Here is a 144,179-nt window from a genome sequence, read left to right as displayed (position 1 = left end):
ATCCACAGCTTAATCCAAACTGCCTCTTCATGACTGAAAGAGAGGCTCCTTCATGACTGAAAGAGAGGCTCTTTTTGTAGGGCTAGCCCCTCCCCTCAGAACAATTAACCCTAATTAATTAATCAATTAACAATACAAACCTACATTTTCCATGAACTAAACATACTAAAGGATATACATTGCAACACGGTTTTAAACAATATCACAACATAACATTTACAACATTACATCACTACTGACAATATCTTTCAATATGCCCATATGCATTAATGAGCCATTTGGGACAGGCACTATAAAGCCAACCCAATTCCCTTAGCTCGGGTCCTTTTCCAGCATACCCGGAAGCTACAGAGATGGAGAGAGAGGAACAGAACAAACAAACAAAGCGCTCATCCACAACATCGATAAGTATAATAATTATTGTATCTCTCAAATATGAACATTGACAAGTGTGAAATGCATGCACCAAGACAGAAGTTAATTTGTGTGTTGACCCACATTGTTAACTTATCTTATAATGGCGCAGGGAGGAGTGATGAATATGTGTGTGCGTTAAAGAACCAAATGCTGCCCGCGGCCAGTGACGGACTTCTACGTCACAGGGTCATTGTCCATTTGGAAGACCCTTTTGCGACCAAGCTTTAACTTCCTGACCGATGTCTTGAGATGTTGCGTCAATATATCCACATAATTTTCCATCCTCATGATGCCTTCTATTTTGTGAAGTGCACCAGTCCCTCCTGCAGCAAAGCACCCCCACAACATGATGCTGCCACCCCTGTGCTTCAAGGTTAGGATGGTGTTCTTCAGCTTGCAAGCCTCCCCCTTTTTCCTCCAAACATAACGATGGTCATTATGGCCAAACAGTTCTATTTTTGTTTAATCAGACCAGTGGACATTTCCCCAAAAAGTACGATCTTGCAGTTGCAAACCATTGTCTGCCATTTTTATGGCGGTTTTGGAGCAGTGGCTTCTTCCTTGCTGAGCGGCCTTTCAGGTTATGTCAATATAGGACTTGTTTTACTGTGGATATAGATGCTTTTGTACCTGTTTCCTCCAGCATCTTCACAATGTCCTTTGCTGTTGTTCTGGCATTGATTTGCACTTTTCGCACCAAAGTACATTTATCTGTTGGAAACAGAACGCGTCTCTTTCCTGAGCTGTATGACGGCTGTGTGGTCCCATGGTGTTCATACTTGGGTACTATTGTTTGTACAGCTGAACGTGGTACCCTTTGGCGTTTGGAAATTGCTCCCAAGGATGACCCAGACTTGTGGAGGTCTACATTACAATTTCTTTCTGAGGTCTTGGCTGATTTCTTTTCATTTTCTCATCATGTCCAAAGAGGCACTGAGTTTGAAGGTAGGCCTTGAAATACATCCACAGGTACACCTCCAATTGACTCAAATGATGTCAATTAGCCTGTCAGCAGCTTCTAAAGCCATGACATAATTTTCTGGAATTTTCCAAACTGTTTAAAGGCACAGTCAACTTAGTGTATGTGAACTTCTGACCCACTGGAATTGTGATACAGTGAATTATAAATGAAATAATCTGTCTGTAAACAATTGTTGGAAAAATGACTTGTGTCATGCACAAAGTAGATGTCCTAACTGACTTGCCAAAACTATAGTTTGTTAACAAGAAATTTGTGGACTGGTTGAAAAACAAGTTTTAATAACTCCAACCTAAGTGTATGTAAACTTCCGACTTCAACTGTAAGTACGATTGCAGTAATCTTTTTGCAGGCAGTCGTGTTCTTTTGATAAATGTATTTGCAATTGTGGCCGTATAAAAATAGTTTTGATGAATGCATTTGTTTTAAGAAGACAGCTACGTTTCCAAAACACATTCACTGTTTTGCAGGCCACGGAGTTCTTTGTCTTGCCGACTGTTTTGAAAATCGACAACATTGTTCCAAAAAATACGTGATTGAGAAAAACTGTGATGCAGCTATCACTGTACTCAAAACACATTTTTACCATTTACTGAAATTGAGACTTTTATTAACAAAGCATTCTCTTGACATTGTCTAGGTTCAATCAAAAACTTTGATGTCCTTTGGCACTACCTTATGGTAAGTGTGTTTTTGGCATAGTCTCGTGAGCCTCCATTTCAATGATAGAATCTTCAATGACAGATATAACCCGACTTACTGTGCTGGAATGAAACTGGACATGAGGGAACATAAAGTATCAGATAGTCCTGCCATGTACAAGCCCATACCATCCCTTGACATTGTCCAATAACGTCTTTCAGGACACAGAGTATAGTAATGCGCAGACATTCTCTAGACAAAACGTTGAAACGTACAGTATATTAGTCCAGGCAATATGTGAAAATTGTGTTCATTTTTTCATAAAAGCATGAAACCTGGTACAGTTTGGGACCCTGAACATGTTTATATATGGAGGCATTGCAAAAATGCCTCCTTGCAGACATGGCGACAATTTTCCATTCCGCCATAACCATGTATTGTATTTTGCATCATATCTCTTGAACAAAACATTATAACACAGAAAAGGTGATGTTTACCCTCATGTTTGGATGATCAAGGATTACAATGGGGCCATGTAAGACATCATAAACAATCCCAGAACAACAGCAAAGGACATTGTGAAGATGCTGGAGGAAACAGGTACAAAAGTCTCTATATCCACAGTAAAACGAGTCCTATATTGACATAACCTGAAAGGCCGCTCAGCAAGGAAGAAGCCACTGCTCCAAAACCGCCATAAAAAAGCCAGACTACGGTTTGCAACTGCACATAGGGACAAGATCGTACTTTTTGGAGAAATGTTCTCTGGTCTGTTGAAACAAAAATAGATCTGTTTGGCCATAATGACCATCGTTATGTTTGGAGGAAAAAGGGGGAGGCTTGCAAACCGAAGAACACCATCCCAACTGTCACACCCTGACCATAGTTTGCTTTGTACGTTTCTATGTTTTGTTTGGTCAGGGTGTGATCTGAGTGGGCATTCTATGTTGTGTGTCTAGTTTGTCTGTTTCTGTGTTTGGCCTGATATGGTTCTCAATCAGAGGCAGGTGTTAGTCATTGTCTCTGATTGGGAACCATTAAAAGCAAACATGAATTTCAACTCCGCTGCATTTTGGTCCTCCTCTCCTTCGACGGAAGAATCCCGTTACACCAACCGTGAAGCACGGGGGTGGCAGCATCATGTTGTGGGGGTGCTTTGCTGCAGGAGGGACTGGTGCACTTTACAAAATAGATGGCATCATGAGGTAGGAAAATGTATGTGGATATATTGAAGCAACATCTCCAGACATCAGTCAGGAAGTTAAAGCTTGGTCGCAAAAAAAGTTTACCAAAAGCCACCTAAAGACTCTCAGACCATGAGAAACAAGATTCTCTGGTCTAACTTTTTTTCCTTCCCTGCAGATCCTCTCAAGCTCTGTCTGTTTGGATAGGGAGTGTTGCTGCACAGCGATTTTCAGGTCTCCCCAGAGATGTGCAATCGGGTTCAAGTCCGGGCTCTGGCTGGGCAGCTCAAGGACATTCAGAGACTTGTCCTGAAGACACTCCTGCGTTGTCTTCGCTGTGTGCTTAGGGATGTTGTCCTGTTGGAAGGTGAACCTTCGCCCCAGTCTGAGGTCCTGAGCGCTCTGGAGCAGGTTTTCATCAAGGATCTCTCTGTACTTTGCTCCGTGCATCTTTGACTCGATCCTGACTGGGAAATGGGAGGGACACCGATCCTGTAGAGGTTTTAAATTAAGGCTTAAACATCCTCCTTTAACCTGTCTCCTCCCCTTCATCTACACTGACTGACGTGGATTTAACAATGGACATTAATAAGGGATCATAGCTTTCACCTGGATTCACCTGATCAGTCTATGTCAGAAAGAGCAGGTGTTCATAATGTTTTGTACACTCAGTGTATAATTTAGTGTGGAAATAGTTTGTTTATGCCAACAGGATCTTTGTGTGTTTGCCTGTGCATCTGTACTGAGATCAGTTACACAATGCATCAAAGAAATAAGCCCCCTGTGCAGAAGAGCTTCCTGTTTGTGTGTCAAGGCCAAAATGAGCAGCATCAGTCTGCCTGCCTCAGATACACGGTGTGAATGGCGATGTAGAGCAGTTAGTATGGTAGTTACATGAGCAGTTCTGTTCCATCCACCAGATGGCCATGTCTAAACACAGACTGGCTCTGTACACTGTCAGATAGCTCAGCTGTCACAGAGGCACGACACTATCCACCATCAACCGCAATAAGAAGAGGGACACAGTCATAATATATTTAATAAAGTCTTCAATTGGGTCTACTGTCTGTGACTGTCTGTCTGTGACCCACTTGCTGACGTTGAGGACCAACCTCACAGGAAGTGTTCAACTATAAGCCTCATCTAAGCATCGTCTGTTGTCCATCCTTCTCTTTTTCTCACTCCCCCCTTTTCTCTTGTCAAAATGTATTCTGCTCGGAGGTTAATTATCTTCCCTCTTTTTTTGCTTTCTCTCTTTACTCCTCTTTTTTTTCTCATCTTGATAACAAAGCCGTGTTGAAGAAACCAGAAGCCTCTAAAGGGCATCAAATGTAATTATGAGGAGAATGGGGCAAACTCACAACTCACTTTGCTTTTAATACATAGCGGGGTCAACTATTACCTGTAAAATATAAGTAAGCCATGCTTGCCTGTCCTCATTTGGCCTCTTGAAAAAATATCTGTTTATAGTCATGGGTGTTCACTAACAATTATCTTCTAATCTATGAGTATCCTATACAAAAACAGTTAGTGACTAAAACGTTTTGTGATTGAGAGCTCTGCATACCCTTTTGGGACTAACAAATCTATTTACCTTCTACCGCCTGGTAAGCTTTCTTATCATCTGTGTTTTCCTTGGAAGCAGGCTGGTAAAAGTGGCATAATTGGTATTTACTGGAGTTCCACATTAAAGCCACTCATGCCAGATTCCCTCCAGTTGGACCCAGTTAGGCTGTCCTATGCCAAATGTTTTTCAGTGCTTTTCAAACTAGTGAAATATGTTCACTATGCAATGGAAACATTAAACAGATCTGCTGTGAACAGGATGTCAATGCAAACTCCTTTGAGAGGCATAACTAAGAGGAATGAGGTATATGCCTATAAAGTATATACAGTACAGTGATGTATGACTATGACCTTATACAAACGATATACTGTGTTCTCTGACGGGATGTGTACAGCGCTGTGTTTTCCTTGCTCAGACTAGATGAACTATAGATGGACTATAGATTATGTACATAGAGACCTGGGCCAAGATACATCTGGAACCTTTAGAAGATCCCATAGCATCCGCACACCTCGCTGGGTTAATAATTAGGTCACGGAACCTTAAAGCCTGAACGCTTTGAGCAATTCAACTAGGTTTCAGGGAGAGAGGTGTGAGGGAGGAGGGGAGAGGAGGAGGAGTAGGAGGGGGTAGATGAGTGAGGGAACAAGCATGGTCACAAACAAAGCAAGTTTCATGAGGGAGGAGGTCTAGTGTTTGCGTTTTCTTGAGCTCTCTCTCCTCCTCTTCTTCTGGCTCCCCTCTCTCTCTCCCTGAGTTGGGGTGAACAGCAGGTGGCGCAGGCAGTGAGTGCAGCCTCAGCTGGACACGGGGATTAGAAATCGGTGACACTCCACTGACTGGAGCTTCACACTGGATGGACAACAAGCCTACCACGGAAAAGTAAGTGGTTTTCTCTGCTCTCCATCCCTGTGTGATATTGCAGCTGTTTTATGACTATTACAGAGTTGAAGAAAATAAATTGTCTCAGATATTAGAAGGGGAAGGTGCAAACTTGAATTGGATGGGAGGTTTCAATCGATCAGGACCAGAGATTAATGGGATTTTTCCTCTGCTCATTGTCAGATTTAATTTCACTTCGACGGTGTTACAAATTAGACAGTTCCAGTTGTTATTTTCAGATTTAAGATTGTGTAAACAATTTTGACATTCGGGAGTCCATTCTACAAAAGAAAATGAACATGTGTAGACTGGATTGGATAAGCTGCCTGTTGCTTTTGGGGTTGATGGACCATTTGTTCCTTCATGCCCAGTGAACAGAAAGTGATTTGTGATGTATCGTTTTTTTAATCCGCTCTTCATTTTTCCATACTAACCTACATGTCTGAACTGGTAGATTGACATCCTGTTTCCCTAGAGAGACAGGAAGCTGTCAAGTCTCATGTCTCACTCGCAACATGCATCTCTTCTTTTGTCCACAACAAAATAACCCCTCTTCAGTTTCTAGAGATAGATGCCCAGCTTGATTGCAATGGTGCCATTTGGGGAGCTTTTTGCCTGGTGCTTAAGCTTTTTTAGCTGGCTTATAAATGGGGTTTTATGACAAAAGCTGTATAATAACGCAAAATGGGGTCACCAGCCTTGCTTATAGACAGTGCAGATAGAGGATAAACAAATTACATATCAAGCTAATTAATACAGATAGAATGCCTCACATCATTCTGCCTCAGGCTATCAAAGTCTTGATAACAGGAGTTTTCATGTATGACTGTACTAAACGGCATAAAGGGTCAAATAAAATGTACCAGTATGTCTATCTTTGAATTATACAACTGTCTTTATACGGGAATTATATTAATCTTAGCTTTCCTAATGTGGGTCCTGTTGATTCTTGATCAGCCATCCATCTTGGTCCATATCAAAATAAAGTCCCCATGTCTAATCTAAGTGGGCTGGCATGTCTTCCTACACTTATCTGCCTTCTAGGGCCGCGAGTGCCATTTAATTGGCAATATGTTCCAAAACCATCACAGCAGTTTGAGGCTGAATTGTGAAAACATTAGATGATGTATTAGATGATGTCAAATCCTTCATTCTGCTGGAAGTCAAAGCAGACAGTCAAAGTTTGTTTGCCAAAGGATAATAGTAATATACTGCATGGTTGAGTTAGCAAGGCTTCCTGGGTGTTTCTCAAATGGCTCAGAGGCTATTCTCCCTGTGAGATGAGATCCCTAGGTCTCATTTATCCAGTTTTCCTGTGCATACATGCTTCATGGCTGAGATAGGGCTGTGAAAGCCGGCACTCAGGGGAGAGGAGGCAGCATTAATATTGCAAGAGGTTTTCCTTTTTGTAAATGAAAAGACTGGGGGTCTGAGTGTGAACGCATGCTAAAGGTCAAGGTTCCCTCTGCACTGACGGAAAACAGGCAACGGGAAGTGTCATGATGTTATTTACACTGTAAAGGGGTTGCTGTGAATTGATCAGTAAGTTACAGGCAGCAAAGAAGCATGTAAGTTACTGTATTTCATATTGCACACACCACATACCAGTTAAATTGGTACAGCACTCTTACTAATAGGTGGAACAAATATGGCCTCTTACAAGGCACGCCTCAAAGTATTTTAATGGGCCAGAAACAACAATACCATGCACCTAGTAGTGATTAAAAGGGGTTTGGCACTCCAAAAAAACACAGTACAGGGATGGATTACAGTACCGTTCCAAATACAGCAATTCTTTCCCCTCCTACATCATTTTCTCACAATGCACCATAATTTACAATATGCTGCAGTAAAAGGTTTCATGGTATTTTCCTGTTGATAATATCCCAAAATTACCATATAACTTAGTTTTCCTTTACAGTGTAGCTTAGACTATTATTTAGCTAAGACCAACGTGGGGAAATTAAAATTGGGATAATATGCAAAACAGTCAGGGTTAGATTAGCGTTGTATTTTTGTAAATAAAAGCTGGTGCGCGATATCTAAGGAAGTCTCAAGGTTATGCTCGCCTGAGGTAGACTATCCCATGACAAGCTAGAGAGTTTTCATCTGTATTTTTTGTAGCTGTATTCTGCCATAAGCAAACAGGAAAACGCTCACCCAGAGGTGGCTCTCCTAGTGTCCGGGGACTTTAATGCAGGAAACTTAAATCGGTCTTACCAAATTTCTATCAGCATGTTAAATGTGCAACCAGAGGGATAAAAACTCTGGACCATCTTTACTCCACACACAGGGACTCATACAAAGCTCTCCCTCGCCCTCCATTTGGCAAATCTGACCATAATTCTATCCTCCTGATTCCTGCTTACAAGCAAAAATTAAAACAGGAAGCACCAGTGACTCGATCAATAAAAAAGTGGTCAGATGAAGCAGATGCTAAGCTGCAGGACTGTTTTGCTAGCACAGACTGGAATATGTTCTGGGATTCCTCTGATGGTATTGAGGAGTACACCACATCAGTCATTGGCTTCATCAATAAGTGCATCGATGACGTTGTCCCCACAGTGACTGTACGTACATACCCCAACCAGAAGCCATGGATTACAGGCAAAATCTGCACTGAGCTAAAGGCTAGAGCTGCCGCGCTCAAGGAGCGGGTCTCTAACCCAGAAACTTATAAGAAATTCCGCTATGCCCTCCGAAGAACCATCAAACAGGCAAAGCCTCAAAACAGGAATAAGATAAAATCATCCTACACCGGCTCTGACGCGCTGATTTGGCAAACCATTAAAGATTACAAAGGGAAGCACAGCGGAGAACTGCCCATTGACATGAGCCTACCAGACGAGCTAAACTACTTCTATGCTCATTTTGAGGCAAATAACACTGAAACATGCATGAGAGCTCCAGCTGTTCCGGAAGACTGTGTGATCACTCTCTCCGCAGCCAGTGTGGGTAAGACCTTTAAACAGGTCAACATTCACAAGGCCACAGGGCCAGACGGATTACCAGGACGTGTACTGCGAGCATCAGCTGACCAACTGGCAAGTATCTTCACTGACATTTTCCACCTCTCCCTGTCCGAGTCTGTAATACCAACATGTTTTAAGCAGACCACCATAGTTCCTGTGCCCAAGAACACTAAGGTAGCCTGCTTAAATGACTACCCGACTACACGTCTGTAGCCATGACATGCTTTGAAAGGCTGCTTATAAAGGCATTATCCCAGAAACCCTAGACCCACTCCAATTTGCATACTGCACCAATAGATCAACAGATGATGCAATCTCTATTGCACTCCACACTACCCTTTCCACCCTGAACAAAAGGAACACCTATGTGAGAATGCTATTCATTGACTACAGGTCAGCGTTCAACACCATGGTGCCCTCAAGCTCATCAATAAGCTAAGGACCCTGGTACTAAACACCTCCCTCTGCAACTGGATCCTGGGCTTCCTGACAGACCGCCCCCAGGTGGTAAGGGTAGGGAACAACATATCTGCCACGCTGATCCTCGACACAGAAGCCCCTCAGGGGTGCGTGCTCAGTCCCCTCCTGTACTCCCTGTTTACTCATGACTGCACGGCCAGGCACTACTCCAACACCATCATTAAGTTTGCCGATGACACAACAGTGGTAGGCCTGATCGCCGACAATGACGAGACAACCTATAGGGAGGAGGTCAGAGACCTGGCCTTGTGGTGCCAGGAAAACAACCTCACCCTCAACTTGATAAAGACAAAAGAGATGATTGTGGACTACAAGAAAAAGAGGGCCGAGCACACACCCATTCTCATCGACGGGGCTGTAGTTGAGCAGGTTGAGAGCTTCAAGTTCCTTGGTGTCCACATCACTAACAAACTAACATTGTCCAAGCACACCAAGACAGTTGTGAAGAGGGCACGACAAAACCTATTCCCCTCAGGAGACAGAAAAGATTTGGCATGGGTCCTCAGGTCCTCAAAAGGTTCTACAGCTGCACCATCGAGAGCATCCTGACTGGTTGCATCCCTGCCTGGTATGGCAACTGCTCGTCCTCTGACCACAAGGCACTACAGAGGGTAGTGCGTACGGCCCAGTACATCACTGTGGCAAAGCTTCTTGCCATCCAGGCCCTCTATAGCAGGCGGTGTCAGACGAAGGCCCTAAATATTGTCAAAGACTCCAGCCACCCTGGTCATAAACTGTTCTCTCTGCTACTGCATGGCAAGTGGTACCGGAGCACCAAGTCTAGATCCAAGATGCTTCTAAACAGCTTTTACCCCCAGGCCATAAGACTCCTCAACATCTAATTAGATGGCTTCCAAGACTATTTGCATTTGTCCCCCCTCCCCTCTTTTACACCGCTGCTACTCTCTATTGTTATTATCTATGCATAATCACTTTAATAACTCTACCTACATGTACATATTATCTCAATTACCTCAAATAACCGGTGCCCCCACACATTGACTCTGTACCTGTACCCCTGTATATAGTCTCACTATTGTTATTTTACTGCTGTTCTTTAATGACTTGTTCCTTTTATTTCTTATTCTCTATTGATCATGTTTATTTAATTTATTTTTTAACTTCATTGTTGGTTAGGGGCTCGTAAGTAAGCATTTCACTGTAAGGTTGTATTCAGCGCATGTGACTAATAAAATTGTGTTTGATTTTAATTTGAGATTGATCTAATCTAGACTCTAAATAAATGACTGTACATGATCTGTTATCAATAATAAAACTAAGCAAATGTAAAGTGAAGAAGAAACAGCGACTGGAAAAGGCTGCAACAAACACTCAAAGTGGACAGTTTTATCTCAATCTCAATCTCTTACTTACAGTTGTGGCTGCTTTGCGTGATGCATTGTTGTCTCTACCTTCTTGCCCTTTGTGCTGTTGTCTGTGTCCAATAATGTTTGTACCCTGTTTTGTGCTACTACTGTACCATGTTGTTCTGCTGCCATGTTTTGTTGCTACCATGTTGTTGTCATGTTGTGTTGCTCCCATGCTGTTTTGTCATGTGTTGCTGCCATGCTATGTTGTTGTCTTAGGTCTCTCTTTATGTAGTGTTGTCTCTCTTGTCGTGATGTGTGTTTTGTCCAATATTTTAATTTTTAATCCCAGCCCCTGTCCCCGCAGGAGGCCTTTTGCCTTTTGGTAGGCCGTCATTGTAAATAAGAATTTGTTTTTAACTGACTTGCCTAGTTAAATAAAGGTTAAGTGAATAAAACATTGATTGAATATTGATTTATGAAATGTCTTTACTGCGTCACTGTTTAGGAATATAAACATATCATCTCACGGATTAATGATATTTGCTTATCAAGAATATAACAAGGGCTGTCTCTTCCTTGTATAGAAATCATGTGCCCTGCTCTAGCCAAAACATCAGATTTAGAATGGTTTTGTTCAATGTTAATTAGCTTGAAATCTATTTTCCCACCATCCCACCAATTAATAAAAATTAAGTCTGGAGCAGGCTGAGCTAGGATTGGCTGAAGATTTCAAAGCAGCTGGTTTTCAATGAATCTGTTTAAGCCTGAGAATGTGCATTTTAATGTCCTTTGGTAACCACAAACGAACTTCGTCTCATCTCGGAATTAGTAAGAGACAAACTGTTGAGTTCAACCATCATATATGATTGATTGCTGTGTATACAGTTCGATACCAGTAAATCATTTTTACCTGAGATGAAACCTCTGGTCCTTTGGAGTTTGATATGTGCTCAGTCACTAGACAGACAACCAGACATATGTCATTTGACCAAAGGCTGCTGAGCATATAATCCTTCTTTCATGTAATGACTTTCTTCTTCTGTCTTCTCCACAGCTCAGGTGTCACAGCAATAGCGTCACAGGCTGAGGTTGGGTGAATAAACATGCACATGGACTGGATGAGAAAATACAGCACTGGAATCAGAACGTGTGAAAAACAAACGGCTCAAAAAAAGAGAAAGAAGCAAAGTCCCTAAGTACATGTTGGTCCTTAGGTTGAACCACATGGATCATGTAAGCCCTTAGGTTGGACCACATGGATCATGGAAGCCCTTAGGTTGGACCACATGGATCATGTAAGCCCTTAGGTTGAACCACATGGATCATGTAAGCTCTTAGGTTGAACCACATGGATCATGTAAGCTCTTAGGTTGGACCACATGGATCATGTAAGCTGTTAGGTTGAACCACATGGATCATGTAAGCTCTTAGGTTGAACCACATGGATCATGCAAGCTCTTAGGTTGAACCACTTGGATCATGTAAGCCCTTAGGTTGGACCACATGGATCATGTAAGCGCTTAGGTTGAACCACATGGATCATGTAAGCTCTTAGGTTGAACCACATGGATCATGTAAGCTCTTAGGTTGAACCACATGGATCATGTAAGCTCTTAGGTTGAACCACATGGATCATGTAAGCTCTTAGGTTGAACTACATGGATCATGTAAGCTCTTAGGTTGAACCACTTGGATCATGTAAGCCCTTAGGTTGGACCACATGGATCATGTAAGCTCTTAGGTTGAACCACATGGATCATGTAAGCTCTTAGGTTGAACCACATGGGTCATGTAAGCTCTTAGGTTGAACCACATGGATCATGTAAGCCCTCGCAGCCTCTGCCAATAAGAAGGGGTGATATCAAAACATGGAGGTGCTGCTCTGTGTCTGTACCCTCTGTCATCTATTGCTAGGCAAACCTTGATATAAACATGGGGTCAGATAACCCTTAAACTATTTATATATTATAAGAACTGACTTCTGTCAGCATGCAAATGGAGCATAGATGAGAGAACCTTTCGAGACAGAGAATCGGGCATTGACACGATTGACATATGTAGGCTATATGACCTATGATTCAGGACCTTCAAAGCAAAGACACAGGCAGTATGGAAGTGCAGACCACCTCTCTGGTTCAGGCATATGTCAATGGTTCGGAGCAACTAAACACCTCATACGACTACAACGTCACGGACACGTCTGAGAACCCAGACACCTATCAGTTCTACACCATCGGCCTCTTCCTCTCCTGCCTCTACACCATCCTCCTCTTTCCCATCGGCTTCATTGGGAATATACTCATCCTGGTGGTCAACCTCAACCACAGGGAGAAGATGACCATCCCGGACCTCTACTTTGTAAACCTGGCGGTCGCAGACCTCATCCTGGTGGCAGACTCCCTCATCGAGGTCTTCAACCTCAATGAGAAGTACTATGAGTACGCTGTTCTGTGTACCTTCATGTCCTTATTCCTGCAGGTCAATATGTACAGCAGCATCTTTTTCCTGACATGGATGAGCTTTGATCGCTACGTGGCTCTGGCCAGCTCCATGAGCAGTAGTCCTCTGAGGACCATGCAGCACGCCAAACTCAGCTGCAGCCTCATCTGGATGGCCTCCATCCTGGCTACGCTGCTCCCCTTCACCATCGTCCAGACCCAGCACCGCGGCGAGGTGCACTTCTGCTTCGCCAACGTCTTTGAGATCCAGTGGTTAGAGGTGACCATCGGCTTCCTGGTGCCCTTCTCCGTCATCGGCCTGTGCTACTCGCTGATCGTGCGTATCTTGATGCGGGCGCAGAAGCACCGGGGACTGTGGCCTCGCAGACAGAAGGCCCTGAGGATGATCGGGGTGGTGGTGCTGGTGTTCTTCATCTGCTGGCTGCCTGAGAACATCTTCATCAGCATCCAGCTGCTGCATGGCACGGACGACCCGGCCCAACGCAGCACCTTCAGCGGCCACCTGTGGCACGACTACCCGCTGACGGGCCACATCGTCAACCTGGCCGCCTTCTCCAACAGCTGCCTCAACCCCATCATCTACAGCTTCCTGGGGGAGACCTTCAGGGACAAGCTAAGACTCTTCATTAAGCAGAAGGCCAGCTGGTCCGTGCTCTACCGCTTCTGCCACCACACCCTAGATTTACACATACCTGTGAGGAGTGAGGTGTCGGAGGTGTGATGCTGCAGGATCAGCAACATCTTTGTATGAAAGGTTAGGATGTAACAGAAGTCCAGGGGGGAGGAAGAGCTATGTGCTGCTGTGTCTACCCAGCAGGATCCTGGGAATTGTCTTCATGACACACTCAAGGCTTCCAGAATTCAGCTTCTTATAAGTGGTAGAGATACCATGGAGGAAAACTGAAACTGACCATGAGGCAGCCATTTTGTCTCCTGTAAACGCGGGTGGAGAACACACAGTGTATGTGTTCTTCATTAGATATAAATAATGAGATCAGGGTAATAAATACACATTTGTAAAATGGAGAAGGCAAATTGATGAATATACCAGGTTTGGTGTTCTTTCAATGTCTTCTCTTTTCACTTATCAAAAGACAAAGTCATTATTCTAATGTAACTCAGAGAAATGGCAGTGTGGGAACAAATTAAAACAGACACATCAAAGGGACCAATGACTTGCTTCTCCTTGACCCCAGTGTGGTTATTGTAACACTGTATACTGATCAGAACTGTTTGGGTAACCCATAAGACTGCTAGACACACCTGCTGTCCGATCGTTTTTTATGTACTGACAATTCACTGTATTGTAAGTAGATATCCTTTTCTTTGTTTGCCTGTGCAAGCAATTGACCACTAACACCACTTTTATTTAAATAAATAATATAAACATTTGTTTTTTTAGGACGCTGTTCTTCGCTATTCTTTAAATCAAGGTAGATAGCAAAGGAAACATGAATGCTCATTTTCCTCAAGCATACACAAACAGTTGTGTGCCAGTGCCTTCAGTATCTTAAGAACGCTAAATATATCTAGTCAAGACCGATACTCATTCTAAAGACAGATGTTATCCACAGTATTATGACCCTAGTTGTCAACTCCTGTTTGCCTGAGGCAGAAACAAGGAGGCAGGTGTTGCTCTGAGCGGAGGAGACAGGACTATATGTAAACACATTACTCAATGAAAACAACAGAGGCGCTGCTATCATCTCTTGTGTTTACTCTCAGTCTCCAACAGTTTCAGTCATTCTGAAACTACAGTGAGCAGGGACAGATTTATTTACCAAATACTATTTTGGGTAAGGGCTGAGGGTAAGGGTTAATATCCCTTTAAGCATCCTTTTCTGTCTTGCTAATCTGTCTGTGAAATAAGGCTGAATAAAGACCAGATCTTTTAGTTCTTGTTACAGTTGAGAGTATGTACAGTAGGCTACTGTAAGGAGTCTCACCTGCTCCTGTTTTGCTCGAAAAATCTCAATTACAGGAACCCGGCAAAAGGACTGCTCCCCTCAAATATTGTTCTCATTCACTGTAAACACAACAATTCTGCAGAAATACACCAATCTTTGTAAGTTTATGCCATGACCCTGTTAACCCTTATTGAACTCTAAGACCCTCGCCTCAGTCATTACCGTGTATGAAATCCTTACTGTGCATTACGGTGCATTCTGAGAAAAGTATCCATTTCCCATGAATGTAAAAGGAACTGAGAGAAAAACCAACAAATACATTGGATTCCAGTAATTGCAGTTCCCAGCAGTTAGGTTTTTGTGCTATTTGTTTGTGCTTGTGAATTACTCCTAGGTTACTCAAACTGTAACAATCCATTCTATCTCTAATTTGAATCTGGGGAAATGATGGATTATTGCATGTGTCAGATATCGTTTGACTAATAGTCCTACTTACTGAAACCACAACAGAAGAGGCATGGTATTTTTTTTATAGACATCATAAAACATCTTATAGAATCTGCCAACAAGCCCTTCTATGTGCGCCTGAATTCCCACGCGTGAATCACCCATATCATGCCTACTCATTTATATCAAGATATCAATAATAGCATAGTCTGGGTGTTACTTCCAAGGCATTTCCTTTCCACCAACATCGATAACCTCGAGATTTGAGATGTCAACGTTTGGAACCAGTTCAGCTCATCATTGGAATATGTGCTTGGTAGTAGAGTAGTGTGAGGATTCAGAGAGAAATAACTTTGAGTCGTAGTTTAGCAAAAGCAAAACACACGCACAGTGTGTAACTGCCATTGCTAGTCATAGGCAATTTGAGGTTATGTACTTCAGGATTATGCAACAGGAGGGCCACTCAAACAGGATGGCAGTGGCTCATTTGGGTGCCACCACTTTGTAACATTTATGGCCTAGCCCATGTGCGTTGTTGAAGAATACAATAGCACATTGATTTTCTTTTAGAGTGTCTGGCTAAAAAAAAACAGGGCATCAAAAGCTGGGTTCCTAGTTGGAAGTAGATTGACTATCATTACCTTACCTTGTAATAAATACTAACAATACACACTATCAAAGGAGAAATAAGGAGTAGTAATTAACAAATGATTCCTAATAATTACAAGGCAAATAAATACTGGCTACTAAGCAACACAAGAGGAGGTGAAAAACCTTTGGACAGTGCCATAAACGTATTAATTGAGGCTCCAAATCATCTGACGTAAATCCAGTTTACAGCCTCTGTGTATATCATTGTCAGATAGAGCAAGTCAATAAACAGTTAATGCGTCAGGTTGAATCTGACATGGCTAAAAGTAATCTGTCTTTTTATTACTATCTCACATTACTGTGAATTGCACCCTCTATCCTAAACAACATTTTGGGATGAATATTCTCAAAGCCACAAGCAAAAAACTACTTTGGTGTCATTCCAGAGAGCAAATAGGTTCCCATTGAAAAATGGTTTCAAGGATGATACAGGGCAGGCCTGCATGTACTGTAGTCGTATCCTGTGGTTTAATTATTGTTCCTGTGGGTGTTGCTGAGACAACCTCCCTGTGGGTCTGTTACAGTAATGCCAGTGAGAGTTCAGTAAGTTACATTGTGTGTCAATGGGAAAGTGTGCTGCTGGGCTGGATGGCCAGCCTGTGGCTGTGGTAATGCTGGGCTGTATTTGTGGATGGAGCTGCTCAGCGGGAGATGGCGGCTTGGCGTAGTCTGGGAAAAGCATGAGCCCAAACCACAAACTGTTTTTCCAGCTGTGATAATCCAGGCAGCCTGGGAAATCAGCTCAGAACATTGTTTGAATAATTGTTTGTAGGGGGTCTTTCGTGAAAATGTCAAACTTCTTGTGGTACATGATACAAAGATCAGTCCTTGTCACACAAAACATGTCATATCCTTTCAGTGTACCTCATCTCTTTTGGGTGAAATAGCATGTTAAATTGCTTGTGCATGAGAACATACAGGTGGTACTCTCTGTGTACACTTGTGAACCACATATAGCAGAATGTTAACAAAATACTAGAACGGGGCTGGGTATGGGTTGGGTATACAATGTTTGTATGAGATTTAGTAATAAAATAATGATCCCTGTGAGAATGACCTGAGGATGCGACTATCAAAGAAGGCAACAGAAGGGACCAAGACAGGAAGATGAGTGAGTGATAACGCAAGGATGACAAGTTCATTAATATACAGAAGCGGAGGCCAGACGGACAAATCCAAAAGCACCCCAGGTCACCCATCCCCAGGGGTGAGGCAGAGCTGGACCCGTCCGGCACACGTGTGGTGTACACAGACACACACACACACACACACACACAGGGAGATATAGACTGTGAGAAGAGTTTGACAGGGGACTGTGTGCGCAGCTGTCGGGTTGAGTCGGGGTCAGAGTTGGATGTGACTGACGTCATAGAAAGCAGAAATGGTGTGACTTTTTCCTTTGATTTCTCTTCCGCATTCTTTCTCTTTGAATGAGGTTTGGTTAGACCCTTGATGCTTGGGCAGTATAACTTGACTTTTAAAGATGACCAGAGTAATACACACTGACATTCTATTGCAAATTGGACAAAGGTGAAACACATTCACCACAGCCAGTGTTGGGAAACTACCCCAAAAATACAGTTTACCAAGCTGCCAATTGCTTCACACAAGAAGTTAAGCTACACTAAAGCAAACTTAAGAAAAATATATTTTACTTAACTAAAGTTACACTGAAAACTTAAATTACAAATTGAACTACATGGAGTTCACTACTCCCCAACACTGACCACTCCAAGGAGTGAGAGAAGGCTGCTGCCATGTCCAAGTAATTAAGACTGGATAGGGCTCATGTATAATTGTATGACAATGCACGCTGTGGCGCTAGGTAGATGAATAATGGATCTGACTCATAATTGCATTTGTAAATTAAAATTATTCACAGAAAAATGAGAGGTGAAAAAGAAAGGTTGCATTCTGGGTGATAGAAGGGGCGAAGGATAATTTTTGCACGTATGCTGAGATACACAAGCGTGCATTCAAGCAAATGATTGGCTGATTTTGAGACAAGTTCAATTTAGACAGCAAGCATACATAAAATGAAGAGGGCACGTGGTGACGAAGTTGATGTACCTTATCTGAAGCTGAGCGAAAGCTTAATGTGTTTTCCTCCCTCCTCCCCCTTGCCTAGCAGCACCCTGCTCTACGTATAGATTTGACCTGCTACAACATCTGCACACACACCAATACGTGTACACACACACACACACACACACACACACACACACACACACACACACACACACACACACACACACACACACACACACACACACACACACACACAGGAGATATAGTAAACATGGTTATGGATATGTCCGAGGTAGATCAGAAGAATATGTACTGTATGCAGCCACTGATAAGTGAGAAGTGTTGAGCAGGGTGGATATGGGCTTCATCTCCATCCTCAGTTCTATTTGTCTATATTATGCAATGTGAGGAATCCCTGGATAAAGCACAGTCAGATAATACCACTCTTCCCTCTAGTGGCATACTAACCAAGCACTATACTCTCTCTCTCTCTCTCTCTCTCTCTCTCTCTCTCTCTCTCTCTCTCTCACTCTCACTCACTCACTCACTCACTCACTCACCACCACTCACTCACTCACCACCACCACTCACCACTCACCACTCACTCACTCACCACTCACTCACTCACTCACTCACTCACTCACTCACCACTCAAACATGCACGCACACGCACACACACACACACACAGACAGACAGGGACACATTCCAACACTCAGACATAATTTACAAACGCAGTATTTGTGTTTAATGAGTCAGCCAGATCAGAGGCAGAAAGTATGACAAAGTGTTATATTGATAGGTGTGTGAATTGGACCATAACGTCCTGCTAAGCATTCAAAATTGAACTAGTAGTTTTGGGTGTCAGGGAAAATGTATGGAGTAAAAAGTACATATTGTCTTTAGGAATGTAGTGGAGTAAAAGTAAAAGTAATCAACAATATAAATGGTACAGATATCACAAGAAAATGACTTAAGTAGTACTTTTTTGCCTAAGTACTTTACACCTCTGTAAGCCAGATAGGCCTATCACGTACATGCCCTTATGCCAATCATCAGTCAAAAAGAGAATGTCTTGTCCTGCTCTTGAAATCTGCTTCTGCATTCATCGCAGTCATCTGAAACAGAGCATTGGGGTAGGTGCATGTCTGACATCAATGAGTGTGCAATTACAGAAATAATTTAATTGATTAGGTTTCCCTCTCCAAAATTACAATTGAACGTAGGCCCTACACATACAACAAGTGAGCAAATTTTACAGCAGATGGTGTTAACAAACTGTAGCATATCCTACCTGTGTTGAGTTTCAATCAAAGCACATAATGCCTCGTTGTGCGTGCTGTTGAGTTGTAGCCGCATGAGAGGAAAACGAGACCATTCGCACGTAGTGCAGTTTCGCGGTGTCCCCTGCAAGGGAAGAGAGAAGAATGTGCAGCTGTATAGGTATTCTCATGAGAATTCTAGCATGTAAATCTTGTTGGGGCAAACTCAACTTTTTTGGGGTTGATGCATGCCAGCAAAGCCACTACACAACACAACAGTAAACAATACATTAATTGCACTATAACAATAATGATAATTGCACTATTATGACAAACAGTGCCCACAAACTGTTTGGGCCTACATAAAGTTGTTCCAACAGCAGAGCTTTCTTTTCAGCACCATGGAGTGAGCCCTTACCACTGCTACAACTGGCTATCAGCGGGCCTTGTTTGGAAGCAAAACCGTTCATTCAGCCTCATTTAATGCCTTTTTAAAAACATAGCTTATAAGACTGACTTTCTTAAATAAATGTTGTTTCTACTGACATTTGAGATGTACAAACTATGGCATAAGGGAATGATGAGCGAATTATAGGCAAACCATCATTTTGATTAATACATTAATGAGCGAGCTAAGACGGACATCGTCAAGATAACTATTTGTTCAGCACTTTTGAAGTGTACAGTGACAGAATCCAGGGCCGTTCTTACAGTATTCTCCCTGTACACCAAGTCAGAACTGTAGGATAAATAAAGGGGACAAATAATCAGACAAGGAAAGCTCTTAGAATATTTGATGATGACATTTCTTTAAAACAGACTATAGGCTACATGTGCACCACCAAGTCAGAACAGTAGGCTAAGTTATGAGGGGAAAAGGAACCAAATTATTAGGGTGAGGCACATGGGCTACTAACAGCTTACTACACAACATACACTTTGTATTACTTTCTTAACTACAGTATACATATCTCCCTTGCATATTGCATAATTTATGCAGCAGCATACAAGACATTTTCGACTCACCATTGTGCTGTGCTCACTTGAACAGGAAGGTGGCATGGTGGTCCTTCTTGTAGGCAAATTCTGTCATCAAACTTTGTCATCAAAGACTGGCATTCTCTGGATTTATGGTGCTTTCAAGACAACTGGGAACTCTGAAAAGAACAAGGTCAAATCATGACGTTTGTGATCTTCAGGTCGGAGCTCTAGAAAGAGGCCCGTTCAAAACGTATTTTCCCAGTCGGAGCTAGTTTTTTTTCAGAGTTCCCAGTTGTCTTGAACTCACTTAAGTCTGAGATTTCCCAGTTCCGAGTTTCCAGTTGTTTCGAACGCAGCAGAAGTCATGCTGGATTGACAGCATGGCCAATGTATTCAACCTTTTCTGGCCCATTGTGTTGCGTGCGAATGTTGATTATTTTAAGCTTGGAAAAGAGACCCTTAAACCCAGACTTAGACCACACACCCTCTCCACCGAATAGCAGGAGAAGCAAAATAGTGATTGCTTTGCGAGGCTTGCAGTTATCCACTGATTCCTTCCTAACCACTCATTGTTGAATTGACCATTTTCAAATTGTTGTCTAATGTTTATGTCCAATGCAATAGCCGATGAACAGCAATTCGTTTTATCTATAACTTATTTTCATATGACAAGGATTGAAAAGGATTTGCCAGTAGATTGTCGACGTGATTCTTGATGATGACTGCTTGTCTCGCTTGCTAGCTAACATTTTGAAAGTATGTTTACACGATCAGTCCAATCAAAGCTACGGTAGATTTAACGTGATTTGACATAATTTTATCTATGGCCACCGACCTTGAGCCTTCTTGGATGGGCACTTCTAATGTAAATCTATGGTAACACCCAAGGGGGCTTGAACATTCTACCTCTCCCTGTAGATTTTGCAGTGACGTAGTGTCGCCATGAGTGGCAGAACACTGAGCCAATCATGGCGCAACTAGAGAAGATTACCAACCCCTACGCACTGTATTTTCTGCTGACTGCCCCTCCACAACAGAAAACACTGAGCTCGACTGAAACACCTGCAAAAAGGAGACCATGTTTGTATGCGGCTTTATTAACTCAATATTAACTCTTTGCAAACTGATATGTGACACATATTAATGCCAAAATAACATGCAAAACAGGCAACAACAAACAATAAATATACAGTTAATGAGCAGTTACTGCCTTTTTGCTTGGTAGGGCAGAGTACCAGTCAGAAGTTTGGAGACATCTACTCATTCAAGGGTATTTCTTTATTTATTTTTATTACTATTTTCTACATTTTAGAATAATAGGGAAGACATCAAAACAATGAAATAACAGTCATGTAATAACCAAAAAAGTGTTAAACAAATCTAAATATATTTTATATTCTTCAAAGTAGCCACCCTTTGCCTTGATGACAATTTAGCACACTCTTGGCATTCTCTCAACCAGCTTGACCTGTAATGCTTTTCCAACAGTCTTGAAGGAGTTCCCACACATGCTGAGCACTTATTGGCTGCTTTTCCTTCACTCTGCCTACCACCATCTCAATTGGGTTGAGGTCGGGTGATTGTGGAGGCCAGTCATCGGATACAGCACTCCATCACTCTCCTTCTTGGTCAAATAGCCCTTAACTGGGCCTGGAGGTATAAAGAAACCCCCTTGAAATAGTATGTTTGTCCAAACTTTTGACTGGTACTGTATATATGTATTATTGTTTTTTTTGCAAAAAAAAAAATGACAGGTTTCCACTCTATTTTACACATTTTGCCATGAGGCCCGAGAGAAAGTTTTGCTGTTTTACAGCTAACCATGAAGCTGAGGCAATCATTCTAAAATCTCATTTGAAATTAAGTGTTTTTTTTTTGTCTTACAGTAAATCTTACTATGCTATTATATTTGGTTCTGTACAATACTGTGATTTGTGATCTTGCAGACGTTGATTCAGCAAGGATCTCACTTTATTAAACAAGCCCCCTTCCCCAGTGTAGCCTGTTCTCTAGTAGAGTAGAGACGGAGCGTAAGGTAGAAGCTTCGGGCCTTTGGCTGTCAGGAAGAAGGGTCGAGTAAAAGTCGAATCCACAGTAGGGTGAGAATATGTTCCGGATTGTGCGGGACAGTCCTGCATTTTGGTCCTTTGTCCCGCAACCAAACAATCATGTCCCGCATTTTATCAAAACAATCTAACACCACTAATTTACAAAAAAATATGATTTATTACGTATTTCAGTTAGGCATTCACATCTGTCTCTTTTGCAGCAGAGAGGAAGAGGCGAAGCAATCGCCAAAATATGTCCAAAATAAGGCCAACACGTTTCTTTGTGCTTATTTCGGACCTAATCTTTTCGCCTGCCTTTGGGACAACGACTCCCATTGTTAGGACACAGACATGGGCGTCTCGTCATTATATACTGATCTCTGTTTGCAGTCCTGTTACTCTTTAGACAAGATATACATCATATAGGTGTGGTACTGATGATGTTAAACACTTCTCCAATCCTTATTGAGATCTGATATTCTGCGCAGCGCAAGGTGATAGGGCCAATTGTTAACAGAAACGTTTCCTTGCCCAAGTATTCCCAGATGTTCACAAAACAGACACACATTTGCTCATTCCACACATTACACATTAGACATAATGGTCTAACCATAGGATGGATTGCAGTCTCTCCTTATCCATAAGTGTAAATACCAACATGTAAATAATATAGGAGTGTAAAAAGTTCTGCTCAGAGGTATCTCTCCAAGGGGTTTGGCCAACCCTGATCTGTTTCCCAAATACTGGGGTTTGAATATGTTCATGTGACATTTGTCATTCTACAAATGATCCCACATTTAAGAAAAATCAAATGAAAATCTTCAGGTGGTTGAGGCTGATTTACAAAACCTTGCCATTATCTTACTCTACATAGGCAAGATATTCTGCAATTATGCCTACCGTTTCTGCCTAGTAGCTTGTGCACAATATTAAAATTACAAATCAGGATATTTGAGGCTGGGGCATTTCAATATTGCCTATTCTAATTTCATGACTTAGACAACTGTGAGCTCCAAAGGTATTGGTACTGTGACACTTTCTTGTTGTTGTTTCCTCTCTGTACTCCAGTACACAATGACTATGAAGTTAAAGTCCAGACTGTCAGCTTTAATTTGAGGGTATTTTCATCCATATCTGGTGAACAAACCGTTTAGAAAGGACAGCACTTTTTGTACATAGTCCCCCATTGATTAAATCAAGATTGTGACTCTACAAACTTGTTGGATGTATTTGCTGTTTGTTTTGGTAATTACAGATTATTTTATTCCCAATAGAAATATATGGTAAATAATTGATTGTGTCATTTTGGAGTCACTTTTAAATAAGAATAGAATATGTTTCTAAACACTTCTACATTAATGTGGATGCTACCATGATTACGGATAGTCCTGAATGAATCGTGACTACTGATGTGTGAGAAAGTTACAGACGCACAAATATCATAACGGTGAGAGGTTAGCATGTCCTGAGGATATGATATTTGTTTGTTTTTATTTTTATTTTACCTTTATTTAACTGTGTTTGTAACTTTCTCACTCATCATCATTCACGATTCATTCAGGACTATCCGACTTTCTGTCAAACGTGTCAATGTCCCAATTATTTTGGAGCTCACTCACTGCCCATAAATGCTTACAAAAATGCGGAGCCCTCATTGATTTTTTTTTGTTTCGTTTTTTTCAAAGACACAAGTTCGCATATCAGATTTCAAATAGCCTAATTAAACCAGCAAAATGACTTAGATGTGAAACAATAACAGTATGGGGAATAACAGTAGTATTCTTGCTGTGATAAGAATTATCATGGGATATATTTTGTTTAAAAGAAAATCGCCGCAGTCATTTTAGGGTACCACACTCAGCGCTGTACAACCCCATCACCACTGGGTGGCGCTGCGTTGTATGCTACATTTGAACCACGATAGACTAAAAAGCTGTTACCAGATGCATGTAAATCATTCAACGTAGGCTATGACGAATTGTAGCCTTTTTGAGTGGCCTATAATAAAACAATATTTTGACAGCGTCAAGTTTGTTTATAAACTCATAACAATATCATAAGAAGTAGAAGTAGATGTAACAAGTAGGATGGCTAGTAACAGATTTTGACTATAGCCTACACGACGTGATGGAATACTTTTTAACACACATCCATAATATTTTGTTCCTTGCTGACTTTTACAGTGAATAGCCAAATAATTCGTGACTTCATTCCTCCTCTAAATGAGCATTTCCTCCGTTACAATGCGCGCTGGTGAAGAGACGCCTTGGCAGAGGAACATGCTGTGATTCATAAGGGAGTTATACTACAGACTTGAAAAACTCTGTAATAATGTTGCGCGTCGTAGTGGAATCAGCCAAAGGCATCCCCAAAAAGAAACTCGGAAACCCAGATCCCATAGCAGCGGTAGTGTTCAAAGGTGAGTTATTGTTTTGTTGCCTCTTGCTGTGGCATTTAGCCTACATCTACTCTTTGGTTTCAATGCCTTGATGGTTGGCTATTCTTGAGAAGTTCAAAACATCTGCATCAAAGACGTTCTCCAAATGTAGGCTAATATAAATCAAAGATGAAGACATGCAGAGTTGCTTTCGGGTTGTAGCCTACTTCTTAGTTAGGCTACTTTATAGTTCTCTTTATTTTAAAGTCATATTATCCTTTCTGCCCTTTGCTGTCAATGTTGGGTTAGTCGACCAATTGTCTGTCTATCATTTATTCTTTGAACCAACAACTGCAATATTCCACAATAACATGATATTCTGATGGATTTTGTAGTCCCCAAACATTTAACATGTTCAATAAACACAAACATGATGCTCTTTGCATTCAAAGTGGAGGTACTGCATCATTAACTGTGCGCATGTAAGGGCACAAAACTACTATGAATTGCATTGAAGGTACAACAATGGTAGTGTGCATTAGTTCTGAGATTCCCAAACCTCATTTTGCCTGCTTTAAGGCAATGAGTCACGTGAAATAATGTTGCCTGTATTGTGTTACACAGAGGGAAAACACATTCCCTTATGAAGGGTTGGAATCATCAATTCTCCCCCTGTCATGAAGAGCTCTGCAGCTGGGTCAATGTGCTTCATTTTTGTATGGATATTTTAGGACAAGAGTCAGTCCAAGATGCACATTCAACTTTTATGGTTCAATATGTTGCCACCGTAAGTTGGCTCACTGTGTTACCAGCCCCAGGGACGTTGTAGTTATTACTCATTTTAAAACTACCTATATATGTTAAAGGCCCAGTGCAATTAAAAACATGATATACCTGTGTTTTATATATATATTTGCATTATGACGTTGGAAATTGAAATTGTAAAAATGATGATAATGCCCTTTTAGTGTAAGAGCTGTTTGAAAAGAACACCTAAAATGTCAGCCGGTTTTGGTGGGGTATAATTTTGGCCTACCTGGTGACATCACCAGACAGTAAATTAGTTAAGAGCCCAATAAGAAACAACCCTCACTACCAATAACAGCTAGTTTTCCCCTCCCCACTTAAACCACTCATAAACAGTCCTTGCAAAATTGATTGCTTGAGAACTTTGCATTTTTGCAAAGAAGCTATTTTTGTTTATTTTTTGACCATTTAGTTAAAAACAATCACAGTAACATAATTGTTACCCAGAAATGATTTGATATTCAGATAAAAATCGTCCGGGTTTGGCCGGTGTCGGCCATCATTGTAAATAAGAATTTGTTCTTAACTGACTTGCCTAGTTATATGCAGGGTATATATAAAAACATATATTGCGTGTTTTAATCTTGCCATTTTGTGTAAATGCTACAGGTGAAAAGAAGAAAACTAAAGCAATTGATAGTGAACTCAATCCCGTGTGGAATGAAGTAAGTATAAATATTAACATTACAATCCATCCTCTCTCTGGCAGTCTCTGGGAATGTTGAAAAAGGTGTTGAGAGTGAAGTTTTGTGTGGAGGAGGATATGAGAATGAATTAGGGAATGAGGCTAAAATGTTGTCCGCTGTGTGTAGTTATTATTAGATAGAGGAATGATAACTCTGAACACTTCCCCTTTGATTTAAAGCATTTGTACCCCCCCCATGTTTTATAATTTAACTAAGTTGCGTTTTTTATGTACTAACTCAATTTGTGGTTGCAGGTGCTTGAGTTCGACCTAAAGGGCTCCCCATTGGATGCGTCCTCCTTTATAGACGTGATTGTGAAAGACTATGAGACGATCGGCAAAGACAAGTACGTACCTGACATGTAGCTACTGTATATGTCTCAAACGCTTTGTGAGAGAACGCACATCACACACACACACACACCTCCTGCTAATCGGACACTGCTAGTGCTGCTAGAGAGGAGGTGGGACATAGTGTTTTACTCAGTTTGACCTCTTGTCATTTCTCAGTCAAAGTGCCCCTCCATTAGTATGTGAACCTGGTCATTACAATACAGTGTCTGGTAAGCACAGGTTATACAGAGAGTGACTGAAAGGGAACGGTCAAACCCTGAGACCAGTGCTGAGTTTAAACTGAGTTGTAAAAAACTAGAGTATGCACTTCTGCAGAGGGAGATCCATAATGTTCATTAAGGTCAAACCCTGAGACCAGTGCTGAGTTTAAACTGAGTTGTAAAAAACTAGAGTAAGCACTTCTGCAGAGGGAGATCCATAATGTTCATTAAGGTCAAACCCTGAGACCAGTGCTGAGTTTAAACTGAGTTGTAAAAACTAGAGTAAGCACTTCTGCAGAGGGAGATCCATAATGTTCATTAAGGTCAAACCCTGAGACCAGTGCTGAGTTTAAACTGAGTTGTCAAAAACTAGAGGAAGCACTTCTGCGGAGGGAGATCCATAATGTTCATTAAGGTCAAACCCTGAGACCAGTGCTGAGTTTAAACTGAGTTGTAAAAAACTAGAGTAAGCACTTCTGCAGAGGGAGATCCATAATGTTCATTAAGGTCAAACCCTGAGGCCAGTGCTGAGTTTAAACTGAGTTGTAAAAAACTAGAGTAAGCACTTCTGCAGAGGGAGATCCATAATGTTCATTAAGGTCAAACCCTGAGGCCAGTGCTGAGTTTAAACTGAGTTGTAAAAAACTAGAGTATGCACTTCTGCAGAGGGAGATCCATAATGTTCATTAAGGTCAAACCCTGAGGCCAGTGCTGAGTTTAAACTGAGTTGTCAAAAACTAGAGGAAGCACTTCTGCGGAGGGAGATCCATAATGTTCATTAAGGTCAAACCCTGAGGCCAGTGCTGAGTTTAAACTGAGTTGTCCAAAAAACCCTAGAGTGCTGAAAACTGCACTTCTGCAGAGGGAGATCCATAATGTTCATTAAGGTCAAACCCTGAGGCCAGTGCTGAGTTTAAACTGAGTTGTAAAAAACTAGAGTAAGCACTTCTGCGGAGGGAGATCCATAATGTTCATTAAGGTCAAACCCTGAGGCCAGTGCTGAGTTTAAACTGAGTTGTAAAAAACTAGAGTATGCACTTCTGAAGAGGGAGATCCATAATGTTCATTAAGGTCAAACCCTGAGGCCAGTGCTGAGTTTAAACTGAGTTGTAAAAAACTAGAGTATGCACTTCTGAAGAGGGAGATCCATAATGTTCATTAAGGTCAAACCCTGAGGCCAGTGCTGAGTTTAAACTGAGTTGTCAAAAACTAGAGTATGCACTTCTGCGGAGGGAGATCCATAATGTTCATTAAGGTCAAACCCTGAGGCCAGTGCTGAGTTTAAACTGAGTTGTCAAAAACTAGAGTATGCACTTCTGCGGAGGGAGATCCATAATGTTCATTAAGGTCAAATCTTCAGGTTACTTGCGTAACCCCGTAGTTCTATGGTAATATGAGTGAGCTATCTTACATATGGGGGCATTCCCTTTGGGGCGAGATCATAAGGAAGCTCCAATCACAAAACATCTGTCGTAAACAGACAGGAGGCGTGGCGAATAGTGGGGAACCCCACTTATTATAATGTGTCAAGTCCCATACTCTAGCTCATTATCAAACATATGTGTTCCTCCTTAAGCATATTGAGATACCCCAATCATATTATCAGAGAACAGGGGTTATGCAAGTAACCTTAAGATTTGACCTTAAGGAACATCATGGATCTCTGACTGCAGAAGTGTTTACCCAAGTGCTCTTTCAAATACTTTTTTCGTTATCTCAAATATGGGTATCTCACCTGTAGTCAACTCCCATAGCAGTTGACTATATCGGTGGCGAGTTCACAATGAAGTCGGAAGACAATGAGACAAGTCGTGCTGAGGAGAGTGTAGAGAGAGCTTGTGATCTCCGTAAGGAAGAAAAAGATTAATGAGCTAGAGGGCGGGGCGCCTCATAATAGGTTGTGTGATTGGAGTGTCCTTGTGACCCCGTCCCGAAGGACTTACCCCATACGTGAGATACAGAAACAAGTATTTGAAAGAGAACTTAGTTGATCTACAATTACATTTTTTTGAACTCAAGTTTTTCCATTGCACATAACCTTTACAGCAACTCCTCTTGCCATGACAACATGTGTTGAGGAAAATTGTGTTACCGCAGAGCTTCAATGATTACCACGTTGGTAAGTGGAAAGTCAGGGGTGATTTGAAGTCGCACAACCCCTTACAGCTCCACTACCACACCCTGTACCTGCCTCCGTGTTCAGACTCGCTGTGCGATGTGAGGAGGATTTATCGCTCACTATGATGGAACCGTTTTCTCTCTCCAAAAGGCTATTGCTTCACCATGAGCACAAATCACTTCAAACTCAATAGATTCCAAAAGGGTCTCTTATGTGTCTACTGTATATCAAGAGAAACAGGTATCAAAATGCTTTTTACTTCACATGTTAGTGCTTTTATATTGATGAAACATATCTGAGCTGTATTGATGCTTCATTGCTGTTCCATTTCCAATGTGATATTTTTAAGTCACGTAATGAGCAGCCTCTATTTAGCAGCATGCTTTTCACCACTTCTCAGCAGGAGAGAGAGAGAGAGAGAGAGAGAGAGAGAGAGAGAGAGAGAGAGAGAGAGGCTATGGTAATGAGAGTGACTCACATCTTTGAACTTCTATAATGTCCAGACTCAAACACAAGCAAAGTTACAGAGCTTGCACAGGCTTGTCACTGGCAGATGGGGGTTTGAGTAAGCTTGAAAACCCTTTGCAGATGTGTGTGTATGTGGGTGAGGTTGCCTCATCTAGTATAAACACACACTCAATGTGGGGGGCTGGATATAAGGACATCCCCTAGTGACCACCATATACAATCATTTGTCCTTTTGAGGCATTTCGAATCCTCCATATCCAACGTCCAAATAAAAAAAGAAGCCCAAAATGATATACAAACATGGATACACACAGTATGTTTTTTCTACTAGAGACTAGACAGTAAACTATAGCCTGCTCTTGCCAACTCCATTACTCATTGTCAATCCAAACATGTTATGACATTGATTGACAAGGAGTTGACATGATAGCACAAATAGACGGGCACAGTTAGCAGCAGGGCCTTTGATATCAGCAAAAGAAAGAACTCCATATTATGCTGTATTATTTGACTTCATAGTGTGGAACTGCTTTAGACTCATAAAAGAGGAACTAGCCACTACATAAATATAGCCAACTAGTGTGCTGACAGGTAGTGTGTGTTCCATATTATTAGTCAGTAACAGTCAACTCATTTCCTCAGAGGGAAAATATTCAGCAATGGGTATTATGCATGTGTCTGCTCGCCTTTGAAAAGTCAACTGCCAACTAATTGAGTCAAGAAAAAATGTGAAACGTGTAAAATTCCAAGAGGAATAAAAAACAAAAGACTCAAAGAGCGTTCCTCTCTCAGCTTCAGAGTAGCCTGCTTTCAATGCCAAGGTGTGATCTCTACCGCTGACCCTGTAGTTCAACGTCATTTCCAGGACCTGTTTTAACGCATGATTGTTTATCTCTCTGTGTGGGATGACAAATTACTTCAACACTGAGGTGACATAGCCAAGAGGGGAGAGGCATGACAACATCCCACCTTCCCCCCTCTCTCTTCTCTCCCACCCTCTTCTTTCCTCTCTCCCACCCTCTTCTTTCCTCTCTCTCCCTCCCATCTCTCTTCTCTCCTCTCTTCTTTTCTCCCTATCCCCCCTCTCTCTCCCCTTCCCATCTCTCTTCTATTCTCTCCTTTTCTCTCTATCCCCCCTCTCTCCCATGCTCTCAATTCACTTAAATTATCTTTCCCTCCCTCCTCTCTCTCAATTAAATTTCTCTCTCTCTCTCCTCCCCTCAGCCTGATACACAAGGCCAGACTACAGGCATGCCTGTGGTAGATGCTAATTGCTCCCAGCGGTTAGTCTTTCCTCGTCCTCCCTTTTCATGATTCTTTTCCCTTGTCTGTGGGATCGAGTGTTGTTCCTCACTACAGAGCACAGATTACATTTTTTTCCCAGTGTTCTCCGGGGAAGGCTCTAATGATTGCCAAAATAAGCTATGCTAGGCTGATGTTTGTCATTGTGACAGCTTATTAAGATCACTCAGCGACAGGAAAGTTGTTGTCTCGCTACAATCCTATCACTTTGTTTTTCTTGAGTCCCTCCAGTCCAGCACAAGCAAAGGGCCTCAGTGGTATCAACAATATGTTGACATATACACACTTCTTTAAATTGTGGCTGCATGGCACGGTGGTGGCTTTGTAAACATCACGGGAATAACTGAGATTAAGCAATGCAACATGATTCTTAATCATTGCGTAATAAAGAACCCTTGGTACCTTTCTAGTTAGTCCTCAGTTCCCCCATAAGGGACTTTCATCAGATCTGTGGCAAATATAATTGCTCTGTATGACTTGTTGCTAGGTTTGTCAATTCTGAAAGAAGTACAAATGAGAACTGGATACTGCCTGTGATTAGTCAAAAAACAAATATATTCATACATATAAAATTACATACATCATTGTTGTCAGGAGAATTATGTTCGATGTTCATAAACCCAATTCAATTAAGTACTCAGCCTGAAACCCAGAATTTGTAGGAAACTGGTTGAACTGAATCAGACGGAGGCCCAGCTACGATAGTCAGAAAGTTCATTTACGAGAACGCTGCTCTGTTGTACAAAACAATTCATTTTATACTGGCTTCTCCCGCACACACATTCACACAAACATATGCACACAAACACGCACACACATTCACACAAACACATGCACACACATTCACCCTCACACACACATTCACCCTGAAACACTCACACTGTCACTGTTTTCATATGGTGAAGGAGAGTCGGACCAAACTGCAGCGTGTCTATTGTGATCCATGTTTAATAAAACAAACGTAACACGAATCAATACAAAACAAATAAACGAAAATGAAAACCGAAACAGCCTAAACTGGTGTCAACTAACACAGCACAAGGGCATCAAGACACTAAGGACAATCACCCACGACAAACTCAAAGAATATGGCTGCCTAAATATGGTTCCCAATCAGAGACAATGATAAGCACCTGCCTCTGATTGAGAACCACTCCAGACAGCCATAGACTTTGCTAGATAACCCCACTAGCTACAATCCCAAATACATACACACCAAAACCCCAAGACAAAACACACCACAATACAAAAACTCCATGCCACACCCTGGCCTGACCCAATACATGAAGAAAAACACAAAATACTTAGACCAGGGCGTGACACACACACATTCACCCTCACACACGCACACACACTCACCCTGAAACACGCACACACATTCACCCTCACACACGCACACACATTCACACAAACATACGCACACACATTCACACAAACATACGCACACACATTCACACAAACATACGCACACACATTCACACTCACACACGCACACACATTCACCCTCACACACGCACCCACATTCACCCTCACAGACGCACACACATTCACACTAACACACCCATACGCGCACACTTTCTCACCAACCTTAGCACACAATGCCCTGCTACGGAATTCCGTGAGACTTACTCCCCCTCCTCCCGCAAGATAGAGAGACTGGGAAGTACTCTCAGTGGCCCCAGCCAAGGTCGGCCCTGAATCTTGCTCAGACAGTCTGTCTGTTATTCAAATAAGGTTTGTAGACATATTGTACAGACTATGGTCATACATAATTCTAATCAATTTCATACTCATACGATTATATGGCTTCAGGGTTCAGGGTGGATTTATTCTAGTCATTCATATAAATTCCCATCAACAATTGTACACAAACAACAGAGGAAATCTACACCTCTTTATCCAGTAGACCAGCAAGTATAATACATGCATTTGTTTAAGTGATGATATTATTTAATGATATTATATGTTACTGTATGCGTTTCCACAAGAAAGATTCATGTCACATACATACAGGTGGTGCTCATGACTTTTGACCTCTATTCCAGATTTATTGGCTCAGCTAAGATCTCTCTCCTAGACCTGGCTCATGGTCACACCAAGTCCCTCCCAGCAAAGAACCTGTCCCTGGTCAATGAGAAGATACAGGACACTGGGGTGAGTTTCTCTATGGCTACACACTTGTGTCATTGAGAATTAACAGCTTCTAGAATGAACAAGATGTATAAACATGTATAAGCAGTTATAATTGGCTTATTCTTAAAAGTAAACGAAGTGTAACCAATAATACACTTTATTGTAGTGACATTGTCGAGGTTCGGTGCTTTTGCCTTAACGGTAATGTGTTGGGTTGACAATAGCTGGACCCGGGTTCAAGTCCTGGTCAGAACTAACACACAAATTCCCTACATTGGTGTAAGAAGTGGGATGGTGCCCATAAGGTCATGGGAAAGGCGTGTACACATGAAGGACTTGGAATAAAGAAGCTTGGGGAGATGTTCTCCTGAAGGGAGGGGCTAGTGTTGCGAGTATTTCGCTACACTACAAGCATTTCGCTAATCTCGCATTAACATCTGCTAACCATGTGTATGTGACCAATACAATTTGATTTGATTGGAGTAGCGACCTTAACCCAACACCGAGGGACCTCGTCAAGAGGTTCAGGTCTCTTGGCGTAACCGCTAAGGTGTTGGGTTGACAGTTGCTGGACCCAGGCCTGAGTCCCAGCCAGAACTACCCCATGCATATAATAACTAGGTTAAAACGTCTTGATCATTGACCATAATATGTCAATGTAAAATAATGTAAGTTAAACTTGTCAATACATTGAGACATTGTCTTGAAGCAGCATGTTGACATTTAATCCCATCTTTTTTTAGGCAACCATTCATTTGATGATTGGTTATGAGCCACCAGCGAGCACAGCTCCGAACCCTAACAATCAAACTGATGAAGACCAGTCGTATGGGGACACAGGTCAGTTTAACATAACAAATATGTGCACGCCATCTTTTTTTTTTGGTGAAGCAAAATGGTGTCCTTCTCTCATGAGATCAGTTCCAATGTCTTTGTTATGCCAGTAATGTAAATCAACTCTTATACATGTAGTTTGGGAAAAGTATGCAGCTGTCTCAGTGGAATGTTTGGGTTTGGTATTGCAGTGGTAGTCTGGTTCCCAGATTTGTTTGTGTATTAGCCAACTCTTCTGTCGTTCAATGTCATGTAATGAGCAGTTGACTAAAGTACAGACAGATCTGGTAGCCAGGGTTGTGTTCATTAGGGCACACAACAGGAAGTGTTTGAAAATGGAAAACAAAAGCTTGCATTTCTTATTGGGCAAGTCCAGGTAGTCCCTACCTGTTTCAGAGTTTTTTTTCACCATTTGGTCTCTAATGAATACAACCCAGGTAACCAGGCTAGTGAGGTGGTGTGATGTGGTTTTAGGCTTTGGTTGGTAGGAAGTATTGAAGTGGTTCTGGCTTGTCTGTGTTCATTACACAAGTGAAAGGCTTCTTGCTGTTTATGGAAATGGAGGATGCAAATTGAAAAGACAAACAACACTTGCAGCCTTTGGCAGATTCTGCCACGAGGAAACATAATCAACTGAACATATTTTGTAGTACGTTCCATCGGGTGCTCGCTTTTGGAGTCAGGTCCGGGAATTGTTGTTATGTCATAATATCAGGTTACAGATGGACCTGCAAACTGTTTTGTTAGGTGATCTGAAAAACCACCATCTGTCAATGGGAAATATCATTTAACTCCTGGGTAAAGTATTTATTTATGGGGCAATATTGGTAGAAATGTTACGAACAGGGAGGTTCAGGACTCTCATAAGACATCATAGTAAAATGGATGGATGTAATTGCAAAAGGAAATAGCAAAATGGCATTATACTGGGAAAGATGGGTGACTGTAGACATCGGAGGGTTGGAGTTCAGATTGAATGGTGGATTGGTGCTGTGGGTAAAAATCCAGCACTTGAGGAAATTAGGAATGTTTCTGTATGTCTAGTTATTTAGCTACAGGTACTGTAGATATGACGGAAAATAGCTGTAAGTAGCAGTAGAAGTTTTGTTGTCTGTTAGTTTACTCTAATCAGGGTAGGGATGGTAGGGTATGAATTTTTTAATGTATATTTGTATATTTTTTAAATATACACACGACACAAGTGCACTCAGCAGACAATATGCTGAACACAAGTCACCTGGACCAGAAGTCCCCACAATAATCGTAAACTAAAATGTTTTTACCAACTGGGGACATTTTGTAGGTCCCCACAAGGTCAAATTCTATTTCTAGGGTGTTTAGGGTTTAAATTAGAATTAGTGTTAGGGCTAGAATAAGGGTTAGGAGCTAGGGTTCATTTTAGGGTTATAGTTAGGTGCTATGGTTAGGTTTAGGGTTAAGGTAATGTTTTCGGGTTAAGGTTAAGGTACAGGTCAGGGTTAAGTTTAGGGTTAGGGACATTAGGATTTTAAATGGGACTGAATTGTGTGTCCCCACAAGGTTAGTTGTACAATACTCTCTCTGTGTGTGTGTGTGTGTGTGTGTGTGTGTGTGTGTGTGTGTGTGTGTGTGTGTGTGTGTGTGTGTGTGTGTGTGTGTGTGTGTGTGTGTGTGTGTGTGTGTGTGTGTGTGTGTGTGTGTGTGTGTGTTCTGGCTTACCAGGTGGGGGTGAGGAAGGGAAGGATGGGGAGGAGTTATCCCTTGGGGGTCAGGTGGGGACCCTTGGAGTTCCACCCACACCTGGACAGCCTGGTAACCCCAACCATAGACCTGTCCGGACCAGCCGCAAGAGACACCGGGCCCTGGCCAACAAGCCCCAGGACTTCCAGGTAGAGTACATAGCTAGGACATGAAGTGCATGTCAAACGTTTAAAGTATCCTCCCCTCCTCATCTCTCTTTCCTTCATTTGCACTGATCTGAAACCACAGGACAGATGAAAGCAGTATGGTGGATGGTGGCTTTCAACCTCCAGTTCTTTCAGATCAGTGGGAGGGAAGACTAGCAAAGGAATATTGAGATGCAGCCCTGGATGGTAGTATGGGGCCCTGTTTAAATACTTATGAAATGTGTCCTTCATCCTATTTTATCTTACTTGTGGTAATCACTAATCTGTATAGGCATGAGAGGTGACAGCAATATGATAATTATGCATTCATCAATCCAATCACTAACAGATCAGTGATTGCCTCAAGGAAGGAAGGAAAAAAGGAAGGAGATATGCATTTTGTAGTAGAACAGAGCCTCTTTGACCTCTCCTATTATTGACAAATTAAATAAATAAAAGGCGTAATTAAGGAATTTTGTGTTTGTTGAAGTCACTCAGTGTTAGTTAAACTCTTATACTCTTGTCTTCAATGACCAGATTCGCGTTCGAGTTATCGAGGGCCGACAGTTGCCGGGAAACAACATTAAACCGGTTGTCAAAGTGAATGTGTGCGGACAGACCCACCGAACCAGGATCAGACAAGGAAACAACCCCTTCTTTGATGAGGTAATCTCTTCATAACTCCATCGTTTTAAACTGCTCTTATACTCAAAAATCAAACCCACTAGGGCAAAGTTACACTTCTCTGATTGCGCGAAAAGTCATCTTTGTTTCAGAATGTAATATTTTTATTGACTGTCTTTTTCACCTCTTTAAACGCTTGTCTTTCCAGGGAGTTTTTCCTAGCTGCCGTGCTTCTACACCTGCATTGCTTGCTGTTTGGTGTTTTAGGCTGGGTTTCTGTACAGCACTTTGTGACATCAGCTGATGTAAGAAGGGCTTCATAAATACATTTGATTGATTGATTGATTGATTGTCTATTTGACTCCTGCTCCTCTTTTATCTTGTCCTGCTGATCCCTCTCTCAATGCACTCCTCCTTCTCCTGCTTCAGTGAGTTTCATTTGGATCTTCTTCTCTCTCTGCAACAGTGATATGTTTGAGTAAATCTAAAGCAGAATCCTCCATTCGATACATTATCTATCCCCCTTTGACCTCTCACATGCATTTTCTCAACCTTTTCTCGTCAATTACTATACAATTGCTACAGTATGTCTGTATGAATTTCCTTCAAAATCAAGAGTATAGAAAGCTATGGAAAATGGTCATGGTTATGCCTAACTCTTTACTATGTACATAAATAAACCATGAAAATACTGTATATATCAACATATTTATAAACCCTCTCCACAGATATTCTTCTTTAATGTCAACATCCTGCCTTCGGAGCTTTTAGATGACTGTATCAGTATTCGGGTAAGTACAACACTCCCTCTCAGACTGGGTATAGTCTATATACATTGTGTTCACAAGTTGGCTTCTCTCCATCTGACGAACATGTCGGAAGGGGTAGTAGTTGGAGTATGGTATGGGGGTTTTGGCGTGGATGGTGGACAGGGAGGCTAGACCCCGATTGGGGACAACGAGGTCGCTACTGTTGATCTGACCAAGTTGCACTTCGGTGAATAAGCTTTATCACCTACTCAACCTGGTTGAAGTACTTGCTGTATACATGCTCTACGGGTGGAGCACATTGAGTGTCAGATGGTGCATTTAGCACAGAGGAGGCAAAATGAGCCAAAGGGAATAGAAGGGGTGAGAAGGTAGTGTAAGGAAGGCCCAGCCCCTGGTCGTGTACCAAGGTTGTGCTGAACCCCCTTTCTGGTAGGGCCAACCCTCAGTTGTTGACTAGGTTTGACTGAACTTCCCAGTGCAGGAAAAGGCCCTGGTCATGGACCAAGGTGTGATCTGGACCGCCCAGCATAGGGAAAGATAGAAGTGGAGAGAGAGATGGTAGTTGTTCTCCTATGGCAGTTCTTCCAGGAGCCAGTGAATATCCTCCAAGTCTTTAGCCAGGTAGTTCTTTGGAGCTAGGTCTAGCTTTAGCATCATCTTGCTCTGAGGCTACCTTCGTGATTGTGGGCTTATTTTTCAGGTCTTGGTGCATCTTTCAATGGATTACCATGTTGGTCAAATGAGTGTTTTGAAACTTGCATGAATGGTTAAAGTTGGTTGCCCCCAAAAAGATTGCTGCCCTTGATGGGAATAACACTCTGGGGAGTAAGAAGGCCAGCAAGCCCAGGAGTGGTTGAGTGGCGGCCACCATGACTGGTCAAGTGTGTATGCAACAAGCTAGTCCCGGCTAGTAGGGGTCAGGTGGGGTAGGGATTTGGACACAGAGCAATTGTGGGAAGTCACACGAAGGGCTAAAGTTGGTTAGCGCCAAAAGAAGTGCTGCCATTGATGGGAATAACACTCTGGGGAGTGAGAAGGCTAGCAAACCCAGGAGTCGTGGAGTGGTGGCCACCATGACTGGTCAAGAGTGCATGCAACAAGCTAGTCCTGGCTAGTAGGGGTCAGGTGGGGTAGGGATTTGGACACAGAGCAGTTGTAGGAAGTCACGGGGGAAGCAAACCTGAGCAGGTCAAGAGGGAGCCACGTCAACCTGAGCAGGTCAAGAGGGAGCCACGTCAACCTGAGCAGGTCAAGAGGGAGCCACGTCAACCTGAGCAGGTCAAGAGGGAGCCACGTCAACCTGAGCAGGTCAAGAGGGAGCCACGTCAAACTGAGCAGGTCAAGAGGGAGCCACTTCAACCTGAGCAGGTCAAGAGGGAGCCACTTCAACCTGAGCAGGTCAAGAGGGAGCCACTTCAACCTAAGCAGGTCAAGAGGGAGCCACTTCAACCTGAGCAGGTCAAGAGGGAGCCATGGTTCAGGCGGACGAGGGATACAGGTCGCAGATGCCGGAATGGCACATCTAGAGAAGCCGCGAATGCCGGGAAGGCAAGAGAGGGCGCAAGATGGCGGGAAGGGCGCGGTGGAGGTGTGGAGGTGGAGTTCCAGATGTGGATTAGATGTGTTGTCTGAAGCTTAAAGCTCTCCTCCTGAAACGATGTTATCAACTATGATTAATATTAAACATGTCCTGAATGCCTACATACACTCACATGCACATACATAGAGACAGACAGACAGACAAACAGACAGACAGAACGAGAGAGATGCACACATATGTACACACCAGAGGAGGCTGGTGGAAGGAGCTGTTGGAGTATGGGCTCATTGTAATGGCTGGAATGAAATAAATGGAATGTAGTCAAACATGTGGTTTCCATATGGTTGATGTGTTTGATACTATTGCATTAATTCCATTGCAGTGTTTAGAATGAGCCCGTTCTCCTATAGCTCCTCCCACCAGCTTCCTCTGGCACACACACACAAGCACGCACGCACACACGTTATCTGCTCCAAGATTTTCCACTTGACCTACAGTATATGGTGTGTATCTTACCATTGGGAGGTTATCCAGAGTATGGTTTAAATATAATGATATACACTGAGTGTACAAAACATTAAGAACACCTTCCTAATATTGAGTTGTACCCTCTTTTGCCACCAGAACAGCCTCAATTCGTTGGGGCATGGACTCTAGGTGTCGAAAGCGTTCCACAGGGATGTTGGCCCATGTTGACTCCAAAGCTTCCCACAGTTGTATTAAGATGGCTGGATGTCCTTTGGGTGGTGGACTATTCTTGATACACATGGGAAACTGTTGAGCGTGAAAAACCCAACAGTGTTACAGTTCTTGATACAAACCGACTTTCATACCCCGTTCAAAGGCACTTTTGTCTTTCTCATTCACTCTCAATCCATGTCTCAATTGTCTCAAGGCTTAAAAATCCTTCTTTAACCTGTCTCCTCCCCTTCATCTACACTGATTGAAGTGGATTTAACAAGTGACATCAAAAAGGGATCATAACTTTAACCTGGATTCACCCGGTAAGACTACGTTAGACTATGTCACTTCTGTGTTGTCTCCGTACTGCTGTACTCTTTGTTGCTACTTGGCTACCTGCCAAACCTTTGAACTATTTAATCCAACTCTGTATTTAACCAATTTACCAATATCTTAGTTTTGTCCTCACACAACTTTTTTACTTGACATTTTTCATCCCGGATGCTTTATTTGGACATAGAGCTGCAGGACCTCCTCTGGCCAAAAGAAGACAGGAAAACCATTGCCTTATGGTGAGCATAGCCAAGTTTCAAGCTCGGCTTCAGACGCAGTCGTTTGGCAAGGGCAATTTAAGTGTAGGAAATCACTGATCATAACCTTGATGTGATTGGCCTGACTGAAACATGGCTCAAGCCTGATTCATTTATTGTGTTAGATGAGGCCACTCCTCCTGGTTAAACTAGTGACCATATCCCCTGTGCATCCGGCAAAGGCGGAGGTGTTGCTAACATTTACAACAGCAAATTTCAATTTACAAAACAAATTACTGCACTTTCTTCTTTTGAGACTCTAGTCATGAAATCTGTGCAGCCCACTCAATCACGTTGTACAGCTACTGTTTACAGGCCCCCTGTGGCGTATACAGCGTTCCTCACTGAGTTCCCTGAATTCCTATCGGTCCTTGTAGTCATGGCAGATAATATTCAAAGTTTTCTTGACTTCAATATTCACATGGAAAGTCCAAAAGGCTTTTGGAGCCATCATCGACTCAGTGGAGTTTGTCCAACATGTCCAGACCTACGCATTGCACGAGTCATACCCTGGATCTAGTTTTGTCCCGTGGAATGAATATTGTGGATCTAAATGTTTTTTTTCTCATAATCCTGGACTATCGGACCACAATCTTATTATGTTTGCTACTGAAAAGGTAGCAACTCACTGCCTTCCTAAAGACAAATAATGTGCATGTATAAGAAACGCTCCAGCCTGGTTTTATACCCCATCATAGTACTGAGACTGCACTCGTGAAGGTGGTAAATTACCTTTTAATTGTGACAGACCAAGGCTCTGCATCCGTCCTCATGCTCATAGACCTTAGTGTCGCTTTTGACACCATTGATCACCACATTCTTTTGGAGCGATTGAAACCCCAATTGATTTACACAGACAAGTTCTTGCCTGGTTTAGATCTTATCTGTCGGAAAGATATCAGTTTGTCTCTGTGGATGTTTTGTCCTCTGACAAATCAATTGCAAGTTTTGGTGTTCCTCAAGGTTCCGTTTCAGGACCACTATTGTTTTCACTATATATTCTGCCTCTTGGTGATGTTATTCGGAAACACAATGTCAACTTTCACTGCTATGCGGATGACACATATTTCGATGAAACATGGTGAAGCCCCAAAATTGCCTCCCCTGGAAGCCTGTGTTTCAGACATAAGGAAGTGGATGGCGGCAAATGTTTTAATTTTAAACTCGGACTAAACAAAGACGCTAGTTCTAGGTCCATTGAAACAAAGAGATCTGCTGTTTGATCTGACAAGTAATCTTGATGGTTGTACAGTCGTCTCAAATAAAACTGTGAAGGACCTTAGCGTTACTCTGGACCCTGATCTCTCTTTTGATGAACATATCAAGAATATTTCAAGGGCAGCTTTTTTTCATCTTCGTAACATTGCAAAAATCAGAAATATTTTGTCCCAAAATTATGCAGAAAAGCTCATCCGTGCTTTTGTCACTTCTAGATTAATCTACTGCAGTGCTCTAGTCTCCAGCTACCTGGATAAAGCACTAAATAATGTTCGGTTTGTGCTAAATTCGACTGCTAGAATCATGACTATATCCCCAAAATGTGATCATATTTCTCCAGTGTTAGCCTCGCTACACTGGCTTCCTATAAAGGCTAGGGCTGATTTCAAGGTTTTACTGCTAACCTACAAAGCATTACATGGGCTTGCTCCTACCTATCTCTCCTATTTGGTCCTGTCTGTACATACCTACACGTACGCTACGGTCACAAGACACGGACCTACTTATTGTCCCAAGAATTTCTTAACAAACAGCTGGAGGCAGGGCTTTCTCCTATAGACCTCAATTTCTATGGAAAGGTTTGCCTATCCATGTGAGAGACGCAGACTTGGTCTCGATCTTTAAGTCCTTACGGGTGCATCATGTTGCGCCAGGCTTATTTTGCAAAACTTGACTTGAGTGGGTTGAGTCACTGAAGTGATCTTCCTCTTGCTGGTCTTGTGCCCCCTTGGGCTCATGTGGTGGAGAAGATATTTGTGGGCTATACTAAGCCTTGTCTCAAGGTAGTACGTTTGTGGTGTGTTGATATCCCTCTAGTGGTGTGTGGGCTGTGCTTTGTGGGGGTTATATCCTGCCTGGTTGGCCCTGTCTGGGGGTATTGTTGGAGCCAGCTGACATTTACTCCTGAGGTGCTGACCTGTTGCACCCTCTACAGCCAGTGTGATTATAATTGACCCTGCTGGTCATCTATGAACGTTTGAACATCTTGAAGAGCAATCTGACCTTAATGGCCATGTACTCTTATAATCTCCACCCGACATAGCCAGAAGAGGGCTGGCTACCACTCAGAGCCTAGTTCCTCACTAGGTTTCTTCCTAGGTTCCTGCCTTTTCTAGGGAGTTCTTCCTAGCCACCATGATTCTACAACTGCATTGCTTGCTGTTTGGGGTTTTAGGCTGGGTTTCTGTATAAGCACTTTGTGACATCTGCTGATGTAAAAAGGACTTTAGAAATACATTTGATTTGATTTTTGTTTTGATGTCATGGAAAGAGCAGGTTTTCTTAATGTTTTGAACACTCACTGTAAATCAATCATTTTAAAACTCTTTGATTGTGGTAAACTATGAAGCAGTTTAGGACTAAGGGATGGATTTGTTTCAACATCACTAATCCCCCCCCTCTCTCTCTCTCTCTGCAGGTCTATGATTCCTACTCCCTCAGGGCAGACAGTCTAATGGGGGAGTTCAAGGTGACATAGACATTTAAATATTCTTACATCCTAATTTACAAAAAAGTGCATTTCATTTAGTTATTTACAGAGCAATATATCAATTACATCCAATCTATTATCTTTGCCTTTCGTAACAATGACAGAATTATTATTATTATAGAATTATAGAATTATTATACACACATAAATCACAGGAATCCTTTGTTCAAATATGGTATGGCTACAATGCACACTACCACAATGTATTTATACAGTATTGAATATATTACTGTAATCATGATTCCAGGCAATAACCTCAATATCCATATTTGTTTGATATTTAATTGAGTTGTCAACAAACATGCATTTTTATTGAAATAAAGGTAAAATGGTTGAAATCTGGTTAAAATCACTTGTGTGGTGTATCTGTAACCAGGCTTTATTTTCATGTTAACAGTTGGATGTTGGGTACATATATGACGAACCTGGTAAGTTCCTCTTTACAGAAGAGTGACACAGGAAACAAAGTATTATATTGATCTTCAATTATCTTCAAAGACATCCTTTGTGTGTGTCTGTGTCTGGAATGTGTATATTTTTATGGTCAACAGCCCACGCCATAATGAGGAAGTGGCTTCTCCTAAGTGACCCTGGTGACTCTAACTCGGGGGCCAAAGGTTACCTGAAGGTCAGCCTGGTCATCGTGGGGACAGGAGACGAGCCACCGGTACGACTGCTGTGTCACTATGCTATGTCACCTCACACCTCACCTGTCTTTCTCTACATTCTCTACCATTGTACTTAATGTAACATTGATTATATAGTTTTTAAACTCAGCAAAAAAAGAAATGTCCTCTCACTGTCAACTGTGTTTATTTTCAGCAAACTTAACGTGTACATATTTGTATGGACATAACAAGATTCAACAACTGAGACATAAACTGAACAAGTTCCACAAATTTAATAATGTGTCCCTGAACAAAGGGGGGTCAAAATCAAAAGTAACAGTCAGTATCTGGTGTGGCCACCAGCTGCATTAAGTACTGCAGTGCATCTCCTCCTCATGGACTGCACCAGATTCGCCCGTTCTTGCTGTGAGATGTTACCCCACTCTTCCACTAAGACACCTGCAAGTTCCCGGACATTTCTGGGGGGAATGGCCCTACCCTCACCCTCCAATCCAAACAGTTCCCAGACATGCTCAATGGGATTGAGATCCGAGATCTTTGCTGGCCATGACAGAACACTGACATTCCTGTCTTGCAGGAATTCACGCACAGAACGAACAGTATGGCTGGTGGCATTGTCATGCTGGGGGGTCATGTCAGGATGAGCCTGTGGGAAGGGTACCACGTGAGGGAGGAGGATGTCTTCCCTGTAACGCACAGCATTGAGATTGCCTGCAATGACAGCAAACTCAGTCCGATGATGCTGTGACACACTGCCCCAGACCATGACGGACCCTCCACCTTCAAATTGATCCCACTCCAGAGTACAGGCCTCGATGTAACGCTCAGTCCTTCGACGATAAACGCAAATCCGACCATCATCCCTGGTGAGACAAAACCGCGACTCGTCAGTGAAGAGCACTTTTTGCCAGTCCTGTCTGGCCTAGCGACGGTGGGTTTGTGCCCATTGGTGATTTGTTGCCGGGGATGTCTGGTGAGGACCTGCCTTACAACAGGCCTACAAGCCCTCAGTCCAGCCTCTCTCAGCCTATTGCGGACAGTCTGAGCACTGATGGAGGAATTGTGCGTTCCTGGTGTAACTCGGGCAGTTGTTGTTGACATCCTGTACCTGTCCCGCAGGTGTGATGTTTGGATGTACCGATCCTGTGCAGGTGTTGTTACACGTGGTCTGCCACTGCGAGGACGATCAGCTGTCTCCCTGTAGCGCTGTCTCCCTGTAGCGCAGTCTTAGGCGTCTCATAGTATTGACATTGCAATTTATTGCCCTGGCCACATCCGCAGTCCTCATGCCTCCTTGCAGCATGCCTAAGGCACATTCACACACATGAGCAGGGACCATGGGCATCTTTCTTTTTGTGTTTTTCAGAGTCAGTAGAAAGGCCTCTTTAGTGTCCTAAGTTTTCATAACTGTGACTTAACTGTGGCTGTTAGTGTCTTAACGACTGTTCCACAGCATGTTGTTAATTGTTTATGGTTCATTGAACAGTCATGGGGAACAGTGTTTAAACCCTTTACAATGAATATCTGTGAAGTTATTTTGATTTTTATGAATTATCTTTGAAAGACAGGGTCCTGAAAAAGGGTTGAGTTTAGTAGAATGTGCATACAATATCAATATGTTATACAACTACATAGAACACACCATATTTCATCAAGGCTCTCCTCTCCTCTCCCTCCTCTCCTGTGTGTTCAGACTGAGAAGCGAGAGCGGAACGAGGAGCAAGATGACATAGAGAGTAATCTGTTGGTGCCGGCTGGGGTAACACTCAGATTGGTCACCCTCAACCTGAAGGTGTACCGTGCAGAGGACATGCCTCAGAGTACGTGTATATTCCTTCCACCCTTCTTCCTCCGTCAGCAGCAAAGTATCATTTAGTCCAGTCCAAAAACAACCTCTTGCCCCTTTCCTTATCCCAAAACCTCTTGTTTCTTCCACCTACCACTTTCCCCTTACCCCCTACCCCATTGGGTATGCATTTTTCTAGGTAAAGGAAACGTGTAAGCAATATGGCAGAAGTTAGTATGAACAGCCAACACCATATTGATTGCACGTATCAGCAAACATCAAGTGATTAAGGGTTATTTTTGTATCTGGAAATTAATTTCAAGTAATCCAACATTGTTATCAGTGGGCCTATTCTTTCAAAACGTTGATTTAACGTCTGTTATTGTTCATGTTGGTGTATGTTAATATCCATTCATTCCACCTTACAGTGGATGATGCGTTTGTACAGACTGTGAAACAAGTATTTGGAGGGGAAGGCGATAAGAAAAACTTAGTTGATCCATTTCTGGAGGTCAGCTTCGCTGGCAAGAAGGTAAAGCTAACACTTAGAACTCCTAGAATGCAAGAGAAAGACAAAATGCAAGTCATTAGGCAAATATTTTCAGATCTTTGGTTTGATGTTTCTTAATGATGACATTGTTTTGGTTTCAGCTGTGCACCAAAATCATCGAGAAAAATGCCAATCCTGAGTGGAACCAGCTGATCAACCTTCAGGTCAAGGTGTGAACTCGCTCTCTCGTATTACATGTAGTAACACAAATGGATGAAATGAATGGAAGCCAGACAAACACAACATGCTCTCATTTCCCTCTTTAGTTCCCATCCATGTGTGAAAGCATCAAGTTGACTGTATTCGACTGGTAAGACTTTTTTTCAAACAAGTGTTATAACGGTTTACTGTTTATTACACTATCCACATTCATGTATACCGTCACTTTTAAATGCTGCTACTTTGAGTTTAAAGACATGGATATCTTAGGAGCGTATGTATTGAACTTTTCACACAGGGATCGTCTGACCAGGAATGATGTGATAGGAACCACATTTCTCAATCTGACCAAAATAGCCTCATCTGGTAGTGAGATTGAAGGTATGGTATCGCTCTTTCTCACTCTCACACTCTTTGTGTGTGTGTGTGTGTGTGTGTGTTCCCTGTCTCATCCACATTGCATCTGTCCCTTCAAACAGATACACCTGCAGAAAATTGCACCAATCTGTCATCTGAAGGTAAGAACCATCATCTTTTTGTATGAGGCCTCCCTATAGTGCGGCAGGTAGCCTAACGTTTAGAGTCTTGGGCCGTTAACCGAAAGGTCCCTTGTTGAATACCCGAGCCGACCATGTGCCATTGAGCAAGGCACGTAATCCTAACCAGGGGTGCCTTACTACTATGGCTGACCCTATAAAACATCACATTTCACTGCACCTCTCTGGTGTGTGACAATCAAACGTTTTATTTTTATTGCTTTTGTCAAACAGGGGCAGCATTTGCAAATACTAAAGTTCGACTACAGATGTAGCGTAGGCACCAGCCCACGTTGTATTACCATGTTTAAAAAAACACACAAAAAGGGGGGAAATAATAGAAAAACAGCTACCATCTCCAGACCATCAGATTGTTAAATAGTCACCCCTAGCCTCTGCCCAGTAGCCTGCCCTGTACTTAGTCACTGTTTCTAGCCCGGCTACCACCCTATACTCTAGCCTGCACCTTAGAGACCGCTGGCCTACTGTATGTACTTAGTCACTGTTTCTAGCCCGGCTACCACCCTATACTCTAGCCTGCACCTTAGAGACCGCTGGCCTACTGTATGTACTTAGTCACTGTTTCTAGCCCGGCTACCACCCTATACTCTAGCTCTGCACCTAGCCTGCACCTTAGAGACCGCTGGCCTACTGTATGTACTTAGTCACTGTTTCTAGCCCGGCTACCACCCTATACTCTAGCCTGCACCTTAGAGACCGCTGGCCTACTGTATGTACTTAGTCACTGTTTCTAGCCCGGCTACCACCCTATACTCTAGCCTGCACCACCGCTGGCCTACTGTAGCCACTGTTTCACCCGGCTACCACCCTACTCTAGCCTGCACCTTAGAGACCGCTGGCCTACTGTATGTACTTAGTCACTGTTTCACTACCACCCTATTCTAGCCTGCACCTTAGAGACCGCTGGCCTACTGTATGTACTTAGTCACTGTTTCTAGCCCAGCTTTACTCTAGCCTGCACCTTAGGCTACTCTAGCCTGCACCTTAGAGACCGCTGGCCTACTGTATGTACTTAGTCACTGTTTCTAGCCCGGCTACCACCCTATACTCTAGCCTGCACCTTAGAGACCGCTGGCCTACTGTATGTACTTAGTCACTGTTTCTAGCCCGGCTACCACCCTATACTCTAGCCTGCACCTTAGAGACCGCTGGCCTACTGTATGTACTTAGTCACTGTTTCTAGCCCAGCTACCACCCTGTACTCTAGCCTGCACCTTAGAGACCGCTGGCCTACTGTATGTACTTAGTCACTGTTTCTAGCCCGGCTACCACCCTATACTCTAGCCTGCACCTTAGAGACCGCTGCCTACTGGCCACTGTTTCTACTGTATGTACTGTATGTACTTAGTCACTGTTTCTAGCCCAGCTACCACCATATACTCTAGCCTGCACCTTAGAGACCGCTGGCCTACTGTATGTACTTAGTCACTGTTTCTAGCCCGGCTACCACCCTGTACTCTAGCCTGCACCTTAGAGACCGCTGGTCCTACTGTATGTACTTAGTCACTGTTTCTAGCCCGGCTACCACCCTGTACTCTAGCCTGCACCTTAGAGACCGCTGGCATACTGTATGTACTTAGTCACTGTTTCTAGCCCGGCTACCACCCTATACTCTAGCCTGCACCTTAGAGACCGCTGGCCTACTGTATGTACATAGTCATTGAACACAGGTCACTTGAACACTGAACACCCACTTCATATGTATACTGTATTCTAGTCAAGGCTCATCCTGTATAACTACTGCTGTACACACGTTGTCTATTCATATACTGTCCATACCGTCTATACACACCATTGTATACACACATACAGTATATACAGTGTATTTCTATTCCAGACTCATTCTGATATTTCTACATTTTTTTCTTTAAAATTGTTTTGTATTTGTCTGTATTGTTTTGTATTGTTAGATATTACTGCACTGTTGGAGCTTGAAACATAAGTATTTCACCACTTCTTCGATAACCTCTGCAAAATAGGTACACGCGACCAATAACATTTGATTTGTTTTGTTGAGTCTCGTCATTTGAGTCTCGCCGCCAGGCCATTTACACTGTACTGGAGTAAATATTACATGAATTCAAACCATTTCACAAAGAGAACCTGCCTTTTTATTTCAGTGAGCAGTGGGGAGGCAGAGGTGGGTTTCCTCCCAGCGTTTGGGCCTTGCTACCTAAACCTGTACGGCAGTCCCAGGGAGTTCACTGGCCTCCCAGACCCGTACGAGGAACTCAACTTTGGCAAGGTAAGACCATCCCTGGGGTTGAGGACAAGTGCTTCAGCTCTGGCAGGATGTTTTGTTATTTCTTATTGTAAATATTTCCATATCTCACATGCACATCTCTCGCAGGAACATGTAATTATTAAGATTCAGAATTGAAATTGTTGTAGAAAATTAGCTCTTGTAGTCAAGAAAACTTTTAAGCATTCACCCAGGGTTTATTCAATAGTGACCTGTGCAGGGGAGACCTTTTCTGGACGTAGCAAGCATTGCTCTCTCTTAGACAAAAAATACATTTTAGCTTATATAGGCAAGGAACATCTGGTTTAGATCAGTATTCTCTTTTCTGCTGAGTTTCTTGGCAAACTTATCTATTCTATAAAACATAAAAACATACAGGTATCCCCCCCTCTTCAATGTAAAACACGTGGGATTGCCACGTTTCATACTCCCCTTCCTCAAATCCAGATTGTCCGGTTCTAGTTCAATTTGGATAAATTTCTCAAGTAATTTCCTGTGTTGATAAGAACATCTTGTGTAGCAACACAATTACAGTATCACTGTGTTGTTTTGTCTGTCTGTCTGTCTATCAACCAGGGTGAAGGGGTGGCCTACAGGGGCAGAGTCCTCATCGAGCTCTCCACTCAACTGGATGGCAAAGCTGACAGGAAGCTGGACAACATCTCCAGTGATGACATCCTGATGGCCCAGGTACACAGAGAGGGTGGGACCCTGTCATAGCTGGGATATTGTTGCTTCATGTATTAATAAAGGTCTGAAACAGGGATGGTGTCAATTCCAATTGAAGGCAGTCAAATCAAGAAGTAATTTGAAATTCCAGTTCAATCATTTAAAAAAGGGCACATATTTCCATAACTTCTCAAAAAACTGTAAGGTAGAAGCTATTTACTTCAAAAGTAATTCAAATTACTTCCGGAATTGACTTCCTTCAATTCCAATTGACCCCAACCCTGGTACGAAACTTGCAAAACATAGAGAAGAACTGATGAGAAATGCATACAGAGAAAGCTAGAAGGGAAAAGTTTACCCTCCATCCAGATTTCTTGTGTGTAGACCAGTGTTTCCAAATCCAATGTTGTTTTAGTCCCGCAATAACACACCTTTAATGAATGTACAATGGAATAAAGCACCCCTGACCTCTTGTTTGTGCTTTCAGAAGTACCAGCGGAGGAGGAAGTTCTCGCTGTGTGATGTGTTCCACAGCTCCTGCATGCTCCAGGAGCCCGGTGAGCCAATCCAGTTCGAGGTCAGCATTGGCAACTACGGCAATAAGCTGGACTCCACCTGCATGCCACTGGCATCCACAACCCAATACAGCTGTGCTGTGTTTGACGGTGAGAAAACCTAGACTTCACACCAGTGTTCTTCAGTCCTGATGGGTACCCTCCTGGTGTGCTAGCTATTGTTCCAGCCCAGTGCCAACACATTAGACCTGGATTAGTCCAGATATCTGAACGTTTACAAAATAAAGCTTTTTTTGGCACCCATGCTCCGAGAGCATGTGTTTGTTTATCTAGCAATTCTAAAGGCACAAGGCAGACCAACTATACACAGTCATGCATATGAAAACAGGAAAACATACAGTGCCTTCGGAAGGTATTGAAACCCTTTGACTTTTTCCACATTTTGTTACGTTACAGCCTTATTCTAAAATGGATAAAATAAAGCAAATTACTCAGCAATCTAGAAACAGTACCCCATAATGACAAAGCGAAAACAGGTTTTCAGAAAATGTTTGCTAATTTATTAAAAAGAAAAAACGGAAATATCACATTTACATAAGTATTCAGACCCTTTACTCAGTACTTTGTTGGAGCACATTTATCAGCGACTACAGCCTTGTGTCTTCTTGGGTAGGACGCTACAAGGTTGGCTTAGCTGTATTTGAGGACTTTCTCCCAATTTTCTCTGCAGATCCTCTCAAGCTCTGTCAGGTTGGATAGGGAGTGTTGCTGCACAGCTATTTTCAGGGCTCTCCAGAGATGTTCAGTCGGGTTCAAGTCGTGCTCTGGCTGGGGCACTCAAGGACATTCAGAAACCTGTTTTTGCTTTGTCATTATGGGGTTTTGTGTGTAGATTGATGAGTGGGAAAAAAAACAATTTAATCAATGTTAGAATAAGGCTGTAACCTAACAAATTGTGGGAAAAGTATAAAGGGGTCTGAATACTTTCCGAATACTTCTCATTCCTATCAAAAGTGCATTGCTGTTCCCAGTGCAGTAGAGACATCCCCATACAGCAGGACAAAATTGTCAAGTTGTACAGGTACCACTCTGCAGCTTGACCTGGATATGACTTGGTTCTGTTTCTCCTGTAGGTAACCACTACTATTACATGCCCTGGGCTGACACCAAACCTGTTGTCATCCTCACATCCTTCTGGGAAGACATTAGCCACCGATTGGATTCAGTCAACATCATCCTCTACATCGCAGACAGACTGGTGAGAAACACTTCCAACAAATCGACCAATCAAATAATAAATCAACCAATCATGGGATAATTCTCAGTTGTTGCAACTTTATTATTTTGTTGTCATTTCTTCCAGGAATCCAACCTCACTTCTTTGAGAACAGCCATCCTTGCCAAAGCCTCAGAGGCGCGCTTGGCTGAGATCTGGCTCAAACTCATCAACCACATGATTGAGGATCTGAGCAAGTAAGACATTCATCGATCATATCTCAGCTTATGATAGTTTCTTGCTAGGTTCTGTTAGCTTCCTTCTAACTTATCCTAACTTCATGCTAGATTTAGATCGCTTTGTGATATGTTCTGATAACTTAATGCTTGGTTGTGATAATTTCATGCTAGGTTCTGGTAGCTTTGTGCTTGGTTGTGATAGCTTCACCCTAGCTTCACATTCTTTAGTTAATGTGAGGTTGTAATAGTTTCATGCTAGGTTCTGATAGCTTTGTGATACGTTTTGATCGTTGAACCCTAGCTTCTGATAGCTTTATGCTAGGTTTTGATTGCTTAATGCTAGGTTCTTATAGTGTCATATAGGTTCTTCTAGCTTTAACCTCTTGAAACTCCCCATCCCGGATCCGGGATTGTGACTAAGCCTCAGGCTCATTAGCATAACGCAACGTTAACGATTTCTGAAAATCGCAAATAAAATTAAAATAATGCGTTTGCTCTCAAGCTTAGCCTTTTCTTAACAACACTGTCATCTCAGATTTTCAAAATATGCTTTTGAACCATAGAAATTGACTAATTTGTGTAAGAGTATGCAAAGCTAGCATAGCATTTTGTGTAGCATGTAGCACGCAACATTTTCACAAAAGCCAGATAACCAAATAAATAAAATCATTTACCTTTGAAGAGCTTCTGATGTTTTCAATGAGGAGACTCCCAGCCACATACCAAATGCGCAGTGTTTCCTGAAAGCGTCTGTGTGTAGGAGAAATCGTTCCGTTTTCTACATTGCGCCTGGCTACCGAAACGAACCGAAAATGCAGTCACCTACAACGTGAAACTTTTCCGGATTAACTACATAATATCGACCGAAACATGGCAAACGTTGTTTGGAATCAATCCTCAAGGTGTTTTTTCACATATCTCTTCATTGACATGCAGTTCGTGGAAGCTTGCTTCTCTCTCTGTGCCCCATGGAAAAATACTGGCAGGTGACTTTTGCGCACCAATTTCGGCGCAGGACACCGGGCGGACACGTGGTAAATGTGGTCTCTTATGGTCAATCTTCCAACGATCTGCCTACAAATACGTCACAATGCTGCAGACACCTTGGGGAAACGACAGAAAGGGCAGACTCATTCCTCTTGCGTTCACAGCCATATAAGGAGATCATGAAAGACAGAGCCTCAAAAATCCTTGTCATTTCCTGGATGCCAAGTCATCTTGGTTTTGCCTGAAGCTCACGTTAAAGGGCACGCACAGAGAAGATATTTGTATTTCTGGACACGTCAGAGTGTTTTCTTTCGAACAGTAGCAATTATATGCATAGTCGAGCATCTTTTTGTGACAAAATATCTTGTTTAAAACGGGAACGTTTTTCTTCCAAAAATGAAATAGCGCCACCATAAGTGTAAGAGGTTAAAGCTTCTGCTAGCTTCAGTATAGTTTCTGTAGCCTCATGCTAGCTTCTGATAGCTTTCAGGTACCAGAGCTTGAGGGCAGGCCCAACCTGACGGCTCTGGACGTCCAGATTAAGAAGCTGCGTGATTCGGCGGTGGCCAGCATCAGGGAGATGGCCAAACGCTTGAAGGAGGAGGCCACCGGCGTTATAGCCACTCTGACAGACATCGAGGACTGGCTGGAGAGACTGAAACAGCTTGCAGAGGAGGTCAGGAGCAACAAGACATTGACATTCTCACAACATTCAGGGTTCAATAGCACATTGATTATTGGAATGTCTTTAAAGTAAGGGCGTGCCCTTATTTTGAGGGTGCCCTGACTTGTTATGGGAGTGCCAAGCCCACTCAATTTGAACCCTGAGCACACGTACCAGCCTGTGAATTGAATTGTCTCTCTCTCTCTCTACTACTATAAACGGAAAACTCTCTCTCTGCCCATCTCTTAATAATCTCTCTTTCAAATCTGTGTTTCGCTCTTCCCTCAGCCCCAGAACAGTATGCCTGACGTGGTGATCTGGATGCTGCGTGGAGAGAGGAGGGTGGCATACGCCCGTCTCCCAGCCAATCAGATCCTCTACTCTACCTACAGTGAGCAGGCCTGTGGGAAATACTGTGGCAGGACACAGACCATCTTCATGCAGGTACCAGGATGGAGAACAGACTGATACTAGTGATAATAGTAGTAGTAGTAGTAGTAGTAGTAGTAGTAGTAGTAGTAGTAGTAGTAGTAGTAAGTGTAGCAGTATGATAATGGTAGGCAAATTCTACGGCATGACCCATACTATCTTAACATATGGGGCTACGGGTTCCCAACTAGGAACCCCTCCCCCCCCTTCAGCCCAAACGGTGGCGCAGGGAAAGCAAAAATATTCTTAAAAATATTTAACCTCCACACATTAACAAGTCCAATAGCTTAAATGAAACACCTTGTACATCTACCCAGCATGTCAGAATTTTAAAATGTTTTACAGCGAAAACATAGCACATATTTATGTTAAACCACCACTAGGGAAACATACAATATGTAGCCACATGGCTATGCAAAATAGCACAATCACAAACGCAGGATTAAAAGAAAAATAATTCACTAACCTTTTGAAAATCTTCATCAGATGACAGTAATAGCACATGTTACACAGTACATTTATGTTTTTTTCAATAATATGCAATTTATATCCATAAATCTCCATTTACATTGAGCCATGTTCAAAAAATGCAGCAGAAATGACCGGAGAAATTATAAATATCTCCAGCAGCTAACGCCAGATAACAGCAATAAACATAATAAACTTTGACTAAATATACATGTTCTACATATATTTAGAAAGATACACTTCCTCTTAATGCAAACGCTGTGTTACATTTATTTTTAACGTTACAGAATTCGTTCACTATTCAATAATCTGAGACGGCGCTCAGCCATTAGCATTATTTCTCTACTATGTTGGATTCGACAAAAATACAATTTTATAACATAAATATTCCCTTACCTTTGATGGTCTTCGACAAGAATGCCGTGGAAGGAGTTATACTTACCTAATATAACGTTTGGTTGCTGTTGGTGTGTCTTTGTATTAGCAAAAGCTAACATCTTCAGGTGAATTACCCCAAAAAGGACTTCTGATCACGAAAATTGCGCATCAAAACTTCAAATTTACATATTATATGTCGACTAAACTGGTCAAACTAAGTGCAGAATCAAGCTTTAGGATGTTTTTAACGTACAAAACAATTGGCGATTAAATCAAACATAACGAACTCTCTTCAACCAGATTGGAAAAAAAAGTCTGTTTTCACAGAGCGCGCTCCTGAAAACTCGTGACACCTCAGTATTTTGCCCACCAAGCAGTCAAAGCTCGTGCTATTTTCTCCGTTGCACGTCTCATTGAAAGACGGGAGCGCGCTGAAGAAATAGAAACTGTTCCCAGATCCGTAGCTGGTTGGGAAGGGTGGGGGCGATGACGTCAAAGTTGGAGCAACTTTCTTAGGAGAGAGAGAGAGTTTGGGAGAATGGCTGCCCTGTGAGTTCTGCTTTACATACAGACATAATTTGAACGGTTTTAGAAGCTTTAGAGTGTTTTCTATTCAATAATAATTATTATATGCATATATTAGCAATTTTTGACAGTTTTTTTTTTAGTTTACTTTGGGCACACAATTCATCCAAAGGGGGCAGTATTTCCCATAGCCCCATCAGGTTTTAATGCAGGTAATATGATGGAGAATAGAGACTACTGATCATGCTACTACTATTATCACTAGTATTAGTAATATTAGTAGTACTTGTTTAAGTAGTAGTAGTGGTATAATTAAGCAATAAGGCCCGAGGGGGTGTGGTATATGGCCAATATACCATGGCTAAGGGCTGTATCCAGGCACTCCGTGTTGAAAAAAAAAAGATAATCAGAAAAAAATCACCCCGCTGCTGAATCTAATTGCCAACCTCTGGTATAGTGGTATGATAATAGTACAGGAATAGTGCAGCAGGACTAAGACAGTCTTCATGCAGTTATTACTAAGGTGTACAGAGACTTAAAACTGATGCCACAGACATTGTTAGTGGATATTGAAGTGAAACTGGTTGAAAAGACGTCATTATAATCAGAAACTGATGTCCTTTCAACTAGTTTTTCTCGCTGCAGGAAAGAGGCTCATAATCAATCAGTTTTGTGTCAATGTCCAATGACAATGTCTGTCGGAGTGTGAAGAGAGGAAGAGTCCAGGGGGCGGATCGGTTTAAACGCATTGGTTTAAACCTCAGATATGGCATAAACATTTGGAGATAACATGCAGTTAGCTACTTGGCGTTTTCATAGTGTAACGCTCCGGGTGTCGTGGGTGTGGAGTCAGACGCAGGAAACAGAGAGTGCAATACTGTGCTCTTTAATGCACTAACGCACCACATGGTGCTCAAAACCAAAATCCCCCAAACACAGGGGACGAAAATAGTACAGCAGAACACACGGCCAGGAACAAACTCTGGGTAGTGCTCCTTCGCTGAGTCTGGGCCATTCCAGACTGCGTTCGCCCACTCCAGAGCACGACCCGTGAAGCAGGAGATGAGGACACTCACCCTCTCCGCTCCCGAGGGAGTGGGTCTGACGGTGAACTGGTATCGCTCCAGCTGAAGTAAAAACCCCTGGCAACCCGCCGCCGCTCCATCATAAGCCCTCGGTAGCGTCAGACGGAGGGTGTTGGAGTCGGGAGATGGGGAGTCCGGAGCCGGGGGTGCCGAAGGTGGAGAGAGGAGACCACTCCTCTCCCATCGGTCCATTCTCTCCATCATTTGATCCATCGCAGATCCGATCCGATGGAGGACGGTGGTGTGGTGGAGAACCCGTTCCTCCATCGATGGGAGAGGTTTGACTGCTGCTCCTGCCGACTCCATTCAATATGGTGCGGGATTCTGTAATGCTCCGGATGTCGTGGGTGTGGAGTTAGATGCAGGAAACAGAGAGTGCAATACTGTGCTCTTCAATGCACTAACGCAACACTGGGTGCTCAAAACCAAAATGCCCCAAACACGGGGGACGAAAACAGTACAGCAGAATACACGACCAGGAACAAACACGTTCCTCTACTACATAACCGAAGGTCACAATAATTCATCCCGCACAAAGAAACAGGCGGCCCGGCTGTCTAATAAAGCCCAACTAATGACTCACTAACAGGTGCTAACAATAAACATACAAGGAGGGGGAGGAAAGACAATCAGTGGCAGCTAATAGGCCGGCAACGACGAACGCCGAGCGCCACCCGACCGGGAATTGGAGCCACCCTCGGTCGGACTCGTGACACATAGGTGATGTACAGTAGGGTTGGACGATACACCGTATGTACCAAATACCAGTGTATTTCGAAATAACCCAGGTAGGATTTTCAATATATAATTTCAATATATAATTTAAACATTAGCCGGTTAGCTAAAGGTAGCTAACGCCGATTAGTGCTAGATATGAAAATCTGTGTACCGCTCAACCCCGATGTATAGTATTTAGTTGTGTTGTTTGTTTGTTTCGGCCAGTACCCCATGGACAAAAACAAAGGCGTGAAGATCCCTGTCCAGCTCCGTGTCAACATGTGGCTGGGCCTCTCTGCCCACGAGAAGAAGTTCAACAGCTTCTCAGAGGGAACCTTCAGTGTGTTCGCAGAAATGGTATTGTTATTGTTATTCACATGGGTTTTGTGGCAATGCTTTGTTTTACAGTACTAAAGTTGGTATTTTTGCTGGTCTTTACTATGCTGATGAATCTCTTTTCCTTCACCCCCTCGTTCACGCTCTTCACCCTCAGTATGAGAACCAGGCCCGGGTGTTTGGGAAATGGGGCACCACAGGGTTGGTGTACCGGCATAAGTTCTCTGACGTGACTGGGAAGGTGAAGCTGAAACAGGAGCGCTTCATGCCCCCCAGGGCGTGGGAGTGGGAAGGCGAGTGGTTCGTCGACCCCGAGAGAGGGTGAGAGTGACCTGTTGGCATGCGCTATAAATAATTGAATTTAAGTAGAAACTTCCTGTTTTCATTGTTGGTTTTCAGTTGGACTAGCCCACCCACACGAATCTAGCTTGGTCTGGCATTGTCTGTGGTTGTGGTTAAGGAATCATCCTCTTTTCGTCTCTGTTGATGTGCAGAGAGTCATAGTACTGAGTATAGTACTCAGTACACAATAGTCCCATTTCCACCTCATCCACTCCACCTAAGTCCTCATTGTTTGCCTCTGAGTCAGGAGTGCACAACATCAGCCCCCTCATAGTACTCCTATAGATTTGACCTTTCCCCATACACAGTTACCTCATTGATTTGGTTGATTTGACCTTTCCCCAGACAGTTACCTCAATGATTTGGTTGATTTGACTTTTCCCCAGATACGGTTACCTCGTTGATTTGAACTTTCCCCAGACAGTTACCTCAATGATTTGGTTGATTTGACTTTTCCCCAGATACGGTTACCTCGTTGATTTGGTTGATTTGACCTTTCCCCAGACAGTTACCTCAATGATTTGGTTGATTTGACTTTTCCCCAGATACGGTTACCTCATTGATTTGGTTGATTTGACCTTTCCCCAGACACAGTTACCTCATTGATTTGGTTGATTTGACCTTTCCCCAGACAGTTACCTCAATGATTTGGTTGATTTGACTTTTCCCCAGATACGGTTACCTCGTTGATTTGGTTGATTTGACTTTTCCCCAGATACGGTTACCTCGTTGATTTGGTTGATTTGACTTTTCCCCAGATACGGTTACCTCGTTGATTTGAACTTTCCCCAGACACAGTTACCTCATTGATTTGGTTGATTTGACCTTTTTCAAGACATTTCATCAGTGGTTAAATCCTACCTTCTTTCCACTAGAGGTGAGCATTCCTTGTCTAAGCTCCAGCTGCCAGTACTCGATAGGTTAGTGGGATCAAGCCCGCTATTTGTGATGTGTATGTCTGTGTTTGGTTTTTACCCACCTTGTGGGGACCAGAAGTCCTCACAGGGATAGTAAAACCAGGAACATTTTGACAAGTGGGAACATTTCGCCGGTCCCCACAAAGAAAAAGGCTATTTTAGGCTTATGGGTTAGGGTTAGGGTTACAATTAGGGTTAGGTTTAGGAGTTAGGGTTAGGGTTTGGATTAAGGTTAGGGTTAGGGTTAGGGGTTAAGGAAAATAGGATTTTGAATGGGAATCAATTGTTTGGTCCACACAAGGATAGTCAAACAAACGTGTGTGTCTGTGTTATTCAGCCTGCTAACAGAAGCAGACGCGGGGCACACAGAGTTCACAGACGAAGTCTACCAGAACGAGACACGTTTCATTGGCGGGGAGTGGAAGGCTGCTGCCGACCCCTTCACAGATGTGGTGAGACAGAGCAACACACACAGATACACACACTATTGCTAGAGACAACCCTGTCGCCTGTACTCAGACCCCTCTATCTACAAGAGGGAAGAGGGAAGAAATATGTAACACTGAGAAGTTAAGCTGACCCCTCAGTGTCACATTAATTCTGCATTTTCTTACGAAAAGAGGCCAACGGAACTGAAGCCATTTAGTCTGTTTCCTATGCAATTTGATCTACTAGACTAAGTAGCGACAGGTGCTCTTCCATGGATTACTTTTATGCACATATCACTCACTGTCTTGTTTTAAGTCATGTTTCCCTTGTCAAGAGAGCTGCATATAGCCTGGGTACCATTCCACTTTTTGTCTCTCCTTGTCATGCCAAGAATTGTAGCTAAAAATAAAATAAAAGTTGTTTTTTAATAACAGTATTTATAGTTGTTCTTAAAATTCTGGATATTGAATGTTGAAATTGCCAAATGTCCAGACTGTTTGGCATATGACACCGAGTACTAGGAATGAAAACAGATCTGGATTTCAGGCTAAGCTGCGTAGCCTTGATGTTTTCAAACTGTGATGCCTATTGTTTTGATGTCGGGGAGTTTACACAGACAGCTACCTTTTACCACAATCGTGCTTGTTTCAATGAATCCCATATATAGAGAGGCTGAGTTAAATACTTGATAGGAGACTAGAAACCAATGTGAATCAATCCCTCCCACACAGAATACCCAGAGGGGAAAATAGAGTGCTACTTCCCTACTTTTAGAAACAGTGTGTCTCTGTATTGTTTTGATGTTGTAATGTGGTGTCATTGTCACATGTTGACATACAGCCACTGTGTAATGTTGGAAGTGACTGACTGTGACTGTTCTGTGTAGAATGGGCAGAAGAGCCAGAGTCCAGGGGAGATAGAGTGTCCTGCTGGCTGGAAGTGGGAGGATGACTGGAGCTTCGACAGCAACAGGGCTGTGGATGAGAAAGGTAAAGAAGCACTGGAATTATCCTCCTTCATAACCCAGATGATAACACTGGAATTGATTTTATAATGTACTGGTGTATACTTGTTTCAATCAAACAATCAATATTGTTTAAGGATTGCATTATCATATGTAGAACAATATGGCACTGTATTGTATACAATTTAATTAATACACCTCTTCTGTACTGCATTTTGACTTGACCTATTATAACCAATATGATACTACAGTATAAAGCTGAATGTCCTCTGACTCTGTATACTGTTTGTCACTGTGTGTGTTGTATACCAGGTTGGGAGTATGGCGTCACCATTCCCCCCGATGACAAGCCCAAGTCCTGGGGAGCAGCAGAGAAGATGTACCACATACACCGCAGGAAGAGACTCTTACGGCCACGCAGGAAAATAGCAGACACTAAAGCAGCACCTGAGGTGAGCGGAGGAGGAAGAAGAGAAGCGGAGGGAGGAGGAGAAGGAGGAAGGGGAGGGAGAAGGAAGAGGAGGAGTTGAAAGAAGAGGAGGAGAAGGAGAAGGAAGATGAGGAGGTAAGGGAGGAAGAGCAGGAAGAGGAGGGTAGGAGAAGGAAGAGGAAAAGGAGGAAGAAGAAATGGAAGAGGAAGGGGAAGAAGGAGGGAGGAGGGGAAGAAGGAGGAGAAGAAGGGAAAGGAGGATGGAGGAGAAGGAAGAGGTTATAGAAGAGGTAGAGGAGGGGAAGGAGGAAGAGTAGGAAGAGGAAAAGGAGGAAGAGTAAGGAGAAGGGGAAGGAGGAGGGGAAGGAGGAGGAGAAGAAGGGAAAGGAGGATGGAGGAGAAGGAAGAGGTTATAGAAGAAGAGAGGAGGAAAATGTTTAGTGTGCAGGGTAGAGTGGAAGCATGTGTGTGTCTGTATGTCAATTTCAAGTGCTAAAGTTCTAGTTCTTACACACTGCCCACTGCCTCGCTGTTGGCTCTACAGAGGTGGGATCCCGGCGAAGGCTGGGAATACTCGTCCTTGATTGGCTGGAAGTTCCACAGGAAGGAGCGTTCATCTGACACATTCCGCCGTCGCCGCTGGAGACGCAAGATGGCTCCGTCAGATGGGATAGGAGCATCAGCCATCTTCAGACTGGAGGGGGCACTGGTTAGTAACTTCTTCTGAGTTCAAAAACATTTGACTACACAGCATGGCTAGACTTAAAGGAGACTCTCAAGCCACACATCAAAGTACATCAAAAGTGCTTCATTTTACAAATGTTGTTTTTTCACGGGCAGAAGATTGACTATCAATCATCAATTTTATAATTGTTGCTCTCTCAGCTGTGTGACAGGGTTGTGGAGACAAATAAAGTACTACTTTAGTTACAAAGTGTTAGGTTCTAGATTAAAAAACTCACAGACGCTTATTGAAGCTCATTTTTTCACCCACTGGGTCATACAGCTGCGTAAGACAGGGAACATATTCACACAAGCACTGGTATTTAACCATTTCTACTGAGCCCCGTGTTACACATCGGAACAGCCAATCCACCTCTGTTGCTTCCTAGAAGATGAGTCATTTATGTTCTTCCTCGCTTCATCTAACCTGACCTCCCCAACTCACGGCTGTCATGATGACTTGTACCAGACTGTGTCTCTTCTCCTATCATAGGATCCCTGATGGCTAACAACAACATATCCTGACAGAGTGTAAACATTATTCATTCCCCTCTCTCGCTCAGTGACATGAATACGTGTATTTCATATCTAAAAGTCAGAACCCATCAAAAGGCTTTGGGAAACCTAGTCCATGATAATAAAATGGGATTTGGCAAAGTGCCTTTTAGTGTGTTATCTTGATTATAATATCCTCTCATTATTCTCCTCCATCTGCTCCTTCCTGCCCAGTGATCCTGGTTGGCAACGCACTCAAAAGGCAGAGATTAGATCAAGAGTTGACTCATGCCCTATTTATTTATTCACGGTGGTGTGCTATTTGTGCTGCTGTACCATCATGGGCCCTATCCCGAAACAAACCCAAACCCCTAGTCCCTTGACACGTATGGAGATACAAGAGGATTGGATAGATTTAAGCAATATCGTTATAGCTCCAGCAGGGTCCAATAATTTAAAATCTTCTATGTGTCTAGGGGGTAGGGTCTAGGGTTCATTTTTTTGGACTGGGCCATGGTTGTGTTATTATGTCTTGATGTCATGTCATGATGAGCTTGAGCTCAATTCACATATTTTCCTAATGGAAGATCATGATAAAGTAATAACTATAAAATAAAGACAAATGTATTCAACTTTCACCACTCTAGAATTACCCATCTCTCTAATGAAGGCATTGCTAGTCTTGTTCTGAACTGGTCTCTGTCTCTCTGGCTGTGTTTACACAGGCAGCCCAATTCTGATCTTTTTCCCACTTATTGGCAAAAGAGCTGATCTGATTGGTCCAAAGACCAATTAGTGGGAAGAGATCAGACTGGGGCTGTCTTTGTAAACTCAGCCTCTGTGTTTTGTCTACAGGGGGTAGATGTTGATGAGAAGGCCAGTGAAAAGGACGCTGCCAGACTATTTGGTGCCAACACACCCACCGTTTCCTGTAACTTTGACCGTGAGTAACATTGACCCATGCCAGCTGATTGCAGACACTGATTAAGTGATTAAGGCTGTGGCCACACAGAGATAGATGAAAGAGTATAAAAAACACATAAGCATTGGTCCCGGTTTTTCCATCAAAAAAAGTCAAATAATTTCCATATTTTGCATACGAGTTGCGTACTTAACAAGATGGACAACATCAGTATTTTGTTGTTGACAGATAGACATTCATCATCTCCTTCGTTTGTGAAGGTATGACTCCACTTGAAAAAACACTGGCTCAAGTGTTTTTGTTTTTTAACGGAGAATCTCTCTCTGGCCGCAGCCTAAATGTTGATTTCTCCTCATATTCCTCCACTCCACTGCGCTTCCTCTCAGGAAGTCTGGGCCCACACTTTTCAGATTGCATTAAATCACAATCACTCTCTCTTCAGGGTCGTATATGTACCATCTGAGGGTGTATGTCTATCAGGCCAGGAATCTCATCGCCATGGACAGGGACAGCTTCTCAGGTGAGGAACATCATAAAATGTAGATAAATGGATAGCTCACTTTTTTTCAACTTACCAAGCATGATGTTACATCCAAACCATTTGTTTGTTAGCTAGTTATTGAGCACCGTCCACAATCTCCTGGCTAGCACTTTTGAAACATCTAAGCTCTGCTAGTGCGAACAGACTGGGTTGTTTCCACTAGCCTTGCATGGGGAAAGAGAGAGGTGGAGGTGGAAGTGTAACCCGATCCTCACAGCAGTTGTAATTGAACCACTCGCTGATTAAATCAGTTTTATCCATACAATGACTCTGCTCTGGTCTCCGCTTCAGATCCCTACGCCCATGTGTCCTTCCTCCATGTGAGTAAGACCACAGAGGTCATCAGAGCCAATCTGAACCCCACCTGGGACCAGACCCTCATCTTTAATGACATCGAGATCTATGGAGACCCCCAGACCATTGCACACAACCCCCCCAACGTGGTGCTGGAGCTCTACGACAGTGACCAGGTGGTATGTACCCTATCCTACCCTCACTAACCCTACAAGTTGTAGTGTATTAGCGACACTTAGTGGTGCAATACCAGCCGAGCACTGTACATACATGTGATACACTTATGTACATGTATGTGGTCAATGTGTGTGACCACCACTAAGTATATTTTAATGAATCCTGTGAGTCCGAGTCAAGTCAATACATTACACCCGTCAATTTCCATCCCCTGCCTGTTCACCTGGACTTATTCACCTGTGCCCTGTTAAGTCACATCCAGCCCTGTCTATTTCAGTAGTGTCATATTGTATGTTCAAGAATATTTCAGTTCCATTGTTTTTGACTAGTGCAAGCAGTTGATACTTGTCTAGCTATCTGTTATTCTTTTTTTTTTAAGCGTGTATGTTGGAAGCATCTTGGATGAGTGTACTGTCCTTGAGACAAAAAATAGCAAAATAACTGTTGTGTTTGTGTTTTTCTTTACTGTTACTCTTGTACTATTAGCTAGTTATTTTTGAAGGTGTTACTTGAAATTATCTGGATATGTGGTTGTTTTGCCTACTTTAGTCGAATGCACTGATTGCAAGTTGCTCTGAAAAAGAGTGTCTGCTAAATGTACTAAAATGTAAATGCTACATATCCCTGTGCTGTGTCCGACTCTCAGGGTAAAGACGAGGCCATGGGTCGCTGTACGTGCCCCCCTGTGGTGAAGCTGAACCTCGGCACGGTGGTATCCCCCAAACTGCTGTGGTTCCCCGTCACCAAGAAAGGCCGCAACGCGGGAGAGATGCTGGTGGCTGCTGAGCTATTGCTGAAAGACAAGGTAAAGTACTACCCAGCTAGCACATAATGTTCTGAGAACTGTATGTTTCTTAGAGCTTGGTGAAACCTTTGTAGTCCTATGGTTATTTTGCATACAACATTCCCGCAACTTTCCAGGGAATGGTGCGGGATAGTTAATTGGCTTTGGAACATTTTCCACACATTTAATAAGGAACCTGACAAAAAATGATATTTTCTTGGTATTTCCTTACCTTAACAGAACGTTTCCTAAAAGTTCAAAGATGGTTACATTCAATTAATATTCTGGTAATGTTCTAGCAACATTCTCCAATTTGTTTGACATTGGGAATGTTCCAAAATAGCTCCAAGAACGTTAAGAAACAACATTCTTCTGTGGGAATTTCAGTACTTCAGACTAACTTTTCCTACAGGTTTCCTCATGGTTCTATTTAAAGTCATGTTCTCAAATTGTTCGGAGAACGTTAAGAAAACTTTTTTTTGTAACGTGCACAGAACGTTTTTAGAATGTATGTTAAAAACATATACATTCCGTTCTTCTCAGCATCAACAAAACTCTCTTTATCCTCTATGTTGTTAAGTGTGTTCAGGTGTGTTGGCTGCGCCCACTAATTGGCCACACCTGCTCTTAATGAGTACTTGTTTCCTTTGAAATGGGGTCTGTTTGAATAGATTAAAATGAACAGCTTTGTATGAGTTTAAAAAAATATGGCATGCTAGCTCCAACCTGGTGGTGCAGTGGGCTAATTCCATGAATAGACAACGGAAGCTCATAGGTTTGCATCTCGCTGACGCTGTGCCACAACAAAAAATAAATGTGTTTGCATGTGTCCTGTCTGTGCTTGGAGTTCAAAACAGTTAACCCAAACTAAGCTAGCAGTTTTATTTAAAGTCTCAGGACGTTATTTAATTGCCTTCAAATAAACTAGAATTTCCATTCTCAGAAAGTTTAGAAAACATTCAGAACCCATAATAAAATGTTCTCAGAACCTCCCTGCAACTTAAATTTTCACTTACGTTCTAAGAATGTGGCTTCTCTTATGGCTTCTCTACCAGAACAAATGGGAAACCAAAAAAGTATGTTCCCACAACTTCCAATGAAGCAAATAGGCTGGATAGCTGGATAGTGCCCCGTGTTGCTGTGTTTTTAAGGTGAAAGTAGCTCCTAACCACAGATCTAGGATCAGATTGCTCAACCCTAACCTCAAGCGCCAGGGGGGTGGAAAATATCTGACTGTGTGTCAGTAGTTGGTGCAACTTCCAACAACTCCAGTCCAGTTTGAGTTACTGTAGAGTACTTTTTTGTGAACATCACGATATGAAATACATTTAATTGATTGATTGATGTGTATTACTTTTAGGCCAATGAGAGTAACTTGCCCCTGGTGCCCCCCAGACGTGGAGCGACGCTCTACATGGTTCCTCAGGGAATCAGGCCTGTCGTACAGCTTACCGCCATCGAGGTGAGGCCTCAGGCAGTCCCCAACACCATCAAACACACACTCACATGCACGCTTGTGCATGCATTAACTCATACACACACAACACACACACACACACACATGCAAGCACACATTCACACACATGAAGACACCCACACATTCTCCTCTGTGTTTCTCTTTCTCAGACGTGTGTGTGTGTGTTTTGTGTTGTGTCCTAGATCTTAGCCTGGGGTCTAAGGAACATGAAGACCTACCAGTTGGCCGCAGTCACCTCTCCCAGTCTCATGGTGGAGTGTGGGGGGGAGGTCGTCCAGACTACCGTCATCAAGAACTTCAAGAAGAACCCCAACTTCCCCGGATCTGTCCTCTTCTTTAAAGTGGTACTGCAAATTCCCTCAGTGTACTGTATAACAGTTCTCTCTATGAGATATTCTATTAATATCAGGGACTGGAAGGAAAAGACACATCCTCTCGATGTAAACAAAGTGACTGAATGAACGTGACATTATTGTACTATCTTTGAGTGGTATTTACCTGTATTTTCACTATACACCATAATATATGTACTGTAGATTTGTATTCAAGGTGATACTTAACTAGTTTGGTCTCAGATATGTTTGTGTTTGGTGTTGACAATGACCATAGGAGCTGGCAAGACCGCACAAACAGATCTGGGACCAGGCTAATTCTTAAAGCTAAAATCCACGAAAGGCGTCACTGGCGTCGCCCCATAGGTTAACGTTTATTGTCCTGGAGGCAGAACTGAGCAATTTCCCCTTAGATAGGAAAGGGAAAGGGGAATACCTAGTTAGTTGTACAATTTAATGCATTCAACTGAAATGTGTCTTCTGCATTTAACCCAACTCCTCTGAATCAGAGAGGTGCGGAGGGCAGCCTTAATTGACATCCACGTCTGCGGCGCTCAGGGAACAGTGGGTTAACTGCCTTGCTCAGGGGCAGAATGACAGATTTTTACCTTGTCAGCTCGGCGATTCGATCCAGCAAACTTTCAGCAAGCTGCAACATCAAAATTGGCTCTGTTGTAAAAATTCATGAAAACTAAAATGAGCTTTTTAGTCTATATTTAAGGTTAGGGTAGGCATTAGGGTTAGCAGTGTGGTTAATGTTAAGGTTAGGTTTAAAACAGGATTTTATGACTTTGTGGCTGTGCCAGCTAGTGACCACACTGTAGAGCTGCATCCAGAAAATGATTCATGACAAAAAAAATGCTAATCTGCGGTCACCCCAGGCACATTTGTTAATGTTCTTGTAACGAAGGAGATGAGCATCCATCATCATGGTAAAAAAATAAAATAATCTAGTACATACTCTGATGTTCTATCGTTCCTGCAATGATGTCAGAACCAAAATAACAGCGTTCGTTGTTTGAAATAACATCTTTGTTGTTGTAATATCTCAAACGGACGTGGAAGTATCAGCACTACAGATTCCAGCTTTAAAGACCCCAATTATTGATGTTTGACAACCATTAAGATAAACCAGTTTAAATGTCTCTGCATTTAAGCTGATTGATATTATGCTTTCTGTTTAATTGATTGATTGTCTTTGATTTGATCCTATAGTGTATATGCACTAATTGTAAGTCGCTAAGAGCGTCTGTTAAATGTCTAATATGTATATGTAAAATTTAGTTTCTGTATCACTGGTAACACTGTGAGTTGTCTGAGCCAGGTTAACCCCCCCCCCCCCTCCCCCAGCTTCTACCCAAAGAGGAGATGTACACCCCTCCCATCGTTCTGAAGGTGATGGACCACCGGCCGTTCGGCAGGAAGCCCATTGTGGGCCAGTGTACCCTCTCCCTGGAGGAGTTCCGCTGTGACCCTTACGTCACCAATGCTGAGGTGGCCATGTCTTCCAAAGGTACACACATACAAACAGAACCACGTATGCACGCACACAAATACGCGTGAACGTATGCACGAATGCGCACACAGATGCACACACACACCCACACGCAACATTGCTGAAGTACTGTACCCCCCACCTCTATTTACTACTCCCCCTCTTCTTTTCTGTTGTGTATTGTTGTAGTGGCCATGATGGCAGCAACTCAAGGAGACATCATCATTAACATGGAGGATAGGCCCATCCTTAATACTGAGGTAGCTACTGTAAAATTACTGTAAAACTCAAAGGACTTTACAGTATGAGCTTGTCTTAGTGTTGTGTTGTTATATCAGAAATGTACCAGCACTGTAGCCTGGGTGCCAGGCTATTTCTGCTGTATTGTAAAAATAGCTTGGCATGACAATGAGTGACAAAGAGTTGACAAGATAGTACAAACAGATCTGGGATCAGGCTAGCAAAAATGTGTTGTGTGGTTACACATTCTGATGATGTTATTCTGTTTTTCTTCTTAGCTCCACAAAGAGAAGGTGAGATTTGTCCTTTCTTTTATGAATACCTATTATCAAGGATGGAATGAATGAAGGATTTGATGGCTTGTACACTTCTTACAGAGTCTGAATGTGCTGTTATTGAGGCTTTTTGAGTCTCCCTGTTTTGCAGGAGGAGGAGGCAGTTGACTGGTGGAGTAAGTTCTATGCCTCTGTGGGAGAACACGAGAAGTGTGGGCCGTACCTCAACAAAGGATACGACACCCTAAAGGTACGGTAAGAACGTTGTACCACTTCTGTCTCCGACACTGAAAGGTTTCAGTTTACCTGTTTGTTTTAAAAAAAAATCTATTTTGTCTTACAATGGTCACAAGGACTGTTCATAGGACTTTTCCCATCAATATTTAACACCCACCTGGGTTTTACACGACAACATGTATAATGGTGATGCTGTGAGAAATGTGTGTTTTCTTATATGTATGATGGTGTGAATTGTGTGTATCACCTCAGGTGTATCAGGGTTGTACATACAGTCAGGTCCCAAATTATTGGCACACTTGATAAAGATGAGCAATAAAGACTGTATAAACATCATAATACAAATACTGAGCTATATTGTATGCTCAAAGAAATTGGTGAGTTTTATTATTTTATTTTATGGAGGAATGGTCTAAAATGTTATAAAACATTTTAGGAAAAGTATTGGACTATTGAAAACGGGTGCCAATAATTTTGACCCCTATCTTTTAAAGATTTGTTCTCATTACTTGTTTAACAAAGCCTCTTTCCCTGAGCAATTGTATTAGAATAAATAACAATATAGCTCAGTATTTGTATTATTTATTTTATACTGTCTTTTTTGGTCATCTTTATCGAGGGATTTTGATGTGTGTGTGTGTTTTAGGTTGTGTGATATGTGTTTGTCCTCAACATATTACGGTATGTGTCCTCATGTGTATAACAGTGTGATGTGTGTGTTTTCCCAGGTATATGAAGGGGAGCTGGAGGAGGTCCCAGATTTCCGAGGGCTGACAGATTTCTGTAAAACGTTCCGACTGCAGCGGGGGAAGACTGAGGATGAGGACGACGACCCTTCAGTGGTCGGAGAGTTCAAGGTGATCACAGACCTCTTTTTTTTTCATACAGCTGGTGGGGGGGAAAACAACATTACATAGAACCAATGATAAAAAAATCCTTATTTTCTCCACTTCACATGTGAACCCAGTCTAATTATTGACACCTTGCCTGACTGTTGACCCCTGACCCTGCTGGTGTCTCCTGTCCTGTAGGGCTCGTTCCGGGTGTATCCCCTATCTGAAGACCCAGAGATGCCAGCCCCGCCACGCCAGTTCAGAGAGCTGCCTGAGAGCGGGTTGCAGGAGTGCCTGGTCAGGATCTACGTGGTGCGATGCATGGACCTGCAGCCAAAAGACAACAACGGCATGGTGAGTAGACGCCAAACACACTCTAAGAGACTCTACACACTGAGAACACTTCCAACGCCATCCTGGATCAGGCGTATGTCAAACGCTGGATTCATTTCAACTTTCAGCTGAGCATTTTTGCTGCACATATACATAAGTTTGCCCCTCTCCCTCACCAACCGACAGTTCTCATTCAAATGCATGACTTATATAGCCTTTTCCCACACATACCATATTTCAACATTTGTGTTTGTTTTGGCTTTTTAGTGTGACCCTTACATCAAGATCTCTTTGGGGAAGAAAACAAAAGATGACAGGGATGACTACAAACCAAACACCCTCAATCCAGAGTTTGGCAGGTAAACATTTTTTTATTTTATATTTAACCTTTATTTAACTAGACAAGTCAGTTAAGAACAAGTTATTATTTTACAATGACGGCCTACAGTAGTAGTTTTAACTAAAACCTTCACTACCGTAATTTCCGGACTATAAGCCGCTACTTTATTCCCACTCTTTGAACCTCGCGGTTTATACAATGACGCGGCTAATTTATGGATTTTTCCCGCTTTCACAAGATTCATGCCGCCAAAACACTGAGCACCGTCACATAATGTGACATAAATCGAGCGCGCTCAAACTTCCCATCATTCTGATTACGGTAGTAATTTTGTCACCCTCATCATGGCAAAGACACGGAGAAATGCATATGATGCAGCTTTCAAGTTGAAGGCGATCGATCTGGCTCTTGGAAAAGGAAATAGAGCTGCTGCACGGGAGCTTGGCCTTAATGAGTCGATGATAAGACGTTGGAAACAGCAGCGTGAGGAACTGACTCAGTGCAAAAAGACAACAAAAGCTTTCAGAGGGAAGAAAAGCAGATGGCCCAAAGTATTTGCAGCCACTCGACATCAGTGTAAATCGTGCATTTAAGGTGGCGCTCCTTGTTCAGTGGGAGGCTTGGATGACAAGTGGGGAGAAATCGTTCACTAAAACGGGCCGCATGCAAAGAGCAACTTATAGTCAAGTCTGCCAGTGGGTCCTGACAGCATGGAGCATTGTCAAACAAATCCACTGTCATCAACGGGTTTCAAAAGGCTGGACTGCTACGTGTTGAAGGGGCAGAATGAGCTCAGCGGGGTATTTGCCTCCGGATGAAAGTGAAGAGAGCGACAATGAAAACGATCCAACATCGGATGAAGCAATTCTGAGGCTATTCAACTCCGACACCGAAGGAGATGACTTCAGTGGTTTCAGTGCACAGGAGGAAGAAGATAGTGACCAAGTTCATTTGTTTCAATGTACCGGTAGGCAAAGCGGCTTATAGACATGTGCAGCTTATTTATGTACAAAATACATATTTTTTAATAATTCAGTGGGTGCGGTTTATATTCAAGTGCGCTTAATAGTCCAGCAATTACGGTAATAGAAAACTGTCAAAATGCCACTGAAACTGTTGAATTAATGAATGGATGAATGGATGAATGAGTTATTTTGAAATGTATAAAGTTGTTTCAGTCAAGTGAAATCAACAATGCACACATAAGTGCATCTGACCAAGTTAACCTCGTCTCTTCCTCCTGTGTCAGGATGTTTGAGCTGTCCTGTTTCCTCCCTCAAGACAAAGACCTAAAGATAGCTGTGTACGACTATGACTTGCTCACCCGAGATGAGAAAGTGGGAGAGACAGTCATTGACCTAGAGAACAGACTCCTCTCTTGTTTCGGCGCCTACTGCGGCCTACCGCAGTCCTACTGCATGTGAGTGTGCACGTGTCCGTGTGTCTGCCTGTGCATCTGTCTGTAACGCCCAACGCAGGAGATTAGAAGCAGGTACAGGGAGTGAACCATTTAATACAGATGTAACGGAACAAGAACAGCGTCTGGACATAAACACGACACGACAAACAATGCGACTACAGGGAACAACACAGAGGAACAGACATGCACTACCGTTCAAAAGTTTGGGGTTGCTTAGAAATGTCCTTGTTTTTGAAAGAAAAGCAATTTTTTTAAACAATTAAAATAACATCAAATTGATCAGAAATACAGTGTAGACATTGTTAATGTTGTATATTACTATTGTAGCTGGAAACGGCAGATTTTTAAAGGAATATATACATAGGAGTACAAAGGCCCATTATCAGCAACCGTCACTCCTGTGTTCCAATGGCACGTTGTGTTAGCTAATCCAAGTTTATCATTTTAAAAGGCTAATTGATCATTAGAAAACCCTTTTGCAATTATGGTAGCACAGCTGAAAACTGTTATGCTGATTATAGCAGCAATACAACTGGCAGCCTTTAGACTAGTTGAGTATCTGGAGCATCAGCATTTGTGGGTTCGATTACAGGCTCAAAATGGCCAGAAACAAAGAACTTTCTTCTGAAACCCATCAGTCTACTCTTGTTCTGAGAAATGAAGGCTATTCCATGCGAGAAATTGCCAAGAAACTGAAGATCTCGTACAACACTGTGTACTACTCCCTTCACAGAACAGCGCAAACTGGCTTTAACCAGAATAGAAAGATGAGTGGGAGGCCAAGAGGACAAGTACATTAGAGTGTGTAGTTGGCAGCTTCATTAAATAGTACCCGCAAAACACCAGTCTCAACGTCAACAGTGAAGAGGCTACTCCGGGATGCTGGCCTTCTAGGCCGAGTTCCTCTATCCAGTGTCTTGTTCTTTTGCCCATCTTAAAATGTTATTTTTATTGGCCAGTCTGAGATACTCAACTAGTTTAAAGAAGGCCAGTTGTATTGCTTCTATAATTAGCACAACAGTTTTCAGCTGTGTTAACATAATTGCAGAAGGGTTTTCTAATGATCAATTAGACTTTTAAAATGATAACCTTAGATTAGCTAACACAACATGCCATTGGAACAGATGAGTGATGGTTGCTGATAATGTGCCTCTATACGCCTATGTAGATATTCCATTTAAAAAATTTGCTGTTTCCAGCTCAATAGTAATTTACCACATGAACAATGTCTACACTATATTTCTGATCATTTGATGTTATTTTAATGGACAAAAAAATGTGCTTCTCTTTCAAAAACAAAGGCATTTCTAAGTGACTCCAAACTTTTGAAAGGTTGTGTATATGCAGGGGGGAATCAACAAAGTGAGGGAGTCCAGGTGAGTCCAATGAGCGCAGCTGCGTGTAAGGATGGTAACAGTTGCGTATGATGACGGGTAGCCTGACGCCCTCGAGCGCCAGGGAGGGGGAGCGGGAGCAGGCGTGACTGTCTGTCTGTCTGTCTGTATGATTGTCTCTACAACTGTCTGTACGACTTTCAGTTATACAGGTCTATCAGTCCAACTTTCCCACTGTGTCTGATCCGTTGAAATTATGATTCATGCCTTTTAATTGCCTGTAGTTGCCCAGTTCAGCTCAACTTTTATTCTGGCCTAATCCAGCCACCACTAGAGAATGCTATTGTATTGCATGCTATAATAATTCTATAACGTTACAAAACAGTTCAGGGACCAACCAGTGGAGGGATCAGCTGAAGCCCTCCCAGATCCTGGAGAACCTGGCCAGACTGAGAGGGATCCCTTCACCCAGCACCTCTGCTGACGGCAGAACTCTCTCTTTCGGGGGGAGAGACTACAGCCTGCTGGACTTTGGTACAGAAAACCATTAAGTAGCAAACCACACGTTGTTAGCTAGGCAAGAGTTGTGTTAATAACTTGAGGGATGTGTATATCACTTTAGACCTCCATGTAAACCATCCATTTCAATGGGAGATTTGCCCAAGAAGTTAGTAATTCAACTATCTGAGGTACATTCAGTTCTATTAGAGGAGTTCCACAGATAAAGCAGAAAGAATATTACTTTCTTCTTTTGTTTTAAATACATTTGGCATTTTACTTCAACCACAACATAGTGAATGTGTTAGTCATCTGAACGTCAACCCAAACTTCTGTCTCCTGACTGAGTTGTGTGTCCTGTCGCTAGAGGCCAACAGAGTCATCCACCAGCACCTGGGTCCAGCCAGGGAGAGGATGGCCCTGCATGTCCTCAGTAAACAGGGTCTGGTGCCAGAGCATGTGGAAACCAGGACTCTCTACAGTACTTACCAACCTACACTGTCCCAGGTTAGTACCTTACACTTTCTAATACTTTCTAATAGCCGTCATTGTAAGCCAATGTAAATGTTTATAAGTGCTTCATAAAGTTTATAAGCATGTAAAAAAAATGCAGTTAGAAATAATGAAATGCTTATAGTTTATTATAGTTATTATAAAGTGTTTCCTTATTGCCCTCATGAAACGTCCAAACATTGTACTGCATTATCAGGCCACATTCGAAAAAAAAAGTTATGTCTATACGAGGTGTTTGTTTGTTGTGTGACAACATGACATTGTCTAGAGCAGTGCTTCTCAAACCTCACCTCGGGGACCCCCAGACATTTCACCATTTTGTTGTAGCTCTGAACTAGCACACCTGATTCAAGTAGTAAGGGCTTGATGTTGATGTTGAGTTGACAAGTTGAATCAGCTCTGCTAGCTCTGGGGGTTCCCCAAGGAGAGATTTGAGAAAGGCTGGTCTAGGGAATACTTACCAATTGTATTGGCTCTCACTCTCCCCATTGTTAGGGAAAGATTCAGATGTGGGTGGACATCTTCCCCAAGAGCCTGGGTTTACTGGGACCTCCATGCCACATTACTCCACGCCAAGCCAAGAAGTGAGGGCCTTTATTACATTCATTAAAAAAATAAAGAACCTGCACACTCAAAATCATATTTTTCATCATATTTGATGATACTTGGATGAAAACAGATCAAAGTATGATGACCAAAGTATGAGAAATGACTGGTGGTGGTACATTGATGAAGTTTGATCATACACTTACTGGCTTCCTCTGTTAAAAACCTGAACTCAGGAGGCAGGGTTAATTGAGGCTTTATGTGACATCACATACATTTTTATTCACCTCCTTTTAATACACCAATGGTAACGTCTTATTCTCTTACCTAATTTAAATAAGTACCACCTTGTAACCATCATCATTACATAGCTAGCTAGCTAGTCAATTGGTGACAAAATTTGACTGCAGAATTAGTGTTTTCCCCATCTATAGCAAAGTAACTTATAGGTTTCCTCTTTCATTTATGTTAGCTAGTTAATGGCTAGCTAGGTCATCAGCCAGCATGGGGAAAAAAGGGGGAAGGGTCATTCAAAACTTCTTCTCAGTTGTCATGTCATCACATCTGTCAGTACTGCTATGAACTGCAACAGAAGAGACGTGCCAAATAGGAGATAAGAGGTTAGAGTCATTGTTTTACAAGTCACAAGTAAGTCTCAAGTCTTAGCACTCAAGTCCCAAGTCAAGACAGGCAATTCCGAGTCAAGTCTCCAAGTAAAGACCGACAAGTCTCAAGTCAAGTCTCAAGTCTTAAACTTTGAGTTTTGAGTCCTAAACAAGTCATAATGTGCTCTTCACCAATTGTAATACCATTTCATATTTTTTAACAAGAGTAATAGTTAGTATATTACATTTACGCAAATCATGAATGCTTTTAAAAATATATACAGTTGAAGTCGGAATTTTACATACACTTAGGTTGAAGTCATTAAAACAATTTTTTCAACCACTCTACAAATTTGTTGTTAACAAATATAGTTTTGGCAAGTAGGTTAGGATATCTACTTTGTGCATGACACAAGTAAGTTTTCTAACAATTGTTTACATACAGATTATTTAACTTATAATTCACTGTATCACAATTCCAGTGGGTCAGAAGTTTACATACACTAAATTGACTGTGCCTTTAAATTAAACAGCTTGGAAAATTCCAGAAAATGTCATGGCTTTAGAAGCTTCTGATAAGCTAATTGACCTAATTTGAGTCAATTGGAGGTATACCTGTGGATGTATTTCAAGGCCTACCTTCAAACTCAGTGCCTCTTTGCTTGACATCATTGGAAAATCAAAATAAATCAGCCAAGACCTCAGAAAAAAAATTGTAGACCTCCACAAGTCTGGTTCATCCTTGGGAGCAATTTCCAAACGCCTGAAGGTACCATGTTCATCTGTACAAACAATAGTACGCAAGTACAAACACTATGGGACCACGAAGCAGTCATACCGCTCAGGAAGGAGACGCGTTTTGTCTCCTAGAGATGATCGTACATTGGTGCGAAAAGTGCAAACCAATCCCAGAACAACAGCAAAGGACCCTGTGAAGATGCTGGAGGAAACAGGTACAACGTATCTATATCCACAGTAAAACAAGTCTTATATTGACATAACCTGAAAGGCCGCTCAGCAAGGAAGAAGCCACTGCTCCAAAACCGTAGCCAGACTACGGTTTGCAACTGCACACGGGGACAAAGATTGTACTTTTTGGAGAAATGTCCTCTGGTCTGATGAAACAAAAATAGAACTGTTTAGCCATAATGACCATCGTTATTTTTGGAGGAAAAAGGGAGAGGCTTGCAAGCCAAAGAACACCATACCAACCGTGAAGCACGGGGTGGCAACATCATGTTGTGGGGGTGCTTTGCTGCAGGAGGGACTGGTGCACTTCACAAAATAGATGGCATCATGAGGCTGGACAATTACGTGGATATATTGAAGCAACATCTCCAGGCATCATTCAGGAAGTTAAAGCTTGGTCACAAATGGGTCTTCAAAATGGACAATGACCCCAAGCATACTTCCAAAGTTGTGGCAAAATGGCTCAAGGACAACAAAGTGAAGGTATTGGAGTGGCCATCACAAAGCCTTGACCTCAATCCCATAGGAAATTTGTGGGCAGAACTGAAAAAGCATGTGCGAGCAAGGAGGCCTACAAACCTGACTCATTTACACCAGCTCTGTCAGGAGGAATGGGCCAAAATTGACCCTACTATTTGTGGTAAGCTTATGGAAGGCTACCTGAAACGTTTGTTAAACAATTAAAAGGCAATGCTACCAAATACTAATTGAGTGTATGTAAACTTCTGACCCACTGGGAATGTGATGAAAGAAATAAAAGCTGAAATAAATCATTCTCTCTACTATTATTCTGACATTTCACATTCTTAAAATAAAGTGGTATCCTTACTGACTTAAGACGGGAAATGTTTACTCTGATTAAATGTCAAGAATTGTGAAAAACTGAGTTTAAATGTATTTGGCTAGGTGTATGTAATCTTCTGACTTCAAATGTGTATTTTGGTCACCCATAAGGCTATTTTAAATGGGAATCAGGATGACTGTGCGTGAATTGTGTCAATCTCATAGACTGTCAGTTCTTGCATTCTCAGTTCTGCTTATGAACTTGGTGGTTACATTCCCACCTCACACCTTTACATTTACCAAACAAAGTGGCAGTGTTAGGCTGTTTATTGAAATGGTAGATTGAGCCTTTAAGTGTGTGATATTTTTTCACAGGTACTTCATGCGGGCTATTGTCTGGAACACCACTGATGTCATACTAGATGAGACCAGCATCACCGGAGAGAATATGAGTGACATTTACGTCAAAGGGTACGGCAGAACATGATTGTCTACTCAATGGTACAGTATTGAGTGATTGGCTACTCATACAGATCATGCTGTATTGCTGATCAAGCAAGGGCAGTGAATTTCCGATGCTCCCTGACTGTCTAGCTTTCATTTTGGTGATTATAGCGAGCTGGAAACAGCCAAGAAACGGTATGAATGTAGGTCCATTATCATTACGACACTGTTTAAATGTGGTTTTAGTCATTTTAAAGTATATTTATTTACAGATGGATGCCAGGTATGGAAGAGGACAAGCAGAAGACAGACGTCCATTACAGATCCCTGGATGGTGATGGCAACTTCAACTGGCGGTTTGTCTTTGGCTTCGACTACCTGCCCTCAGAGCAACTTTGCCTCGTTTCCAGAAAAGTGTGTTTGAAGAGATTTATTGTATTATTTATTGCCTTTATTTAGCAGACACTTTTATCCAAAGTGACTTAGTCATGTGTGTTGTGCATACATTTTATGTATGGTACCAGGAATCAAACCCACTATTCTGGTGTTGCAAGCACCATGCCCTACCAACTGAGCTAACACATTCTCTTTTACAGTTATGCCCTAAAGTGAAACATTTTGACAAATGAAGTCAAAGTTTGACAGTAAATAATAGTTTCAGAAACAGATATGTTGGGTAGATGTTGAGCTCCAGACTTATATCCAAATGTGTTTGTTTGGTTTGTTGTCAGGAGCATTTTTGGAATCTGGACCAAACTGAGTTTCGGACCCCCCCAAAGTTGATCGTCCAGATTTGGGACAATGACAAATTCTCACTGGATGACTATCTGGGTAAGATACATGTATTTCCTCTGATCTAAACTAACTGATACAGAGTGTTTCTCTTTTCCTCAACGCCGGATGTCTCCAAAAATCTGACTGACTGGTTTGAATTAATTTATGTTTATTGTCCATGAAGACAATGACAAGAAACATTCATCAGCATTTGAAAACCAATCTTATTTCAACCCAGGTCTGCAGTACATAACATATAACGGTGAATAGGAAATGTGGGAAGGAAACAGTGAAATAAAGGGATTGCTAATGCAGTTTGTGTTGTATTTGGGACACAGGCACAGTTGAGCTGGATCTGCTTCATCTGATCCCCCCTGCCAAGACCCCTGAGAAATGCAGTCTGAAAATGTTACCAGGGATTACAGGCTCCACACCTTCCAAACAACCACCGCCCAACTCTCTGTTCTCCCAGAAGTCTGTGCGGGGCTGGTGGCCCTGTATGATCGAGCAGGATAGGAAGCACATTCTGGGTGTAAGTCTTGTTGTAGTAAAACTGAGAGAAAAAATTGCAAATTCTAAGTTAATTTTCCCATTTTGCCATGAATACAGAAAATATTGCAATTCTACATATTCTGCCATTGGGCGGAGAGAATATTTTGCCGTTTTAAAGCTAATTTACTGCAGTGCTACAAATTGTTCCATTACTTATGCCATGTTCATATGATACCTGGATGAGAGCGACTAACAAAATTGTCATTTAGCAGACGTTTTTATTCAGAGCGACTTACAGGAGCTCAGCTCAAGGGCACGTAAGATTTTTCACCTAATCAGCTCTGATATTTGAAACAGCGACCTTTCAGATCCTGGCCCAAATCTCTTAAGCGCTAGACTACCATTGTGCCCCCAAAATCAATGGAGGAACACTACCAAATTAAACAATTGCACCTTATGTTTACTGTAAATGTGGTATGTGCTTGTCATACCTAGCTACCTTAAGATGAATGATAGCCTCTCTGGATAAGACTAAGATGTAAATGTAAAATAAGTTAATACAGATTTCCTCAACATAAACATTCAGATTTCAGATTTCCTCAACATTCCTCAACATAGTGGATCAGGTGTCATTGTGGATTAATTTATAGCCAGGAATGCCTGCTCATAGGTGACAGTATTTAGTCACTTTGATCCTTTGCACAGTATTGATAAACATAATGACATTAAATGGATGTCTGAAGTCACACTCTTTAGGGCTAAATGTGTTTATAGATCACATAGAATATGGATGAGAAAGTCTGTGGAGTGTTTATGACTGTCTCTGTGTTCCCATAGGGAAAAGTGGAGATGACCCTGGAAATAGTGGAAGAGAGGGAGGTAGAAGAGAGGCCTGCTGGGAAGGGCCGGGACGAACCCAACATGAACCCCAAACTAGACTTTCCCAAGTAAGACAACATCCACAAGTCACCTTTGAACCACCTATGACAATAACATTGTAGCTTGTACACTGTTAGTAGAATGTTTTAAAAATAGAAACTACATAGCGCTATAACATTCAGTAACAACATGGCACCCAATAAGAGTCTTCATTTCAAACTGGGCTTGCCTAGGCCTACCCCCTAAAAAAATGTGCTTTGTTGTTTCTCTCTCCATACAGTCGCCCCGACACTTCCTTCTTCTGGTTCACCAGTCCATGCAAGACCATGAAGTTCATCATATGGCGCAGATTCAAATGGATCTTCATTGGTTTGATAGTCCTACTGCTTGTGCTCTTGTTCCTTGGGATCCTGCTGTACTCCCTACCAGTAAGATATATGTCCTTGTAATCTATAATACGAATATATCTATGCCACATAGAAGACACTTTCATCCATAGCAACTATAGTGAGTACATTGTGCATACATTTGTTGTGTTTGTATGTGATTCACTCATATAGTGTAAACAGGCAATGTGCATCATTCCTTTGATATGCTGAATTGCAACATAATATGGTCAAATTAAGCATAGCTGCATTTATTTGATCTGATAATAGAGTGCAATATTGCAATAATTCCACTCCACGAATGCATCCTGCATATGAATATAACAGAGGATTTAACCTTACTTTCAATAAAAGTAAAATATGTGTTTTATTAATTAAATCTTTTCTCTTTCTTCTCCAGAACTACATCTCAATGAAAATTGTGAAGCCTTTCTCTTAGGAGTTACTCTATGGGGCAGCTGAGTACTATGCCTGTCTTCGTCCAAGGGATAAGGCGACAGAAGTCTTGACACTCAGGCCCTCACAAACTCTATGCAATGTATTCCTATCAGCGTTGTCTTCAGAGTTGCGTGCATTATTGACATTTTTACACTTTATCAATCAAGGCTACACTTCACTTGCATTAAATAATGTAGCCACACAGCCCTTTTAATTGTACTGTACTTGTACTGTTCTTACCTGTCTGTCTTTCCCTGAAATACCGAAAGCGAAAGGAAAGGGAAAGAGGATACCTAGTTAGTCGCACAACTGAATGCATTCAACCGATAATGTGTCTTCTGCATTTAATCAAATGCTATATTGTATGCATGCTTTACTAAACCTAATATAGAGAGCGTGTCTTCGCCGATAGAATGAGCTACTAACAACAAACACTGTTGTTGTGTCTTCAAACAATGTCCCAACATTCTAAAAAGCCACTTCCTTAGACACCATACAGAGAAGGCCCCAGCACATTTCCAAGTAGGGGCATGAGATCATTTCTTGGTTGCAACAAAAATCCCATTCCATTTACTCACACAATGTCTAGGTATGTGATACAGTACGGGTTAATCCAGGTATGTCACACATAATAAATTAAGCATGGTATCCATGTAAGCATAGACAGTTTTACTATAAATATTAATTGGGATCTAACTCAAAAAGGTACGCAAAATTATTAAGGTAAAATAGATGATTGTCTTGAAATCAAAAGTTTAAATCCAAAGGTATTAATCCACAAATGAAACAGCATTATTAATCCACAAATGAAACAGCATTATTAATCCACAAATGAAACAGCATTATTAATCCACAAATGAAACAGTATTAATCACTCTAGTTTTTAGAAGGCCTTTTTCTAGCAGGCTTCTATCCCCTGTTCTAATTTGGTTCCACCATAGAGGCATAAAGAAGGTTCATCATTGTATCTGTGCTATAATGGCTTCTGAGACAGGGTGGGCAGTGCAATTGAGGTCAATTTTAAAGTAACTGTCCAGTGATAGTCACACTATTAAAATGTAATGTTCTGATAACGCATACCCAAATAATGGTGTTGGCTCATCCTATACTAATTTGTGGCCAAAGCAGAAATTGGAGAAAAAACACTTTAAAATCCCAACCTCAAACGTGTATCTCGACCAGAAAAAAATGCTTGCTATTTCCTCATAGAGGATGATGACATCCTCCTGAGGAGGATGAGCTGGCCAATCAGCGGTCTACTCACATTAATATTGGACAGTTACTTTAAAGTAGTCCATTTCTTCTTCTTAGACTTTTATGAGTCAGTAAACAAACTAAAAGGGTGCATACTGCCACCTGGAGTGTGTTGTCTGAACAGGTATAAAGCCAAGGTTGGGGATTTACTGCTACCTGCAGTTCTGGAATGTTTCCTTGGGAGTATAATTCATTGGCTGATCCCTCCTGATTACCTGGATGGAATTATGTGATCCTTCCTTAATTTAACCCATAGGAAGCCCCAAACAGTTAAAATGGTGAAAGCCCTCAATGGCAATGTTCATTCTGAAACAGGTTCTATCCATTTGGAGTCCTCTTTCTACCTCTATGGGTTCCACTGATGCATCTTAGCTTTAACCCATTATATTTCCATATAAACAGTTTCCATACTGTGAATAATAACTTTAACATGTTTTCTTTTCGCATATAAAATGGCTCTAACAACTGTTGTGTTCCAATTTCATTTATATCAATAGGCTTTTCTATGTTTTAATAAAGAACAATGATTATGTACAAACGTGGCGGTTGCAGATTTACTGTAAATGTTTCTCTCCACACTGATCCCGAAGGCAGCATTTTAGATCACTTACTGACACCTGGCTGGTGTAGCGGTAGTTCCACAGCACTGCGGCACACATGGCTAAAAGTGTCCATATAGGTTTGAATCTGGCCTACTGCCCTTTGTCACTACAATAGATTGTGTTCGTATACTGTGTCAGGACTCAATCAATCAATAGACAATTCCACCAATTTATCGATTGGCTGAATGATCTGTTGGCTGATTTTCAGCAAACTCAAGTCAGGAAAAGCACATTAAATTATATAATTTGTATTGGTGATTCTACAGAAGTGGTTCAAATTGCTGTCCCCAATCAAAGTACTATTTAAAAAAACAGATACATTTCAAAGTAAATAAATCAACGTTTGAAGACGTATTTATATCATAATATATTCTAATTAATTCCAAGTCAATTACAAACATTGTTAAATTAATATAGTTAATATATTGTTTAAATACCCATTCCTATTGAGAGGTGGCTGCCCCACACTCTGACTCCTAAAATTCATGTTTGAAAATAAAGCAATTAAAGATTTTTGTAACACTTTTATCAAATCTTGAGTTAGTTAGTATTATTACATTGAAAGATACTGATCTAATTAGTACACTCTTAGAAAAAAGGGTTCCAAAGAGGTTATTTGCGGAGGGACAGGGTTGTACCAAGAACCATTTACATCTGAAGAACCCTTTTTTGGAAGACAAGGGTTATTTATAAGGCAAAAGGTTCTACCTAGAACCTTTTTCATCCTAAGAACCGCTTTTCGAAAGAAAGGGTTCTTTTATGATTATTTGGTAGGAAATGGATTCTTTGGAAGGCAAGAGGGTTCTACTGTACATAGAACCCTTCTAAACTGAATAAGCTTTTAAATAGTGCCAAAAGCATTAGTGTTTACCAATGAATAATGTGGAAATTGAGCAAGTCGAGGAGACTAAACTGCTTGGAGTGACCCTGGATTGTAAACTTGTGGTCAAAACATATTGATGCAACAGCAGCTAAGATGGGGAGAGGTCTGTCAATAATAAAGTGCTGCTCTGCCTTCTTAACAACAATATCAACAAGGCAGGTCCTACAGGCCCTAGTTTTGTCACACCTGGACTACTGCCCAGTCGTGTGATCAGGTGCCACAAAGAGGGACTTGGCATAATTACAACTGGCCCAGAACAGGGCAGCACAGCTGGCCCTTAAATGTACACGTAGAGCTAACATTAATTATATGCATGTCAATCTCTCATGACTCAAAATAGAGGAGAGATTGACTTCATCACTACTTGTTTTTTTACTCAAGCAGTAAAATCTGATTTTAAAAAACAGTTAGGACTGAAGAATCACATACAGGTACAAACACACATACAAACACATAACATACACACTATACACACTTGGATTGTGTGTTGTAGTAGGGGCCAGAAGGCACACAATGTATTGCCAGCAGCAACTCATGCAACACGGTCCCCCTCAAAAAGTAAACATTTGGTTAGTAGAGACCCTACTGAGTATTTTCCACCCCAGTATTCCATATACAGTGTATTGCATTTGGGGCTATGGAGGGGTGGAGTGAATGGCCAGCAGCAGGCCATGCAACACAGTCCCCCTCAAAAACTAAGGGAATGCAGGCGACTAGTTTAGATCTGCATATTATGCCCATTGAAACGCATTGGGCTTATTCAGGACAGATTTTGGTGACAGTAAGCCCTCTCACCTCGCCTCTCCCTCTTTGCTGAAACGAGTGAGCGAAACAGCACTGCTCTGTGTTACTATATGTAGGCCTTGTATCTGAAGTTGTCTGACCAGAAACATTTTGACATGCCATACTCCTTATGTCCAGACAGCATCAGATACATGGTCTACACATACGGAGACAGAGGGGGATGTTTTGCTTGCTCGGATGCTTTACCTGAGATCATAAATCCGGCCCTAGCTATTTGGTGGCACAAGTGGGGACACTTCAGGTTGAGGATAAGTTTCACACATACCCATGTGCAACATTCATCCCTGAAATGTACCCAACAGCTACCCCACTGCAATAGTAGAACGAAGTCACCTAAGCACCACAGACAGATGCTGGCACTAAGACCGCACTCAGTCAGCTGTATTAGGAAATAAACAAACAGGAAACCACTCACCCAGAGGCGTCGCTCTTAGTGGACGGAGACTTTAATGGAGGGAAACTTAAATCAGTTCTATCAAATTTCTATCAACATGTTAAATGTGCAACCAGAGGAAAAACAAATCTAGATCACCTGTACTCCACACACAGACACGCGTACAAAGCTCTCCCTCGCACTCCATTTGGTAAATCTGAATCAATTCTATCCTCCGGATTCCTGCTTACAAGCTAAAATTAAAGCAGGAGCACCAGTGACTCGGTCTATAAAAAAGTGGTCAGATGAAGCAGACGCTAAACTACAGGACTGTTTTACTATCACAGACTGGAACATGTTCTGGGATTCTTCCGATGGCATTGAGGAGTACACCACATCAGTCACTGGCTTCATCAATAAGTGCATCGAGGACGTCGTCCTCACGGTGACTGTACATACATACCCCAACCAGAAGCCATGGATTACAGGCAACATTCACACTGAGCTAAAGGGTAGAGCTGCCGCTTTCAAGGTGCATGACTCTAACCCGGAAGCTTACAAGAAATCCTGCTATGCCCTGCGACGAACCATCAAACAGGCAAAGTGTCAATACAGGGCTAAGATTGAATCACACTACACCGGCTCCGACACTCGTCGCATGTGGCAGGGCTTGCAAACTATTACAGACTACAATGGGAAGCACAGCCGTGAGCTGCCCAGTGACACAAGCCTACCAGACGAGCTAAATCACTTCTATGCTCGCTTCGAGGCGAGCAACACTGAAGCATGAATGAGAGCTGTTCCGGACGACTGTGTGATCACGCTCTCTGTAGCTGACGTGAATAAGACCTTTAAACAGGTCAACATACACAAGGCTGCAGGGCCAGATGGATTACCAGGACCTGTGCTCCGGGCATGTGCTGACCAACTGGCAGGTGTCTTCACTGACATTTTCAACATGTCCCTGATTGAAAACAACGTTTTAGTCTTTTGAGCTTCTAGTCATGAAATCTATGCAGCCTACTCAATCACTTTTTATAGCTACTGTTTACAGGCCTCCTGGGCCATATACAGCATTCATCACTGAGTTCCCTGAATTCCTATCGTACCTTGTAGTCATAGTAGATAATATTCTATTTTTTGGAAAAGTCCACAGACCCATTCCAAAAGGCTTTCGGAGCCATCATCGACTCAGGGGGGTTTGTCCAACATGTCTCTGGACCTACTCACTGCCACAGTCATACTCTGGACCTAGTTTTGTCCCATGGAATTAATGTTGTGGATCTTAATGTTTTTTCCTCATAATCCGGGCTTTCAGACCACCATTTTATTACTTTTGCAATCGCAACAAATAATCTGCTCTGACCCCAACCAAGGAAGCATCAAAAGTCGTGCTAGAAATTATCAGACAACCCAAAGATTCCTTGATGCCCTTCCAGACTCCCTCTGCCTACACAAGGACGTCAGAGGACAAATATCAGTTAACCACCTAAATGAGGAACTCAATTTAACCTTGCGCAATACCCTAGATGCAGTTCCACCCCTAAAAACTAAAAACATTTGTCATAAGAAACTAGCTTCCTGGTATACAGAAAATACCCGAGCTCTGAAGCAAGCTTCCAGAAAATTGGAACGGAAATGGTGTCACACCAAACTGGAAGTCTTCCGACTAGCTTGGAAAGACAGTACCATGCAGTATCGAAGAGCCCTCACTGCTGCTTGATCATTCTAGTTTTCCAACTGAATTGAAGAAAATAAGAACAATCCAAATTTTATTTTTGATACTGTCGCAAAGCTAACTAAAAAGCAGCATTGCCCAAGAGAGGATGGCTTTCACTTCAGCAGTAATAAATTCATGAACTTCTTTGAGGAAAAGATCATGATCGTTAGAAAGCAAATTACGGACTCCTCTTTAAATCGGTGAATTCCTCCAAAGCTCAGTTGTCCTGAGTCTGCACAACTCTGCCAAGACCTCGGGTCAAGCGAGACACTCAAGTGTTTTAGTACTATATCTCTTGACACAATGATGAAAATAATCATGGCCTCTAAATCTTCAAGCTGCATACTGGACCCTATTCCGACTAAACTACTGAAAGAGCTGCTTCCTGTGCTTGGCCCTCCAATTAACATAATAAACAGCTCTCTATCCACCAGATGTGTACCAAACTCACTAAAAGTGGCAGTAATAAAGCCTCTCTTGAAAAAGCCAAATCTTGACCCAGAAAATATAAAAAACTATCGGCCTATATCGAATCTTCCATTCCTCTCAAAATGTTTAGAAAAAGCTGTTGCGCAGCAACTCACTGCCTTCCTGAAGACTGAAGCACGCATGAGAGCATCAGCTGTTCCGGATGACTGTGTGATCACGCTCTCCACAGCCGATGTGAGGAAGACCTTTAAACTGGTCAACAGACCTTTAAACAAGGACATGTACACCGAGCATGCGCTGACCAACTGACAAGTGTCTCCACTGACATTTTCACCCTGTCCCTGGCCGTGTCTGTAATACCAACATGTTTAAAGCAGACCACCATAGTCCCTGAGCCAAAGAACACCAAGATCGTTGAGGGGCTGGGCAATGTTGCCTGCTCTCTGTCTCATTCCGTTATTTCTTGCTCTATGCTTGACCTAGGGTTTGAGTAGAGCTGACAAATCAGAACTGAGTAGGATTGCTAGGGAGCCCCATGAGGAGCACCTGATACTGCACTGACTTCTCTGTTCTGAATGCTCTCCTGCCCAAACTGTCCCAATGTGTTTCCCCACCTCTGAACCCCCTTACCCCAAATAGAGTTGCCCCTGATCCTAGATCTATGATCAATCCCAATTTTTAACTCCCTCTCTTTGGTCGCTCTCTCCCCATTAAATTAGTGTTGCAATGATGATCTTATTTAGTTAACTGTTGTTACTTATATTGTCAATTCTGTTGCTTAATTTTATCTACAAATGTATTGTTTTTCTAACATTTAGATTTCCGAGAGAATTTCAGTGTACATTTACAGCATTATCCTGGCACCAGAATTGCAAGCTTAATACTGTAATTATGCTTTGCAGCAGAGATTATGTAAAATATTTCACAGTAGTATTTTCCTTACTGTAAAACATTACAGCATCCCTCTAAATTTACAGCAGGGATTCTGTAATATGTTTTACAATAAGGAAAATAGTACTGTAAAATATATTACAGCATCTCTGCTGTAAACAAAATTACAGTATTAAGCTTGCAACTCTGTTGGCAGTATAATGCTGTAAATTTACAAAGAAAAGTTTTACGGTATAACTCACAAATAACCATGACCTGTAAATATGTAAAAGATATTTCACAAATATTGACCATGTGTCACTTAAACAATAAGGCAAGAGGGGTTGTGGTATATGGCCAATATACCACGGCTAAGGGCTGTTCCTATGCATGACGCATCACGGAGTGAGGTGCCTTACTGCTATTATATACTGGTTACCAACGTAATTAGAGCAGTAAAAATAAATGTTTTGTCATACCCGTGGTATACGGTCTGATATACCACGTCTGTCAGCCAATCAGCATTCAGGGCTGGAATCACCCAGTTTATAAAAATAAATATATGATCTGTAAATACACTGCTCAAAAAAATAAAGGGAACACTAAAATAACACATCCTAGGTCTGAATGAATGAAATATTCTTATTAAATACTTTTTTCTTTACATAGTTGAATGTGCTGACAACAAAATCACACAAACATTATCAGTGGAAATCAAATTTATCAACCCATGGAGGTCTGGATTTGGAGTCACACTCAAAATTAAATTGGAAAACCACACTACAGGCTGATCCAACTTTGATAATGTCCTTAAAACAACTCAAAATGAGGCTCAGTAGTGTATGTGGCCTCCATGTGCCTGTATGACCTCCCTACAATGCCTGGGCATGCTCCTGATGAGGTGGCGGATGGTCTCCTGAGGGATCTCCTCCCAGACCTGGACTAAGGCATCCGCCAACTCCTGGACAGTCTGTGGTGCAACGTGGCGTTAGTGGATGGAGCGAGATATGATGTCCCAGATGTGCTCAATTGGATTCAGGTCTGGGGAACGGGCGGGCCAGTCCATAGCATCAATGCCTTCCTCTTGCAGGAACTGCTGACACACTCCAGCCACATGAGGTCTAGCATTGTCTTGCATTAGCAGGGCCAACCGCACCAGCATATGGACTCACAAGGGGTCTGAGGATCTCATCTCGGTACCTAATGGCAGTCAGGCTACCTCTGGCGAGCACATGGAGGGCTGTGCGGCCCCCCAAAGAAATGCCACCCCACACCATGACTGACCCACCACCAAACCGGTCATAGTGGAGGATATTGCAGGCAGCAGAACGTTCTCCACGGCGTCTCCAGACTCTGTCACGTCTGTCACGTGCTCAGTGTGAACCTGCTTTCATCTGTGAAGAGCACAGGGCGCCAGTGGCGAATTTGCCAATCTTGGTGTTCTCTGGCAAATGCCAAACGTCCTACACGGTGTTGGGCTGTAAGCACAACCCCCACCTGTGGACATTGGGCCCTCATACCACCCTCATGGAGTCTGTTTCTGACCGTTTGAGCAGACACATGCACATTTGTGGCCTGCTGGAGGTCATTTTGCAGGGCTCTGGCAGTGCTCCTCCTTGCACAAAGGCGGAGGTAGCGGTCCTGCTGCTGGGTTGTTGCCCTCCTACGGCCTCCACCACGTCTCCTGATGTACTGGCCTGTCCCCTGGTAGCGCCTCCATGCTCTGGACACTACGCTGACAGACACAGCAAACCTTCTTGTCACAGCGCCCATTGATGTACCATCCTGGATGAGCTGCACTACCTGAGCCACTTGTGTGGGTTGTAGACCCATCTCATGCTACCACTAGAGTGAAAGCACCACCAGCATTCAAAAGTGACCAAAACATCAGCCAGGAAGCATAGGAACTGAGAAGTGGTCTGTGGTCACCGCCTGCAGAACCACTCCTTTATTGAGGGTGTCTTGCTAATTGCCTATAATTTCCACCTGTTGTCTATTCCATTTGCACAACAGCATGTGAAATGTATTGTCAATCAGTGTTGCTTCCGAAGTGGACAGTTTGATTTCACAGAAGTATGATTGACTTGGAGTTACATTGTGTTGTTTAAGTGTTCCCTTTATTTTTTTGAGCAGTGTATATTCAATATAGATCACACATAAAACTACAATTTGAACAAATGTAGAACGATTTGTGAGCAAATGTTCAGAAATCCCTAACATTTAAATATGTGGAATGTACATTTGCACATTCAAAAAGTGCTTGTGGATCTGTATTCTGTGTTTATAGAATTTTGAGATTTTCTCCCTCACCTGTCCATGTACTGCAATCCACAAATGTGGCTTCAAATGAGAGTCGGGTATCTCTATTCATTGGATAATCTTTATGTCACGTGACGAGCAATGATGAATTTACATCACGACTGTGCACTTCTTGTTCTTAGCTAGAAGAAAGAACAGCTTCGTGAAATGTGAGTATAACGTTTATTTATTCAACAAATTATGTTAAAATGTTCAACAAAGGACTTTCGTATGAATATTACATTTGACCATTGGATGCATGCAATGCCGAGTGTGTTTATCGACAGCGAGCAGGCGATCTCGTCACCTGTTCAGACAAACCACCTAAATTAAATTTACTGACGTTAGCAGTGGTTGAAAAAGCACCCAATTGTCATACTTGATTAAAAGTAAAGATACCTTAATAGAAAATGAGTCAAGTAAAAGTCATCCAGTAAAATACTACTTGAGTAAAAGTCTAAAGTATTTGTTTTGAAATATACTTAAGTATCAAAAGTAAATGTAATTGCTAAAATATAATATATATCGAAAGTAAAAATAATTTCAAATTCCTTCTATTAATAAACGGCACCATTTTTAAAATGTTATTTACGGAAAGCCAGAGGTATACTCCAACACTCAGACATAATTTACAAATGAAACATTTGTGTTTAGTGAGTCCATCAGATCAGAGGCAGTAGAGATGACCAGGGATGTTCTCTTGGTAAGTGTGTGAATTGGACCATTTTTCTGTTGCTAAGCATTCAAAACGTAACGAGTACTTTTGGGTGTCAGGGAAAATGTATGGAGTAAAAAGTACATTATTTTCTTTAGGACTGTAGTGAAGTAAAACTTGCCAAGTACAGAAACCCCAAAACACTACTTTAAAGTATTTTTACTTTTATTTTACTAGGCAAGTCAGTTAAGAACAAATTCTTATTTTCAATGACTGCCTAGGAACAGTGGGTTAACTGCCTGTTCAGGGGCAGAACGACATTTTGTACCTTGTCAGCTCAGGGATTTGAACTTGCAACCTTTCGGTTATTAGTCCAATGCTCTAACCACTAGGCTACACTGCTGCCCTGTACTTTACAACACTGCTTAATAGTTATTGTTAATTCAGGAATGTGTCAATTATGAAGAACTCCTCAGTAAAAAAAATCTGAGTTGGTGATCTGGCTCGGAAGCTAAATTGAAATGTTGCAAATCATCTTTGTCAATCGGTTGTCTTTCAGGGACTTAACAGGGCAATTGATGCTTTGGCAGGACAAATCACTCTTTCCCGACTGGTGTGGAGGTTTTGAGAAATAGTAACATTATCTGATTAGAAATGTTAGAAATCCAGTTACTGTTTTCTGCTCCGTTTAGGCTTGCAAGCTGGCCAAGTCATTTGTTGTGCATCCTTAGATAAATGTATTAATGTTGTTTCCTAGTCAATACATGCATTCTGTGTCTGAGTACTGTCAATACATCTCTGTATTGTGTTGCATCGTTGAGGGCCTGGGCATTGTTGCCTGTTCAATAAAAGGCAAAGTTGTAAAAATTATTAACCTGACAATAATGCTTGACCCGCTGTTTTTGGACCCTACTGCAACTCCCCACTAGTCAATCTCCCATTTATTTCAAACCTTTCCTTAGTTGTTTGATCTGACAGCTGACTCGCCCAAAAACGGTCCTGGGGACCCAAAGAGGTGGACTTTTTGAGGTTTTGTCCTGGCATGACTACACAGCTGATTCAGGGTAATTGGTCAAATTGATTATTTGAATCAGCTGTCAAGACCAACCTGTACAAACACTCCTTTACCCCCTAATGGCCATTGCCCTTTGCAGGCAGGCGGGCAAGTAAGTCTGTGAACAGGAACTGGTATCAATGTCTTTGGTCATCATAACATGGGGATGATGATGATGATGATGGTAATGTGATGGTGTTGCTGATGATGATTTTGGTAAGCATATTTTTGATGTGATTCGTGCGCTTTGCTTATGTAACTTTACTATTGCTATTTTTACAGATCCACATGCACTTTTTGAATGCGCAAATACATGGTTGTAAATATTTGGGATTTCTGAATATTTGCACAAATCTTTGTACATTTGTTCAAATTGTAATTTTATTTGTGAGCTATGTTGAATATATTTACAGATCACAGTTATTTCTTGATTTATGGTTAATATTTGAAATATTTATACAGTTTCACAGATTATGGTTTAATTTGAAATGTATATACATATTTCTGAACTAGTTTTATTTTAATATATTCACATATCAAAGTTTTATTTGTGATTTATGTTGAATATACGCAAGGATCGTGGTAGACACATTTACAGAAAAAAGAAACAAATCTCACTCCGTACGTAAATGGAACGAAACGGAACAGTTCGCGCAGGCGCGTTTCATTGTTTTGACTGAAAATGCCGTCGGTTTCGAAAACGGCGGCGAACGCTTCTCCTCAAACCGAGAAACCAACCCACTATACGTAAGTAAAGCAAACGTTATATGGACAAAGACGTATTCCTTAAAATATCGTGCTTCTTTTATGTACAGAATATTTTTTTTAATAGTTGGACTGCTTGATATTTCTTCACTCGTTTTGCAGTAAAACATGGTGCTTTTCCTTTTGTAAATTCTTTCCAATGCACGCAGTTAGCCTAGCGCTAACTTGCTAGATACATATTCAAATTGATACAGTAACTGAATTTTAACAAATACGTGTGTATAATTGTATTGTGTGACCGTGAAAATGTTCCATATAAAAAAGAGGCGTAACATTAAAAAGCGGAATTCGCAGGAACTTGGTTGGTGGTTAACGTTAGCTAGCCAGTAAACGTGCTAGCGTGGACTGGGTAACGTTAGCGAAGTTGAATGGTTTGCCAGCCAGCAGTGTTATCCTTTTCCTCTTTCCACCTCGGCCTTATTTGCTGTCTGTCTACGCATATGTTTTGACGTACGTTCTGGTTGTTTGATAGAATGCAACGTCGAAAATCTTGCGTGGATTGTATGTGAATGGTCAAGGTAGATAGCTACTAGCTATCACTACCAAGTAGTTTTATCAGTTCGAGTGATTGTAAAATTCAGCTACATAGCTAGCTAGTGTCAATCAAATATTCGTTGTAGATGGTGTAAACGTTTATCTCCTTACCTTTAGCATAGATATTGTTTAATTTAAATTTCAAATAGCGAAGCTGTAATATTTATATCAAAGTTAGATGTGATATTCCCCTTGAGCTTTGGACTCCGATACTTTTTTACACGATGTCAGGTGGTGTCTTTCATTAACACTGCCTTTGTCTTTCCATTTTGCAGATATTTGAAGGAGTTTAGGACCGAACAGTGCCCCCTCTTCTTGCAGCACAAGTGCACACAACATAGACCCTTTACATGTTTTCATTGGCATTTCCTCAACCAGAGGCGACGACGACCGATTAGAAGAAGAGATGGAACTTTTAACTACAGCCCTGATGTTTATTGCACAAAATATGACGAGACTACGGGCATTTGCCCAGATGGAGAGGAGTAAGTGTGAAGCTTCAATTTTTTTTTTCTGTGAATTATTATTGTCTGGTTAGATTGTTGCTACTGTATCATGCTTATCAATGTTGTGGCTGTTGTTCATTCCGGTTGAGAATTATCTCAATTTGTGCATGTTGCCAGTTTAGTGAGCACACTTATAACGGTGTTGCTAATATTTTATGGATACTGCATTGTTTCAGTAGGAATTCCTGAAGTGAATGATCCTCGTTGCACAGAATTCAGCTCGCACTACGAGCTTGGTGATGACCTAGCTTGCACATGGTGGTGTTGACTTGTCTATTGTTCGAGCTAATGTCGATCCGCATGGCCTCCTATGGCCCCGGAGTGGGACGACAGACGTTCTAAATAATGCGGAACCAATTGAATGATTCAACCGCATTCATTGTCATTTCATGGATGTTTTTTTGTAATTCTCGCTGGACACGTCTGTTTTGAGCTGCAGAGTGGGGTTGAGCTTCTTCCTCCAGTTTGCGAGGAAACGATGAACACACCCCGTTTTCTTGCTCATGATTGAACCGCCTTTGCACATAGCCTTCTCCCATTGGTCGAACAAGCAATGTTTATTGTTCATGAGTCCGTTGAAAATGAGGTCGCTTTGAACGAGTTTCTGCTTTGTTTTTGTATCCTTAATGTTGTTAAAAGTACTTATACATGGACGTGTCTGGTTTTTACCACTTGCACTTTATATCATTATGTTCATTGAATCCTAAGAAGCATGAATTGATACTTTTCCTTGTGGTTTCATGCAAGTTCAAGTATCAGCTCAGCCTAAGCATAACTCTTTTATGGTAATTAATAGATATACTGAGGGGTAGAAATGGAGTATGTAAGTCTTTATATATTCTTGCTCTATTATTTAATGGCTACTGCAGCATTTTTAGGCCCAACCCTTAAAGTATCAGCTAATTTCACTTTTTTAAACAAAATCAGAGGAACATATTTTGAATGTTTGGGGTATGCCACTTCAGCTCATTCTTAGAACTGTAGTTTTCGTTACTGGTGTGACATCAATCTACTGAAAATGAAAGTAACAAAGAATAGGCCATATGAACCTACATATTGTGACTTTACAAATCATGATAATGATAGCATAAACAAATGGTAATAGTCTAAAATATTTGACATGATATAGTGTGTCAGGTTGGGCGGATACAGTTTGTCACTTGAGATTACATATGAGAAGGTTTGTGGTGGTGCAGATAGACACCAAAGGAAGGATGAATTTAATTAATTAATTAGCAGTTCATCTACATCCACCTAAAATAAAAGCTACCATATTCAGTTACCAGGTGTAACAAAGTCACAGGGTTATTATAGAAAAAAACACAGACAAAAAAGAATGCTACCCTGTAGTGAAGGGGGAACTTACATATCAGGATATTATTTTTGACGATATATCCTATTCACAATATATTATTTATGCTATAGTTGCCAGTACCTACACCAAATCTCCAGTATTTTTCCTTCATAGCTTGTTCTCTATCTTCTTTTTCAATAGGGAGCCAATCACAATCCTTATTTTATCAGCACGTAAGTATTGAAATATAATTGTGAAGTCTCAGGCATTTCCCAGCCCTGCTAACCTGTCCTGAGTAATATTACAAAATGCTCATGCTTGGCCTACTGGGGCAGATGTACTTGTTAGTATACTTACTGACACCTCTATCAGTTAAAATAGAAATATTAATATTTTTCTTATCTTTTATTTAACTAGGCAAGTCAAATTCTTATTTTCAATGATGGCCTAGGAACAGTGGGTTAACTGCCTTGTTCAGGGTCAGAACGACAGATTTTTACCTTGTCAGCTCAGGGATTCGTTCTTGCAACCTTTCACTTACTAGTCCAATGCTCTAACCACTAGGCTATCGGCCACCCGATGTGTTGGTTGGGGATTTTACAAGTCTCCCCACAAAATTAACAGAATTAAAGGTTCACTGAAGGGAAGCAAGCTATACAGCTAATAACCTAGCCTATTTAATAAGACAGGATGGATGTTCTAGATTATATCTTGAGAAAGATGCTGTTCAACATTAAGAAGAACAGCTCTGAAACATGATATTCAAGCCACTTCTATAATTTGGGCCTATTTGTGTCAGAGCACCATAAAGAAATTGAGTAACTCGAGACGTCTCACTCACTAGTTCAATGACAATCATCAATCGCACCGGTCTGGTTAAAGTGTGTTGGTCAGTATTTGTGGCAAATGTGTAGCATACTGAATACTTTAGTGGTTTATCATTGAGAGGTTGAGTTCCAGTTTCTTATATCAGTGTATTTGGAATTTCACAGCGGAAGGTAAACGATGTTCCTCAATTCAACCTGCTGTTATATTGAAAGTTCTATACAATATTTAAACTCTGCCTGAGAGCAAGCACTTGCACTCTCTATTCCTCATTCTACCAGTGGCTGCTCCCTTCTTGTGACATCACATCCATTGCCATGGTTACTGCTGCAGAGTAAGAAGCTTTTTGCTGTATTTGAGGAAATTATTTGTTTTCAATGTGAATTTGAGCACAGTCATAGCAATGTATTATTTCTGTTCAATTCCTCACCATACATCAAAGCCTGTGAGAGCGCTGTATCTATAAAAGGCGTTGCATTCCTCTGACTCCCACTGTGGGCATTGGCTACATTTTTGTTTGTCTGATGTGAATATTAAGCACCAAGAAGAACGGTTGCCACAAATACGGGGAGGAAGACCGATATCTCATTATGCTCTGTAACTCATTCCTTTAGCCTCGGTCTGTTTCCTTTCAATTAAAATCTGTGGAATGACTTCTTAGGAAAAGCACAGCATAGAATTCTAGAAACATAGGATAGAGACCGATTTTATGCAGATTGTATCTCTGTCACATCAAATCCTGATCATTTTAATAAGGAAGTCTGCATTTGTCTAATCATTGCTTCCTTTCCTGTCTAGCTGTCCTTACTTGCACCGGACCACTGGGGACACAGAGCGCAAGTACCATCTTCGTTATTACAAGACTGGTACCTGTATCCATGAAACTGATGCCCGCGGGCACTGCGTGAAGAACGGCCTACACTGCGCCTTTGCCCATGGCCCACATGATCTCCGCCCCCCTGTCTACGATATCAGGTGATCTATCATGCCTTTAGTAACCACTCTGTTCTCAAGGTGTCATACCATCAACAAACATGTGAATAGGCTTGTTAAGCCAGTTAGCTGAGTACACAACGATAAATCATGCAAGGTCTGACCATGCACTGACAAAATGTACCAACTGATTCCATTCGTACAGTATAGTTTTAATGAAATTCTTAAATTTACCCGTAGACTATATTTTTTAAGCTGTCAACCCCTTCTTTACCATTGTTAGTGTTACTTTGATTCAACATGGTACGTCTAACTGTCCCCGCTGAAGTGATAAGTCTGTATCCACTCCAGTAAATGCCCATACATGGCAGTGGGAGAATGCAGCATGTTCATCTATTTTCTTAGCTCAATTAGTCTCCCTGATGCCTCTCAAATTGGTTGGGCTAAGAGCAGATGAAACCACAATTTTATCTTCATAGACATCAGTCATAGTTTACTTATTGCCAGGGTTGATGTTGGTTTTGATGAGTACCATTTACTGTGCAAACAATTAAAGTGTTATTGTTATTTCTTTAATGGGATGAAAGATTCAGTGGTATATTTGAAGTAATATCCCCCCACATCTTAGATGGATACAAAAAGTAGGCCAATATCTGTATAATACAAGCAATGGACTTAACTGTAACAATAACATACATTTGCTATTTTACTATGAATCATGTGTTCACATTTTAAATACCCGTCACTGGAAAATAGCAATACCCTGTCCAACGTCCCATGAATGACATCACATTAAGGAATGGAAGCTTGAAATAATTCAACAAAAACAACAGTAAATGTGGTATCAGAGGCACGCTCAAGCGTTGCCTAGCAACTGTTGAGCAGAACAAGTCTAAGAGCAAGGCATTGCCTGAATATTCTACATTTGTCTCTTCCTCTTTTTTGTTTGTTTTGTGTAGTAGCTCTCTCACTGATCTTCTTCATGTGCACAGAGAGATCCAGGCACAGGAAGCCCTCCAGAATGGCCAGTTGGGATCTGGAGAAGGTATCCCTGATCTACAGCCTGGCGTACTGGCCAGCCAAGCCATGATAGAGAAGACTCTTACAGAGGACCCCCGGTGGCAAGGTGAGCAGCAGACACATTGATTCTGGTGGCGGTGTCACCCAGTGCCACATTATTTTTCTATTGATTGGATTTCCTTGACCTGTTGTTATATTTTGGCATTAGGTCAATAACATAATGTCTTACACTGAGTATGTTTATATGCACATTAATAAATCAATATTAAACTGATTATGGCAGAGTATGGCATTAGTCATATTAACACCTTACTCTGCTTATCTTAATTGGTGTAAGATCATAATGGTAGTAAGCATACGCCGATTAAAACACCTGGATTTCGGCGCACTCGTTCTCATTATTAGGACATGTAAATGCTTTGATCAGAGTTCAGAGGTGTGCACAAGCTTTCCTCCTTTTGTCGAGTGAAGTGAGTGAGTGCATATTAAAAATAGTTTTCACATACAAACTTTGTCTGGACTAAGAATCAAAATGTTTTCGCTGGTAGAGCATTTATTTTGATATGTAAATAGGATTATTAGGGAACTCGTTCTTGAAAAGCATGTAAATATTTTAAATCAAGAGATTAATATAATCTGACTATCCACAATAATTGTTTATTGTGTACATGCAACATACTCATTGTGTGCTTTCCTTCCAGACACCAATTTTGTTTTAGCGAACTACAAAACAGAGCAGTGCACCAAGCCTCCACGACTATGCAGACAGGGCTATGCCTGTCCTCACTACCACAATAGTAGAGACAGAAGACGAAATCCACGCAAGTTCAAATACAGGTAGGAGATTAGGACTGTCTAACAACAAAGAGAATGCCTTTGACAACTGTGTAATAATTCTGTAATATGTAGTTAACCCCTTGAATGATGTGTCAGGTCAACTCCGTGTCCCAATGTGAAACATGGGGATGAGTGGGGCGAGCCATCGAAGTGTGACAGTGGAGACAGCTGTCAATACTGTCACTCACGCACTGAACAGCAGTTCCACCCAGAGGTAAGTGGGACATTTGACACTTTATAAATGCTTAGCACATTTTGTCTCTTGCAATGGGGAATCTGTCAAACCTTGTTTTGGGAAAATGCCCCACAGTTATGAGCAGAGAACCTGTCTTTCTCACTTCAGATCTACAAATCCACCAAATGCAATGACATGAGGCAAACTGGTTATTGTCCGAGAGGGCCGTTCTGTGCGTTTGCGCATGTAGAAAGTAAGTGAAGCACCTCAAAATAAGTCACCGCTGTCTTGCTTGTTGGCAACTTCTCAAACTTAAAACCTCCTGTCTGTGATTGTGTATTCTTTCAGGAATTCCCTCCACGGAAGAGACCATGAACTCGTTGCTAACAGCGATGCAGTCGGGCTCCCAGGCCAAGCTGGGCTCTCAGCAGTATTCAGAGTGTCCGGTCAGCGAGTGGGGCAGCAGTGCACACTCCGTCAGCAGCATCAACAACGGCCAAGTGGGGAATGTATGTGATCTGATTACTACTCCCTCTCTGCTTCTCTCCACTGTCTTTTACAAAGGCATCTCAGTTTGAATGAAAAACATGCCGTCTATAGATTAGACCCTGAAAAGACATTTAAGCTGTTAACTTTCCTTATTTGTTACACCTTTGTTTTGTATATTCTTGTCATTTTATGTTTCCGTTCTTCTGTTTTCTGTACTTGCCTTGTATTTCACTAGTCTGTAACATCATTTTGTTTCTTGTAGTACTAGTGCACCAAGAAATATACAGCGTAATTCAAATTAGTATAGGATTCAACAGAAACCAAACTTTAACAATTCAGTGTAATTTTCTCTCTCTGAAGCCAATATTCCATCTGCTCTCTGGCCTCGCTAGGAAAGCTGGGCTTGTTTGGCTGGCTCTAAAACCCTATTAAGATCATGTGTACTTCTCTCCCTCAGGTTTCATATTCTAATAGTCCGACTGTAACGCCAAGCTCAGGAAGCAACAGTTCATTGTCCCCAATCGGACCCATCGGCAGGTCCAAATGCTTAACTAATGGTAGCTTATGTTCAGAGTCCACCACATCAAGTGTGTCATCTCTGACGTCTAACTATCCCAAAGCGCCGGGCTTTGAACGCGAGGATCAGGTACTACAATAAGACTGCTCTCTTTCCCCGTCCTTATGGGAAGACCCCTGTACTCCGCTTAGTGTAGGGCCTGACCCACTGCTATACACACTTTGGTCATAGTTTCCATTATTTTGATTTATTTCTATATTCAATTATTTGTCAGTCACTTTTTTTTATATTGTCATTTTCTATAAATTTGTGATGACTTGGTGAATACTGAAATTAACAACCAAGACAAAAATAAATAATAGTTTACCCATTCCAGGTCAAATTCAGTGTTGTCCTTAACATTTTATGAACCTAGATTAGACATTGTTTGGATATGTGACTTGTATTCATGTTATATATTAGTTATAAAACAAATGTCTGCTTATTTAGTTTTAGACTGTCTTAATGGGTTGTGGTGATGACATTAGACATTTCCTCTCTTTTGATAGGGCTGCAGATGACTGATTTATTAACTGAATTTTCTTCACTTTTAAGAAAGGTGTTGGCTTTCTAAGACCCAGCCAATTGCTGGGTTTAAGTGTTGGGTCATGTGAATGTGCTGTCTGTTTTCAGATAAAGAACTATAAGGGACATATCGATCAAAAGATGATGGACCTAGACAAGCAGGTGAATAACTTAAGCATTTGTCGTTGCCTTTGTATTTCTAGAGGCTAGTGACCGTGTTTCCCCAATATTAATTTATCGCCAGTCCAAAAAATATGATTTATGGAGAATCATTTTCATTTGAAGTGTAAACTTAAATTACAAAACCAGATATAAAGCATGTAGAAAAGATAATGGGGCTATATATTTTTTTAAATAAGATCATTTGAGAACTAATAATCACCAAAAATAAGAACTATACAGTCAGGGAGAGTATAAAATTCCAAAAATGGCATGGGACCCCCATTGATATGTTCATGTCACTGATGGCATAAGCCATGGCAAAATGTGTAGAATTGCAGGAACTTAGATTTAAAACTGCAATTTTGCCACCTATGCTGAAAATAGAGGGGAAACGCTGTTAGTGATATGTAGAACATTTTCTATTTAAAGGTATTCCTGTGGAGGCAAAGGGGTTTTGCTGTTATAATTTCAAAGTCATTGGGATCCGTCCAATCGACTTGATTAAAAAGGCCTAGTCATGATCTCCCATCTAAAGCATATGACCAGGCATGGTATCTTGTCTTCTTAACCGAGCACCAATGTAGTAAAGCTAAGTATTGCTCAAAATGACACTATTAATGAAACAATGCCTTGCTATGTACGCCTCTTTTACAGACACACAATAGTGTATTCTCTGGGATGAACCCTCTGGCATCCAGCATAACCTCCAGTATAGAATCTAGCCTGGCCTCTAGTATTGGATCAGATAGTTCCTCACCCACCACCTTATCAACAATGAATGCAAAAGCAACCCCATTCTATCCTGGGAGCAATACTGTGGAGTCAGTTATAGGTAAGTGTACTTGTATTGTACAAACTTGTTTGAGGGGTGAATGTACCTCTTTATACAAGGAATACTTATTTTCCTAATAAAAAAAGCTACTTGCCTTTTCTTTCAGGTTCTGCACTTGACCTGAATTTTTGTGACATCAATGTTGCCTCTCTTGATAAAGAGTTTGAGGAGCAAGAAAACAATAGTCTTGGTTTAAGTAAGCAAACCTTTTTTGAAACATTGAACACAATTGACTTAAGTGTGTTCTGCATTTTTAAATTGCGAAGTTGATTTATGCTTCCCATTGCCCTCTAGGTCAAAGGATGTTGGGAGGATCCGCTCCGGTCAACATCCCTGGCTCCCTTGCACGGTCTTCTTCATTGAATTCCAACTCATCGCTCTCTGCCTCCCCTCTGAGCTCTCTCTCCCAGTCCCTGTCCCAGTGCCTGTTGTCAGGAATGGCTCCACAGCAGACTCAACCTCAGGGCCTGCTAACCAAACCTGAGCATGGCCTTCTGGGAACACCTACCTCCTCTCAGAACACTCTGGGTAAGTTAACAATATAATATTTACTAGCAATCTTGACAAACATGCAAGAGTGAGCATTATTCCTTTTTACTTCTGAGGCATCATCAACAATTTTATAAATGCAACACTTTTTTTTTTTGTGCTTTGACATGGAACAATTGTCCTGATCCCACCTTATAGGTTTGAATGGGGGTGCTAGCAGCATATGGGACTTTGTGAGTGGCAACTTCTCTCCCAGCCCATCACCAGTGTTCAGCAGCCTGTGCTCCACCACTGTGAGCAGCAGTGCTGATCTGAACCGGCTCTTCAGGGAGCTGGATGAGGCCAAGAGGAAGATCAAGCAATGGGAAGACGCGTGGCACCAGGTCAAGCAGGTCAGTCACTAGTCCCATGCAAGAACTATGACATGAACTAAAGGCACTGTCTCTGTAAGCAATACATCCCAACCCTTGTTAAACCAATTATATATTTGACATGTCTGTCTGTTCCAGGCATGTGAGGCCTGGCAGAAAGACTCCCATGATGCAAAAGAACAAGCAAAGTCAGCCGAGGCGGAGCGGCAGCTGGCAGAGCAGACGCGAGAGGACACGGAGCACAAGCTGAAGGAGCTCCAGGGGGACTTTGATGTGCTGTGTCGCTCCCCTGGCACACCCCTGCTTAGAAGCTATGGAGACCTGGACCAGCTCCCTCTACCAAAGCTCCACTCCATCCAGAGCCAGCTGCGCACTGATCTAGACCTTATAGACGGGGTAAGACGGGCCAGATACTAAGCACATTCTTATTTATAGTGATCAGGATATACATTATGGCAGACTTTAGCCGAGTGAAGCATTAAAAAATATATTTTTTAAAGATCTTGTTAGGAATCATTGTATTGAGTTATTATGTTGCGAGTAGTTTCTGATACAACCTCTTCTCTTCCCAACACAGGTATTATATCAGCTTCAGTCAAAGAAATGTATAGTTTGCCAAACGCATGATCGTTGCATAGTCCTGCAGCCTTGCCAACATTATGTACTTTGTAAGAACTGTGCACCTAGTAAATCAGAATGTCCATACTGTAAGACAAAAATATTGAAGTGGTGATGTACAATTATTCAAGGTACTACTTAAGGAATTTGCCCTTTGAAGAACTACTAATACATGCTTACATTTTATAAATAGCATTTTGTTTCACTATTTCATATAGTAATTCAATTAATAGTTTAATTTGAACTACATAAATGGTGTTTGATAAATCAAGTACTTAAATGTAATATGTTATTTTGTATTGTAAAGGATCACTTACATTTTCCAAAAAGTTTGAAACACATCAGTCAAACATTAGTATTGCAACCATCTTTGTGAAGATTGATTTCTTGTAAAGCACTTTGTTGACCTGGGAATTTGTTAAAGGGTATTTTAGAAATTAGCTTTGAGCTGTTTTTGTTAGATTTATATATTTTTTTTCTTAATATGCTAATGTATCGAGCTTTTGTGTGTACTGTGAAACATACTAGAATATTTCATGTTTCCTGTTGTTAAATCATGGTATAGTTCTATATATCTTGTTAGTTTTCATAGAAAAGTGCTAAACAATAGTTTATACTTTTCATTCTTTAATTTATACCTTTCCATCAAAAAAGTACACACTTTTGAATGCATTTTAGGCATAACCAGCAGCTGTAATATCAGTAAGGCACATTTATGCTAAAGCAGTTAGGAAATCAATTACTGTGTCTTTTAGTGATTACTGAATTGTTCATTATGTAGTTGTTAGAGGAGCATGTCTTGATGTACATACGTCTGACCTGGTGAATTTGATAGGATTCCTACTAGCTCTCAAACATGTCTAGAACATATCTGATATTTGGCTTCTACTCTAGTCTCAAGTGCCTTGCCTTAGATGATAACCATGACCATTGATTCTTAGAGGATTGTTGTAAAAGCAGACACAGGTAGTCAAAGCCTCTGCACATATATCTACTTAATTTTGTTACTTTGCATCATGTGTATTGCCCAATCCTATGTCAAAGTATTTCCTCAGATTATAGTTGTATGAAGATATACATCTTGTCAGTGCCTGTGTCCTGACTTCACGCATACAAAACATAAAACAAAACAATATATTTTCCTTGTCTACACAGGCAATGGTGCTTTTTGATGCGGCTTCAGTATAATTTCAAATGACCATTTTTGATTTAGTGTTTGGGAGTATGCAAGCAAGGAAACAACTCTGGTCTTGTTTGTAAACAAGATAAAAACGGGCTCCGCTATACATTTTAGACTGGTGTTTGTTGTAAGATGCATCATTGGTGTTGAACCTGTAAGTTGTGTTTTCAAATATGACAGTGTAATGTGCTTAGCTAGGTTAATCTAATTGAAATGACCTTCTACTGTGTTCAAAATGTATTTTTCCTCACTCTATATCTTGGTCCTTTTAATATTTGCAGCAATTAGTATGTTCAGTAGAAAGAACATTATATATTCCCAGGTACACGATTTGTAACTTAGTTTGAAAAATTGAGAAATACAATTGTTTACATTTACATGGATGGTAATTCAGAGAAAAACAAAACTTGTGTTTCTCCTAAAATAAAAAAGGAATTGTGATCCCTCATGTTTATCAAGTTAAAATGGCAGGTGAAACAATTTTATTGCATGTCTTATAATCGTCATACGTTAACCAGCTACAAATCTAGATCACTGCCAGATATATTTGTATTGTCAGTCTAGCATACTGTAGAGTCGATCACTTCACTTTTGCAAGCTTTGTTGCTGCTGAGAGAAAGATGTATACATATAGTTGTAATGCATTTAGATTCTTGAATGTTATTGTGCATACACAGTTCAGACATCAGTAGCCTAATTTCTCACACAATACATTCAAGCAGTAAATACATTTTACTTATAAATATACACACACACACAGTGGGGAGAACAAGTATTTGATATACTACCGATTTTTGCGAGTTTTCCCACTTACAAAGCATGTAGAGGTCTGTCATTTTTATCATAGGTACACTTCAACTGTGAGAGACAGAATCTAAAACAAAAATACAGAATCACATTGTATGTTAAGTAATTCATTTGCATTTTATTGCATGACAAGTATTTGATACATCAGAAAAGCATAACTTAATATTTGGTACAGAAACTTGTTTGCAATTACAGAGATCACACGTTTCCTGTAGTTCTTGACCAGGTTTGCACACACTGCAGCAGGGATTTTGGCCCACTTCTCTATACAGACCTTCTCCAGATCCTTCAGGTTTCGGGACTGTCGCTGGGCAATACAGACTTTCAGCTCCCTCCAAAGATTTTCTATTGAGTTCAGGTCTGGAGACTGGCTAGGCCACTCCAGGACCTTGAGATGCTTCTTACGGGGCCACTCCTTAGTTGCCCTGGCTGTGTTTCAGGTCGTTGTCATGCTGGAAGACCCAGCCACGACCCATCTTCAATGTTCTTACTGAGGGAAGGAGGTTGTTGGCCAAGATCTTGCGATACATGGCCCCATCCATCCTCCCCTCAATACGGTGCAGTCGTCCTGTCCCCTTTGCAGAAAAGCATCCCCAAAGAATGATGTTTCCACCTCCATGCTTCACGGTTGGGATGGTGTTGTTGGGGTTGTACTCATCCTTCTACCTACAAACACGGCGAGTGGAGTTTAGACCAAAAAGCTCTATTTTTGTCTCATCAGACCACATGACCTTCTCCCATTCCTCCTCTGGATCATCCAGATGGACATTGGCAAACTTGCGACGGGCCTGGACATGCGCTGGCTTGAGCAGGGGGACCTTGCGTGTGCTGCAGGATTTTAATCCATGGCGGCGTAGTGTGTTACTAATGGTTTTCTTTGAGACTGTGGTCCTAGCTCTCTTCAGGTCATTGACCAGGTCCTGCCGTGTAGTTCTGGGCTGATCCCTCATCTTCCTCATTATCATTGATGCCCCACGAGGTGAGATCTTGCATGGAGCCCCAGACCGAGGGTGATTGACCGTTATCTTGAACTTCTTCCATTTTCGAATAATTGCGCTAACAGTTGTTGCCTTCTCACCAAGCTGCTTGCCTATTGTCCTGCAGCCCATCCCAGCCTTGTGCAGGTCTACAATTTTTATGCCTGATGTCCTTGCACAGTTCTCTGGTCTTGGCCATTGTGGAGAAGTTGGAGTCTGAGTGTGTGGACAGGTGTCTTTTTATACAGGTAATGAGTGGAGAACAGGAGGGCCTCTTAAAGAAAAACTAACAGGTCTGTGAGAGCCGGAATTCTTACTGGTTGGTAGGTGATCAAATACTTATGCCATGCAATACAATGCGATTTTCGTTTTAGATTCTGTCTCTCACAGTTGAAGTGTACCTATGATAAAACAAAAGTACAGACCTCTACATGCTTTGTAAGTAGGAAACACTGACGATTTTGCAGGTTATCAAATACTTGTTCTCCCCACTGTGTGTGTGTGTGTGTGTAAAGAGAGAGATGAGATAGATAGATATAGATATCTATAGATTTTCGTTTTAGTCATAAGTTCGGCTACTTTTGTGAATCTTCGAAACATTGTTACAGGCCAATCAATGTACTGCTATAGAATGTCTCGATTCTTAAATTGGTTGGAGAATCCTAATAAAGCTACTGGGCTACAGTAAATGCTCTCCCCAATTTTTAATATCACAGGTTTTGTATTTTTCCTGTGATGCCAACTAAGTTAATGTGGACTTGACTCAAATGAACCAAAGTGGTGTGGTAGTTTGTTCTTGTAGTTACTTTTAAAATATGTATTGAAATGTACAATTAGTATAACTTTCTCTTCAATGACAGAAAGAACTATACCAACTGCTTTTGCTGATAATAGTAATGGACTTGAATCCCATTTGTAGTTTTACCAAAGACCTTTTATTGCTATTATGTTTCCTTTTAATTAAAAAAAAAACTTTTCATTTTTAGTTATCTAAGCAAAATGTAAACCTAATTTGAAACAAACCAAACCTAACACCTAATGTAGATTTGGTGTGCATTTACAGAAACTAATGGCATCACTGTCTTTTTTTGTAAAACAAATGACTGTGGTCAGCAGCATACACATTCTAATTGGCAGTTGTCTACAGTGAAGGAATTTGAGAAGTTTGACGTGTTAATCTTATTAAGTGGCCATATAGATGAGTACCAGTGGAGGCTGCTGAGGGGAGGACGGCTCATAATATGATCTGGAACGGAGTGAATGGAATGCTATTTGATACCATTCCGCTCCAGCCATTACCACAAGCCCGTCCTCCCCAATTAAGGTGCCACTGTGATGAGTACTATTTTGAAGTATGTTTGTCTTTTCACTTTACAGCTAAAATCTCTTAATCAGTTTTAAATATTGATGGTTGTGCACTACTTGTATGCTGTCAGGAGTATAGATTAGTCAAGGTATAATGTGCTTTTGATTTCATTTGACTGGTGTTTGTTTTTAATTCACAATTTACTGCAGTCATTGGAAAGATGGCGATAGTGTATCATTTGTTTATTGGTTATATATTTGAGTGAGTCATTGACAGGTGAAATGACAGAACTTGATTTATTTAAACCAGCATCAATGGCAGATACAGACGTGAGTAAGTTTAAGGAGCAACTCTTATCACTCATTTGTTCTTGGTCCTTGAGCCCTCTTCAATGTGGCATACTAAGTATACATCTTCCTTTTACACTGAATAAGCAAAAATGTAAGCTCTTATTTTATAAATATGGCTCTAAATCATTCAATGTTATGGCTATATTAAACTAATGTTCTTTTACCATGGACCAATTTTGTTTTTTTAAATTTTATAAATCTGTGCCTTTTGATGTTAGTCATATTTTACCTGGCATTTGAAGAGTATTGCTCTTAATGAGGGTAAATTGTTATATTACAGTAAAACTGAAAAATAATCCAAATTCTAGTGCCTTTAGATAATTGTATGTACCACAATCTCCCTAATTAAAATCTGTGGTGGATACCACTCAGATGAGCTTTTTCGATATTATCACTTAATGATTCTCGAATGGTAATTTGCTTTGTCGCTCTGAAAAGTTAAGAATTCTGTGTAAAGAGCTTGCATTCATAAGTGATCAGAGAATGGCCGTTTTGAACCAGACTGCATGTTTCATAAGGGAGGCTTAGGGCAACCTTAGAATGATGAATACTGCTTCTTCATCTGTCTGTATTTGCCATATCATATCACTCATAACATGCCACTATACCTACCACCAATAAATATGATTTTCTGTACTCATCTTTATTGGCACAAGAAAAAAACAAAAGCACCAAGTAGGACTCATTGTTTTGTAAATTTAAATGTAATTGAGATGTAACAATGCTCTGCAGTGGATTAGCATAATCTATTTTGCATTCTTGTGAAGTGTTTGTTTCCTTGTTTTTATTAAATATTGTGATCATGGAACCTGAAGATTTTATGCAATCTTGTACGTACATAAATGTATGAAGCCGTTCCAATTTTAGTATGGAAAAAAAATGCATATTGCAGCAGAACTTTGTAAAAACATTTAATTGTTCCCAATAGTTAATTTCAAAATGTTAATTTAACATAGAAACCCTGAAATATTGAATGTACCGTTCTAAATGAGATATTTAATAGGTCACTGGAATAAAATGGAGAGCAGTTCATCCGTTAGCTATGATGTAGCATCTAGTTTTGTGAATTGCTATACAATGAAATAAATGTAAGACACATGCAGTTTTCCGGTCTCTGTATTTATCAGTGTAATGATTTAAGGGGAGGGGGGGAATACATTTTATTTTCTCAGGGTTTCAGCTACGACTGTAGGATAAAAGGTTTTTAATTGAACTGTAGTTCATAATGTATTTACGCTGATGTCGATGGAAGTAGACATTTGTATTACGAATGAGAAACATGTCCCTTATTTTGTTACAAGGTATGGACAAATAGGACATTGTATATTTAATTAGTATTCAACTACCCAATAGAAATGATCAATGGGAGTTCCCCTGTGTTAAAGTTCATCCTCTTTATGGAATCAAAGAATGGCTTGATTTGGCTTTTTACAAAAAATTAAGTAGAAGGAATTGAATCTTTTGCTTGTAGAGTATCATTAACTTGTTCAATTGTACTGCAACATTATGCAATGGTTTACAGAATTCACAATTTGTATCTTGGGAATTAAAACCATTTTTGATCTTAAATGTGTTGAGTATTTGTTTCATGGATTTAAAACCAAGGTACTAAAGGTAATTCTAGTTCACTAATCTTGCAATAACTGAAACATGAACCAGCATTTATTTTCTTCACATGAAAATAGCCTTTTTTTCTTTTGGGGGGTTACATAAGGTTTCTTACTACAACCAATTAAATACATTCCAATACTGTATAAAGAAAATATGTATCAAATGGATTATAATCAAAGATTGGCACAGAATTCCAGAAAATAGGTTGGCCCTCTTGGTAATGCACTATAGAATTAAGGTTCACTCAGATTACTGTGGTACAATGGCATGATGACTATCAGGAGACAGGACATCAAATAGATAGCACAGCAGCTGCAATGCCTAGAGCCAAAACAGATGATGTTCTCAGAGGTGCTTGTTATCAATGGTGCTTTCTTCATAGACATTCACCACAATCTGTTTTTAATCGAGGTCACTTGATCCTGTTAACTAAACATAAGGGTCAATTTTGCCATTATTTTGTACTACAACAATTTTTCCGCAGTTAGAACAAGCTTATTTTTTTCAGTGCTGGGATAAATTAGCATTTTCCCCACTTTGGCAAGGTTAGACCTCTAATACACTGCTCAAAAAAATAAAGGGAACACTTAAACAACACAATGTAACTCCAAGTCAATCACACTTCTGTGAAATCAAACTGTCCACTTAGGAAGCAACACTGATTGACAAATTTCACATGCTGTTGTGCAAATGGAATAGACAACAGGTGGAAATTATAGGCAATTAGCAAGACACCCCCAATTGGGGAGTGGTGGGGACCACAGACCACTTCTCAGTTCCTATGCTTCCTGGCTGATGTTTTGGTCACTTTTGAATGCTGACGGTGCTTTCACTCCAGTGGTAGCATGAGTCGGAGTCTACAACCCACACAAGTGGCTCAGGTAGTGCAGATCATCCAGGATGGCACATCAATGCGAGCTGTGGCAAGAAGGTTTGCTGTGTCTGTCAGCGTAGTGTCCAGAGCATGGAGGCGCTACCAGGAGACAGGCCAGTACATCAGGAGACGTGGAGGAGGCTGTAGGAGGGCAACAACCCAGCAGCAGGACCGCTACCTCCGCCTTTGTGCAAGGAGGAGCAGGAGGAGCACTGCCAGAGCCCTGCAAAATGACCTCCAGCAGGCCACAAATGTGCATGTGTCTGCTCAAACGGTCAGAAACAGACTCCATGAGGGTGGTATGAGAGCCCGACGTCCACAGGTGGGGGTTGTGCTTACAGCCCAACACCGTGCAGGATGTTTGGCATTTGCCAGAGAACACCAAGATTGGCAAATTCGCTACTGGCGCCCTGTGCTCTTCACAGATGAAAGCAGGTTCACACTGAGCACGTGACAGACGTGACAGAGTCTGGAGACGCCGTGGAGAACGTTCTGCTTTCTGCGGTGGGTCAGTCATGGTGTGGGGTGGCATTTCTTTGGGGGGCCGCACAGCCCTCCATGTGCTCGCCAGAGGTAGCCTGACTGCCATTAGGTACCGAGATGAGATCCTCAGACCCTTGTGAGACCATATGTGAGACCATATGCTGGTGTGGTTGGCCCTGGGTTCCTACTAATGCAAGACAATGCTAGACCTCATGTGGCTGGAGTGTGTCAGCAGTTCCTGCAAGAGGAAGGCATTGATGCTATGGACTGGCCCGCCCGTTCCCCATACCTGAATCCAATTGAGCACATCTGGGACATCATGTCTCGCTCCATCCACCAACACCACGTTGCACCACAGACTGTCCAGGAGTTGGCAGGTCAGTGTTATCTTTCTGTAGAACAACGATAAGACAAGGGCCCTCAGGCCCTAGAGAGGAGATAGTCAATGCCACAGGCAGAGTGTTACAGTGAGTGACCACTGCATGCTGCTATTGTGCAACTATCAAACTCCTTCGACATAGCAGATACCCACTCCTCACCTTCCCATCCCTCAGAGGGTAGCATCAGTGTCTCAGCTATGTGACATCTCTGGTTCTCGTCCAGGGCACTCATCCTCCTGGCCACCAGGTGCAGCCTGTCCTCAGCAGATGCTCAAGCAGGTCCAGGTGGATGGGGGCTGGGCCCAGTACACTGGAGGGCAGGAGCAGGCAGGTGGTTTGGCAGAGAGCACTGCAGATCGAGGGCCCTGCTGCCACCCACACACAAACGGCCACGTTTACAAAGTTCAATTGCTGTTGATACCACATCAACTAAACACAACAACAGTTGCCCCAGACCAATCATAGGCAACGTCCCAATAAAAAGTCAATGATTAAGGGACCCGTTTTGTATCCACATAAAACTAGTAAATAAGCGATTCAACAACAAAGATTCAGCTAGGCTAAAACATTCAAAACTAGACCTCACCTCCATTCAGTCCAGAAGCCATAAGGTGTGATAAAGCTGGCTTGTCCGTCCATTTGCCCAGACAAGCCAAATGGTCTGAGTGTACACTGGGTATCTGTGATACAGAACAGTGAGTGACAACAGACACAAAAGGTGTTCCTTATTTAACACAGGGCATATGAGACGGCTATACATCTAGGAATAGTAAATCATGTCTATTGTAGCACTGTGATGTACCTGCTCCTGTCTCATGGTGTTGGTCTCTGTGCAGCATAGGCCCTGAAGGAACAGCCTCTTCACATCCTGAACAGCTCTCTGATAGCTCCTCGATCCTACAACAAAGTATTATATCATTCATCATGAGCTACTAACATTACATCTGAAACATTAAAGCCTTGTTCCAAAGCCAGTCTCAGCCACTCTGTAACTGATGATCTATGTTGTCTGGCAGGGACTGGAAGGTGGCCCAGTATTGTGCGGGGTCGAGGGGCACTGACTGAACATAGATGCCGCTGTGTAGATGGTCTGAGCTGTAACAGGCCCTCCAGAGGAATTGGTCCTGAGCGCGGGCCTGGGCATGGTCCTCAGGTCCCAGCACGTCCAGTAGCCTCTTCACAGCATTCTCCCTCTGCAGGCACAGAGCCAGGGAAGGCCCAGAGCTCAAGTACTGGACATGGGCTTCTACAGCAGAGGGGTCCTAGAGGAAAACACAAGAGGAAAACTGAGCTGAGCCAATGCATTTAAAACAATATAACAATCTGTCCACTGGCCTGGTTTAGGTAGGTAGGAATAAGTGAGTTGCCTGATTCTCTGCAACAGATGCCAGTGACACAGCTGTGGTATTGTCCAGAACCAGCACATGCAGGCCCACCACAGTGAAGCCACTCTGTTGGACTTTGCTGAGGATTTTCCCCAGAGCATGGCTCCACACTCCAGGCTTGAACAGACACAGTGTGACCAGCGGCTGGGGACCTGATGGAAACAGACAAGAGAGGCAAAAAAGGTGCTTAAATATTTTCAACTTTTGTACATTTTTGCAACCATTGTTGAAGTAATCGACTTTGCAAGTAACCAATGTTTAATAAAACGTCCTACATTACATCATGTTATTTAAAAGGACAAAAGTTCATCCAAATAAACCCATTTCTAAACTCACCCTGCACCATGCAGTTTAACTGACTCACGCTGGGAACCTGTAAGGAACATTAAACACAAGTCAGAAGGGAGGTGGGTGAGAGAGTCGTTTGAATATGCTGATGACCAGGTGACATATACCAGCTACATTAATGTGAGGTGGGGGTAGGAACTTCAGTAATGGGCGCACACTGTGATATGAAGATGAGAGAAAATCCACATAGATCCAGCTATCCTTGACATGATTGCCCCAGATATAGGGTAGTAGTGAAATAGTACCTAGCTTGCACTGACTAGTTGTTGTTTTTTACCAGGGATCATGTCTCCCAGGGAAAAGAAGAGGGATGCTTGTCTGAAGGCCAGTTCAGGAGTGGGAGACAACAGTATGTTCAGGTTCCCAGGGAAGTCCCATGGCAGGAGCCGCCGTAGGGTGGCGAAGGCGTCCACCCTCCTCAGAGCACACACCAGGGCAGGGGAGGAAGCCAGGCCCACCATGCTGCTCTGCCACAGCCGGTCACCTATCTCATAGGGGCTCACCTCCCGCGCCTGCTGCCGAGACAATGTGGGCAGCCATTTCATGGCCAGCAGCTCAAATCCCTCCTCCCCGATATCGCCTGATGGAGAAACAAGGTAGAAAGGAGAGAAATGCAGAGCAAGGTTAGGTAGGTGAGGAGTTCAGTGCTACAGCTGAATTGCAAGTGCAATATTGGAATTATGAATAATATTATGCATTTCAAATATATTTAATTACATGGGCTGTGTTGTGGGAATGGTTAATGTGGGGTAAAGTATCTGTTGTGTCCCCTGTCCAGAGCCTGTGTAGCAGGCTCAGGCCCTGACTGATGTCCCTTCGAGCCAGCGTAAGCACCACCACCTGCTCCAGCTCTGGGTTGAATGGACACCTGTGATTGGACAGCACCACATTGCAGGGGTTGGGTACGGCCCACATACGCCCACCTGAGAACCAAGCATGAACATAAACTCAATTAGACCAGGAAGCCAGGGAGGGGGTCATCATTGACAGACTGTGTTAACTTTTCCCTTACCAAAGCTATGGAGCAGGCTCTCTCTGTAGGGCAACATGTGAAAGCAGCTGCTCGGGTCCAGCTTTCCTTCATCTGACAGTCTGATGTGGATACATCCCAACAACCTCTGCGTCTCCAACTCTTTCACAAGGGCTGACAAAAAGAGGAATCAGTGTCAATAGACTAAACATTGATGTCACAAGCTCAAATGCCTCTATAGTGCCTATCAGCATAAAATGGGAAGACATATTCTTTATACACTGAGTGGACAAAACATTAGGAACACCTAAACATGGAATAATCACAAATAGAGGGGCATACTTGTAAAGGAGAGGATAGACACTGAGTGGACAAATCATTATGAACACCTGCTTTTTCCATGACATAGACTGACCTGGTGAATCCAGGTGAAAGCTGTGATCCCTTATTGATGTCACTGGTTAAATCCACTTCAATTAGTGAAGATGAAGGGGAGGAGACAGGTTAAAGAAGGATTTTTAAATCTTGAGACAATTGAGACATGAATTGTGTATGTGTGCCGTTCAGAGGGTGAATGGGCAAGACAAAAGATTTAAGTTCCTTTGAATGGGGTATGGTAGTAGGTGCCAGGCTTGAGTGTGTCAAGAACTGCAACGCTGCTGGGTTTTTCACGTTCAACAGTTTCCCATGTGTAATCAATGGTTCACCACCCAAAGGACGTCCAGCCAACTTGACACAACTGTGGGAAGCATTGGCATAAACATCGGCCAGCATCCCTGTGGAACGCTTTCAACACCTAGTAGTCCATGCCCCAACGAACTGAGGCTGTTCTGAGGGCGAAAGGGCGTGCAACTCAATACTAGGATGGTGTTCCTAATGTTTTGTACACTCAAGGTACTTTTGAGGTGATAGAAGCAGAGATATTAGGTATTATAGGTTAAAATTGCCCTTGCTAGAAGCATGTGTTTCAGACATAAGGAAGTGGATGGCAGCAAACTTTCCACTTTTAAACTTGGACAAAACAGAGATGCTTGTTCTAGGTCCCAAGAAACAAAGAGATCTTCTGTTGAATCTGACAATTAATCTTAATGGTTGTACAGTCGTCTCAAATAAAACTGTGAAGGACCTCGGCGTTACTCTGGACCCTGATCTCTCTTTTGAAGAACATATCAAGACCATTTCAAGGACAGCTTTTTTCCATCTACGTAACATTGCAAAAATCAGTAACTTTCTGTCCAAAAATGATGCAGAAAAATTAATCCATGCTTTTGTCACTTCTAGGTTAGACTACTGCAATGCTCTACTTTCCGGCTACCCGGATAAAGCACTAAATAAACTTCAGTTAGTGCTAAATACGGCTGCTAGAATCCTGACTAGAACCAAAAAATTTGATCATATTACTCCAGTGCTAGCCTCCCTACACTGGCTTCCTGTCAAAGCAAGGGCTGATTTCAAGGTTTTACTGCTAACCTACAAAGCATTACATGGGCTTGCTCCTACCTATCTCTCTGATTTGGTCCTGCCGTACATACCTACACGTACGCTACGGTCACAAGACGCAGGCCTCCTAATTGTCCCTAGAATTTCTAAGCAAACAGCTGGAGGCAGGGCTTTCTCCTATAGAGCTCCATTTTTATGGAACGGTCTGCCTACCCATGTCAAAGACGCAAACTCGGTCTCAACCTTTAAGTCTTTACTGAAGACTCATCTCTTCAGTGGGTCATATGATTGAGTGTAGTCTGGCCCAGGAGTGGGAAGGTGAACGGAAAGGCTCTGGAGCAATGAACCACCCTTGCTGTCTCTGCCTGGCCGGTTCCCCTCTTTCCACTGGGATTCTCTGCCTCTAACCCTATTACAGGGGCTGAGTCACTGGCTTACTGGGGCTCTCTCATGCCGTCCCTGGAAGGGGTGCGTCACCTTAGTGGGTTGATTCACTGATGTGGTCATCCTGTCTGGGTTGGCACCCCCCCTTGGGTTGTGCCATGGCGGAGATCTTTGCGGGCTATACTCAGCTTTGTCTCAGGATGGTAAGTTGGTGGTTGAAGATATCCCTCTAGTGGTGTGGGGGCTGTGCTTTGGCAAAGTGGGTGGGGTTATATCCTTCCTGTTTGGCCCTGTCCGGGGTGTCCTCGGGTGGGGCCACAGTGTCTCCTGACCCCTCCTGTCTCAGCCTCCAGTATTTATGCTGCAGTAGTTTAGGTGTCGGGGGCTAGGGTCAGTTTGTTATATCTGGAGTACTTCTCCTGTCCAATTCGGTGTCCTGTGTGAATCTAAGTGTGCGTTCTTAATTCTCTCCTTCTCTCTCTCGGAGGACCTGAGCCCTAGGACCATGCCCCAGGACTACCTGACATGATGACTCCTTGCTATCCCCAGTCCACCTGGCCGTGCTGCTGCTCCAGTTTCAACTGTTCTACCTTATTATTCGACCATGCTGGTCATTTATGAACATTTGAACATCTTGGCCATGTTCTGTTATAATCTCCACCCGGCACAGCCGGAAGAGGACTGGCCACCCCACATATGCTCTCTCTAATTCTCTTTCTTTCTCTCTCTCGGAGGACCTGAGCCCTAGGACCATGCCCCAGGACTACCTGACATGATGACTCCTTGCTGTCCCCAGTCCACCTGGCCGTGCTGCTGCTCCAGTTTCAACTGTTCTACCTTATTATTATTCGACCATGCTGGTCATTTATGAACATTTGAACATTTTGGCCATGTTCTGTTATAATCTCCACCCGGCACAGCCGAAAGAGGACTGGCCACCCCACATATGCTCTCTCTAATTCTCTTTCTTTCTCTCTCTCGGAGGACCTGAGCCCTAGGACCATGCCCCAGGACTACCTGACATGATGACTCCTTGCTGTCCCCAGTCCACCTGGCCGTGCTGCTGCTCCAGTTTCAACTGTTCTGCCTTATTATTATTCGACCATGCTGGTCATTTATGAACATTTGAACATCTTGGCCATATTCTGTTATAATCTCTACCCGGCACAGCCAGAAGAGGACTGGCCACCCCACATAGCCTGGTTCCTCTCTAGGTTTCTTCCTAGGTTTTGGCCTTTCTAGGGAGTTTTTCCTAACCACCGTGCTTCTACACCTGCATTGCTTGCTGTTTGGGGTTTTCGGCTGGGTTTCTGTACAGCACTTTGAGATATCAGCTGATGTACGAAGGGCTATATAAATACATTTGATTTGATTTGATTTGATTTGAAGTGCTATACCTGCAGGCAGGCTGGCACAGTGACACAGTCCACTCTCTCTCCTCAGAAGTAAGACCAGGCAGTGGGAAGACAGCTCAACCTTCTTCTCATCCACAGTAACAGTGGGCGGACTGCAGAACACTGACACCTTGTCAAAGAGAAAGACAAACTTTTATGGGCATATAGTCAACATTGATCTCGCCAGCTCCTCTCAGGCACTTTGCTGTCAATTCAGTGTGGTGTGACTGATCTGGAGACAGTGTGTTGGAGGTGGGGTCGTTACCTGCTGTCTGGTGAGTCCCAGTGCCTGGGTTTGTTTGGTGGGGAGCTGCAGCCTCTGGACCCCCCTCAGACTGAACTCTCTGCCCTCACACACAGACAGAACCTGGCTGTAGTAGCACGGCGCCACCGCTGGAGACACTATCAAGAACACATTAAGCCATAACTCTGACATTGTTGACTTCAAGTGTATACTTGTTTCTGAGTTACCTTTAACAATAGCACACAGGGTGGTAGAGAACCTGGTTAAATACAAGGGGCTGCTTCCCTCTCCATCACCAGGGGCAGAGCTGAGTGTTGGAAGAAAATCATGTTTTTTGTGAAATACTTTGACTACTGTTAGTGTTGTTTGTGTGTGTGATATATATATATATATATATATATAGCCCAAAAAGATTAAAACAAATGTATCAATCAGTATTTACTGAGTAAACCTTCAGTCTCTTGACCTTCCATCTACTCATGATGATTCATGATGTTGTTGTTTTTTAAATTGCTTGTTTTTTGTTGTTGTTGTTGCTTTACAACGCTTTGAGATTCTTTATGTAAGGTATAGCGCTATAAAAGTTAAATAAATTATCACTATTAGTAGTAATATGTTTGTTTTTCTATTTGTAATGTTTGAGTGATGGCTGTGAGACATCAGGATGGCTCTGGACTTCAAACACACCTGTCAGTTGGAGCCTGGTCAGGGTTCTGGGAATTATTTCCTGGAACTCTCCCTGCGAACCACGTGACCAGTTCCCTGTGCACACTGCTGGCCAGGCGAGGGGAGTAGAGGAGGGGCAAGTTCTTGCTGCTGTAGTGCAGGGCGTTGATGGATGCTGGGTCTGTCTTCCTAGCCAGCAGGGGGTCTGAAGGGCCTGTTACATCCGGCCACACGGTGCGGGCGTGAGGCTCTCGGACAGCCAGGGCAAGGATGGGCTGATCCGCCCCATCATCTCCCTGCCCGTAGGATACCCTGCCTGAATCAGAGACAGACTTACTATAACTTACTGAATTATTCCAGTCTAGGCCACTGAAGATCTGCAAAATAGAGAAGAATATAACAGAATAGAAGTTCATTAGTTGATAGATGTTTACCGGCGCTGTTGATCAGAAGGCCAGAAGGAGTAAAGGAGGCGGAGGCCACAAACATCCAACCCTGAGTTGTGGAAAAGCTGGAGGGTGTGGTGAACCACCAGGGGATGCAGGAACAAAGAAGTGTATCCCAGAGCAACAGCTATCTGTGAGGAGAAGAAGAAAAAAATTGTATAGTTGATTTCCTCATCCTATACCAACAGTCATGATCATGGGGTATTAACACTGAGGTTAGATGATACCAAGGAGCTTTGGAACAGCTGAGACATAACATGTTCTCACCTCTGTGTGTAGCAGCTGAGTGCACATGGTCTCAGGCCTCTGACAGCTGAGTTCCTGAGTCTCCACAGTCTGCCAGTAGAAGCCTGGGTTCAGACCGAAGTTCCTCTTCACAGCCTGAGACCCAGGACAAAGATACAGCACATTACAGGGAACACATCCACATCATCAAGTCAATCTCAGATTCTAAGCATTCACCTGTACCTACTACCAACCATTTTGGCAGAGTTGACAGAGATAAATCTGTCCAGGCAGGAGGCAGGTATGTGGATGGTTGGGGGATAGGCCTGTTGGCCTAATAGGCTCCTGAGCTGCAGCAGCCAATGGGTGATGGCTCTGAGGGGGGTCTGAGAGAGGAACCTGCAGACACGCTGCTGGAACACACTATGACCCTTATCCACACCCATCTATGAAGAAGAAAATGGAAAATCACTTAACTGCAGAAAAGGTGGTGGAGGAAAAGAGGAAATGTTTGGGTGCATTCACATAGAATTAGGAATTTGAATACTACTACTACTAATAATAAGTCATTTACAAGGATCTCAATGTTTATTCCTTTCACCCGGGGTTTTCGGACAAGTTGTAGGCCCTCTCCGTGGGACACAGCACAGATGTGTAGAGCCAGTCCATCCTCTGTCCACAGCTGCTGTAGGCCAGCCACCCAAAAAGGTACAGCAGCCCTGTCATCACCACCTTGAGGGCCTGGTGCTCCAACCTAACAAGTTAGAGGCCTCAGTAAAACATGGACTCCATCTCAAACAGATTAAAAATAATCAGATGATCTCAGTTGAATGACACTGTCAAGGACTAGTCAAATAAATATTTACCAAGGACAAAAACCAAGCAACCAGAGCATTGTATATATGGGATTTGGTTGTGGCTGACTCCACTGTTGGTGCTTTCCAATGATGACTGCTGCTGGCTACCAGGCCGGGACTGGAGAGGCATACAGTCAGCAGCAACCACTCCTTATCCTCCATATCAGCTGGCAGAGTGTTAACTGATTGTAGGTGAGAGGCCTCCTGAAAAAAAAAAAATGAAAAAGATTATACATGTAGGGGTAGCGCTCAATTTATGACAATGACAAAGAAGACTGAGTGGAGATCTATTGAATTGTGAGCACCGAGTCTCTGTTCCAGATGGACTTACAGTATCATAAAGAACATCAGTCTTCTCAAGCGGCAGTCTCCCTGTCTCCGGCAGACCTTGTTGGTCTAAAGCCTTCCAGCTGTTTCTGGAGCTGTTGCTGGTGCTGTGCTCTCTGTTTCTGTTGCTCTCTGCTCTCGGTCACTGACAGGTCACAACACAGGTGTTTAGCCATCAGTGGAGGCTGCTGAGGGGAGGACAGCTCATAATAAAGCCTGGAACGGAAAGAATGGAATGGCATCAAACCATGTGTTTGATGTACAGTATTTGATACTATTCCACTCCAGCCTTTAGCACGAGCCCGTCCTCCCCAATTAAGGTGCCACCAACCTCCTGTGTGAGCCACTGTAACTAAGATTCAAGATACAATATCTGAGACAAAGTCTCCTAAAATGAATATCATATCTACCTTTGTTTCTTTGGCTGCCCGGTAGTAGCACTCTGCTGAATAGCAGGTGTTCTCTCAACTGGCGGCCAGTTTTGGACACGCTTCATTGTGGGAGATGTGGTTTGGTTGTCCACCTCTGGAAGCAGAGATGTTATTGCATTGTTAGCCTCAGGCAGCTTGTCCTTCAAGGCCACTCTTCTGGGGGTTCTGCATGTAGATTCCCCTGCAACTAGATCTTTCCTGTCCGGCTCTCTCCTGTTTCTGTTCGCCTCGCGTAACATGCTGAGTAACAGGCTCTTTCCAGTTACTTCCCTGGGAGAAGGAAAAACAACATGGACTCAGGAAGGAGATAAACTGAATTCATAGTTCACAGCCACTAAAGTATATTTACAACCCTATGTAATAATGCTTAGAGCTTTACAATGGGTCAGTTATTCAAGGCAATATTTACTCTTTTCCATTCAGTAAACCAGACCGTATATTTCTGTCTTTTTTCTCATCAGATTGGTTTTTGTCGTGTAGGTTGAGGTTGGTCCGTTTCATGGATTGTGATGAAGTGCTGTTACATGGTCTGGTTGTGTTCGCGGGAGGCTCAGGGTTACGTAAATCAATATAAATGGTGGGGCGCTTCCTGGCGGCTTGGCTTTAACTCAAATGCCATCCTTTTGAAAGACTTTCTCCGTCCACCATTTTGTCTGGACAGTAAACAAAACGTTCATGTTAATTAATTACATTATTCATAATCATGTGAAACCCACACAACTTGATCATAGATTTTACCTGAAATTGGTAGGATGTTGGACAGGTGCTTTCTGAGGCACACCAGAGGTTTTATCTGGCACAGTTTCTCTTTTCTCTTCAGCATCTCCACATGACTGTGTACTACAGAAAGCAGCCAGCCTCTCCAATATAGTATCCTGTGACCTTACATTGTCTCCATCTGTGACCAAATTGAGAATGAATTGATGACATCATTATGATAATAGCATTGAGTGTGAATGACAAGCTAGGTGCACACTGGTTACTCTACATCTACTAGTTGTTCAGCAGTAGCTATATCAGTGATACCTTAGAGTTACCCTATTGTCTACCTGGTTGTACTTCCATAGGTTCGTCAGTCACACTGCCTCCGAAAAAGAGTCTATCTGTTTGAAGAGTCAGAAGAATCTGGTCCAGATCCCAGTGCGCCAGTGTCTGGTAAAAACACAAAGGTACTGATTTGTAGGACATAAAATTTCATCAGTATCTATCTAACTGCAGAATGAAAATGTCCAGAGGTCAACAAATACATGAGTTATTATGTAGTACCTTCTCAATTTATAACAGGAAACTTAAACCCACCTCAAAAGACAAAACAGTTTGACTATCTTGTAGTGGCTTTTTCATAGAGCCATTTGGATCTGTTCTCTGTGTCTTTCTCAAAGCATTGAGTGACTCCAATGTGTTGTCTTCACAAGCTGTGTTATGTGAAGTGTGTGGCGACGTGGACTCAGTTGTTTTTTGTCTGTTTAGTGTGCCATGGCCGTTGTGCACTGAGGTGTCCCCTTTCATCTCCACAGGATGGCCTCCTGCCCAAGCTGCATTTCTAATAGAGTCATGGCTGCATATCTCATTTACCTTATTACCTATGGGACTGGGCTCCTGGTGTGTGCCCTGCTGGGCTAATTCAGTGGCTTGATAAACTCCATGGGGTTCAGTTGTAGGCTCTCTATGTGGGCAAAAGGTCTCCTCTGTCCAACACAGTTGTGGCTGTGCCACAGATATTTGAAGCTCCTGTTTTGGATACGCACAGATACACACACAGTAACCTTGCCAAGGACTCTTCAGCAATTGGTGTAAACTTGCTCAGCTACCTAGCTACTTAAAGTTACCTCTATTTCAGAGTCCTCCAATGACAAGACACTCTGGGCCCTCTGTGTGTTTAGGAAGAAGGGCTACTGGTCGCCGAAAGATGGATATATCTTCTTAATTTTCAAACTGTAAGGTTAGCCACATTTCAGCTAACGTTTGATACATTTATCTAGATTTACTCTGGCAAACACAACTCAAAAACAAATAAACAACTCTAGTAGAACAGCAAGTAAGTAGCAAATTTCTTACAAATTAAGGGCTTTTCATAAGGCTAGCTAGCTAACGTTGTCTTACTGCTGCACTTGTTGTTAGTTAACTAAGTGCAGTAATCAAACTCATCTGAATCAATGGACGGGTTTGAAGCTGTCAAAAAGCGCATTCCAACGCGTTGAAGGATCCGTGTCCATATTGACATAAACTAATGCATCTATAATCATCAAGATAGACCACTCTTATGTGAAAGCAGTAGCAGTCAGCTACCCTAAGTTAGCTAAAGTTAAATAGCTGCTAACAACAACTAGCAAACTGTTGGTTACCATAACAACTGAACTACAAGAGTGAGGAGCGCATATAAATTATGGAGGAGCACGTGTTGCAGTGCAGAAGGGATGGGACCTGGGAAAGGTGGTCAACATGAACATGTCAACATCTGTGATCGACTGCGAGTTAAGTAATGTATGAACCGTTCAAGTTCTGCGGTCTATGAATCCTGCAGTCAGAGCTGTGTTGGAAATGGGCTGCTGTAAAATTGCTCCTGCCCGCTTTTTCAAAATGAAAACGTTACAGTGTCGTTTAATGTAGGCCCTGAAAGTTTACTTCTCCCTCTGCTTAGAGTTCTGGCCCATTGTGGTACAGGAGGAAGTGTTTGCCTTGTGTACACATATGGCCCACCTCAATAGCTGGGCCTCTACACCTTTAATTTGTAAAGGCGGATATTGTTTACCTAGGGCCTATATCTATATTTGGTTGTGTGACCAATTCCTTGTTGAGCAAATCTGTCTCTTAAATATTTATTCAGAGGACAAAAACAAACATGACTTGTGTTTATTCAACGGGTGCGTTTAATAGTCACCCATTCAAAGGTGGACTGCTTTGAAACATGTCCTAAAAGAGTACTGTACTGTACACTGTGTATTCTAGTAGACTTACTTGCATTTTTTTTGTGTGCACTGATTTAATGAACGTTTCATGAAATATGAAACTAACTAAAAGTGTATGATGCAAAAGCTACATACTTGAAACATGTAGGGCATAATTACCACAGGAACAAAAATAATTTGTTACATTACATATCGTGAGAAATTATTAATATAGCCTAAATCATTGAATGTACAGGGACAATTGTAGGCTAATAACAATTATTTAGAAATTATTGTCTTCCAAATGTCTGGCGTCTTTGACCCCTTCAGCAGTTCTTGAAATGTTCGTTGCTGATATCCCTCAGGTCATGGCCAACCAAGCCTGGAGGGCTGTTGCATGTTATATTGTTGTAGATGGTGACAACAGTGTGGGGTTCCTCTCCCTCAGCTAGGGTTTCCACTTGCCGGGGCACCGTCTGCGGTCTCCTCAAGCTGTAGTCTCTAAGGGGAAGGACACTGCAGTCACACTTCCAAGGTGTGGGAGGTTAAGACCTCGAGCTTGTTGAATCTCAGGTCTAGTTGTTGTAGGCCTAAGAGTTCCACGAAGCTCTGGCGCTCCACCACAGAGATGTTGTTGTTTTGAAGGAAGAGCCGTCGCAGACCCGATAGTCCAATGAAAGCTTGGGTCGTGACCCTGGTCAGACAGCCCTTATCCAGGTGAAGACTGTGGAGCTTGGCGAGACCTTTGAACACTTGGTCTGGAAGACTGCGGAAACAGCTGCCAGACAGGTTAATGACAGCCAGGTGAGAGAGGCCCATGAAGGTGCCCATCCGGGCCTCCTGCACCTGGTTATGCTCCAGCTCCAGAACCTCCAGGTGCCCAAGCCCCTCAAAGATCCTGTCCCCCAAGGCCTGAATCCGGTTGTAGCTCAGACACAGTTCTTCAAGATACTGCAAGTCACGGAATGTTCTGGGCCTTAGTCCACTGATGGAGCCGCAGCACATGGAGGCTGTGAAGACCAAGGAAAGTCTCATCGTGGAGCGCTGAAAGTTTATTGTTTGTGAGATCCAGCCAACTGAGGGACTTCATACCCACAAAGGCTCTGGGTACCACCGTCACTATCTGATTCTGGGCCAGGTAAAGCTTTTGCAGTTTGGGGAGCTTCATAAACACATTAGCCTTAATGACCTTCAGGTAATTTCCAGTGAGGTCCAACTCCTTCAGCTCGTTAAGACCTTGGAAGAGTTGTGGCTGTAAGTAAGCCAGCCTATTCCCAGCCAGCACCAGCTCCCTCAGGCCATGCAGGTCATGGAACCCAGTCTCAGGCAATACTGCTAATGAATTCCACCCCAAGTTGAGAAGCCACATATGTGAGAGGCCAGCAAACAACTTCTCCTCAATGCGGGACAGTTGGTTGTTATGGAGACTAAGCAAGGCGAGGTTAGGCGTGTTCTGGAAGATAGTGCCTGGCAACGAACGGATGCGGTTGCGCTCCAGGTGGATGTGAGCTAGCGACTTAAGCCCTCTGAACACCTTAGGAGTCAAGGGACAGCAGCTGACCGCTCTGTAGATTCATAAAATCCAAGTTGCTGAGATCCTTGAAAGCGGTGGCAGGCAGAGTGGTGAACAGGTTTCCATCCAGCCAGAGGGAGCGAGTGGAGACAGGCACGTCAGAGGGGGCCTGGGTGTAGTTGCGTGCACTGCAGTAGATAATGAGCTCTAGACTGTAGTCGTCATGCAGACAGGTGCAGCCCTTGGAACAAGGAATGGGCTCCTCAGTAGGTTTCTCTCTCCCAGTGTCAGGGTCTGGCAACACCAGTGATGTCCCCAGTACCCACAACACCAGTAGCACAATGGTGTGCATAACAGCTGGGGGTAGAGAGCAGAGGAAGTAAGCTCAATGTTGGTGCTCCTTATCTAAAACGACTTAATATGCTTATTCTCTTTGTAATAAACATGTATTTTCTCACATATTAAGTCCTCCCTGTAAGCCAATCAATTAACCTCTGTACTCAGATTATTCAGATTTTACATGAACCAATTTAAGATCAATATTATAGACAATGTCTAGGCCTATTTTCAATACTACAAATACAAAAAAATATTTACTGCAAACATTCATGTCTAAAATATGCAAATCTACTATAAAGTGTACATTCTTTTCTATTATGTGCAATTTTAAAAGATGAACGTTCAATGATTCAGAATTGTTTCCCCTACCTTATATTTCAGCAATTCTGACTGAGGTAGACTGACAGACAGCCACCCACTAAACGAAGGACGTGTGTATTTGTGTTTGGAAAGGGAAACCCTACCTAGTCTTTCTAGAAAAAGTCAGACTCACTGAACTCTCAGAATGAACCTGTTCATACCCTATGACCAGCATCATCATCAGTCTTTCAATGAGTCTATGGTCTTATCTCTCTCAAATATACTTTTTTTTTTATACCTATGCCAACCTATCAGTATCTTTATAAGTACATTTTGAGTGAACATTCTTAACTATTTGATGTTCAAGAATTTAATAAACAAAATTCATTTTTTCCCATGACCTCAGAGTTGTCATAGTACATAACATCATTAGTACCCCTAAAATTCACATTATAGGAATGTCTACTGTACATATGGTCTGGTGGTCTGACTTTCAAGTAGCCTTTTGCTGTTTACTAAAGCCAGGGTCCTGTCTCTGAGTACATTTACTGTAGATTCTGACTGATACAGACAGCATGGCTGAGAGATAAGACAAACCTGGTGCAATGAACCTGGCATTTTGAAATGTATTACAAAAAGAGATTCAAGTTTGTGTGTAAAAGCTCAGTATTGTTTTTCAGTTTACTTTAGCCAATCATTATCCCAGGTAAAGGGAAATGTAGCTGTTTCATATCTCACAGCACACACATTGACCATCAAACAGACTCTGATGTTAAACGTGGGTTGACTTTCACTTTATTCTCTTTCTCTGTGGCTTGGTTTCGTGAACTTACTGGACTACCCAGAACCGGACTTGTGCCTAAGGACATCCAAATTCAATCAAATCTAACAGAAAACGTGACCATTGGCTGGACAATCCTGGACTTTGACAGACTGGTGGTTAAGAAAAGACATGGGTATGTTGTGCAATGGCTTCTCTAATACTGGCAGGCATTAAATTACATTGTTTTGTCACACTGAACATTTTAGTTGCTAAATTATATCTTAAACCTAGACTTAAGTAGGTATATCAGGGTTTTAAGACACAAAGTCATAATTTTGACACAGAACTGTCACCTTAGGCTTAGTTCTCTGTTTAGCTCAACAAGTTTCTCCTTTCACAATGTGATTGTTCCATGATAGTGAACAACATGAGACTTGCCCGAAGGTTGTTAGAAAGATAAAGCATCCCTAATATTTAAGCAGTGTGTTTAATATTTATCATTGGTGGTGCTATTCACTTCTTTCACCACTAGAGAACACTGCTGCTCTGTCACCTAGGCATATGAGACATGTCGAAGGAATCCAAAAGCTCACTTTCTCTGAAAGAAAATACCCTTCAGGATACAATCCAGTTATCCCAATCTGTTTGCAGGTGTTTACATGTTTTGAGATATTGTTTTACTTTGAATTAGTCCAATAAGTTAGCCACCTTACCACATACACTCTGTCATGGCAATGTTTCATTCAAGTGTGATTCAGTGCTTCCATTTCTGCTCTAGCAGAGGAGGCCCTTGTTTGCTACAGCGTGGTGTCAAATTAGAATAACATGGAAAAACATTGTTGAGTTTTATGCTGTTAGAATGATTAATGAGCCGTCGCAAAAAGATATACCAGCTTATTTAAGTATCCTATTTTTAAGAAATGAAGGGAATGGGTCTCATGAAGGAGTGTAAATCCCTGTACCGGAGGGAAATCTCCCAGAGTGCGTCTTTAACACTTCCTGCTCCCCAGACAAACATCTCTAATTGGCTCACTCCCCTGCTCTCAACCAGCACACAGGTTCCCTTCCCAGGTCTGTCAGCACCGGGAGAACAGGAGGCTTCATAGTAAGTGACAGAGCCCCAGGTGCAGTGGCAGTGAATGTAGAGCAATGTCTCGGGCTCTGCTGGGAGTCAGTGTTTATATACAGGAGGAATAGATAAACTCCTCAGTCACATAACTAGCAGTGGAAAAGTTGAGAACTTCCTCAGCAGTGGTGAACAGACCTGAAGGGCACCGTGTCAGTGTGTGTTGGAGAATCCGTGCTGATAGCTACAATACCGCATCTTCCTTATCTTTTTGTTATTCCTTCTGCTGCTCATGACTGTCTGTCAGAGAATGAATGCCCAGAGGGGCAAGTGCACTCTACTGCCTTCCAAATTCTATCCCAATAGTAGAGAATACTGCCTACCTCTGTTAGGCTAACTGTTGTGTAATCGTGCAGGCTGACACTGTTTTGATTGCTGGTTTTGGAGCAAAGCTATGTTATATTTTACGATAATAGGGAAAATAATATTTTTGCCAGTGGCACAGATGTATTTTTCATTTTACAGCTGCCTTCTTATACAGATTGTAGGCTAACTAAATACATTATATGTGGGGTTTTTGTATAGTGCAGGGCTGTTGAAGGTAGCCTAATGGCACAAGTCCCTTAAGATCACGTGACAGCCATATTGTATGAAATATAGCATGTCGTCTTCCCTGGGATTACATATGCTGCTGGCATATTGGATTCTCCAGATGTAGGGAGCAGGTAATGGGTATCATTTCATAAAAGAACATTACCATTCTGCCGGGTACTTTTGCTGATTATTGTAAGAGATGACGTCAAACCCAATCCATTGACAAGTGAGAGGGGGCATGGAAGCTTACAGTAATTTCCTTTCTCTTTATACAGGCTACGTATGTCGAGGGGCTAAAGTCCAGGAATGTGTCGTAAAAAGTTGGTTTGCAGTAGATTGTAGCCTACAACTACACAGGTGAAGTGGAACAATGTTATTTCTATTTCACAGTGATAGAACAGTACTGAATAAAAGTTAGGCTAGCGGCTTTGTGCGGAGCCGTGGGAGACATAGGCTAAGAAGAGTTTACCTCAAGGTAATATGAAATAACCATGGAACTTTTTCATTATTTCAGGGATTAATTGTATTATCTTGTTACAAAAAAAAGTATTTTAAATCGGCTCAGAACATGAAATAATCCCCTCGAGAGATTAATTATTACTCTCCAAAGACAAGATTCTTCTGCCCTCAAGATAAAACTAATCTTCCCTGAAGATGTAAGATTATTCACTTGAAAATGATGCCCCAACCCGTCTCAAAATGGAGAGCAACTGTCGGAAAGGGCCATGATCCCCATCTGAATCAAAGGTGAAGCATAATGAAGCTGTAGCACAGAAAAAACTTTGTAGGAATGAACTAACCTGTGTGATTTTAAACGCTTGAATCAGTAAATATTACTTTGACCCACTGGTCTGCTGTTGAGATGAGTCCATATCACACGCCGTCTGTTGGGTACATCCCACTAGGCCTATGGGCATTAGATGAAACATGCAGGCCTCAATCTCAAGCAAAAGGACTTATTGGCACCAATGTTCTCTCTAATGTTTTGGGGCACTGAGCAAATTTTAGGTATTGTGAGCGGAAACTTGAACCTTGTGAGATTTATATGCAAATTCTGGCGCACATTTACAGTGAACACTGAGGCTGTACTCTTACAGTTTTAGACAGTAGCCAATAGGCTATTTGAGCATAATGTAAGCCTACTAACAAAACCAATGGAGCAAATCACATAACATTTTTTACATGGAAATAAAATAATTTCTATAATAAAGCCTACAGTAGCCTATATTTGGTGTTCAATGCAGGCCTACATTGTATGAGACTTTTAAGAACGTTTTTACAATATGAAGGGCTTGACATTGATTCATGATTTTTTTTACTAGGGTGTGTAACACTATGGGCCAAATAGGTGACTGTAAAATTGCATTGTATTGTATGATGCAAGAAACCACTTTACAAAATAACAGTAATTATTATTACCATGTAGCGAATTAGACAATGTAGGCTACCTCTCTGCCTATTGGCTTATTTGCACATTCAAGCCTGCGTCAAATACAACACTGCCCCTTTAAGACGTAAGCTTTTTACCTGACTGGCTTTTCAAAGATTACTTGAAATGTAGCCTACATGTTTTGTGCTCTTGTAGGAAGCAGTAGCTCCCCATGGCTGACCTATACGTATCTATAACTGGTCTAATAACTCGCTAACTGGCAAAGAATATCAACAAATGTGCACATGCGCGGCTCTGCGCTCTGATCTGAAAAGGGTATTCAATCGCGGGTGATTGAAAGACCGCTCGTGGCCTACCCCCGCCAATAGAATTTTACTCCTTTGCGCTCTGGCTCTACCTACAACAAAATCAAATACTAAATCTTGCAAAGTTAGATTTGTTTTGTTTTGTTTTGCTGATATGTTTATTTGATCACAGAAAACACGTTGATCTATATAGTCTAAACAAATGGGGCGAACTCAGTGAAGTTCAATCTCTTGCGTCTCTGTGCGCCTGGCATTTCTTCTGCACAGCAGTCCTGTAGGAGGTGCGCGACCACGCGCAGTTTAAATGGAACATTGATTGGCAACAATTAATTCCAGCTAACTGGATGGAGGCAAGTTTTCACAATTAATAAGAACAGAGGCCTTCCTTCACTAATACACAATCAAATTGACTCCTGGTTTTCGGTATGAAAACGTCTGACAGAGACATATCCATTCAAGAGCTCTGAAATGTCCAGCTGTGTGAGCCAAATCCATTTGAAACATTAGTGACTGAAATCATGCCGTTCAGCCTCCTACTCGGCTTGGGAGGTAGATCATGGTGTGATGAAAATGATTGTGACTATGTATGCTCTCTCCTTCATGGTTTCCCTTTGTTGGTACCACGCCAAGCGGATTGCTGGTCAGATTAGAAAGGAGATCCACACAACCCATTTCAATTAGGAACCCAATTCATTTGGGAAATTAATAGATACATAATTGTGGACAAGCTGTGTTCTATGTTAAATGGACATATGTTATAGCACTGATGGGTATGGTACATGGGTTTGTGAAATGAATTGGCCAAATGTAGCCCACTTTGAATCCATGTAAGCCTTAGCTAATACATTTCTCACATACACTTTCATATCCCTGGATGATTTTAACCCTTGTCACATGCTGTAACCTGTGCCTCTAAACCAATAGGCAATCAATCAAGTGTTGATAGAGGCTTGATAACCCAAATCTGAGGTGTGATCTTTTTACATTGACGCTGAATGGTGTGGGGTCTGTCTGATTGTTAGAGAAAAAAAGAAATTTGCCTTTCATATAAGGGTTTAAACCCTCTAACGGTTTCCTAGGCATTCATTCACCCTTGACATAAAACCTTTCCACACAATGCAAACTCAACCAATGCATGATGGGAGACAGCCCTATCTGTACAAAGCATTGAGGGTTGGTATTAAAATGTGTTTTTATAAGTAGGCTAGACTGATTGAAAGGTTCATTAGCACATTAGCAGCTGATTTGATCTTTAAGCCTCCTATCTGAATCCCCCAGACCCACTAGTCAGGGTATGCCCATGATTACTCACACTGTACTTCCACTCTTCAATACCCAGAATGTCTGTTGAGTACAGGAGGCTCCGTTGCTCTCTGCTTGTTGGGTGCATAAAACACAATGTTATGCTTAGATACGCAGACCAATTAGACTGTAAAATTGCAAGACCAATTTATGTCCTTTTATTCAGTAGTGTTCTATGCTCATAGGCCATGACGTAAATTGTGGACAAGCTGTGTTCTATGTTAAATGGACATATGTTAAAGCACTGCTGGGTATGGTACATGGGTTGGCAAGCAAGGTATGTGTCTCAGGGGTAGTTGGGATATGCAAAAAACACATTTCACACTCGTACAGGTTACCCTCTTGTACATGTAGTGAAACTGGCCAAATATAAGCAACCTCTATTTGGCCTTTGATAATAGTCCATTAGAGAGTCATTCGTTTTGTGAGAATCTAGCCTCTAATAGCTCCTAATAACAGTGTTCTTATCTTACCTCTGTCATGGAGCTGCAGAGTTCATGGAAAAACCTTTTACATTAGCCATCTCCCATTTAATATAATAATAATACTATATAGTATAATACTACTGTATATAATATACAGAATATCATAATATATGTCGTTTAGCTGGCACTTTTATCCAGTGACTTACAGTCATGTGTGCATACATTTTACATATGGGTGGTCCGGGAATCAAACCCAAAGCTTCATGCTCTACCAACTGACCTACAGTTGACCTGATACATCCCACTTCTTTACCTGATTAGTGTTAGAGTTGCGTAAATTCGAATCTGGTATCACGATAAATATGACAATGAGTCACCGATTGTATACTATATATTTTTTATTAACTAAGCAATAAATGGCAAATGCAACTTTCGTACATACGGGCTCACTGTAATACCACGCAGGGCAGAACAGGGAACTGACGGGATGTATGTAAACAGTGTTCTTATATTGTGATAGGCCAACAGACGGGTTGGAACTATCACAGTAGAGGCTGAGCGTGGTTTAGACTTGCTCAGCCTATTGCAGGCGCTCAGGCTGGTCCCTGCCTCTTGGCGCTTCTTGGAGTCCTCCCTCCGTCGCTGTATAGATTCTTACTGTTCTGGTATCGCAGCCTAGTTATAACAGTGGCTCAGTTCCTGCTATTGTGTTGTTCAGTATTTTTCCATCTCAGTTAAACCTCATGATGACCACCCCTCCCTATGCCTGATTAACCACAACTTTGTAAGATACAGCAAGTCACACCATGTGCTCAATATTGTTACATACAAACACAAGGACAAAGCATCTGCTGGGCTGTTATATACAGTTTTGCAACATGCAGGTCACACAATGTTACTCAGTTCTTGTCACACACACAAACAGGCAAGTAGATGTAGCAAGCAGTTGTTTAATCTCATGATGATTCTCAAGTGCACAAATGCAGATACTTCACACAGCCAACATCAGATAATATTTAATCATATATATATGGTAATGGCTATAATGTAAAACACAGAATCCCACATTAGTATGTGGTACAGGACAATGGGAGATAATTATTAGGAAAATGTAATATTCTGAAGAATGAATTTGCAAAACTTCATATAGGCAGACATTTCCCATTTTAGACTCATTTACATACTTTCACACATTATGAAGTAGGCATGCTTGAGGTGCACCCTCATAGATACAACCAGCCACCATTTGGTTGATTGGTATCCACCCTCTGCTTACAACATATGACTTCAGTGTTCTAAACACAAGCCCCTGGTGTTACAGATTGAACTGCAACATGGAGTGTTACATTTCCCTTTCAGTCTCTGTTTTCATATCCTTTTTTTATTACAGTATTTTGCTTCTTGATGAGATTAATTTGTCAATGTAATATTGAGTCCCCAGAAGGTTTTTCATAAGGCCATATGAGTGCACATAGTAGCCTACAGTATGAATTTGCATACGGCCTATATTGAAAAAGGAGGGGGCATTCACATTTCCAAACTACTAACGGCCCCTTAAAGCTCAGAGTTTCTAAGAGACCGATGGAGCAGACAGAGCCCCATGGACACTGTTGCTGTTGGCAGGTCTAATGAAACCCTGGATTGTGTGTGTTACCATAAGTAATGAGCAACGATTCTTCTGTGGGACCCATGACAGCCACGTCCCCTTTTGTCAGTCATTAAATCACCATGTGATAAGCAGACAGTGCTTGGGGATCCATTAAGAGCATGTTGTCTACAGATTTTACTCAGTCTGATAACCCTAGTCAACCCTTCCCCATAACCAGATTCCAGAGCTGTACCACTGTCCCTTGTGAACACTAAGCATCCACATAAAACCGAACAGCTGCATGTGTTTAACAGAACCTTGGAATTAAGTGTTTTATAGGCTGATAACAGCCTGACAGAGCAATAACACTACAGACTATATAGCTTCCCACCTTCTGTATTTGGTGCAGTGGGCTTTGGGGGCATAAATGCTGTCAGACCCTCCTGTTGGACTCATTTATTGCATGATTTCCTCTGAGCATGGGGGACACAGCACAGCAGTTGTGCCCAGCCCTGGGGACAGTCACAGCTAGGAGAGAGCCCGAGGGATGCTGTCTCTCTCTCTTCCACATCAGCAAAAGGATGCCCACCACATAGAAATCATCCCTCCCTGAAGATACAAAGAGGACCTGTTTTTTTTTCCCTTGACACTGTTATTTCTGCGGTTGGATTTAATTGAATTGTTTTCTTCTGTACCTTGCGCTGTCATAAAAGTGTGAAGGAAACGGTGTCGTTTCACCAGTAGAATGAAGCCTTTGTGGAAGGCACAGAAGAATCGGAGTCATGTCATGACATTCAACAAGGAAGAGGCCTATATATGATACATTTTTTATTTGTTCTTTCTTTTGCACTCTTTTGAGTTTAGTTCTTGTCAGTTGCTGCTGCTTGTTGAGCAGCCACCATTGTGTCTAGGAAACCACACACAAAATGAATAATTTGACCAAATATTTAGGATGAGGTCATCATTTCATGGAGTCTGTGAAGGAAAAAACCATATGGAAAAAAAGTGTTAAGCTTGATTTTCTCCAAGCCAAATGAATTTATTGCTTGTATCTAAATCAAAGTAGATCATTTTAAGATGTTGAGCAAATTGAAACCTTTTCTTCCCAGGCATAATGCAAGGCGGGGTAAGTTTTGCCAAGAGACCACTTTTCTTGGACAAGCTATGTTTTTAAACTGTAATGTTTACATGAATTCTTTGTTGTAAAGAATACTATAGTTGACTGAGTGATGCTAAATGTAAAAAATGGCTAAACTTACTAAAATCTCCCCTATGTCAATTTTGCTATAATTAACTTCAAAGAACGAGTAATAGGAAATGCAAAACAGTTACAGCCTACACAGGGCTCTGAGACACGAGGAGACAGCAAAACCAATGTAAAACGATGGGGGGAACTTCTCCTGCTCTGAGTCCTCTCCTTCTGTCAGTGTTGACTTTGAAAGCCCCCATAGCCCATCTACCCATTTCTCTTTCTTTTGTTATGCAACACCACCACCAGGTCAACAGTGCCATCCACTGTTAGGAGGTATTTTAGATTAGAATACCATCTAAGTGACTCTCGCTCCAATATTGTGTTAAGGAGAACTGGTCTAAACCCTGGCATTCAGTACCACCTCAGTCCTGATGACAGTTAAAGACCCCCCTCCTTTCCCTCCGGCCGCCCCTGCAGCGGTGTCACCCAGCTATAAATACCCCGTCTCAGCCCCCTTCCAGCCCTGGTGAGGAGAGCTCCAGGAAATGAGAGATGTGCGTTGGCTTTGTCTTGACATCTGGAAGGCACCGGAACTCAGCCGTTCAGATCGTTGTAACCACAGCAAATCAACGCAGCTGATGACCCAATTAGGCCCCTTGAATCGGCCAATTAGCTGTGTGGGAGAGGATGCATCCCTGACATCTCTTCCTGCTCTCAGACCCCAGGAGATGGGCAGTACATGGATTTAATTTGCATCATTGGAAAGTAGAAACGCCTAATTAAATCATTCTTACTTCTGTGTTATGTTTCAAAGCATATCCTACATAATGCAATTGACCAGGACAAAAAGTAAAGTATATGTTAATATAAATACTAAGCCGTTTGGGCACCACCTAGAATAGAGCATCTTATTTGCAACTCCCTTTCTGATCTGGAAGTACCTTGGAATTATGTCAACACCTATACATCCTAAAGAAATCTGTCAAAGAAGGCACAGACTCTGATCAGACTATTTCAGCGCTTGCTTACGCAGCAGGAAGATAAAAAGTTATGCCTTCCCAGAGGCTCCAAGCCTCATCATGGTCCTTTCAGTGGTGGAACTTTTGTTACGCTCTCCACATCTGACTTGACAGACACTGGTTCACTGTTTCCTGTGTTGCTACCTTGTGGTGTAACACCTTGAGATGAGACTAATACATAGAGAGAGTAGCTCTCTTCCCCCTGTTCCACCCTCAGGCTGGTATTGGTAGGGCTGTGATGTACTGTACTGTGCTCTATCCCGCTGAGATTACTGAGGTGTGATCTAGGCCTTTATTACTCATGAGCGGAGAGGACAAAATAGAAAACTGGCTCAAATTAAGATCCTCCTATATAGTGTTTCTTTTAGTATCTAAAATGTGTCCTCCTGTCATCGAATATATGGAACACGTTTTCTCCCCCAAAATTGAAAGGCTATTCTGATGATAGTTACGGTACTAGGCTACAGTTTGAATGTTCAATGTGTGACTGTATTTTTTTGTGCACTTTATAGATGCTTGTCTCAGTTTGTACATCTCTTCACACATTTTTGTTATAGGAGTGAGTCTCTGAAAATATGTCATTTTTTTCACTTCAAAGAGGGAAATTAATTACCAGTAAAGATAAGAAGGTTTTTACTTTAGACTTTGAAATGACATAGGGTTCAGGGAACAACTTCCCTTCAAATATATTTTGAATGTAGGGTGTGCTGGGCAATTTAGAAAAAGTGTTTCATGAAATTGAATTTGGTCACAGGCTGTTTTCAGATACTTATGGTTGAAGTTCCCCTCTCATATTTACCGCTCTTGCTAAGTAATTCCAGGTTTCAGCTCTCTCTGAGTCTGTTATCACTACGAGTGACCTGAACGTCTTGGATTTCCAATCAACCCACACAGGCAAGGGGACTATTCTTATTCAAATCAGTCCTGAGAGAGGACCTGATTCATAAAACGTTGTCTGCATCAATTCCAGTTCAGTCATACATTTATCAGACGAGTTATCTCCAAGAGTTCTGGAAGGACATTTGCATTATGGGTAGGGTAGGCCTATTTGAAGCATCCCAAGGTGTGTAGAGCAATTTCAGAAATCGCTCCTCCTTTTTTATCTACCAAGTGAAGCATGTCTGATGAGTGTACCCAGACTTATGGCCGTTATTAAGCCAGCTGTTTATTAAATTAATGAGTAAATGACTGTGCGTGCTTAAATGGTTGACATTATTTCCTGTCTGTTCTAAATAAAAAGCCACTCCTAGATGCCATTTGGAATATTCTCTATGGGGAAGATTGCTTACCATTCAGGATACATTTAAAAAGATAGGGAGACCGTGGGTAAATGTGAATTTCCCTCTATCTGCTGTGACACACGTCGCACAGTAATTTCATACCAGTCCTTGCATTCGCTTGTCTCCTGTCCTTCAGCTTAAGCCAGTGTCATATCTCACGTCAGAATCGATCTTGTTCATACATGCCGATAATAGGTTCTGACAGTTGGAGATATATTCCTGGAGTGAGTATCTCTCTGGCTTGCAACCCTGGCTGACTTGAGTTGTAAAATGACGAGGGTGTCTGTGTGACAGGGTTATCTGATTCATCTCACAAACACTTAGTTTACATGTGGCGTTCCTCTATGATTGGCACCCAGCCAAGCGAGGCAGCCAACCAAGTAAACGTGTCATGTTCCTATGGCCAGTAAGGGTCGGACTGCTCTAAACCATTTCCAGTTCATTCAGGACATGAGGAAATGCTAACAATTATTCACTCACGGTGAATGATTGGCTGACTTACACAGAGAAATGGAAACTCGTTTAGCTCACCAGTAAGACCATTTTATCCCCTTTTAGCCCCGTGTACTGAAGTTCATCTGATATGCGTATGCACCGAGCTGTCGAATCACTTAACACGCTTGTCCTGTCAGTGAGAAGGGGACCTCTGAGGAGTCACAGAGAGACACACTCACTAATGTGTTAGAGAACTAGGGACACTAGGGAGTCATGTCTGAATAGGTCAAATCACAGACAAGGAATACTTCAGAAATTGGCCTAATGCAAATGAGGATGTTAGAGGAAAGCCAGGGTTTTTCCTTGTCCCAGACCCTCATTATGATGACGGACCTACAAGAGAGAAAAAATATACAATTGGAGTATGACATTTTGAGTCTCAATTCTTCAGTAATGAAACATTGCTTAGACCGACGCTCCTTGTGTCTAAGAGCCTGTACACAATCAGCCCTGCCCTCCAAAGGGGTGTGCTCTTTTCCACCCAAGTTTTTGGGCTGTATCAGAGTTAAATCTTGCTACAGATTTTTCTGCATTCATCACTCCCTCACTAGTTAGCCTAATATTTGTTTTCATCATGTTCAGTGCTGACGTCAGTTCTATTTAGAGCCGGTCTTTTGTCTCGCTAACAGTCTGTTTTGAAAATGCTAAGTCATTTCCAAAGAGACAGATGGATGACCATGGGAAAGGGAAAGTTGCCATTGATGTTGCTGATAACAAAGTTCAAGTGAAATGCAACCAGCTGAACCTTTCTATCTTTAACCCCCATCAATATGCACACACACACACACGCACGAACACATACACACACGCGCACACACACAGGCTTTTATATTACACCTTTCATGTCTAAGTCAGCAGAGCATTGATTTGTTTAAAGGCGCATTGATCTGACAAAGACTTATCCAAGGCCCACATCCCAGAAAATTGGTTCTGTCTCGCTTAAGTGCAGTAACTCAGTGGTTTTGATCCAGATTAAACTTTGAACAAATTTCATCTTACAATGTATTATTATAGTTTATTTCCAGTTGAGTTCTGCCACTTTCCAGTCGTCTGTGTTCACTTTCTCATGCTATTTATATAAATGTTGTTTTGTTGTCAGAAAAAGTCTAATCCCCTCACCAGAGGGTGCAAGTGCTTGATGAAAGCTTTGGTGGATAAAAATATGTTTGTAGGCTATCTGGGAATGTTTAGACCTCTTCCTGTCATTAGGCAAGTGCTGCAGCTCTTCAGAACACAAGTGTAAAAAAACTGTGAAGTGGCTCTAACTTCACAAATGGCCTTGGGTACACAAGGCACATTACAAGGTATTAAACATAGTACTTTATGGGTCAATATTCATCCCTCAAATGAGAGCTGAAACCACCTCAAATGCGCTATTATTCATGTGGAAATGGGTTGTGTTTCCAGCGCAGGTTACCCTGTTAACACAGGGAATTAGCGATTGGTTGTTGATGGGTGCCCATGGCATGGCTGTCTCTATCCTGGCTGGTAGCCTGGGTGTGTGTGGTGGGCTGGGGGGACCAGGTGGAGGGAGAGGGAGAGAGGAGCAGGTGGGAGCCCAGAACAGAGCAGCAATATGGGCCACAGAGTTCTGCGGGAGCCGCTCTCACTGAGCATCCTCTCTTTGATCTCTTGGCTTATTAGCATCCCAGCAAGCGACTCCGAAACCTCCAACCATGATAATGAATATCCCTGCATCCCTTGTGGCTACGGCAGGGCTGTGTGGTACCGTGGCTCGGCTTGTCTGAACATATGTTCTCCCTACATACTCACTGTATTACTCCTCTTGTCCTGGCAGCCCTATTGGGCTGCTTCAGGCAGACAGGCACATTAATGTGTAGTGGAAGAAGGTACAGTGCTCATGGAACTCTTCATCATTATATCTATCTGTTGCTACACAGGCTACACATGGAGATGTGCAATGGAATAAGGAAGGATCTTGTTTGTAATGTCATATTGGCAGATCCTCAGATGAAACATAGTCAAGTTGGGGTGTAAATTAAGAGACGGCAGTAGTGAGAGTCGTAAGGCCTGTAGGCCCACAGAAAGTGGCATGGCCCAGTGCCTGTCCTGGCTGGAGTGCATCCTAATATCCTACCATCAGACCTGATGTGGTGTGTTGTCTTTGGCAGCCCAACACAATGATCAGGCAGGCTGTTTTCTGAACAGTATGAATATTCAGGGCCACCGCTGTGTATGGAGAGGGATGCACTTGAATGAGCTGGAAGGGTTATAATTAATGCCATAGCGAGCTGGAAAATGATTTACTTTCTTAGCCTGTATATCAAACGCAACACTCCCCTCCGTACACCCCCCGTCAACTCGTTGCCCAGGGTGATGAATAACATTACATTATGTTTTTACTGAGCCGACCCCCCTCCTGGATGACATAAAACACAGACTGTTATTATGATTCTGTAACCCATTTATATTGAGTCCAAAGCTTTTAAACATAGAAAGACCCAATCTTCTACCTTAAGACTCAATCGTCTACCTGCGCCATTTCCTGGTTGCAAAAATTCAAGTATTTCACCTAATTTCAGTTTATGTGACAAAACAAACATTTATAGTGTAGAAAGTCATTGTACCATCTAAACCACTGTGAAATATATTTTCCATAACCAAACACTTTGTATTTTCAGCTGTTTGAAGCTGGTGTACAAAACATAAAGTAAAGGATGCAAAAATGGAACTTAAGCACCGAAGCAAAGAAATAGCTCACACAGAACAGATCTAGACTTGTTTTCAATGAGAATGACAGATCTATATCTCACATTTTCATGTGATTTTGGTTGGGTTTCCCAAAAAGTTGCATATTGCAGCTTCAACATATAAAGAAGACCTAATCATGCTAGAAATCACAGGGCTTGTGTAATGGATAATATTTATTTAGAAGTAAATACAGTATGTCACTTTGTCACTCATTCACACTATCCATTCAGATATGTTTATCCAAGAATCAATCAAATCCTCCTCGTCCCTTTCCTCCTACCTCACCTTTCCTCCTACCTCAATCCCTGAGTCATGATTATGTTAATGTAATTACAGTGTCAGTTATTTGGCTGGCATGCCCAAAACGAAAGCATGAGGTTATCACAGTGATGATGATCACACGTCAGCCCTATCATAGGGCTAATTAATAGAGAAACAACCCGCCCTCTATGGTACTATTGTTGTTTTCTTCCTTCAAGGCCCTCACAACAATAGTGTTTATTTAAGGTAAAATTCTTATTTTCAATGACGTCCTAGGAACAGTGGGTTAACTGCCTGTTCAGGGGCAGAACGGCAGATTTGTACCTTGTCAGCTTGGGGGTTTGAACTTGCAACCTTCCAGTTACTAGTCCAACGCTCTAACCACTAGGCTACCCTGCCGCCCCAGAATGTAGCTTGCCCATTTAAAACCATCCTACAGGATCACCCACCCCGTCCGTCCTCACTCATTTCACCACAACCCTCTCCCCACGCTCCCAATGATGTCGATCATAACGCCAGACACCCTGCATGCTGCTGTTTCGGCTTAGAAGACTGTTTTCATTCCCACCTCAGCAGAATTCAGGAAGGAAAGGGAGTCTGACAGTACAAGTAGCAGGGGACGTGAAACTAAAACTACAGCAAATGACCTGTTGATGCAATCCCATCCTTTGTTAGTCAATGTGTTTGAATTATGGGTATATGGTTTCAATTATGCAAAATGGTTACCCTATATTCTCAGTTTATTAGGTACACCCATCTAGTACGGGGTCGGACCCCCCTTTGCCTCCAGAACAACCCGAATTCTTCGATGCATGGAAACGTTGCTCAATTGGTAGCACGGGACCTAACGTGTGCCAGGAAAACATTCCCCACACCATTACACCAGCACCACTAGTCTGTACCGTTGACACCAGGCAGGATGGGGCCATGGACTCATGCTGCTTACACCATATCCTGACGCTGCCATCAGCATGACGCAACAGGAACCGGGATTCGAAGGACCATGCAATGTTTTTCCACTCCTCAATTGTTCAGTGTTTGTGATTGCATGCCCACTAGAGCCGCTTCTTCTTGTTTTTAACTGATCGGAGTGAAACCTGGTGTGGTCGTCTGCTGCAATAGCCCGTCCGTGACAAGGACTGACGAGTTGTGCATTCCGAGATGCCTGTTGTGCTGCAACGTTATTTGCCTGTTTGTGGCCAGCCTGTTAGCTTGCACAATTCTTGACATTCTCCTTCGACCTCTCTCATCAACAAGCTGTTTTGCCCACAGGAATGCCGCTGCCTGGATGTTTTTTGTGTGTTGCATCATTCTCTGTAAACCCTAGACACTGTTGTGCGTGAAAAGCCCAAGAGGCCGGCTTTTTCTGAAATACTGGAACCGGCGCGCCTGTCACTGACGACCATACTACGCTCAGTCGCTTAGGTCACTAGTTTTGACAATAATCCTTTAATTCATTGCCACTTACTCAGCTGGGCCAGGGGCGCTTTAATTATGTCAGGTGGAAATGTCCGACAGATCTCAACTCCATAAAAGGAGGAAATTGCCATCGTGACACGTGACCACCTGTTCACCTTCACTGTCAGTCATCCTACCTGTCCAGCTACCTACACAGATTCCACTAATCTTTCACTAACATTCAATCGAACAGTAACTGGATGCCTGTATGCCTGCTTTATATAGCAAGCCACGATGTTCCTAATAAACTGGCCACTAAGTGTATCCATGTATGTGTACAGATTTCTGACAATAACGAAAGTAACATTGAGAACAAAATGGCTCCTCTTTCTAGTCTAGTTGAATAGTTAACTTGCATTCACTTTAAACTGCTCAAGTACATCGTCCAGGAAGAGACTGCTTCTCAAAGGGTAAATCAGATCTACAGTACGTGCCATTAAGTTGCATTTCTAGGCAGGTTTTTTTTTGTGTGTTGTGCATTGTGGTATATAGTGATGAAATATTAAAGTGAAGTTATCTCTTCATGTAGTTCAGGGAGTGAAGTGTAAGGAATAATGCAAGAAACATAGCCAGTGGAAAGCTACTGTTATTTTTGTATATTTCTTTTTACGAGTGTTCCCTACTGCTGTGTGGGTCGGGAGGTTTAGCTAAGGGGGAGCTACATTAGAGAATGACAATAATTACAGCTTTCTTTATTTCCAAATGTAGCTCAGCTGTGTCTGCACAAGAGGAACATTACCACCCCCTGTTACTAAATGTAAGTGCCTTTTCTCTGTGTGAGGAACAGTAGCTACTGAAGATATAGAAGGTTAAGTAACCTTCCCCTATATTTCTCTTTCAACCCTTTAACATCAGTCAGTAGTTAGACAGTATACTTTTGAAATTACTGTATACTTTGGGTTGTGTGTAAAAGAAGGCCACAAAAGTAACGTTTGTTATGATAGAATAGTTCATTTTTAATTAATAGTATTGTAAGTGTGATTCCTTACTCCCGTGCTACACAATACCTAACATCACATCATTTCAAAAGGAAACAATAGACTGCATTTCGTGGGAAATCACCAATGTTGTTGCACTTTGTGGTTGCGAATGATAAGTACATGTTGCAGCAAGGCTAATTTGTTGAAAATAAATCGAGTAGATAAGGCACTATGAAGGAATAGAATGGAGAGTGAATAAACACTGCCTTTTCCATTCTCAGAGACACAGAGTAGCAGTGTCTTGGGACCTAAACACTTCCTGTAGATACAACGTGTGCCAATAAATCAGACGGGAGTGGGAGTAACAAACTGATTAGCTCTCTCGTCCCCCATTTCATTAGCTCCGTTCATGCTCATAAATGAATTCCCCATTTTCCGATAGTCTTGTTTCAAAGTCACACCATAAATAGACTCAATGGGTGACTGTTGAAAACTGTATTTTCATGTACTCTCAATGTGTCAGATACTGTATGAGATGTGCTGGGGATGGTCCACATAGTAGACTCTGGTACAAGAGCCATACTATAGTACAGTTCAGTCTGAATATTGAATGGTGGTGTGTACCTGTCTTGTGGATTCATCAGTGCTGCACTGCTGTTGCATGGTATCTGACCTCGGTGGTTGCAGCTTTGCAGAGGTGAATCACCTATTCATGATTTTTTGAGTGAGGAGGCTAGATATGAGGCTGATAGAAAAATTATATTTTTGGGGGTTAAGAGTTTGTTGAAGACAAATTGCTGGGAAATACGTTTGGGGGAACTGTGCCAAGTCGGAATTGCACATATTTGTAGATGTTTAAATTGGTGTGCTTTCAGAACTTCGCTAAAGAGTAAAACTCTCACTTCCATGTTATGCTGCATCCTTTTCCACTGGTTCTGCATCAAGTCAATCTTAGACAATTCTTGCCTTTTGTCCTTTTGTCTGTGTTTTACATCTGTAGACAATATGAAGTCTGATTGATCTTACTTTCTTTGCAATTGTTTCCTGTCTCTTAGTACAAAGGAGCTTGGCTGAAGACTTCATCCTTTATTGTGTCTGATTCTATAAATATTCATGGTCGGCAGTCATCAATGGCCAATCAGATCACAATCGGAACTGAGCAGGTAGTGGCTTCAGAATATTCATCAGCACCTGCTTTCTAAGGGACTCTTTAGTTAGAACAGAGCATCAGTGTGTGTACGGCACAGATTGATGGGTATATTTCCAATGTAGACTATGATGTGCTTTTCTCCCCTTTCTTGGTTTTAAAAGTCACAAATCAAGTGATTTTCTCCCTTTCCCTGGTTATTACAATGTGCATGTGTTTGATGAAAGGGTAAATACAGAGAGTTTGTTCTCATTTCCTGTTTCCTCCCACATGTGGTTAGTGAAAGAGCTAAACACCTCAAAACCTTCACACAGATTGGCAATCCCCAGTATCTTGTACCATATTGATAATTTCCCCAAACCGATTTATTCCAGATGATCTGTTGAGGAAGCTGAGCCAAGTGCCTCCCTTCCAGGTAAATCCCTGTAAACACTTCTTCCCACTGTTTCATTTCCAGGGCTAATGATGTTGCTTTTCTTTCTGGGTTTGTTTACTCTCCTTCTCCTTCCTCTCTCGGGGTTTTCTTCATGGTCTAGTCCCGTGAAGAATCATCAAGGTGATTGTTGTGTACACTTATCTTCAGACGGCATCCTTCGCCTGTCAAGTCAGAAAGTGTGCATGTGTATAGAGGTCACCGTCTGAATATGTAATAGAAACAGACGTTCCTGGAGATACAGTTAGCAGGACTCAGCGGGGGTTGAGGGTGTTGCAGTAATCAGGGTTGAAATGGTGCTCGTTATATTTGTCAACTTGCTGGTGGTGGCACAAATGGAGTGAGTGTGCCTGCAATTTAATGTCTGCTGAATGAGAGTGGTGTTGAGGTGAGATGGCAGCGGGCTGTAAGTAATTTCTTGCAGGTTGATTTTAGTTACTGTGAACATTTGTATCCTGTTAGAATTTCAAATTTATTTTATATTATTTTCAATGATGGCCTAGGAACAGTGAGTTAACTGCCTGTTAAGGGGCAGAATGACAGATGTGTACCTTGTCAGCTCGGGGATTTGAATTTGCAACCTTCCGGTTACTAGTCCAACGCTGTAACCACTAGGCTACCCTGCCGTACCAGTACCAGTTAAAAGTTTGGACACACCTACTCATTCAAGGGCTTTTCTTTATAACTCTGTAAAGAGTTGATTTGGGCTGCAATTTCTGAGATCTAATGAACTTATCCTCTGCAGCAGAGGCTCTAAATCTTCCTTTTGTTTGGTGGTCCTCATGGTGCTTCAAAGTTCTTGAAATGTTCCGCATTGACTGACTTTCATGTCTTAAAGTAATGATGAACTGTCGTTTCTCTTTGCTTATTTGAGCTGTTCTTGCCATATTATGGACTTGGTCTTTTACAAAATAGGGCTTTTGTATACTACCCCTCTCTTGTCACAACACAGCTGATTGGCTCAAATGCACTAAGAAGGATAGAAATTCCACAAATGATCTACCTCATGAAGCTGGTTGAGAGAATGCCAAAACGTGTGCAAAGCTCTCATCAAGGGAAAGGGTGGCTACTTTGAAGAATCTGTTTAACACTTTTTTGGTTACAACATGATTACATATGTGTTATTTCATAGTTTTGATGTCTTCACTATTATTCTCCAATGTAGAAAACAGTAAAAAAAAAATAAGAAAACCCCTTGAATGAGTAGCTGTATCCAAATGTTTTACTGGGACTGTACATGTATGGTTTAAGTTATCCTTTTGTGAATGTTAAATCTATTAACATGTTATTATTATACTATTACTCAACTGTGTTGGCACTTAACCTAGAGTTTAACTCTTGATTTTCAGACGTTGTAACCTGATCTAGTTCTATCCAGACAGTCCGTAGGTATTTTGGAGCATCTCAGGGTATGGTTATTGTCTGGAACATTAGAGGAGAGAACAATATGAGCCCTTAAACATGAAAGCAGTCTTTGATTTTAACACGATCAAATAAATTATTCTAATTATGCATTAGAGGAAACAGCTGCCTGCATTTTATTTTGTAAGATTGTCTAAAATGCTCATTTAAACTGTAGATATATTTGACAATGCTGTTTCCACTGCTGATGTTGTAAATCAGGAAAGCATACAGAAATATAAAAACATATCTAGGCCCAAATGTTCTCGTTTTGTCCCTCCAACTCTTCTCATCCCTTACCACCAGCACCACAGTATCAGAGGAGTGACTCCATACAGTCCAGCTGCAGCTGTGGATCTGATCCTGACTCCTGATCCCCCCCCCCCTGTCACCTCTGTCCCCCTTATGACAGATGCAGCCATTGAACTTCCTAATAGCAGATTTCCACCTTCCCTTAATGCTTTTCATTTTAATCATTAGTACAACTCTCCAAATGAATTCCATCTTTTTGCCTAATTTAGCAAATCTGGTGCCCTGATGTGACCTATTTAAATACAATTGGGTCCAGTGCTGTGGTTATAAACAAACCGTTTTGTTGAACTAGTAGGCTAGCTAGAAGTTGGATCTCTCCTCCCCAACATCGTCCCTCCTATGGGGATATAGTGCCTGTGGTTTGCCACATGCTTCAAGAGGGCCACCATTGTTCCTGTTCCCAAGAAAGCTAAGGTAACTGAGCTAAACGACTACCACCCCGTAGCACTCACTTCCGTCATCATGAAGTGCTTTGAGAGACTAGTCAAGGACCATATCACCTCCACCCTACCTGACACCCTAGACCCACTCCAATTTGCTTACCGCCCAAATAGGTCCACAGACGATGCAATCTCAACCACACTGCACACTGCCCTAACCCATCTGGACAAGAGGAATACCTATGTGAGAATGCTGTTCATCGACTACAGCTCAGCATTTAACACCATAGTACCCTCCAAGCTCATCATCAACCTCGAGACCCTGGGTCTCGACCCCGCCCTGTGCAACTGGGTACTGGACTTCCTGACGGGCCGCCCCCAGGTGGTGAGGGTAGGCAAGAACATCTCCACCCCGCTGATCCTCAACACTCGGGCCCCACAAGGGTGTGTTCTGAGCCCTCTCCTGTACTCCCTGTTCACCCACGACTGCGTGGCCACGCACGCCTCCAACCCAATCATCAAGTTTGCGGACGACACCACAGTGGTAGGCTTGACGAGACGGCCTACAGGGAGGAGGTGAGGGCCCTCGGAGTGTGGTGTCAGGAAAATAACCTCACACTGCTCTGCCCACAACCTTAAGGCTCTTCAGAGGGTAG

General features: G+C 42.1%; 3 protein-coding genes, 1 long non-coding RNA gene and 1 pseudogene across 7 annotated transcripts in view; 4 read left to right on the top strand and 1 right to left on the bottom strand.

Annotated features, from left to right (window-relative positions):
• The first annotated feature begins 5,518 nt into the window (after positions 1-5,518).
• LOC135554992 (G-protein coupled estrogen receptor 1-like) lies at positions 5,519-14,283 on the top strand. The gene is made up of 2 exons (XM_064987366.1): positions 5,519-5,671; positions 11,488-14,283. The coding sequence occupies exon 2, from the start codon at positions 12,507-12,509 to the stop codon at positions 13,611-13,613; it is 1,107 nt and encodes a 368-aa protein (XP_064843438.1). The 5' UTR covers positions 5,519-5,671; positions 11,488-12,506; the 3' UTR covers positions 13,614-14,283.
• Positions 14,284-24,196: 9,913 nt separating this feature from the next.
• Positions 24,197-80,874, top strand: LOC135555651 (myoferlin-like). Of its 2 annotated transcripts, XM_064988274.1 has the most exons (54): positions 24,197-24,633; positions 26,008-26,063; positions 26,339-26,430; positions 32,572-32,680; positions 33,403-33,499; positions 35,195-35,361; positions 35,896-36,024; positions 36,711-36,773; positions 42,199-42,249; positions 42,668-42,698; positions 42,822-42,937; positions 44,593-44,719; positions 45,114-45,217; positions 45,337-45,405; positions 45,502-45,545; positions 45,693-45,775; positions 45,874-45,912; positions 48,072-48,196; positions 48,770-48,883; positions 49,350-49,527; positions 50,511-50,635; positions 50,741-50,850; positions 52,303-52,495; positions 52,772-52,927; positions 56,311-56,442; positions 56,579-56,742; positions 58,018-58,132; positions 58,996-59,098; positions 59,386-59,525; positions 60,048-60,212; positions 61,577-61,664; positions 62,086-62,163; positions 62,476-62,657; positions 63,302-63,460; positions 64,800-64,901; positions 65,099-65,260; positions 66,599-66,761; positions 66,933-67,003; positions 67,262-67,276; positions 67,410-67,508; positions 68,224-68,352; positions 68,527-68,682; positions 68,929-69,020; positions 70,251-70,421; positions 72,141-72,289; positions 72,621-72,760; positions 73,262-73,350; positions 76,045-76,140; positions 76,386-76,527; positions 76,845-76,944; positions 77,226-77,419; positions 78,217-78,326; positions 78,539-78,686; positions 79,045-80,874. In XM_064988274.1, exons 1-54 carry the CDS (start codon positions 24,546-24,548, stop codon positions 79,081-79,083), a joined length of 6,159 nt encoding a protein of 2,052 aa, XP_064844346.1. In that variant the 5' UTR covers positions 24,197-24,545; the 3' UTR covers positions 79,084-80,874. The 2 variants fall into 2 exon arrangements, with proteins under 2 accessions (XP_064844346.1, XP_064844347.1); XM_064988275.1 differs by lacking the exons at positions 24,197-24,633; positions 26,008-26,063; positions 26,339-26,430; positions 32,572-32,680; positions 33,403-33,499 and adding an exon at positions 36,191-36,287 and having other exon boundaries at positions 35,272-35,361.
• A 9,812-nt stretch (positions 80,875-90,686) lies between these two features.
• LOC135555649 (putative E3 ubiquitin-protein ligase UNKL) lies at positions 90,687-101,283 on the top strand. 3 transcript variants are annotated; one of them, XM_064988272.1, is made up of 16 exons: positions 90,687-90,771; positions 91,599-91,808; positions 94,747-94,923; positions 95,874-96,007; positions 96,603-96,738; positions 96,835-96,952; positions 97,082-97,166; positions 97,262-97,422; positions 97,860-98,048; positions 98,592-98,645; positions 99,300-99,477; positions 99,584-99,673; positions 99,772-100,005; positions 100,165-100,358; positions 100,476-100,733; positions 100,915-101,283. In XM_064988272.1, the coding sequence occupies exons 1-16, from the start codon at positions 90,707-90,709 to the stop codon at positions 101,068-101,070; spliced, it is 2,439 nt and encodes an 812-aa protein (XP_064844344.1). In that variant the 5' UTR covers positions 90,687-90,706; the 3' UTR covers positions 101,071-101,283. The 3 variants fall into 3 exon arrangements, with proteins under 3 accessions (XP_064844344.1, XP_064844343.1, XP_064844345.1); XM_064988271.1 differs by having other exon boundaries at positions 95,841-96,007; XM_064988273.1 differs by lacking the exon at positions 97,860-98,048 and having other exon boundaries at positions 95,841-96,007.
• Positions 101,284-120,944: 19,661 nt separating this feature from the next.
• LOC135554991 (insulin-like growth factor-binding protein complex acid labile subunit) lies at positions 120,945-123,190 on the bottom strand (annotated as a pseudogene).
• Positions 123,191-139,664: 16,474 nt separating this feature from the next.
• The window catches only part of LOC135554990 (uncharacterized), a 5,034-nt gene continuing 519 nt past the window's right edge, over positions 139,665-144,179 (top strand). Inside the window, exons 1-3 of the long non-coding RNA XR_010457799.1 lie at positions 139,665-139,687; positions 140,906-141,013; positions 141,372-144,179. The exon at positions 141,372-144,179 is cut by the window's right edge and continues 519 nt beyond it. This is a non-coding gene — a long non-coding RNA (uncharacterized LOC135554990). The remainder of the gene's footprint in view (positions 139,688-140,905; positions 141,014-141,371) is intronic.

Source organism: Oncorhynchus masou, chromosome 15, assembly GCF_036934945.1.
Source record: "Oncorhynchus masou masou isolate Uvic2021 chromosome 15, UVic_Omas_1.1, whole genome shotgun sequence".
NCBI lineage: Eukaryota > Metazoa > Chordata > Actinopteri > Salmoniformes > Salmonidae > Oncorhynchus > Oncorhynchus masou.
The sequence above is the reverse complement of the archived record's forward strand: the minus strand, read 5'-3'. Positions and strand labels throughout refer to the sequence as shown.

Bases quoted from the DNA above. Each gene is read 5' to 3' on its own strand.
- LOC135555649 (XM_064988271.1), top strand. From the start codon at position 90,707: ATGCCGTCGGTTTCGAAAACGGCGGCGAACGCTTCTCCTCAAACCGAG. The intron at 96,739-96,834 runs GTAGGAGATTAG...ATGATGTGTCAG, and splicing joins CCACGCAAGTTCAAATACAG to GTCAACTCCGTGTCCCAATG. The intron at 98,049-98,591 runs GTACTACAATAA...GTCTGTTTTCAG, and splicing joins GCTTTGAACGCGAGGATCAG to ATAAAGAACTATAAGGGACA.
- LOC135555651 (XM_064988274.1), top strand. From the start codon at position 24,546: ATGTTGCGCGTCGTAGTGGAATCAGCCAAAGGCATCCCCAAAAAGAAA. The intron at 50,851-52,302 runs GTAAGACATTCA...AGCTTCTGATAG, and splicing joins ATGATTGAGGATCTGAGCAA to CTTTCAGGTACCAGAGCTTG. The intron at 70,422-72,140 runs GTGAGTGTGCAC...GTTACAAAACAG, and splicing joins CTACCGCAGTCCTACTGCAT to TTCAGGGACCAACCAGTGGA.
- LOC135554992 (XM_064987366.1), top strand. From the start codon at position 12,507: ATGATTCAGGACCTTCAAAGCAAAGACACAGGCAGTATGGAAGTGCAG.